Source organism: Leptosomus discolor, chromosome 8 (assembly GCF_034619465.1).
Source record: "Leptosomus discolor isolate bLepDis1 chromosome 8, bLepDis1.hap2, whole genome shotgun sequence".
NCBI classification, from domain to species: Eukaryota; Metazoa; Chordata; class Aves; order Leptosomiformes; family Leptosomidae; genus Leptosomus; species Leptosomus discolor.
Window position 1 is genome coordinate 3361825 of NC_141398.1, and position 143480 is coordinate 3505304.

Consider the following 143480-nt stretch of genomic DNA (forward strand, 5'->3'; position numbering starts at 1 on the left):
TGTCCAGTCCCTTTTATTTAGCTCCCTCATCCTCCCTGCCAAATACTCTGTTATTGTTACAGCTGATGAAGAAAGCTCAGCTGTAGAGCTGGCACGTTTACCATGCAACTCAGTAAGTTAGCTGGACAGCACTCGTGCAAATGGAGAATGAATGGGCGCTCTGTCCTCATCCTGCTCCAGCACTTGGGTCTGGGCTAACAGTTACTCCAACGCAACGATGAGAACAATAAACAATAGGTCACAGATGAGTGTTTAAAAATGCAGAATTGCAGTGCTCTGGGTGCTGAGAATAGATGTTTTCTCTAATTTATAGACGAGCAAAATCAAAAGGGCAATAGAAACTAGCAGTTCAACGGACCAACTGGAAGGAGCAAGTAAGGGCCCCTTTGGGGAGTGGTAACCAAGTAACTAACTAAATAGGCTGCAATTCAAGAAGATGAGAGGGATGGAGAAGGTCCCTGGGGTGCTGGGAGACTGATTACCGATGCATACATATGAGAGGAGTAGAAACCCAGAAGAAAGCAAGAGATGTCAAGGGCATACCTATGTGAGCAAGGCGTGCAGCCTTATTTGGTGCAAAATTTCTGGCAAGCCAGGAAGATTTTGATTTTTGAACAAAGCAGCTGCCTCACAGTGATTATTTGCCTAGAAAACAGGATGCTGCGTACCTTCTTGTTCATTACCAGGATTGTCACTACGGGGCTATTCTCCATTTCTCTTCCTAATGCAGAGGCTCTAAATATTGGCTAACCACTGCTACCAAAGGCAATGATTTTCTTCTCTGCACGCAAAACTGAGGAATTTACCTTCCCAGCTATCATAGAACTATGATCACAGTAATATTTGCGTATTTTACAGCACAATAAAACAGATTTTTTGTCAGGAGGTTCCAAAGTGTGATGTGACATATGAGATTTATATGGAGATGTTAAACCCTGAAGGTTCACTGTTTGAGTTTTATTAAAAAATGAACCATGACTCAGTTTTTCCAGGGCACTGTTTAAAAATCAATGACACAACTACAGCTGTAAAGTGAGAAAAGATCATGATAATATGACTATATATTAGGAGTTTCCACTGCGATATAATAACTTCCTTTTGTAGTAATTTAAGTCTATGCCTTTTAAAAAAGTGTCACACTAACTACTTTAAGGAAAAGCTGGCCCCAGTCTGGATACCTTTGGGCATCTTACCCAAAACGGCTTATTCTCTCTGAAAAACGATTGATGATGTGATTAGCTTTCTCCCCCACAACACAATTTTCTTCGGAAAGTGACAACCATGCTGTGTCTGAGGCAGAGATGGAAAAGTACTCACCCGCTTTCCAGAGAAAACACGGACGGCCGTGAGCCCACCTTGCCCGCCCCCTTTCAGGACTAAAACTAAGCAGGAAATCTTGGTGTGCCCTTTTCTTGTTGTTTTAAGATGAAAACCAACCCGTTTCAAGGAGGCACTGTCATATTTATATTTGTATTCAATAAAAATGGATGTGGAAATGCCAAAAAGCTTTAGTTTCAAGCGCCTTTCGTGTTACACTAAGTCCAGAGTTCTACTACCCGAACAGAACAGTATCGTTTCAAAAGATGTCTTTTTTTTTTTTTTCCCCCCCCATTACTTCTGCTGAGATGCAGTTCCAAAATAACACTCCTCCAACAGTCAAGTCTCCTGATCCTAAATTCTTAAATTTAATTATGGTCACTTCGCGGCTATTTGTTATTCAGCCAGCATCATCTATTAGCTGAACAGCTCTTTCCTCCCCCTCATGTTTTTCTCCCCCTCTTACAGGTGGATGTCACAGTAGCTAGTAAGGTAGGTCAACACCAGTACTAGGGTAGAATCCATCAGTGCCTGTACTTCTGATCAATATTAGTTATTATTTTTCTTTAATGATCAGGATGCAAACAGCATGAAATGTGTTGATGTCGCATATTTGAGAAGCATCAACAACGCAAACCAGGACTGGGAAATCATATAGATGTGTAATTTTAAGCAGTGGAAAAATACACATCAAATGTAACAGTTTAAAACGCAAGATGCCGTGATTAAAGGCTAACAGCAGAAACCTTTGCGCTGAGAACTTCTGCTCTTTGTACTTGTGATTGGAAACAAGTTTTTGCACATATTGATCACGCATGAACCGACAGGCAAAGGGGACCCAGACCAGACTGGGAAAGGCACTGCAGAGAGAGCGACCATCTCTGCCAGCCCACAGCAGCGCTCAGATGCTTCGAATCTGAAGGGAGTGCAGAGAAGGACTGGGAGATAAGGTAACAAAGAACCCATTTTCTGAGACATTTATTCATTTAACCTCAATCCGTGTTTTATTTTGTAATTTCCCATGCAACTGCAGTATTACAGTAAAGTATTAAACACACCAAATCTGCTGAAAATCGAATGGAAGGATATCGCATGAAGACGCTGCGATTTAATTTTAGTTCTTCTAACCACTGCAGTGCTTTTATTTTACTAATTTTCTTCTTCCTCTGTACTTCTGCCAAGTGTGGAAATTAACGTGAATCTCCATGTCAGTCTTGCCCTGCTCTGCAAGCCATTTCTAAACATCAGGTTGAACTGCATAAGCAAACCTGTCTCGTGCTCCACACTGCTGCAGCCAGGCTGCTGCCAAGATGTGAAGTAATTTATGTACAGCTACACTACATTTTAAACAGCGCTGTAAATACAAGAAGAGTTTAAAGCTCGTATTTTAAAACTCCTCTTAGTTGGGCAGAAGAACAGCACTCCAACAGATAAGTGGAGTCCATTTTCAGAGATTCCTCTTCTCATGAAAAATTCTCAGCAACTGTTGACTGAGCCCTTGTAACCAAAACTTTCCTCCAAAACCAGCCTTTAGAATCTGCTTGACTTTTGTTGCTTTCACACACCACTACCTTCCTTCCCAAAGGATCAGAGAGATTTTCCTCTGTCTTTGTAGTGATGAAGGTTAACCACATCTTGTGCTGTATGGGGAAAAGCGTCGCCAGCAGCTCAAATGAAGTGGGTTTTCTCCTTTATTTTATACTTATGAGACCACATCTGGTGTACTTATTTCAGTTTAAGGCTTCCCAGCAAAATAAGGACATGGACATACCAGAATGAACCCACTGGAGGGCCACCAAGATGATGAGGAGGCTGGAACACATCACACACAGAGGAGGAGGTGATGAACCCCTCTTTGTTCAGCCTGCACAAGGCACGTTTAATGGGGGCTCTTCTGCTATTATAAGAGGACAGGGACAGGTTCTTCCTGGTACACAGTCGAAAAAGTAAGAGGTAATGGTCCTAAATGTCAGCAACAGAAATTTTGATTGAATCTTACAAAAAAAGCTTTCCCTAGGGGAGGGGTCAAACACTGAGACAGGTTGCCTATGAAAGTTGTGGAATCTCCATCCATGAAGCTATTCAAAACTTGGCTGGACAAGGCCCTGAGAAATCTGATCTAACTTCCAAGTTAGATCCAACTTCAAAGTTGGCCCTGTTTTGAGCAGGGTACGGACCAGATGACCTCCAAAAGCCATTTCCAATCTAAATTAGTCTGCGGTTCTAACCTGAGTTTGCAATTTTACCTTGCCTTTGTAATCCTTGGGACATGCATGAAAGAGTCTGCTAGTGTTATTTGTTCCAAAAGATGATGAAGAGATTCTTCCCTCCTAGCATCTTACCTCTTTCCTCTCGGGGAACAGTTGTTTCTTTTCCAGGCCTACTCCTGTGTCTCTCGTGTGTTAAAAAGGAAACTTCACTCATGTCGACCTGCCTCTCCCTGGTGTTAGTACTAATCTTCAGTTCTTTCCTTCCAGATTCTAGGTCACTGTAAGACACCACCTGAGGGTGACAGAGGATGCCAAGTTGCCTCCACAGAAGAGACAGCAGCATGCTCTCACCACAAATAAAACAAACTGGGCTGTATTAGCAAGTGAACAGCTAGAAGATAAAGGCAAGTTGTTATTCCCCTTTAGTGGGTGCTAGTGAAGCCATACTTGGAATACAGCGCCCTGTTTCACACTCCCTGGCTCAGACGGGACGGTGAGAAACTGGAGAGTCCAGCAAAGCAGTATGAAGATAGAAAGGAGCCATGGGCATAGCTCCTGACATATGTGGAGAGAAATTGTGGTTGGAAGAAGAAAATGTGGTGTGAGCTAACAGTGGCCTGCAACTATCTGAAGGGAGAATACAGAGATGACGGAAACGTTTCGCGGTAGTTGCAGATAGTTTTTGCAAGGGGCAATAGCAGCCATGTGCAGTGTGAGAAGTTCCAACTGGGCATGGTGAAAAACATCTTTGCTAAGAGCGTGGAGCAGCACTGGGACAGACAGACTGACTCCATCCTTGGAAGTTTTCAAGACTCAGCAAGACAAAACCAAAACTACAAACCTCAGCAACCCACAGATCCCATTGCTGACGTGATCAGCTGTTGAAAAGTCCTCCTTCAGTGAGGCAGGTGGACTGGGTGATTTTCAGAGGCCCCTCCAACCAATGTGTTTCTATTTCTGTAATTCAGTGTCTCCTATATTACATGGTTATCTCTCCTGCTGTCTTCCCTGGCTATCTCCATTTCCCCCCTTTTCCACAGAGGTAACTCCTGTTTTTTCCCCAAACCAAGTCTTCTGTTACTGTCTGTTCTTTGCCCATGCTTCTCAGTGATCAAAACCTATTTTTCAGCTCTGCTCCTCCTCCACTAGCGATGTCTTACTCCATTTTGACCTGTTGACATACCTTTTTTTGGGGCCATCCAACTCATTCAAGCATCTCTTCTTTATGTCATCTCATTTAATAGGTGTCTATAAATTTCAAGTGCCTGCACAGCCTTCTGTCTCCCTTCCCTTGCCCTCTATTTTCATATCGCTCTTGTACCAATCCTCCAGCTGCAGTGCTAATCCTCAGATCTTTTCTTCTGTCTGGCAACACTTCATCAGTAGGTAATTTCCATCAGGTACCCATTCAAGATTAGAAAATATCCTACAGCTTCTGCACCAAGTCCTTTTCATGCCTGTTCTACTTTTAGTCAGATTTTTTGCATTAAAGAAACTGCATTTCTCTGTCTCTTGCCTGTTTTTAATAGATTGCGGAGGGCTTTTTGGATGTGCAATATTGAGTCAACAACAATCTGTGTGGACATGAAAATATATAGTAACTTATGAAGACTATCAAGTTTGTGAAAGACTATTTTGCCTGACCTTTTAAAGACATGTGGCGTTTAAATTAGTTCTGTGAGTAAGAGATCAATTCAGATCAAATTTCCCCAAAATTTAAAGAGAAAATTGTACTTCCTTCATCTCACCCTATAAAAACATTTTTTTAATGCTCTTTATTTCTTTGCTTTTATAGTCCCAGGACTTTTCTCAACATTGGCTACTTCCATTGTCAAATCCCAGCAGTTAAGTGTCCATCAGCTGTGATTAAAAGCAGAAAGCTTCAGCTGGCTCAGCTGCACGCTGCCTGTGTTCCCCAGGTTCCCCGGAGAACGCTGTAAACTACAAACCTCAGCAACCCACAGATCCCACAGGCTCTAACCAAGCCAACTACCACCAACCATTGCAACTTCGTCTTTGATTTGAAATTAAGTGGGAAACTGAGAGAACATGCCACAACTTTTGGTATGAGTTGACATTCCCTAAATTGAGGAGATTCAGCGTGACCAGGTAGCTCGAACGGATATAGCTGGCTTGAGCTTTGACAACACATGAGTAAGTGACACAAATTTCCAGACCTGCGAACTTTTTGCTCCATGATTTTCACGGTATTTGCTGATTTTCTTTAATAGACCAGTTCCTAGAGTCATAAGACTACAAGAAACCGGCAAACTGCACGGATCTTACACACTGAGAACACCAACCCGCAGCCTTCTGCTCCTGGTGCACTTCCAACAAATCTATTTACCTTGAGTCCCTCCCGGTCCTAAAGACGTACTTATCGAACAGCTTTGCTCATGAAAACTGGCAATCATGATATTTGATTGATGCATAATACGCACAATAAAGTGAAACACAAAAAGTTCATGCATCACATTGTCCCAACCCATATTCATCGATTTTTATTTTCGGAATAAGTGGTTTGATGATAATTCAGATCTAGATAAAACATCTAAAAACGGAGTCTTCTAACTATCATTCCTAGTATTGTTTGCTACGTAATTTTATGTCTCTTTTCACTCCCTTTAGGTTAACAGTCTTGCAATATTTTGGAATAGCACTAGAATATCACAAAATGGAGACTATGTTATTTGTAGAAGCAGGAAGGATTTAAATGAATTAGTAATGCTAAAACTGAGCAGGAGAGAGTTTCAAAACCACATTTTTTTTCAGCTGATGGTAGGATATAGCATAACTGAAGAATAATCGGGTTTTATTGCTTCCTTATTTAACTTCAATTTTCTTTTATAATGAAAATGTTCGCATTAATTCATATTTACTCCATCCTTTTTGTGTGTTAGTAAATGCGACCCTGCACAAACAATGACACCATCTGATGGCACGCTGCATGTCTGTTCAAAACAATCGGATACCAAAAGGCCTTCTAAGAACATGCTGTAATAAAGGCTGCCATTTTCTTTCAGTGCTGACTGCTTTATATTGCCTTATCACAGTTTTATGTGAAAATTTTCTATAAATCTTAATCTTTGAAATATGCAAACATAATTTCAGCACAAGAAAGTAAGACAATATCCTATAATATACTGACCACAGGATCCTCAGAGTGATCGTCTTAGGGCATTGCTCCTTTATCATCGTGATTTGGAAAAACTTCCGTAAAAATACAAGGTGATTCATGAAGGGCATTAGGGCTGTGACAGAAGCTTTTGTCTGACCTTTTTGGGCTCAGGGGATTTAAATGGGTTCTGTAAGTAAAGAGCAATTCAGATTAAGATACTTGAATGAATAAATAACTTCGAGAAAAAGAGAATGATTTTATTCAGGTTAAAGCTGAATTCTTTATGCTTTCTTTACACTGAGCTGATTTTCTTTTCCAAGAGAAAAGAATATTTGGTGGGGTAAAAAACCCCCTCTTTTCTCTGAGACAAGATTTGCAATCAAAGGATTGTAAGAATCAGGAAAAGAAGTTAAATTCAATGTAAAGGCTAATCTGTTATTTTTCATGTGTTAGGTGCTTACCAATAGATTTCAAAATTCATGGGGCACTATCCCTTTAGTTGATTTAATACAGGGCACAACAAACAAATTTAGTGAGCAGTAGGAAGTAGGAATTATAAGATTTAAAACCGTGATAATTAACAAACGGAGATAATTCAAATATGCAATCTCTGTTCACACCTAATGATTGCCTCAGTTTTTCTGTATCAGGTTAATATGGAACATGGTTATAATTCCACTCAATTCCTATATAACAAGCACAGTTAATCGCATAAGAAAACTAAGCAATATTTTGAAAAACCTGGAAGGCTTTCAAAACTTCGGGTTTTGGGATTATCTGCCAGCCTAGAACCATTACATATCATGCCTTTTAGCCACAGGTATTAATGACAGCTACAGATAATATGTTATTCGGTGCCCAAAATTAAGCCCCTTTAATGATAGCTTTTAGATTATACCATCTTCTACACAAGCAACTGGTATCAAAGACAACAATAGGTGTTGGAGAGAGAAGACTCTGCACAGAAGAATGCTTCTGTGTATCAAGAATTATACAAAGCACTTCAGATTCAGTCGTCTACTCCTAAATTTGCCTTAAAGGTCACAGAATTAATACCAAAACCTGGAGACATCTTCAAGATATTTTACGTTACTATGAGTCATCAAAAGGTTGGCTGGACTAACAAGGTAAATACTACACCACCAGAAACCCAGCACCCAACTACAAATTTGTGTCTCTCAAGAGTGAAAAAGTTCACAACAAAAGAGCTCTTTGAGACAGGCTTTCATTTTAAACATTTCCCCACCAATAATCACCAGTCTTTATCATCTTTGTGCCGTTGCAAAGAGCTTGTGGAATACACCGGTGGTGAACCTAAGGCTATGTCTATGGTCGCGAATTAAACAGCGCTGGTGAGCGTTCCCAGACACGGGAAGACAACTGCTCTGAAATTATTAGAGCGGTCCCTGGCACGCTTTTGGCCTGTACCAACTAGCAGTCTCCCAAGCAATTCCCAGGCACGGCCTGGGAGTTAGAACATCCCACAGACCGTTACCACCCAAGGATTTGCATCCAGCCACCCTGTTCTGGAGGCCGTCTGTGTTTGTTTACTGGTGTACTTGCGAGTCAGTCCATGCCAGTTGGCTTCCGTGCCTGGGAATATTCTTGGGAAGGGTTTTATTTGCTAGTACAGACATACTCCTATCCCTTTCCCACTAGGGCTGAGGACAAACAGGAGGCTTCAGGAAAGTCAAGACCAAATCAGTAAACTTTCATTCAGTTGGAATTACTTTTGATAGCCAAACCCATAGCGATGGGGGTTTTCCATTGCTTTAACAAGCACCTTCCTCTGCTATTTTAATCCCACTGCAACAAAGGCGACACAGCATGCAGCAGAAGTCAGAAACAGTCTGAGGTGCAGCTTGTTTTTTTCTGTATCTTGGTTAATCCCATGCAGCATGTCAGGCTGCAGTCACACTTAACGGCAGAATATGTCAATATTCAATATTCTAAGCAAGCAGAAATGAGTGCCCGTCGCCTCGGGTACTGTCCTGGAAGCCAAGAGACCAGAGCATTAATTCCTGCTCCTGCACAGAGTTCCTCTCTTGTTTTGGGCAATTTGTTTACAGTTCAGTCCATAATGTCTAAACCGTTAGGCCACAGGATTACGCTTCCTCTCTGCCTCTGACACGCTCCATTTGAGGCTGCAATAAGATGTGACACCCCAAAGCAGATCCCCAAGTACCCCAATGGCTAAGGCAGCCCTAAAGAGATGATGATTGTAAATCCTCCCAGCTCAAGAGAGAGAAGATGGAAGGGCCAGTGTCTCCTATTTGCAGGCAGAACGCTCTAGCCATTAGGATAGAAGGCACAGTACAACCAAACCGTACTTGCTCCCTTCCTACCTATAAATACTTACTCTCAGGGGAAATCTAGATTCTTATCTTGCAGTCTTGATATAGATATGCAAGCCCCAAACAGAATGAGTTTCCAGACAAACCTACATTTTAGCAGTACCTTTGGGATAATTTTAAGTGGCTCCTCAGAACATGACATTTTGGGGTTATCCTAACTTTGCCTAGTCCTCAAATTCTGGGCTTTGGTTTCCACTCGAGTCCCGATCTCATAAAACTTAGCTGTGCTGTGCTGAAATTATGGACACTTAATCACCCGAACAGCTCCAGCTTTCAGATCTCCGCTGTATTTACACTGTCTTGTTACTTGGGCCCAGAGTCAAAGTACCCCGGGGACTGCCTGCGTGTTGACAGCCACTTTGATTCTCATCTGGAAAATCAAGGTGCCTTTCCAAACAAGAAACCCGAGGCAGAGAGCAGGACTGGCTCGTACCTGAGCTCCTGCTCCTCCAGGCCACACAGACAGAGCTCAAGCCATTTGGCTCTTTGAATCCAAACACGGATTTCAAAGTCAGCAGAAACAAGGCACTGCCTTAATTCCCCACGCAGAATACAGGGAGTAGCAGAACTTTTCTACCTTACAGGGATCGGGAAGATAATACATCCCCAGTTTGGAGTCACACAAAACACGCCGCCAAAAAGATGAATCGTCTTTAGTGGTGCAGAGGGGGCTGAATGACGGAGGCAGCGACAGGTCACCGATTCTCAGGACAGCCTCACGCTGTCCTAAACCCCGGTGAAAGCCTCAGCTGAGGATAGCTGAAGGGCGAGGTACTTGCAGCTCTGTGGCACCGGAGCAGAGCAGGGCAGGAGCCAGCGAAGCAGGCTGGATGCCAGCTGAGTCCCCCGGTGCCAGGGGAATTCTCAGCTGGGAAAACCTGGCTGCCTTCCAGCCTTCCTCCTCTGCGCATTTATATATATATATATATATATGTATATATATGTATAGCAGAACTTTAAAAGGAATAATTATCTTCCATATGTCTTCTAGTTTGACTAAGATTTTTATCTCCTATCTAGTCTAGTATAGGATAAACCTGCAGCTGCGTGATCTGTGACTACTTTCCGCTTTCACATAAACAAGATCGTTAAGCAGTCATGTTGACAAAAATCTCTAGGTCTCTCTTCTCAGAAAAAGGAAGACTAAATATCCCAACAGTGTGATGGCTGGAATACCCGTACTGGAGAAGAAGAACAGTAGGCACTCCAAAGATCTGCAACAACAGAAAACATATTTTCGCACCTAGCGCAGAAAGACATGGGTGAAGGTATTGGCTAAAAACAGAAAGAAGAGGGAATACCTAAATGGGTTTCAAGATAAAAGTAAATGTTCATTTCTCCCACCCTTAAAAAACCCCCTACTTTACCAGTTACCAGTTGTTTCTAATTTAATTCATTTCATTAACTTCTTACAACTTGTTCAGCCAGCTCTGCAGACAATTGATTTTTATTACTACATGCCTCAGTGACTTCCTAAGCTAGATTTTTTTCATACTGACTATACAGTTCTTCAAATCTCTTCAAAATTGTATATTTTAGAGTTTAGGCTGTCTTTTCATTCAACCTTATCACTTATTTAGCACATTCTTCTACAAAACATATATAATAGATATTATATAACATCAAATATTTACAGATGTGGTTGCTGCTTTCAGAGGTGTGATTTCAAAGTTTTCATTTCAAAGTCTTCATTATGGTGCTGCTGTTACTGAAAATTGCTGACAAGACAGGAAAACAGACCGATTACGATATTGTAACTATTTGATCTATATCGGACACGCGAAACAACAATATTTGGAAAGTACTTTTGAATAATGAAGGAGCTTTTAAGCTCCGCAACTGAGGACATCATGTGATGGCGCTGAAACTTCTTAATCAGGCTGGGTTTGCCCTTATTACACAGGCAGAGTTCACACTGACACCTGCTGTTAAGATTGCCTAACTTTTCCCATTTTCAGTTTCATCGCCAATTTAACTGTGTGGGCTGATCTTTTCTGGGATAAGTGTCATCTTCTGATTTAAATCAAAGGGAAAAAGAGAGAGTCAGTGCTTCAGACGAAATGTTTTTGAGATTTTCAAGAATTATGCAAGAGATAACAGCTCGCTCACTTCACGTGGACTCTCAGTTACTTCGTTTTAAAGAATCAGTTATCTACATCCTTTGAAACAAGAACTTGAAAATCAGCAGAATTTCACGTGCTGAAGTTCCTGAGAAAGGCATCCGTACTTGGCCAAGCTACGAGCCCCAGAAAAATCAGACAACAGAGACTGACATAAGGTGAAGGGTATTACAATTTTGTATCCAAGATACTCGAATATTCCACTTGCTTTTACCTCCTGGCAAATCACCGGGAGTGAAAAAAGACAGCTGGGGAAACACCGACAAAGTAGGTAAGGCGATGCGGACAGAGGTGTAGCAACGGGGTGCATGAAACAGAAGAAGAATAGACAAGCTCGGTCAGACATGCAATGCCAGTGAGCACTGAAGAAAGAACAAATATTAACATGAAAAAAAGTAGGAAATACCAGACAGGAGAAAATACACGTTTAAACGATGAAGTATTTAAATCACAGCTCCAAAGTCTTGACACTTCTCTGCTCTTTAGTAAATAACTATGAGGCAAACTGCCATAATTTTTCATCTCTTTCTATTCATGTGTCCACAAAAATGATAACCCATTTTTGTTACTTCTTTGGTCATAAAATAATGATGAAGTTCTGTGCCAGCGACCCAGACAGCTCAGGCAGGTAACTCCCATGGCAGATGAGCATGCAGTCGTTCTCACCTCCCCCAAGGAAAGTCAGCACTAGGTTTCTGTGCTGTGGCTTACCTGGAAACTGAGTCCGGACAGATGCTCTTACAAAATCATTTGTTCTTCTCATAAAAGTGATATTACCCGATTTGTGTTACATAGGGATAAATTAAGGCAACGATTCTGAAACAGCTTTCGTAAAAGAAATGATGTTTTAATTTACTGGCGTCCCTAAAATCGTTAGTGTTGAGCGCTCGTCTGCTAAGGCCTACATATGAAACTGCTGTTTAATCAGGATGATTTTACGCTTTATTTTTCTCCTCATCCCCTCTCAGAGGATTCAGAATCGGGAAGCTGGGGTTTTAAACCTGAATTTGCCCCTTGTTTTCTGTGTGACTTTTGAAAATTCAGAAAACCCGTCTGCCTTTGCTGCCTACAACACCTACAAAATAGATATGAGCGTACGTGACCTACCATCACCTGACAGAGCTTTCCACGACTACATTTTGGCCCAGGTCAGCAGATGCTGAATGTCGCAAAGACTACAATTAACATCAGTAAAGGGCAAAATCCTCAACGTCTGTCTTTGATGTAACACAGCTTGGCATTTACGCTTTCCTTCTCCTGTACTGAGGACTCGCACAACCCCAATGTTTTACGGTCATCTGCCACCCAACTAACACTTCGTTAAGTAGAACACCTGCAGTGATTTTAACCACAGCCCATGGTAATTTAGCCACTAATGGTCTGCATTAGACCAGCAGTCATAAACGAGTTGGAAACTATCTGGTAGTCTCAGTCCTGTGGGGGTTTTAAGATAGAAAATAGATAAATAATTGGTTTATTTTCCTTATTCAAATAAAGAAGAATATTAAAAAAAAAGATTTGTTTTGATGCTGACTGATGCATTTTTGAGCTGCTATATTCTTCAAATACTGATAAAGATTATAGAGTCATTCAAATAGCTGTCCTCCTGAGATCAATTGGAACTTATTATGGGCTTTGTTTTGTTTAGAGTCCCAGAAGGTCCCCCAAAAGCTTCATGTGGAGTTGGGACTCTGAAATATATTAAAAGATAGGTGTTTATAATTTGGACTTCAACAACATAGTTAGAAGAGAGGCAAAAGCATACAACAGCTGAAAAACTGCAAATGTAAACGAGTATCAAAATAGTTGTATTTGGTTAAAAAAAATGATTTGGGCCAGCACTTTGCATTCAGCTGTGGTCATAAGTCTGGCAACGTCTCTGTGCAGAGAACTGCTGGGCAGCATGCACCAAGTCTTTGGAAGCCCTCAGGGGCCAACAGGTGCTATTAAGAGGTATTGTTTAGTGTCTTAGTCTCTCTATTTCCCTATTTTTATGGGGTTTACACTTTGACTTGCCCTTCAACTCTCTTTTTAAAATTATGATTGTGATGATTATTATTATTATTATTATTTGTTGCCCCTAACGATAATTTAGTTTCTTCCTTGTTCCTTTTTCCGTAGCTTGCCCCTTGTCATTGAAAACATCTCCTTTCAGTCTAAACAGCTGTAGCTTAAGTAATTTCTCATATGGAAGTTATTCTGTATCTCTGATCATCCTTGTTGACCTTGACTCAATCTTCTCCAGTCCCTTGCATTTTTTTGAGGTGCTAGGGAAGGACAAGGCCGGAACTGCACAACGTATTACAGATATTACAGAGAAACCACAGATCTACATAATGGCTGAGTGACATTCTCTGTTTTGTTCCTTCATTCTTCTCCTAATGGCTCCTAATATTTGATTTACAATTTTGATCACTAGTGAGCACTGAGTGATGTTTCTGTGTGACTATCACAGCTCCCAACTCTCACTCCAGTCACCTCAGAGCTCATGTAAGTAAAATCAGGATTTCCTCCCCTTATGTACATCACTGTACACTTATCTACACTGAATTTCAGCTGTCATTTTATTGCTCAGTCACTAAGTTTTAGTGCCCTGAATAAATTAGTATCAAACTAATTAGTCTCAAGCTTTAATATCTGGCGGAGGAGATGGTGTTTGTGTTTGGCACCAGTATTTTACAGTGCTTGCCAAAAGCATAACAATAAAATTCCTTTAAAATGGGGTCGGTTCCATGATCTGTTTCAAGTACGGTGTGCCCCCTCAGACAATCATGCCAGCACAGCCCAAGGCGACAAGCTGTGGAAAGGGGGAAAAAAATCAATGAGAGGGAGGGAATTCCTAAATGAGAACAGCCACCAAATATTTCACAATGTGCAGTTAGATCCCCAGAAGGACTTTGTACACAGTAATGCTCCTTCACATGAATTAACACTATAAAACCACAAAACAAGTAGCTACATGCAGTGTTTGCTATCACACGAGTTTCCAAAACTACAAGACATGAACATTCAGATGCACATATTGACTTAGAAAATGTCAGCTTAAGTTTAAAACAAAATACTGTTATCAGATTTTTCTAATAAATGCAACGTATTTCTGCAGTTCAAGAAAGAGTAAGTGCTTACTTTCTTACCCTCACCTTCCCTGCAGGCACATACTCACTTCTTTTTGTGCTTTCTCACTGTGGGCTCATTTATATTAACAAATACCTGTATGTGTGATACGGCGTGAAAGACTCCCAACAACAAGTAGGAAAAATACATGCTTGTGTAATTATAAAAATCCCTTAGCTACATATGTAAATAAAGTACGGATTAGCCGCCAAGATCTCCTCCCTTCCCAAATGAAGATGGAAAACTTTATTTTTTCTTCCTCGGGATCAAAGCCTTTTGGCCAATTCGTGTTTCAGGGTAACTCTTATGCATAGGCTCTAAAGTCTGTAAGTTTGTTTTCATTGACAATTTTGGGGACGAAACAATTCCTGTGCACTCAACTTGTCAAGCTTCTACAGTCTATGCAGCATCCAGATACCAGGGCTCAGTAGCGTGTCTAAATACAAGCAAATAGAATGTACTCGGAAAAATATAAGCACTATCTAGCACTGCAAAGGATGGGGGTTTTCCTACACCGACACATCCTTCACATGAAAAGACCAATTTTCCAAACATAGTCTACATAGAGAAAAGAGTGTAAAGTGTAATTGCTATGAACAGAAAGCCTCATGTCACAAACCACTTCGCAGGAGAGGTCTTTATAGTTGGAGGGCAGAATGAAGTCCTGGGCCTTTCTTTCAACGTTTGAAACAAGAAAGTACTCTTTCTTTCAACGTTTGAAACATGCATGTGGCAGAAACAAGTTTACTCTTGAGTAAAACTGAAATCATGAATTCATTGTAGACACAGAGATGATATGTTTAGTAACTGAGCATTTTCTACGACAATATGGATGTAGGAGTGCATTTGAAAAGGTGTGTCTTGGTCATTACTTGTAAAGACTACCACATATTCCAACAGCATCTGGATATACCAAGAGAAGACCAGGGAAGGTCATGATTTGAGAGGCCTCCTAGGAATTTACACTCTCTCCAGATCTAATAAAAGGTGTGGTTTTTTAAAAAAAACAACGGCAGTCAAGAATCTGGGGAAGCAGCAGACCAGTACATTGATGAATTATGTAAGATAGCTGAGTTCTGTCATTGTTGGATTAAAAACCTTATAAATTAGAAATAGGAACGAAGCTGCAGGAGATTTTATGAAAATATGCAGTAGCTCCATGACAACATTAGGAAGAGATACCGACAAGTGCAATATGGACAGCAACTCTCCAACAGAGCAGTCTTAGAGATAATTTGGCACGTAACAGGGAAAGAACAGAAACAGCGAAAAGCCTCCTCAATAACCTACCTCCAACACTAAAAAACACCAAAAAGCAAAACAGAGCAGAGAAGACAAGCAAAATGACAAGATCACTTAAAATGGCTCATGGTGTACTATGAAGAAAAATAAGATGATGGATGGACCTTCTGTCTGGGGTCATACACTTGCGGCAGACGAAATTATCACGCCAAAACTTGTCGACAAGGGAAAAAGAAAAAGGAGAGGAGGAAAGGAAAGAAAAGGCAGCACAAAACAGAAAGCATAAACCTCCGCCTATCATGAGACACCAAGAGGAGGCAGCACACAAATTAATGCCCAGTACACAGTAAGGCATCAGCGAACCTAGCAGATTATATTATTACTTGAGAAAAGAGAGCAAAATTGCAACGAAAAAAAAGACAGATTAAAATTAGGCAATGCATGATCATAAAACCACAAGGATCACGTAATTATGGCAAAAAAAGAGGACGCACAAAGAAAACAGAGAAAGCTTAGAGGCTGCAATTTGCGGTAGCGCAGACAACACATAAACTAATGTCACTGACAGAAATCATGAAACTTACTGAATTTCTGACAAATGATTTAAAACAGATTCAAAAGCAAAGCAAACCCAACACCCTATTCCGTCTAGAGCAGATAAAACACTCCAGCATCCCTGCAGCAAAGCTGCTGGAAGATTAGCAGGTTGTATTTGAAGGACTGGAATGTCTTCCAGGCATGTCACACCCACGAAGAGAAAATACAGCTCAGCTGGTGCAGTACCACGGGGTATATGGTACCTAAACAGAAGAAAAATGCGAGAATCAAATGCAGTAGAAAAGACACAGATCATCATACTGCCTCAGACTGATCAATGTGATAGTAATAACTGCACCTTTAGGAAAGCTGCGCAACAAAATTATGATATTTGTGTTCAGTTTTTATCGTGGAATGAGCCTTTAACTCCCAGAAGCCAACCTAGGTAACAGGGTTTTGTAGGAGTTCATCATGATCTAATTAGAACTCCAGCACCAATAACGAGTGTAACTTCTATCCTTCAGACAACCAGTCTGAGTTGGTGCCAGCTGGCAGTGGGTGAAAGTCACGCAGACGTGAGATACCCAAGTTCAGCAGCACATACGAAAAAAAAGAAGCTGCCAGACCCAGTGTTGGTCTTACCAGATTAGTGGTCCCAGTCTCAAAACACACCAAGATTTCCCCATTAATACAGCCGCACTACCCCAGTACACCACAGCACCACACTGTGCTGAACTTCCTCGTAAAACACCAAACCGTACACGCAGCCTCATGGCTGCCAATGAGAATTTTACGCCTATTATTCCTAGTAGTTTCATTTACCTTTTCGATCTTCATCAAACGGGGTTTTTCTTCATAATGAGTGTAAATATTAGATTTTTACAGAGCATTAGTTTTTCAACAAAATACTATTTTCCACCGGAACAGCACCTTTAGAAGCAAACTAGTTAACAGGGCTGGAAAGCCAACTCCTTTAGCCACACAAAAGCAAATCGAGACAGAGCAGGAGGCACCCTTTCTTTGATAAATGAACAACCAACCCAGCAAAGCAGAAAACATTTATCTTTCCTGGAAATTAACATCTAAATCCTTCACATGAAACGTATGCTGCAGTACTCAGCCTATAATTTACACAATTACATACCTGCTAAAGACACAGCAGGTCTGTTCTAGCTTTCGCTGTTACAGTAATGTAGAGGGGAGACTGCTGCTTTTACTGACATTTCCACATCACTGCAGGTTCTAGTTCAGGGTCTGTCCTGTAAGCATAAAGTTGCTCTTCCTGGGACAGCTCACTTGATTTTGACAACAGGTACAAGTCAGTCCTAAGTTTATCTACAGCTTCGTGCCTGCAGCAGGCCAACGTGCTGGCATTGCTATCGATTCGCCCTTCCACGGAGGCCTGGCTATACTCTGTACGTAGGATATTGCGACGGTCTTTATTTCTCCCACCTCTGGCTGAGCACAGAGCTACTCTGGTATATCAGCGTTTCCATCACGCTGGGAAAATTGCGATGTTTTTTCCTCAAAATGCCATTGCCTAAAGGCAAACCACGACACATTCATCACAAGCGCGTTCGTTTCTGGTTCACAAGCATTCAGACATGCAAAAGCTAAACCTTGAGAACTCGAAAGGTGTTATATTTATTTAAATGTCGTGATTTTAAGCAAATTGTGGAGGGATTTGCCAACCTGGAGTACTACACACCTACGGCTTCAACTCAAGGAAAGTACTGTGCTGCCCCACCTTGGGAAACATAGACAGAGAGCTGTTACATGACCCAGTTCCTTAAAATGAAAAAAAATATATAAAATTATTGAGCACTTTCTAGGAATTTTTTTGAAAGGATATATTTGAAGTTTTATTGGAGAGAGTAATCGACTCATTCCAACTTAAAATTCATGCTAGAGTCAAAATTTTCCATCACCGGTTTCACTGATGAGAACAGCAAATAATTTGATGCGCCCTCTTAAAAAAAAAAACAACAAAACAAACCAAAAAAAAGGTTGCAAAATCATCTGTCAAATAGAAGTGGTCTGTCCAAATCAACCAACTGCAGCCGGCATCGGAATTTTAGTCCAAACAGTTCAAGTGTGGCAAAGCCGTAATGAACCAAACCCAGTATCTTACAACAGTAAGGGACTGACAACTGTAAACAGTACCCTACTTGGTAAGTAGCTTTCCTGAAATGGTTCACCAAATTTCATTAGTTTGCCTTAAAATTCAGTAGCAGAGCAAGTCCTGCCGGTTGGCAGCAAACCCCAGGATTCAATGCGTTCTGCGGCCTTGTGTTAACCTTCCTCTCTGTCACTACGTTCTTCACCCGGGGATAAAAACAGGCGTAACTTGTAACGTCGCCTATTTTAAGGGCTGACGCCATAGCTGCTTTTCTTCCTAGAAATTAGTGATGCCAGACAAAATTTGTGCTAGAAAGAGTTAAAGGCCAACATGTAGCCTTCTCTGTATTACGTTACAGACTCCATCTGGGGAACAGGCCCACGTTTCCTTTGCATGGACAGCAGAGCATGAGTAACGGGCTGCGAGGCTCTCACCGGCTGCAACGCCAGGGCACACCCCAAAGCTGAGGAGTTTCCTGTGTAGCACCTTTAGAGTAACGCCAGAGACTTCAGAGAAAGACTGTAACAGGCTATTTTATTGCTTACAAAATGCAACAAGTTTAAAATATTTTGAAATATCAGCATGCCTGTAAACGTAGACAACAGATTCACTGACAAGCAGAGCAACCTTACAGCGGTGCCTTTCTTCCAGGCGCTGCAAAGTGCAGGTGAAATTGCCACGTCAGTCACGTTGGCAGAGAAGGGGAATTACAGAGAGATTAAACAGCTTCAATAGATCGAAAATCACTGTAAGTTAAAGGCATTCTCTTATTAATAAAAAGCTATTTTCAAGCTCTTCAACATCTATTCCACACACTCTTCATAAACTGCTATTTGTCTGCCCGTGCCACGGGCTCCTGGAGGATCTGAAGGAAAACCTGATGTCCTTTCTACTTCTGTGCAGAGCTAGTCAGAGCCATGCAGAAGTGTCAGAAGCCTGACAGGCAACGACAAACGTCCCACATAAATTTGGAACAGATGACGCACGGACTTCTGCAGCACGAAATTAACTGTGATGGTATGTACCACGGCTGAACGCCGAGAGACATCCAGGGAACACGAATGCTGAAAAGCTAAACCAGAAATTAAAGTTGGCTTTTACTCTAGGCTTGGAAGGAGAGGTACAATTTTCTTTACTATCAGTACAGACCTTTTAAAAACTGAAACAAACCTCAAGATTCAAACTTCGTAATCCTAAAGCAGAAGACCTCGGGAAAGAAGAATACAGATAATCGTGATGACAAAGTCAGAACAAAATCAGGTTAAAATCACGAGCTTGTGCAAAGTTCTTCTAGGTAGTCACTGAGCTGGGGCTCTGTGGTTTTGAGTGCTGTCCCCAGGGTCTAACTGCAAGGCTGTCCCCTTGTCTCACGCACTCGCCGGCCGTAGCTCCCTGCTGGAAGGTTCATTTTCAGCCCAGAAGGTGCCTGTAACCACCAGGGGCCACTGCTGTTCTCTGCCTCGGCCCGGCGCGGGGCTGCAGCGAGCCGTCAGCCCCCGGCAGGGGTCCCAGCAGCTCCAGTCCTTTCCCTATCGATGCCCCAGCGCTGCGCTTCTGCGGAGAGAATCAACCACAGCGCGCTTCTGGGGCAGGCAGAGGAGGAAGTTATCCCAGTATGGCTTAGCCAACCTTAGCCTTCAGGAAGAAGTGAAACCTCGCGTTCCCAAAGCCCGATTTCGTTCTTTGATATGACGAAATTTGGTAGCTAAAGGCAAGTTTTTAGACGCAATTTAATTAGGTATCTGAAAGGCATTTAACTTAGAACTGATGGGAAAAAAAAAAAAACCAGCTCCATACATTTGCAATAGAAGGAGATAAATGGATTCACAGAGTGATAATTAACATTCTGTGATGCAAAATCCATCAAGCAGTCTGCTCTTAGAGGTGGCAGGTCTCAGTACCCAGCCTGCCCTCTTTTTTTTTTTTTTTTTTTTTTCCATCAGTGACCCAAAGTACCTGCTTAATACCATTTGCAGAGACTACAGAAAGCAACACTGAAGTAATAAATGAGGTCAGGGCCATCCAGGTCGCCTAATTGAGTGTCAAGGTTTGAGGCTGAGCCGGCCACTAACGAATGACAGACGCTCTCTAGTAACTCCTCTCCCCTCCCAAAAAGGAAAAGGAAAGAGAACAAGGAAAAGAGAGACTTTACAGTTTGGAAAAGAAAACTAAAACAGCTTTAATGGAACAATAACAATAAAAGAAAAGATAATAATAAGGAAAAAATGAAATATATACAATATGTACAAATATGCACAAAACCGAACCCAACTCCCCCCCACCCTGATGATGACACGTCCCCACCACGCTGCAGGGCTGGCACTGGGGCAGTCCCAGGCTGGACTGGGCAGCAGACAGGGACGGGATGCAGGAGCTGGACTCAGGCACTGGATTCAGGGATGCACGGGTCGGGATCGACGACAGAAGGACAGACAGAGTCCTCCTCAGATGTCGGCCATCGAAGAAGAGAGGAAGAGACGAAGAGAGTGAGACCCTCGTGATCCCTCAGCTTTATACTGAATATGATGTATATGGGATGGAACACTCTGTGGGTCAGGTTTGGGTCACCTGTCCGGTTCACTCCTCCCTGTAGGTGTGACCCTTTTCACTCCCGCACCCCAACACGCAGCACAAGACTCAGCAGTGACCTTGGTCGCTGTAAGAACCAGTCCAAGCCAGGGCCTCTCTGCATCCCATCCCTTGGTACGGACTGTAAACACCAGGGGTTGGCACTGCTGGGAGCAGTCACTGTCTGGAGAAACAGGCTGCTGGTTCAGACAGCGCCGTTAGTTAGAGGAGACTGAACTGAAAAGTTAAAGCACTAAAACAGAATTAGTTCTGCTTTAGCCCAAACCAGGACACTGAGCCCACATCATATTAAACGTCTTTGTAACACGGGCTACTGAAACACCGTAAAGAAGTAAAATCAGCCAGGTGCTGGCTGTATGGGATGGGGGCAGGAAAACAGGGATACCCTGCAAAGCAGTAAGAGCCTGAGCATTGTAACAGCTGGACAACTAAAGCAGCCGCAACCCGACTCAGTGGAAAGTGGGTTTTGGATCAATTTTGGGGTGAAAGACTGAGCAGTCAAAAACCCAAATAAATAGTTTCATCACTGCAGGCAGTATTCTTACAGCTGTTCACTCTGTACAGAGCTATATCCTTTTTAAAAGGGTATTTAAAAATGAAAAGGTGCAGAAAGACAATTTAAGTCAGAGAAAGCTTTAGAATCTTAAACAGGTTGAGAGAATGAAAAAGGATTAATCAAGTCACCCATCAAAAGCAAGTCTTTGGTGCTACAAGTTTTATTTAGCAAGAAAGAGGTGTAGTAAAAGTCTCATTGTAGCCGCTGAAGCCCTCTGAACCCGAAGAGGACACGGAGGGGTGTCTTTGGAGGCAGGGACAGCCACGAAGCGCTGGAACAAGGAATCAATAAACCCACCTCTATCAGTAACTTTCCAGAGAGCGCGCTTCCACTGCCACAAGTTACAGGTGGCAGAATGAAATATTACAGCTTACGATACCCAAAAATTGCTATTAAATGATCCAGTGATCTCTTACGACCGTCCACCCCCCCCCCCCCCCGCGCCGAGACCTCCTCACGCAGGACGTGACTCGGGCAGCGGAGCTCCCCAGGGGCACAGGCCGGCCGCTAACCCCCCCCCCCCCCCGGGGACGATTCGTTCTGGGGGCAAACGCCTTCCCGGGACCGGGGTAAGCCCCGGGGCCCGGGTGAGCCCCGCGTCCGCCCCCTCAGGGTGTCCGCCCTCACAACCGACGGCGGGAGGGGAAAGCAGGGAACGATCGCTCCCAGGGAGGGAGCCCGGCCTGAGGCCGCCCCGCGAGGGGAAACCTCGTCCCTCTCGCTGGCGCCGCCGGGACAACCGGGGGCCACAACCGGGTCACAGACACCCCCCCCCCCCCCCCTCCTCCCGGGGCCCTGCACCCTCCTCCGCCCGCAACCCCCGCGCATGCGCCGCCGTACCCGGATGTACCGACCCCTTCCCGCCTCACGACATGCGGGGCCTCCCCCCGCGCATGCGCGCCAAGCCTCCCCGCCACCGCCCCTTCGCGACCTCTTTCACGCCGCCGTGTTGTTGTTGTCGTGCGTGTGTGTCCCCCGTCCCCCCCCCCTTGGCGAGGCGCGCTCACTGCGCCTGCGCCGCCTGGCCTTGCCGTGAGTTCGCCTCTTCCCCGCTTGCTCTTCTCACCCCCCCCCCCCCCCCCCCCCCGCCCTGCCCTTCCCGGTGGGTCCATGTGCGCCTGCGCCAAGCCCCCCCCGCCTCCCGCCGCCGCCGCCGCCCCGCCCGGCCCGGCCTTGCTCCCGCGGCGGCCCGTGTTGTAGGGCCGGGTTCGCGCTCCCGTCCCCGCCCCTCCGTTCCCCCCCCGCCCCCCCCGTCACCAACCGCCGCTTCCTCCGCCGTTGCCAAGTGTGTGTGTGTGTGTGTGCGTGTGGAGGGGAGGGGTATGGGGGGGGGGGAGGGTGGGGGTGGGGAGGGAGGGGGGAGGGGGCAGCCATGCCGAGGGGGCGGCCTCCCAAACCCAGCAGGGAGAGTAGCAAGGCCGGCAGCGCGTCAGGTAAAAGAGCGCGGCCGGGGCGAGCGCGATACGCGCCCGGGGACGGGGGGACGGGGCGGGGGGGGGGACGGGGACGGGGACGGGGACGACGGGTGTTGGAAACGCGGAGCGCAGCGAGAAGGCTCAAAAGCCTCCGCGGGTTCCGCATATAGTCCCCGGATATGGGGGAGGAAGGCCGGGTCTATTGTGTGAGTGTATAGGCGAGAGGGCGGAGGGGAGGGAGCCTGGCCCGGCCCTGCGGAATGATACCGGGCGGGAGAGGCGGGTTGGCCCCGGCAGGCCCCGCCGCCCGCCCGCAGCCTCTCCGGGAGCGGCGGCGGCGGCGGCTGGAATGGCTCCTCACCCCCCCCCCCCCCGCCTCCCAGAGGGTGCGGGAGGGGGGGAGCTGGTGGTTGCCGGCGGAGAAGGGGTTTCTCGGCCCCACGCGGCGGGCCCGGCCTTCCTCTTCCTCCCGGCGGGGCGAAGGCTGGTGGCGGCGCCGGCCTGGCTGGAGCTGGTGAGGGCCGGGGGAAGAGGCCGGGCGGGCAGGACGGGAAGGCTCCGGGTCCTTCCGCCGCTCTCCTGCTTCCCCCCCGCACCGCCTCCCCTCCCCCCGGGCCACAGAAGCCGGAGCTTCCAATAAAGGATGATAAAACGAGTCAAAATAAGATCCAACGCTTCCATTTTTCTGCTTACAGGAAGGGAGGGCGCTTTTTTCTTCTTTTATTGGCTTTAAGAAACACCTTTGTAGTCGTTTCGAGAACATGTATAAAAAGAAAGAACTGGTTTTCTTTCCCAGACATGTATTAGTCCGTGTCAGGCTTTATTGAAAGATTTATTTTCTTTTCTTTCTACTTTTGCTTGTGTTGCAGTGTCGTTGATGACTGGGGAAGACTTCAGGGCAGGATTGGTTTGGTGGGCTCGGGGTTTTTTGACAGCAGTTTGTAGCTGTGTGGAGTTTTACGGCTCTTTTGTGTAGTTCATTCCTGATGATGTTACTAGGGATCCGTGAGTGCTATCCGAATAAAGCCCACAGACAGCAAAAATACTGTGTTTTGGGTAGATCTGAAATCCCCTTCAGTGACTTCTCTTTCGGCACAAACACGTAGCGGTAGATTTTTGTATTTTTTTTTGCCAGCTAGAACGGGGAGAGATTACATAAAACATTCAAATGCCATGGGTATTTCTGTCATGAATCGCCAACTAATTAATATTTTCAGTATGTATTTAGGATGTCTGGTTTTCTGAATCCTTGCAGATGAGCTCTGGCTCTTGGAGAGGAATGTGTAGGTGAGCCTTCTGCGGAATAGTTATAGTTTTTGTGGAATTGAAATGTGCTGGCAGGCAGGAGGAAAAAAAAAAAAGCTGTACTGTTACGTGAGCGTTGGGAAGTTAGGTAAAAGGTTTTCTGCAGTATGGAAAACCAACTGGGCCACAGGTTCCTACCAGAAGTTTTGGTTATATTTTATTTTATTTTTATTGGAGCCGTTGATCTCTGCTTTTGCACGCTAAATAATAAGTATGTAAAGAAGGACCCAAAGAGCTTTGGCCTGCTGCCGGTTTTGGAAGCTGAGGGGTTTTTTTTAAGGTTTATTTTAACTAAAACGTCTACTTGATTCTCTAGTAGTTCTTGCAAGGCTCTAGGTGTATCGTATGCCTGTAAGCTCCTGTAATAATGGCGTGGTATGTGAATGAGAAAAGGATCAAGACCGAGACAAGAAAAGGTGCCTGGTAGCTGCGTCCCTTTTGCTTGTAGTTGGACCTTGATCTTAGACCCTTCCTGCCGTAAGAGGTATGGCTAGCAGGACTTACTGGGAGTTCAGTCATACTCTGTATTTTTCCTGTATTTAACTTCTTCAAAAGAAACTTTACTAATGAAATGGTTTCATAGACATAGCTCGGTGGCAGGCAGCGGTTGAGAATTGCAGGGTCCAGGGCTGCCCCAGCGATTCAGAGACCTCAGCAGCTGCAAGGGCTCTGCCCTGTGTAGGCAAATATTGCGGGTTCGGGTGTCTTTGGTCCTTGAGATTTCAGCGGCCTGGGAGAGCAGCAGAGTCGATGTTGGCAAGCGTCACGTTTGTTTCTACGCTTACATGCGGCTAAAAGAAGGTCACGAGCGAAGAAGCTCTGGCTGAGCAGGACAGCTTGAATCTGGGAAATTGATGTTCTCTGGACATCTGGCCGTTTGTCCCGTGTCAGGCTGACAGACTTGTGAATTCCATGGGCTTCGCTGTTAGCAGGAAGAGTTTTATTGAGAAAATAACTGTTTATGAAAATAGATCTCGTCTCTTGCTTAGGGAATGGTGCGTTTCTAGGCGTTGTTCTTTTTTAGTGTGGCCCTCAGAGTTCCTGCAGCCCTAGCACGCTAATGCCTTTCAGAAGGGTTGCTCCCTGTAGCTGTGCAGTCGGTGTGTTTATGGTAATACAGCCTGGTTTGGCAGAAAATAAAGGTGAATCAGTAATGTTTTGTTGTGCAGCTTCCTTGGACTGCTTTAACCACCATGCATGTCAAATACTAGAACATGATCTTAGTTCTGGAAAAATGAAATAGGTTAGATAAAAAGTGAAGTCTAGGCAGCAATAGTCAAAACAATATCTTGACCTCAATTCTAAGAGAACTTTTTTTTGCATTGGTAGTGTTTTCCTAAAACAATTCTCTCTCTTTTTAAAAAAAAAAAAAAAAAATATTTTGATTGTTGGGTTGATGGTTGGACTTGATGATCTGACAGGTCTTTTCCAGCCTTAATGGTTCTGTGATTCTATGAATTGACCTCTCTGATGGGCACAAACCAAACCACAGGAGTTTCTGTCTGAGCACAACGAAAGACTTTTTCACTGCAAGGGTGACTGAGCACTGGCATCAGTTACACGAGGAAGTTGTGGAGTCTCCTTCCGTAGAGATACTCCCAAACCACCTCTGCAATCCTGGGAGATTGGCCCTAGGTGGCCCTGCTTGCGCAGAGGGGTTGGACAAGATGACCTCCAGAGGTCCTTTCCGACCTTAACCGTTCTGTGGTTCTCCTTTGAGGTGGGTGAAGGATAGGGTATGAGTCTCAAGAAGCTGAAATCTTCGGTGATTTGGGGTTTTACCGCTCCTTGATCCTTGCTCTGGCTGCTTAGCCGTGGTTGTATAGCGAATCCTTTTCCAGAGCAAGGTCCTTGATTCTTGCCTTTCTGAGCATTTCAGGGTGAGACCATGACTATGCATGAAGCAAGAAGAATGCGTTAGGAAAAGTGCTCCTCCGTTTTCAAGAAAGGAAAGGACGAGCAGCTCTTAACGCAGGATTGGTGGTGACCCACTAGTGACAGATTTACACAGGTTCTCGTGACAGAGCCTCTAACCTGAGAAGGAAGTTAAAAGAGAATTAGGTGTGTGCGTGGCCTCAGAGTTTCCAGCGTGGCTGCTGTGGTTCTGGGTAACCCCCACCACGGCGTGCAAACTGGCAGAGTTTTAGGCCATGTGAATAGGCCGTCTGTGATGCACCGTTGCCAACGTTCATTTGAGAATCACTGGCTGAGGGGCAGCCCTGTTTACTCTGGAAGACACTAGAAAATGTTTTCCACTGCTGTTGTGAAGCTACAGTAGCGCAAAGAAAACATGCAAGGGAATATTTATTCTTTCTATTTATATTGGTATATGTTTTCTCATGCCCTTTTCTGAAAATATGTATTTCTCTGCTGTAAGCTTGGATATCTTAACGATACTTTCTTAGTAGTAATCCCTCAAACTGTTACCTTTTAGTTTTATTAGCTGACGTAGCATAAAATATACTTTGTATGCTTTCTTTCGGATATTAGTGTAGTAGAAGGTGCTAGTTTTCAGTATTTTTGGAGCTTGGGAGAAGTGCCTGGAAATTGAAAAGGAAAAGCCTTGAAACACAGAGGTGTTTTGGGAGGTGCTGTATGATATGGCTTTGAGGAAAGTTGTTTAAAATATAGGAGGCCTCATATTGTGAGGATGTTGGCTTGAAAAATGTTACTCAACACTTTGTTTTAATCAGAATTTAGCCATAAGAGTTGCTGTTAAGCTGGAATTGAAATAAATACCGGGCTTTTACTGTTCAGTTAGATAGCTAATGAAAAGACAGTGTTAGAAGACATCTTTGTTACCGATCCGGAGGAACATTTTGGATGCTTATGGCTGTTTTATCAGCTACTGTAGTGGACAAGGATTTTCTGTAGGTCCTGTGAAAACTTAGGACTTAGTCACTGGTTCTTTCTGCTGATGTGTGAGAGGTTCCATTTCGTCCCAATAAAGGTGGAGTTGTTACCATGAGTTGGTAGTTACTGCTTCGCTATTTGGGTGGTTATTTCAGGTGTATGAGAAGGATTTTGAGGACTCTGTTACTGTTCTTGTACCCTCAGTCATCTTCCCCTAAATGTTCCTTTGCCATAGTGAAGGTCCTTGCTGTTTGTACCAATGCTGCTTGTCACGGTGTGAACAGCAGCGATGTGGAATGAGCCGTTTTGACTTTCACAATGGTCCGATCATTTTCGAAGCACAGAAGGGGAATTTTTTGAACGGCAAAGTGAAGTATGTGCAGGGTGTGCTGGAGCAGTTTTTAAGCCTGGAGTGTATGTCCTGTATTTAAACCCAAAGGCTGTTTTTACACAAGATTAAACTGAATTCCTTTATGCATGAGGCTAAAACTGAGTGTTTTGTGCCTTCAGAGGGCCTGAATTTTACCAGAATTTTACCAGAATTCACATAAGAGGAATGGTGAATATTAAATACACAGAGATGATAAGCGCAGAGAAGGTGATAGAGCTTAGAGTCTACCTCTGCAGAGCTGCCTGTATTTTGTTTGTTGCCTGTCAGTCCTCTAGCAGCAGTTAGGGTGTGGGTATACTGAATTAGAGGAAAGTCAGATCTGAGGCTTTACATTCCAGTTTTGGTATTATTGAAGAAAAATGCAACTTGAACTCACCGCTTCGTGTAAATTCAGGTTAGACTTACGTAGATTATTTTAGTGGTTGTGTGCTGGGGTTTTATGTGGTGACCTCTGACTGACACGAGGAGAATGGGTGAGGGATGTCGTGCAGGCAAGAATGAAGAGGTGGTGGTACTGCTGCTGTGGTGTGGGCTAAATCTTTTAAGTACGATAGGTAAAGGTAATTCCTTTATAAAAGGGGACAACCGCTCAAACTTTTGCCTTCGAAAAGCTAATCTTTAGGCTTTAATAGTGATACTTTGGTCATCTCACTGTTCTGCTGTTACAAAATCCAAGTCTGTGTGTGAGGGGTATGTTTGGCCTCAACGAGAGGGAGATAGGTTACAGTACTTAATTCCACATTAGTTCCTCACTATACTTGAAATATGTCTACACCTTTTCCCGGCAATCTATGCAGTTAAATGACTGGTGTTTCAGTTCTGGCTGTGCTAACTTCAGCCCTTGTTCTGTCCCTTCTCCGTAGCTTTCTGCCAATGGCAGGCCGTTGTTATTTTGTTCCCTAGTGCAGTTGCGCCCGTACCTTCATACCTCATTCATTCCTGTGCATTAAGTGCTTCCAAATATAATTAAATTTCTGTTTGAGACCTCTCATGTCTTTTTCTTTAGAGTTTTTCTGCTGTAGTTGGATTGTGTTCACTCTGAGGGAGGGGGAAGATCATCTAGCAAATCATTTAGTTCATTCTGAAGTTCCTGTTAAGAGCGTAGTGGCTGGGCACAGGTAAGGGTCAAGGTCTCAAGCTTGGGACTTCTGAATCATGTAAACACAAAATAATGAAAAAGGCTAGCTTGGGATATTCATAGGCAGCTGTCAGAAAAGGGTAGCTCCTGTTTTGGAATATTTAGCAGTAGATACAGCAATATTTACCTCAATGTCAGATGAAGCTGTCAGAGTCGGTTGAGAAAATGCCAGTTTTCACTTGTTGGTGTAATTAGGCTGATAGGGGTGGTAGAGCTGTGTGGTGGGTTGACCCTGGCCAACAATTAAGCACCCTCCAGCCACTTGCTCACTTCCTCCTGCGGTAGGGTGGGAGAGAGAATTGGAATAGCAAAAGCAAGAAAAGCCTTGTGGGTTGAGATGAAGACAGTTTAATGAATGAAGGGAAAACACACAAAAAAAATAAAAAATCCCCAAACAACGAGAAGCCCCAACCAAGTGGTGCAAAAGCAAACATTCACCACCTCTTCCAAGGAGACTGATGCTTGGTCAGTCTCTGAGGAGGGACTACCCCCACGTTTGTATTGCTGGGCATGATGCTGTAGGGCATGGACTATCCCTTCGGTTGGTTTGTCAGCTGTCCCCACCAGCCCCTCTCCCACCCTCAGCCTCCTCAGCGTGGGGGCAGAGTGAGGAGCAGAGGAGGCCTTCACGCCGCGCGAGCGTTGTTCAGCAACCGCTGAACATCGGTGCCTCAGCAGCAGCGTTTTCGTCACAAAACATGTAACACGTGTCGCATGTAACACGCAGCACCGTACGGGCTGCTATGAGGGGAGTTAACTCCATCCCAGCCAGGCCCAGTACAATCTATTTAGCATCTAACTGGCTACGATGGAGCTGCTCATCCCATGTCCTGTCAGGCTCCTCCGCTGCCTGCAGCGTGGCTGTGCAGCTTCTGGAGTCGCCTGCGGTCTTGAAAGGAGCAGTTGGCCCCTGGGAGTCCATCCCAGCAGTGTGCTGGAAGCAAAGGGTCTGGGCTGGTGCTATTCCAGGTGGAGTATTGACCAAAACGTGATAAAACTACCTTGTCTTACGTGAGCAAATTTTGGTTGATTTCTGGATTTTAGCCTGATAGGTTGACTGAGAGTTTCCCCTGCTCCTCCCATGAGAAGTCATGAGGAAGAACTGTCTGCTGGTTTTATTTTTAAGAGTGCTGAGCCAGATTTAAACCAACCTGATGCTTTTATGATCGCAGAACCAAGCAAAACGTTTTGGTGATTGATTATCATTTGTGTTTGGTGACTTCGAGCGTGCTGTGAGGACACATCAGCGTTGCCACCCCTGTTTTGTTCTCTTCTACCGCTTTCTCTCCCCTCACAAATGAGCAAACAGGTTTTGAGAGGGGCAGACCCTTTTGTCCCCAGACCCGTTTCACTTCAGTGACAAGTTTTCATCCGTGAATTCCGCAAGCTTGAGCGTTGTGTTCGCAGTGTCCCCTTCGCGAGGGGACTATTGGGGATCTAATAAGGCTGCGCGGCGTTTACAGCTGAATGAGTCCGTCTGCGAGGCCTGCGGGCTGCCGTGGGGCACGGTGCTGCTGCCGTGAGGAAGGGATGGTCGGGAGTGCTCTAATTCTGTCTGCCTCCTTCCGCATCGAGTTGTCTTCGGCGGCTTAGAGCGGAGGGCACCTGCTGACTCAACTCCCGCTGTTGAGTTTCCGTGAAGGTTGTGTCGGAGAAATCTGTGGCGGGGTTGAGCTGAAGCTCGATCGCTGCTGCTCTGAGGGGCAATTTGAAAAGAATGGAAAGGTTGTAACGTTAAAGAGTATTTAAATAAGTCCGTCTTTCAACTGGAAGTTTATTATCATTGATAATTGCTTTGCAAATCTGATTCTGGTATTTTGGGGCAGTTTGGACAAACTGTAGGAATACAGGCAAAACATGTGTTTGACAGGGTGTGATGAGCTAAGTGCTCCCTCTTTAACTGTATTGATACTTGACTGCCTCTCTCAAGCTGTGATGGAATAGGGGTGATTTATATGGCAACTAGACAGATGCGCAAATTGGAATAAATAAATAAAAAGAGTCGCTTTTGCACTGTTTCCATGCAGTTAATATTAGTAAATGGCAGTGCTCTCAGTGGGGTTTGTCGTTGGTTGGAGTGGACGGACCTGGAAGAATCATTTATTTTTCAGGGGACTTGTTACCCTGATAGTCACTTTGTGTTTTCTGTGTCTGTGTGTTTATGGACGTCAATAAGTAGCTCCTCTCTAGTAAGAGCGTGCCAGTTTTGCATATAGCCTTGTTGACGTTGTATGCTTAATCAGTTAATGTCTTCTCTAACTAAAAACTTGTCATTCTGTGTTGTTGACTTGAATGGCATTCTCTTAGTTCATTAACAGACAGCAGACTTGGGTTTTCATCTGGACAGAGCATATCTGGCAATAAATAGATTGCTTAATCTGCGTATCTAATATTGATATTTTCTGAGAGCAGAGGCACCGTATTAGCTATTTATGATAGGGTTGCTAATCTGATAAATGATGAGTTGTGACCCTCAAACGCTATGTCACGTATGTCAGTATTTGTATTTTGTTTCCCTTTGGTACCCAGGGAATGTTTAGAGTTTGTTGGTTTGGTTTTTTTTAAAAAATTAACAGATTTCTCAGTGCACTGAAAGTACAGGATCCATACCCCACTGCCAACTCCTTGAATTGACGTAATCTGCGTGGTTTGGGGTATTTAAAAATATTGGCCTTTCAGATAGGCTAGTATTTTGCACTGTTTGGCTTGTTTCATGATCCAAGCCGATGTGTCTAAAGCATTTTTTCTGTGATATAAGGGAAGGTGATTATACAGCTGGGTTTTATTGCTGATTTCGCTGAAATATGGTAATGTAAGGTATTACTTCGACTTGCTGTGATGTAGAGGTATCAGTGTAAATAACGTCTGCGTCTGGTTATTAATTCTTCTTATGAAAGACTCTGTCAAACTGTTATTTCATTTTTACGTTGAAATGAAGACAGACCCAAGTCATACTTTAGGAGTCTGGCACCTGCCTGAAAAGTTTAAATATGGCTCACTTGCTTGTTACTCTTTCAGTTGGCAATATCTTTTCTGGTTTTCTGTTTTGTCAGTTCTAAACACAACGTAACAGTTTTGTCCTTGTTATCCAAATGCTTGATTTCAGTAGGGATATTATTCTGCATACTCTCCTTGTTACTACTGGAAGAGTAAAATAGAGAGTCACCTTCTGCATCTTTAGTAAAAGGGAGCTGTGCAGCTCTCAGAATCCCCCAGTATTTGGCTGATAATAGAGGCCCAAATTGTGTTTTAGTGAGAATATAAGTGATAAAAGATTGTCATAGTCTCATCTTTCCCTTAAACTGGTTCAGGCGTAGTGTTAATGAATAAATGAATTTGTGTTTTAATCTTAATCTGTGTTGGATCTCAATCCTGCCCTTTGAGTGAAAGTGAAACACCTCAACTTTCGGAGTTCTTTTAAATCCAAACCGGATTGTTTTTCTATTCATACCGGCTGAAACTACTTAGAGCAGCCTTCAGCCTGATCTTCCAATAGTTAAGCCTTTGAAGATTTCTGGAATCTAACCTGAACTGATTCGCTGTGCCATATCCTTAAAGGCCTTTGGATGCGTTTCTGCAGGAAGAGTCCTCTGCCAAGCAGCCGCCTTCTAGGCGGGCTGTACAGTCCTGTTGCTGATCCCAGGGTCCAGTCCTGACTCCCAAACGTCTTTACCAATACGAGGATGGGACCAAAAGAGCGTATGATTCAGCTTTGCAAAGAGTTACAAAGGCTTTCTTTGAAAGAGCAACTCTTAAGATGTTACAGCCATAAGCAATGAGTTTTCTAAGCGTGTGCCTTCCGTTTCTTCTTCCTTGGGATCCGAGGGCCATCAGGAAGGTGGAAAGGCTTGCAGGTAGCTCAGGGTTTATAGTCACCCGTGAACTAGTCTTCACAAATTCCTCTCGCTTCGATACAGAGTGTAATGTGCTCAGCTCCTCGTTTGCCAGAGTTTAGGCTGTTTCTCTGTTCTTTCCTATGGCATATTTTAAGATTATGCTTTTTTTTACTCCTTTCTGTTTATTTTAGTGGTGATCATTTCCTTCTTTTTAAAGAAAAGCTGAAGTATCTTCTTCCTGTCTATCTCTGCATCAGGTGGTATGATTCCATACTCTAATAGTTACCAAATTCTGTTGAAGCGTCACAAGCATATTTGATTTCTCATTAATGTATAATCAATTTAAACTCCTTTTTGAATTCCAGAGGCAAATTCATAGCCTGTAAATTAATCAGTATTGCGGTTGATATAATAAAAATGACGTATGTAGAAATGTTATTGACCTAAAAAGTGAGTGATTTGTTAATGTCATTCAGGTGCTAATGTTGCTCTTTCTGTGTTTAAGATTGTAGAGGAGTTAGCACCTTTGATTATTTCAAAGGTAAACTTTTGCTACTTCAGTTGCTTAGGCATTGTATTTGTAAGTTGTCCAGTGTCTTTGATCTTGAGAGTGAATATTTAAAGATAATAATCTCTTTGGTTCATGGAGAAGGTTTAAAGTCATTTCTGAAGTCATGGATTAGATTGTTTTTCAGTTCTCAATTTAAAGTGAGAGGTCAGGACTTCATGGGGTTGAAAAATTAGTCCTTTTTCTAAGGGAAAGGAAAACTTCTTGCATTAAGTTTTCATATAGTCCATGTGGGCCATCTCCAGAAGGAAACAGGTGACCTGGTTACCTGGGATGTGGAGAAGGACGAGGTACTCAACGACTGTTTTGCCTCAGTCTTCACCGACAAGTGCTCCAGCCACACGGCACAAGTTGCACAAGGCAAAGGCAGGGACTGGGAGAATGAAGAACTGCCCTCTGTAGGAGATGATCAGGTTTGAGATCACCTGAGGAACCTGAAGGTGCACAAGTCCATGGGAGCTGGTGAGATGCGTCCAGAGGGAACTGGTGGATGAAGTGGCTAAGCCACTATCCATCATATTTGAGAAGTCGTGGCAGTCCAGTGAAGTTCCTGCCTGCTGGAAAAGAGGAAACGTTAACCCCCATTTTCAGAAAGGGGAACAAGGAAGACCTGGGGACCTGCAGACCAGTCACTCACCTCTGTGCCTGGCAAGGTCATGGAGTGGATCCTCCTGGAAACTCTGCAAGGGCACATGGACAATAAGGAGGTGATTGCTGGCAGCCAACATGGCTTCACTAAGGGCAAATCCTGCCTGACAGATTTGATGTCCTTCTATGATGGCGTTGCAGCGATGGTGGGTAAGGGAAGAGCAACCGATGTCATCTGCCTAGACTGGTGCGAAGCATTAGACACTGTCCCATGCGACATCCTTGTCTCTAAACTGGAGAGGTGTTGATTTGATGGATGGACCCCTCGGTGGATCAGGAATTGGCTGGATGTTCACACTCAAAGAGTCATGGTCGATGGCTCGATGCCCGAGTGGAGACCAGTGAGGAGTGGTGTTCTTCAAAGGTCGGTGTGGGGGCTGATGCTGTTTAAGCATCTTTGTCAGCAACATGGACAGCAGGATCGAGTGCACCCTCAGCAAGTTTGGCGATGACACCAAGCTGTGTGGTGCTGTCAACGCGCTGGAGGGAAGGGAGGCCATCCAGAGGGACCCTGACAGGCTGGAGAGGTGGGCCCAGGCCAGCCTCATGGAGTTCAGCAAGGCCTGGGTCGGGGCAATCCCAAGCACAGGTACAGGCCGGGCGATGAGGGGATGGAGAGCAGCCCTGGGGAGAAGGACTTGGGGAGCTGGTGGGTGAAAAGCTGGACATGACCCAACAACGTGCACTCACAGCCCAGAAAGCCAATGGCCTCCTGGGCTGCATCCAGAGCAGCGTGGGCAGCAGGTCGAGGGAGGGGATTCTGCCCCTCTGCTCCGCTCTGGTGAGACCCCCCCTGCAGGGCTGCGTCCAGCTCTGGGGGCACCACACAAGACACACATGGACCTGTTCAAGCGGATCTAGAGGAAGGTCACGAAGATGCTCACGGGCTGGAGCAGCTCCCCTGTGAGGACAGGCTGAGAGAGTTGGGGTTGTTCAGCCTGGAGAAGAGAAGGCTCCAGGGAGACCTTACAGCGGCCTTCAGTGCTGACAGGGGGCTGCAGGAGAGGTGGGGAGGGACTCTGGATCAGGGAGGGCAGTGATGGGGCGAGGGGTGACGGTTTCACACTGAAAGAGGGGAGATTTAGGTGAGATATTGGGAAGAAATCCTTCCCTGTGAGGGCGGTGAGGCGCTGGCACAGGCTGCCTGGAGGAGCTGTGGCTGCCTCCTCCCTGGCAGTGCTCAAGGCCAGGCTGGATGGGGCTGGGAGCAACCTGGTCTGGTGGGAGGTGTCCCTGCCCAGGGCAGGGGGTTGGACTAGATGGTCTTTAAGGTCCCTTCCAGCCCAACCCGTTCTGTGACCCTATGAAGTATTGGAGTAACTTTTTTTTTTTTTTCATGTCTCTTTTTCTTGCCATACCAATATTTACAATCACTGATTTTGTGCCCTTTATTCTACTCGGGTATATTTATCACAAGGATGCTTAAAGGACAGCATCTTGTAATCAAAGCTGTGCTTTTCAGCTTTTGAAGGATCATGACCGTTTCAAGGACAGAAGGGATACCTGTTTCTGGTAGGGTTTGCATATCCTGTGAATTTGCAGTTGAGAGTTGTTTAAAGGATGCACTAGGTTAAAGCTTATACATGTTAAAGATTGGTGGTACTTAAGCAAAGTGCTTCTAAAGATGCATAACTAAACATTGCAAACCAAAAGATAATTGGGCAACGTAGTCCAAAAATGACAAGTTTAAGTCCCCAGGACGTTATTTTTAGTTGTGATTTCTCACGCAAAATACCTGGTCCTGAAATGTTCCCTTGAGCTCAACAAGATTTTTGAGTTTATGAGAATTTTAGCAGGGAAAAAAAGTAGACAGGATATGAGGTAGTGATTTTTAATTTTTTCCGCCTTGTAAATGGTGTATTGAATGATGCAGGACTTTGAGGTAGGTGCAGGACTGAGCAGAAACACTGTATGAATCGTAATCTTTGGTTTCCCCTGAGCAAATGTAGGCAGGACGCTGTGAACTTCTAGTTGTGTTGTTACTACCTATGCCTAATTCTTCCCTACGAGGTGAGAAGTACTGACTTGAAGGGAAACATCAGGCCCTGTGTGTCTAGATAGTAAAATCAAGGTTCCCTTCTCTTTTTTTGCATCCTGTTGCGTTGTGTTGTTGATGCACTTTGAGTTGTGGCAGTGTTTGAAGCTGATTTCTGTGGGGTTTTTTCTCCTTAGTGTCCTTAATCTGCAGCATGAGTTGATTTTTATTTTTATTAATACTACTGTGAATGATCTTACGTATTTTAACCCCTCCTGCCAATTTATTTTCTTAATTTTTTTTTTTTTCTAAATAGGGATAAATTCCTCAGTAATACATTATCTTCTCAAGTGTAAAATGTGTTTAACTTACTTGGATAAATATTTAAGGTAATAAGGAAACTATTACTAGGACTGACTTCAGCCGTTTGAGCAAGAGGATATAGAAGCTTGCGACTCGCACATCAACAGCTGTGTGACTGTGGGAGTTCGAAACAAGAAAACTATATGGGCTTAGACTGGGTCTATCAGAAAAAATAATCTTTTTCTCCATTGAATGCGTGTGTACGCAGTTTGACTTGTGGTTCGTAGCACCTCTCAGCTATTTGAAACATCGGTGTTGGTTTTACAGCTGTGAAGGTAACTAATAAAGGCTTTGCATTGCCAGAGGTAGGAGAAAGAAAAGATGCCTGAAGTTTTCTTAAGGGAAAAAAAGAGGGAGAAAGGAGCAGGGGAGGGCAGAAAACCTGTGAGGTCAGAACTACTGAGTGTGTCGTATTAAAAAGGTGTTTTTAGAAACACATGATGTAATACTAAAAGTAACCCCTGCAGTGTCTTACTCCTACCTAGAGTATTTGGCAGCATTTTAGTTTGTTGCAAACTTGGTATGTGCTTGTGAAGCACAGAAAGGATTCATTTCAGATGATTAGAGAAGGTGATTATTTATCTCCGTAGCGGCTGGCATTAGAGGGATGGCTGTGTTCCTTTGATCCCATGTCAATGGAAGCAGTAACGTTTATGCCCGAGACCTTCAAGATCCAGCAAGTTAGAATCTTGTGTAAGTCAAACTCTTACAGGAGTTTGAATAGTTTCTGCTTCAAAGAATTCTGGTTTTTACAATGAATTACGAGAAATGGAATGTGATTTCATGCAGATGTTTTGATGCTTATTTTGCAGATGATGTTCTGACGCCGAGTACAGAGAACAGCAGTTTTCCCTGCCAAGCACCTCACTTCCGCCAGTGTGAGATCTGTTTGCTGTCTTTCCCGAAAGAGACCCAGTTCCAGCGCCATATGAGGGATCATGAGCAAAATGACAAGGTACGAATTTTAGTAGAGACAAACTTGGAAAATACCGGTGTATACTGATGTTTTCGTACGCTGACAAGTGAAGTTAAAGCAAGAAATGGTTTTCAGGTTTTTTAATCACATCACTAGTAATTACTACTTGGGGACCTCAGGATTTGATGAAGTTTCTCTTTCATGTTTCCTCATGTTTCCTTTGAGACAGGACCTTGCTTTGATGCTGTTTAGTTAGGTGGTTGTTTCCAGTTCAGGAATTTTTCATTTTAGCCGTTTTCTTTGATGTGTAAAATATGCAGGTAGCTGAGAAAACGTGTGGGCTTCCTTTTAATCAAATTTGCAAACCGATTCTGCACATAAGCATTATCTTCTTTTTATTGCTAACATTGATGAACTGGACCCCGCTAGTCTCTTACAGCTGTTTTCAGTAACGTCGAGCAACCTAATCCAGTGTGTATGCACTGGTCAGGAGATTCATGTCATCACTTCAGCTGCTTACAAATCAAATTTGGGAAAGAATGGGAAAAATACAGATAGAGTAATTAAGACCGGACTGGCTTTTTAAATGAAGCTTTTGGCACAGGTTTCATCTGTAATCTGAAGCATTTCATTTCTGTTCCTTGTTTTCTGTTTCACAGAGCTAAAACTACTTCACATGCGATGGAAAACCCAAAAATTATTGCTGTTTGAGGTAGCTGTAGGTGCAGATTAATTTTTACAAAACGTAGGACTTGGAGATGATAATTCATGTGTACAAAGAACTCCTTGCACAAGTTTCAACGTTGTAGAGTTGATCTATAGAAAGTGGAAGTTGATATTGTTAAAACCACGCTGATGGCGTGCTTGTGTAGAGTGAAGGGGCTCTTAAGGAATGAAAACTGATAATGCGGATACCAGCTGAAGAGGAGTCAGTCCTAACATAAACTAAGCTCTTTGCTGGTTCGATTATTAATTATGCTTTAAGGGGGAGTTCACGATCTCAGTTAAAGTAGGAAAATTTATTTCCATCTCTTGCTCCTTCTTCTCTCCTGCTAACTTCACTCTTCTCAGACAGTCTCAATTTTAAGTCTCTGCTTTCTTTAGTTCCCCTGCCTTCTTTCCCCATATGCCCTTGAAATGCTGTATTTGCGTTTGCAGTAGGGAGATGCAAAGAAGATAAAAAGACTGGTATTATTAAGGAGCACTATCGTATGTAGGAACTTGAATTGCTCTTTTTTAATTTTGTTTTAGGCATTTTGATCTGTATGGTTATATGTGTTACCCAGGGTATATGTAACTTATGGGAAGACTGAATTTTGCCTTTATTTTTGTGGTTTTAACAAACAGCCTCACCGGTGTGACCAGTGTCCGATGTCATTTAATGTTGAGTTCAACTTGACACTTCATAAATGTACTCACAATGGTGAAGATCCTACGTGCCCTGTTTGCAACAAGAAATTCTCCAGAGTGGCCAGTCTGAAAGCTCATATAATGCTACATGAGAAAGAAGAGGTAATTCATTAAACCTCATAACTTAAATTTTGAAAAGACGTGTCAGAAGGGTTGTACCTAATCCCTTACCTATATTCTTTAGGTTGGAAGGTCGACTAAATGGTCTCATTCAGAAGAAATAAAAAACTTTTAATGAGGAGTCTATTTTAATAATAGTAGCAGAAATTAATACCCTTGGTATAAGCAAGTGTTCCCATCCTGCCTTTACTAACTGCTTAGTTACTTAAGAATACTTTTCTTTTGAAGCGTTTTCTGTGATTTCATGGGTGTTGATAAGCCCATGTGTGATAGTCTATGTGGTCATTTTTGATGGCAGATGTCATGGGGAGTCACTCTCACCATCTATGTCTTGCCTCATGAAGCTTTTCCCTCGTCTAGAAGTTCCACCCGTTTTTTTGAGTGGTTGTTTTGCTCGAGAGGCCTTCTCCTTCCTTTCCTTCACAATTTCGTTTTCCATTTTTGTAAGGCATTGGTTAAATTCTTAGCAAGCACTTAATGCATAGGACTGTTTTGCAGACTTTGTAGTCATTACTGTGTTACTGCAGTTGCCAGAGTTGACTGTACTGACCAAAATACCGCGTTTTCAATCATGTAATTACCTCTTCCTCCTGGGAAGGCTTTTTTAAACTGGGACAAAAGCTGTCTGAAGTTTCTTACGCATGCCAGTAAGGAACATGTAACAGATGTATTGCCAAAGAGATGGTGAATATTTTTAGACATTTAATCTTAACTCTCTGCTTAGATTTTGTAAAATAAAGATACTCTGAGAAATAAAATTAATGGTTTTGAAAAGCAAAAGGAAGTCAAATAAATGCAGAGCTTTTAGTTTTCGTTGAAACAATATTTGACTTCGATTCTTCCTCTGAATTTCAGAGAAATGGCAATGCTTTTGCATTAAACTTTACAAGTATAATTTCCATGCAAAATGACATGGAATGCTAATACAGCTGGGAAGTGGTGTGCTTACCACTGCTGTAAAATTAATGGGTTGAAGTGTTATCTGTCAAAACCATTCTGTGTCCCTATTTGTTTCTGTCATCTTTTCTGTGACAATAGCTTAAGAAAAGTCAGTAGTAACTTTACTGTTAGAGTAGGCATTATTGTTAGAAAGTAAGTGACAACCTGTGTCATTTTAACCCATGAAAGTGTAAAATCCCTGAATCTACAGTTAAGAAAGTGGTATTCTTTACAAACGTTTATGTAGACTATAGCATAGTCGGACTGAGGTAGACTTCTGTCTGTATCATGAGCTCGCTACCAAGGAAATAGGGAGAGGTGCTGATGATACTGAGCTGCTTGTTTCTGCTACCATATGAACTTTTTCAGGATTCTGTTTCAGTGGAGTTTCTTAAAATACAAATATTACCATGAGCTTGCAGTGATTATTGTCCATGATTTATATTCTGGGGCTCATAAACGCTTTTTTTTTTTTGCTTGTACACTTTTATTGCTGCTCGCTTCCAGCTGCTGATGTCCAGAGAAGGATACATTCACCGACTTGAGCAAAGCTTGCCCGTGTGTGTAGCAGTTTGGGAACCTTTTGAAAAATCAGTCTCTGTTATCTCTTTCAGAATCTTATCTGTTCAGAGTGCGGAGATGAGTTTACTTTACAGAGTCAGCTGTCCATACACATGGAAGAACATCGTCAGGAATTGGCAGGCAGTAGGATCCACAGCTGCAAGTCTTGCAAAAAGGAATTTGAAACTTCCTCACAGCTAAAGGAGCATATGAAAACTCACTATAAAATAAGGTGACGATCACAGGATTGTAATGAAATGAGCAGATGTTACTTTTATGGTGATGGCTGGGGAAAGCGAGAGCAGCATTTCCAGTCAGCAAAGTACCATGATCTGTGCAGATAACTTCTTTTCTTTGGTATGGTGTTATGAAATGGCATTTGTTTTTTAAAACCTTGCTAAAGGAGGAGGTTATTTTTGGAGGCTTTTTTTTTTTTTTTGGCTGTTCTCATATTTAACCACTCATACTGAGCATAGTTCCATCTGCTAGCTATTCATAAGCACAGGTTAAGATTTGCTAATGCAGAGCGCTTTTTGAAGTGTGTTTTGTGTGATTTTAAAGGTGAATGAAGCCTTTAAAGCTTCAATTCCTATTGAAGCAAATGTATAATAATTTTACATAGAATCACAGAATCATTTGGGTTGGAAAAGACCTTTAAGATCATCGAGTCCAACCATTAACCCAGCACGGCCAAGCCCACCTCTAAACCATGTCCCGAAGTGCCACATCTACTTGTTTTTTGAACACCTCCAGGGATGGTGACTCCACCACCTCCCTGGGCAGCCTGTTCCAGGGCCTCACAACCCTTTTGGTAAAGGAATTTTTCCTAATGTCCAATCTAAACCTCCCCTGGCACAACTTGAGGCCATTTCCTCTCGTCCTGTCGCTTGTTACGTGGGAGAAGAGACCGACCCCCACCTCACCACAACCTCCTCTCAGGTAGTTGTAGGGAGCGACAAGGTCTCCCCTCAGCCTCCCCTTCTTCAGACTGAACACCCCCAGTTCCCTCAGCTGCTTCTCACAGACCTGTTCTCCAGACCCCTCCCCAGCTCCGTTGCCCTTCTCTGGACACGCTCCAGCACCTCAACGTCCTTCTTTCAGTGAGGGGCCCAAAACTGCACCCACCATTCGAGGGGCGGCCTCACCAGTGCCCAGTACAGATCCCCTCCCTGCTCCTGCTGGCCACACCGTGGCTGACACAGGCCAGGAGGCTGTTGGCCTTCTTGGCCACCTGGGCACACTGCTGGCTCATGTCCAGCCGGCTGTCGACCAGCACCCCCAGGGCCTTTCCCACTGGGCACCTTTCCAGCCGCTCCTCCCCAGCCTGTAGCGCTGCTGGGGTTGGTGTGACCCAAGGGCAGGACCCGGCACTTGGCCTGGTTGAACCTCATGGCATTGGCCTCAGCCCATCGACCCAGCCTGTCCAGGTCCCTCTGCAGAGCCTTCCTGCCCTCCAGCAGATCAGCGCTCCCACCCTATTTAGTGTCACCTGCAAACTTGCTGAGGGAGCACTCGATGGCTTCTGTGTTCCAGAAGGTTTAAAAAAATACCGTGGTAGATTTCCAGTGGCAAACTGAAAATTCAGGTAAAGTTGTTATGTTTCCGTTGAGTTGTATAATAGTGCACACAAGGAATGTTCTTGCTGTGGTCATCTCCCGACTTAGTTAGGATGAATAAATTAAGAATGGAGGAGTGAATCTAACATGATGGCTGTAATTTTGAGAGAGTATTACACGTGCTACATTCTGATATAAAAGAGATAGAAATGCTCCATGAAAAATTGTTTATTTTCATAAACATGGATTATTGCTGGATTCGGAGCTTCCATATATGAGATTCACCTTATTTATCAGTTTGGACGTAGAAACATGTTGCATTTGCATTCAAGAAGCTTCTGTCCATAACGGTGCTTTACTGTCCTGTCACCAGCAGCACCAGTGCGACCCGTGGGTGTGGGCCAGGTTAATGAATTGCCAAAGTGATCCCACTCCACCTTCTGTGTTTCAGTAGAAATTATTTTGAAAGGAAAAACGTGGGTGTTCTGATTTATTTATTTATTTATTTATTACTTGACACAATCCTCTCATACTGTTCAGATGAATTATGAAAAGTTAACACCCGACCTAACCTGTCTGGCTGTATACAAAGTTCAAAGACATACATCAGTACTTTAAAATCTTACTCTTTGATTCCTGCTTTTCATTATAGAATAAGTTTCAACAAATTTTTAGCATTTAAAATTATGAAAAACCTTGTTCCCTTAAGCTTTTTCATAAGGCGGTTGCTCTTTTCCCTCCCCAAAAGGTGTTTATTTTGTCTTGGAAGCATTTGAATGGAGAGCTATTACAAAGTTACAATGTAGATTTAGTATCTACCTTTTGCTAAGAAGAAAATGATCATTATAACTCTAAACAATGGAATATTTTAGAATGTGATCTGATCTTGAAGGATTGTCCTTACAATCTTCTTCAAGTTGGATAGTATTTCCTTCATTAAAACGCCACAGCTATAGTTGAAACAGACGTTGCTCGTCAGAGAGCACATTCTGACAATCAGGCTGGTCCGGATCTGTCCTGAGGTGGAGAGAAGAGGTTCTAACATCTGTGCTGTTCTCTCTCCTACTCCTCAATCTTCAGTTGATTTTGCTCTGGGTACTTCAGTAAGTTTTGGTAGATAGAATTAATATGTAAAAGTAAAATCTATTACCCAACTCTGTGCTCTCTCTGCAAGAGTATAAAAAGGTTTTTAAAACACATGTAATATTTGTTTGAAGTCATTGGAAGGGAGTATGTGCTTCACTTTAAATATACACTGAATATCTGTGTTCTCTTAGAGTAGGAAGATGCATCATTGGAGCAGAAGTTTAATGATTTCCTATGTGATGCATGGACTGTTAACTTCCCTGCTCTTTTTTACGTGGTTGTACCTGCCTGCGTTTCAAGGGGGTGGTGTGTTTTGCCCATCTGCTCTACATTAGCTGGTTCTTACTTCTCAGTTGTTGAGCAAAACACCAGGTATTTAAATTTTGTGTGATTTCAGTTAGCTTTAAGCAGTACTGACAAGCTGGATTAGTGTATAGGGGTAAATACTCTGTGGAAAATGTGGAGTGCTCTAGATACCACGCTGCCTTCTGGTTTCACCTTTTTTAGCTGAGTTGTTGTAATGGTCTGGTAATATCCCCTAGGTTTTCATTTTTTTTTCTTTTTTCCCCAGCATAAAATCAGTGGTTCCCCCGCTGTTTTTCAGCAGTCATTTAAACTAACCAGTTTTATTTGTAGAGAGTTTGTCATCTGTTACTACGCCTCTGTGGAGATGGTGATTTGTGTTTGAGGAGCGGTGGTGGATATTTGGGTCGTTCAATTCTTAACCTGTTAGACCTCAGCAACTGCATTTGTGCTCTGGTTTGCAGATCTTCCTGTTCTAGTTGAGAACGAAAGTCTTGCCATGTTCAGGCAAAAGAAACACAGTTGCGCAGAGCTGAACGTGCTCACCGAAATAGCGGTTGTGAAGCCGCTTTATACTTCTAGCAGAATTTACGGTGAAAATGTTTCTAGAGAACCTCGAAGAAGTATAAATGTTATTACAGAAATAACGGTAAAGTCTTGGTGTTTGTAGGCACGTAGGGAAGTGCTCCCTGTACGTTGTTCTTTTAGTATCATTAAAGAGTTTGGGTTTTAACTGTCGCAGCTGCTACCATAGCTTGTCATCAAATTTATACTGTATGTTAAAAAATGATGGAGTAGAATCAGCTTCTTTAAAATAATGTTTAATGTTAGGATTAAGAGGATTTCCTTTACATTTCTTTGTTGTTTTTTTGTTGTGTTTGTTGTTGGTTTTTTAAATGCCAGGGTATCAAATACCAGATCCTACAACAGAAATATTGACAGAAGCGGTTTTACCTATTCCTGTCCTCACTGTGGAAAGACGTTCCAGAAGCCGAGTCAGTTAACACGACATGTTAGGATACACACCGGTAAGACTGTGGAAGTAATTCTTTTAGTTTGCATTTGTTTTACATAATTCAATTAATCTGTGAAACTCTAAATACTTTTCTCGCCAGCTGGGACTTGAAGTGGTATGAATGCGCCGGGCTCATTGGCATTTATCAAAGGTGCTTTGTCTAGTGCCTTTGCTTAGGAAAAGTATATGCTCTTGCAAATCTTTTTAACTATTTCTAATGAAATCTGGAAATTTGAAGTACAGTACAGGTTTTGTTTGTTACATAACACAAATTTTGGTAGTTGACGTTTCAGTGGGCCCTAAAATTGGAATTCCTAGTGAAGGGCCAGTCAGGTGCTCTGAATAAGATCTTACATACTCTAGAGAGCGGGTTCTAAAATTTACAATCACAAAAAGAGTAGAAATCCGTGAGAGCGAATAATACTACTAACATAATGGCCTTGCTTTTGGGTTTACATTGATTTATTTAAAGTTATGGCATATATTTTCTGTACTTACAGTAACTGCCATTTTCAGGATGTCCAAAGTGAGCTTGGGAGGTGATGAGCCTAAGAGAGCAATTTAGATACTTGAAGAAGAGCAGGTGACTGTTGAGTTCGCAGAATGAATAGCAGATGGTTTTTGCAAAATTAATGTAATAAACCTCCGTTTGTTTAACCCTTAAGCAGTTGAAATAACTGAAAAATGCTAAGTATAAAATAATAAAAAGTTTTTGAAGTGTACAGAGGACTGTAAAAATAGTTCTCACGCTTTAACCAGACATACATCATACAGCATGAGTTTGGCTTTGAACAAAACCTTCATCGAAGGTGTTCCAGTGATGTGCAATATATATATATTTTCCATTTTGTGAATAAATGGCTGTTTGTATAGTTATCAGCTAATTAAAGTAGTAAATGATGTAAGTGTGCGACGTTGTTTGTATTAGCAGTCTGTGATGAGTTGCCATGTACAAGAATGACTTTGTTTGCCAAGGGAGAAATAAAAATTTCATTGCATGACTCTTTCTTAGGAATCTTTTTAAGCTTTATAATTTAATTGTAAAACAGTTACAGAAGAGTACCTGCTTTAAAAGTTGCCTCCAAGTAATATAAAAAAGTCACTGAAAATTAACTTTCTTAGTTTTGTATCTATTCAGTACATTATTTTAACTTATTCTAGTCAGAATTAAAGAAGCAAGATTATAGTTGGTTGAGAACACTTTGCTAAAGATTCAAAAAGTTCCAGAGCATTTATAGTTCTTTTGAAGAGTAAAAAGACATTTGTCTGTTGGGAAACCAGAGGCAGAAAATGTAATCCCAGTCTGCACGTGGCAGGAGGCCGTTTTACGTTCCAAGTAGCTAGTGAGCACTCCAATTTGTGGAGCTGGTTATTACTTTAAATCTCCAGACAGTCTGTCTGGCATCCAGTTGTTTAAGGTAGTGTAAAATATGTAGGAAAGAAGAACTCTGCTTTAAAGAATTTGGAATACCTTAGTCTGTAATTGTTAAAAGGGCATGTCTGTGCTCCCGTGTACAGCACTGCGTTAGTGCCTTAATTGCAATACTTTTTTTGTTCATGGCTTTTAATTTCAAGCACTTACACCCTTTGGGAGAAACAAATTTTAAGTCTCAGGGATTGCAATTCCCATGTTAATAACAAAGTAATGAACCCACCGTTCCCTCTCCTGTATTTTGTTAAGTTATACTTGAGAAATACAGAAATTACACGTTTCCACACTAGAATTGAGTTTTTATAATGAAATTCAATTAAATAGGCAAACTTAACCTGGAGCAATACTTGTACGTGTTCACCAGCAGCTAAGTGTTTTACCAGTGAAAGCCCAGTATGAATTTTGTCACTGCATTTCAAGATCTGAATCGGTGTCCTGTATTTTCATCCATATTTAACACAGTAGAGTTAAAACCCACAGACCTTAAAGCGTCTTCAAAAGCCATAAACAGCAGAACAGAAAATACACATTCCTTCAGACCTGATGCTATGAGTTACGTGGTTGTAATCTGTTTCAGAAAATAGCTGCTTTTATTTCAAACAATGTGAATTTGATTAAGAATTAATCATTTTAAACTAGACGTAATTACAGCTGTATAATCAGAAGTCACATAAGAATATTCATTAAAACTGCTTCAGCGTGTGTAACGTTTAGCACATGCCAGTGCTTGGTGGTGCAGCAGCCGTAACGTGCAGCGTGCTCGCAGTGGTTTTGCTATAGACGTGTGCAAAGGCAAAGTGCTAAATGTTTTCAAGGTCCTGGAGTTACCTACAGCTCAAGCATTTCACTAGAAGAAAAAAAGAATAATACTGAGTTCACAGCAGAGATTTCCAGCAGTCAGTTAAGACACATGGTTGTAAGAAACTGAACTTTGATCCCAGTATCTCTGTGTTTGAAATACATAGCTTTGCGATAGTTTTATGCAGTTTTATTATGTTTTGTCACAATTTCTGTGGAGTTTTTCATGCTGAGTCTGTTAATACACAGATAACGGTGAGTATGCGCTGCACTGAGAACCCCAAAATCAGGAGAGAGTGACAGAGCACTCCTGGAACAATGTTGCCTGGGTTTTCTTTAGTGTTCAGTAGTAATATGAACATTCAAGGTTTTAAAATTGTTTCCTGAGCAGAGCTGGACAATATCTCAGAATAAAACCAGTATTTTGTGGCACTTTTTCAGTAGGTGGCTGTAAAGAATGAATGGCCATTCCTGTTGGCGGGGGAGCGGGAGCCATAGGCCATCGTTTGTAGTGTTGCTGTGAGACTGTTGGATTTTAGACTAAATAAAAGGTTAGATTTATGACTGTTAGTTATTACTGTCCATTCCACCCTCGGCTCCCCTATTTGTTTCCATACAGGTATATGCATTGTGTAGGATTTGGTGTAAAAGAACGTGGGTTTGTGGGGTTTGGGTTTTTTTTTTTTCCTTTTTTTCTTTTCCTCCAGTGGTTTTGCATAGCAGCTTCTGACATCTTCCAAACCACAAGTTGAGGGGAGCTGTTCTAAATCATTCTTTCATAGATTTTGCCCATTTTAACTGCTAGGTCCTAAAACTTTTTCACAAAGCTGTGTCTTCATCAGGGTAGAGATTGGTGCTCGAGGTAAAGAATTTCATTGCCAAAACCTCTAATAAAGTGTGTTCGTGGGTATGTACAGATCCCTGCTTTCCATAGAATTTTTCGTGTCGCTACAGGAAGCTGCTGGTGTTTATGGGAAGCCCTTTACCCCACATTATCTCCTTTTTTCTTCCAGGGGAAAGACCTTTCAAGTGCAGCGAGTGTGGCAAAGCCTTTAACCAGAAGGGGGCATTGCAGACCCATATGATCAAGCACACTGGGGAGAAGCCCCATGCCTGTGCCTTTTGTCCTGCAGCCTTTTCTCAGAAAGGCAACCTTCAGTCCCACATACAGAGAGTTCATTCAGAGGTAAATACGGTTATTCATCAAGTGGTGGGCGCTAATATGCTGCTTATTTCATTTTCGGTATTTAAACGGGCCTGTTTGCTATTCCTGTGCTCTCCGGTGCTTTCTGCAGACGAGGGAGATTGGCTGCTCTAGTGTAGAGTCTAGTTTGTTGGGTTTACCTGCAAGCTTTCCTGAAATAGCTTAATCTGAAGAAATATATACATAGGATAAGTAGCAAACCCTTTGTTTACAATTGTCTTTTCAGTGCCTTGAGAGATTAGTAAATGATGCGTGGGTTTAGGCGTATAAAAACATACCTGTGGCAGCCTTGGGAGAACAAGGGCTAGAATCAGCTGAAAGTAAGCCAAAAGCAGCAGAAAACGGTGAAAAATTTCAAGGCCAAACAGCAACCCACTAACTCCATCACAGAGCGTACTTGAGATTTGTCTTTGAAGTATGTATCTTACAGCCTTTTCCAGAGGTTTTTCAGTTGCAGGTAGACGAAAATTACAAAATAAGATAAAAACCGTTGTTGTCTCAGACCTCTTTATGCTCATTTTTTTTTCTTCTTTGTGACAGTTCTTAAGATTCAAAAGGTACTGCTATGGTGGTGTAATACAGTCTTCTGAGCAACGTTGGCTGTGCAACTTTGTGCTGTAATTTCCTTGCTGACTTTAGTGATTTGTGGTTGGAAATACCCATAGAAAGAGACCTAGTTTTGGATGGTATGAAGTGATAGAGGCAGCTTTTTTTTCCCTCTTTTTTTCCTGTGTGCAGAATATCATCTCTGCTCTCACTCTTTCCCTGAACTCTGTCCAAGGTTTCCTTTCTTGTTTTCCATTCCACAACAATAGATCTTATTTATTGGATTTTTTTACTAAGAATCCTTTTAGTGTGTTAGTTTCTTACTTTTAGGGTATGTCTTAGTATATGAATATGGTTTAGTGGTTTGTATTATGCTTAATTATGTGTTTATATTTCATATAACTTTGTTGTGAGTGTTCTTCCTCGCTATTCACAGCTGCTTATATATGATAGCTTTTGCTACATAAAGACATTAATTTCATAATTTCTGCTGATTTTTTTCAATATTACAGGATTGTTGGGGATCAAGCCAAAAATATTTTTCACTTTTTTTCTCTGTTACTCTGGCTTTTTTGTTAGGAAAAAAAAAAAAAAGTTCATTGTAGGATAAGAGACTTTCAATAAATGCTACCTCTTGATCGCAACTTACGCTGTGTTTTGTGACCCTGAGCTTGTTTTAGTTATTGGTTTGGATCGTTTGTTGTTTTGTTTTTTTTTCTTTCTTGCTGTCAGTGCGTTTCCTTCAAGACTGCATGCAGAACTCTGTTAATTCTTCATTTTACCCTGAGACAATCCCAGTGTGGCATTAAAGGCAATAATGAAACAGGTTGATTCTCACTTTGTACATCGCTATTTAGTCACACCAGTGCTTTATGGGTTGATACCTCTGAGAGTCTGACAGTAATGTCAGAAAATACAAAATTCCGTGCTATATTGCAGTGTGTTTGCTTTTGAAGACTTTATGTTGAAGGTGCTGCACTGGTTCTCATTGCTACGTGACGGACTGAGGGGGAGGTGAGGGTGGTTGGAATCTGCACATCTAGCTGCTTCAATTGCCTCAACCCCTCGGCCTGAAAGTCCCAGACAAGTTGCTGCTGATCACTTTCTCATCCTGTGTGTTCAAATTCAGTTCAAACTATATATTAAACTTCCTTGTCCTTCACTGTGGTGGTTTTTTGGTGGTTTTGTGGCTTTTGTTCCTGCAGTCCTTACGGCCTTTGGCCCAGCCTGTCTCACCTTCCTTCTACTTTGACCCCAAAAACGGGTTTTATTTTTTCTTGGAAAATTATAAAAGATACTTTTGCAAAAGTAAACAGAAGGGAGACAAACTTTGAAGAGAAATTATCTGCATTTTTTCTCTTCATACTTCCTGACGTCCATTTGTATTATGTACAACGTTATGTCTTGATCAGTTTTGTTTCTAAGTGTGTAACAGCAGGAAATTGTGAGGAGGGAAAGGCCCCGTTTGCTGGGTACCTCTGAGGCCCTGTTTTGCTGGATGATGTTTGTTTTGCTCTCTGGTGCTTCCCAACGTTGAGAAGCGGTCATGGGCGATGATAGTCATGGACGTAGGTCACAGTTGCCTTGATATCTGAGAGATACCAGACTGATTCCGTAACTGGATATCAGTAACTTGGAAAAATAAACCATTTTAACCCTCATAATCCCGTAGTATAGTTGTGATGTGGATAAATAATGAAAACCATAATATTTGGTAGACATAGGGAAAATTTACTTTTTTTTGCTGTTTGTTTTATCGAAGGTGAAGAACGGCCCTACATACAACTGTACAGAATGTAGCTGTGTCTTCAAAAGCTTGGGTAGCTTAAATACACATATCAGCAAGATGCACATGGGCAGTCCACAGAATTCTGCGGGCGCTTCAGCAGATGTGTCTCACGTTCCGGCGGTAAGCGTGTTGTGAAAACACCTTTAAGAGCTTTGTTACATCTATATCTTAATTCCAGTAATTCTTCAGATAGGTTAGAACTAAAAGACCTGTAGCTGTCTTTTGACTTTTTGAAGTTTGGTGTCATTTCTGGAATCGATTTGCGTGATTGAGTATTAGTAGAACGTAAATTGGCCAAGTATATGCAAGAAAGGGTTTACAATTTTAAGGTTTGGTTGAAAATATGGCAATTGAATTCTACAATTAAGTAAAATATAATTCTGGTGCTTATGGATTTTGTGGGGAAGAAAGGTTTCCTCCCCAGATAACATAAAAAACCTATGTACTGGAGCAGTAAAATTTAGAACTATTCAAATTACATATTTGTTTCAAGTAATTTTTCAGAAATTGTTTTATATAATTTTAGTCCTTGTAAACACAATCGATTCTTCTGAGTATTTCTGATAACTTGTTTTAAATGTTACCTTCTGATTTGATGGTTCATCAAGGAAGAAACCTTAGTTTTATTGGAAGCACTGAGTGTATTTCTTTCTTCACCGAGATACAAGAAAGAGCTAAAATTCAGAAAGTGCTTCTGGTTTCCTAAGACTAGTTTTTGAGCCAGTGCATATTTAATATAGCATGGTTTTGTGGGGTTTTTTCTTTGAATAGGACTCCCTTTCTACCTTCATTCCACTCTGTTTTGCATAATTCCCAACTTTTGTGCTTTCATATTCAATGGATGACAAACGATACTAGACTTTGAAGAGGAGGGTTAAAATCTAAAGTCTCAGCTTCATTATGTAGCTGTATCTTGTTGAAAATGGGTGTCTGGTCGTGCTGTTTCGAGAACCATTTTTTGGTTTTTAGATTCCATAAGGTTTTTGTATTGCAGGTGCTATTTGTCTCGTCAGGTCAATTAATAATAATAATTTAAAAAAAAATTAATGTGTCCTGTTTGCTTGCAAGTACATATAGTCTCTACATCTTTCTGTACCTTTCCACATTCACGAGCCTAATCTTAAAAGCAAGATGGAAAAGAATTCCTTCATACTACCTCATGTTTGCCTTCCCTGGCCACCTGTCGTTCTCGTTTTGGTTTGCTCGAGTGTTTTGCATTCGCCTTGTGTATATATTACAGCGGCGTGGTGGTGTTATTTTTGCTGCATGCGTACATCCCTGCTGGCGTGACAGAGTGGAAAAGCAAAGAATACCTCCATATGATAGCAAAAGCAAAACTGCAGAAAAAAAGTTTCTTTCTGAAACCAGATGCCAAGAAGTTTAACAAGGAAGAACAAAGATGATAACTGACACGTCAGTTGCATATTAAAGGAGTATTATGCTTTTTATTTTTAATTTTATATCTGAAACTGCAGATATTTAATGATGGATGGATTATTTTTTGTTAATTGCTGTAGAAAGTTGCGACGTTCTTAGATTAGCACTTGCATTCTTAGAGTAGAACTGACTTTTCCATTCTGCTCAGAGCTTGCAGAGCTGCTTTAACAACAATCTCTGCTATAACAGTTCTGTTCTGAAGTTCGTGGTCAGCCTCTGTCCTCCCTTGTTGTGTACCTGGGGGTGAACGATGATTATATCCTTAATAAATATACATAATGCCAAAAGCTGAGGTCCCCTGACGTGCTGTGCTACCGAAGAATGCGTTCTTGTGTCATACCTGAGTATGTCTTATAAAAGATGCTTACTGTAAGGCTGTTTCCTGTCTTCTGCTGTATCGGTGCTTCTGGCTAAGGTATTGGTTTCTGTAACTTGGGTTTATTTGATATATATAAACTAGGAAGCAACATTAGTGATTCTGTGTGCTTTTGTACCTCTCCCATAATCTCGTTTTTTCTGTCCCTAGTCTCTGTACTGTGGGAAAATGCACAGTGCTACTTTTCTGCGTGGCACTAGTCGTGTTTTTCTTCTTTTTTTTTTTGTACAAAGGCTTAAAATACTTTCTTCTCATTTCTTTGCAGGACTCTGTCACCCAGCCTTTAACAACATCCCCTGCTAATCTTTTGCAACCTGCTGATAACAAATGGAAGAATGTGAGTGTAGAGTTTGTGTCGTATTTTTGTGTCAAGACGAAAAGTGGGAGAAACGGTACAGCATTTTGTAAATTTGCCTTTACCTGGTGAAAAAGGAGATGCAGCGGTCCTCTGCGACAAGCGATCAGCTGCTGTGGGAAGGCAAGCTTGTTGGTGAATGCAGCTGGTTATTTAGGAATGGAACAGGTCTTTGATGGATTGTATTTCCTCATTTGTTGTACGGTCATGATTTTGCATATGATTCATTAGCTCTTCAAAATAGAGGTACATACTCTTCTGTATAAAAAGACCAGAGGAGAATAAGGACTGTTAAAAATACCGGATTATCCTGCCCCTCTGCCTTGACTTCACAGGGGTACAGTGGTTTGGGAGGAGAGGGAAGGAGCTGTGCCCGTGCTGGTTGAGTTGGTTGAAATTGAGGCGGCAGCGGGACTGGGGGGCTCGGGAGGAGCCTGTGGAGCCGGGGAAGGACACGCAGGGCTGGCTTGCTGGAAGCCCAGAGCAAGCAGCCTCGATGGGCAGGCGGTGCCGGTCACAGTGAGCGCAGTAGCGTGTTCTCTTGCGGGTATGTAGCATGTTGTGGTCCACTATAGGTTGCAGCACGGTGTCTTAGTAACAGGCTGACTTGACTTACACTCCCCCCTTCCCACCTTCGGCCCCTGATTATCTGCTCGTGTACTAGAACCCACAAAACCAAGGGCGAGGAAATGTGGCAGTATTGCTTTAAAGTCACCATAACCAATCTATCCACTTTCTTTTTATCTCTCACTGTGAATTCAGCGTTCCAGGACCAGTTAACTTTAAGCTGAACAGAACTGATGTCACCTAGTTCATTACTAATAATTTGCTGTATTAAATAAATACTATGTTTCTTAGAAGATTTTAAAAAGTATTGAAAGTGGTTGTCCTTCAAAAGCAGTTTAAGTAAATTTTCCTGTAGGGTGGTTTATATTCAAAAACTCTCCAGCAAATCAAGTTCTAGGGGAGAACCAATGACCTACCTTTTTCTCGAGTGTCAAGAGGATATTTTTGTCCATGTTCATTGGAACTGAATATTGAAATTAGACTCCTGTGTCAGTGTCATATTGTGGTTCCCTGTACTTGATGCAGAGCGCCAGGGCTTTCCCCAGTGAGAGAAAGCAGTTGGGGAGCAATGGATGCCCTTGCCCACCCCCCCCTCCCAGAATTGCCTGTTACTCTTGCCTGCTAAGTGAGAGATCTGGTCCTGTTCCATCCTTAGTCTCAGCATCTTCAAATCTGTTTCTGCTCCAGCAAAAGATGTAGTAACTGTTGAGCTGCCAAGCAGCAAAGATTGAGGTAATTTATGAAGAGGACAAATCAGTGATACAGAGCGATCTGGATTTCTTGGTGAGCTGAGTGCACCAAGCGATACATGTTCTCATGTGGCCAAGAAGAAAATCACATATAGAAGAAGAGGAGAAGTAGGCAGTATTCACAGGACAGGAGTTTTCAAGGGTTTTAAATTCCCCTTATAAATAGGGATGGAAGAGGTAATAACTGATGTATCAGCTAAAAGCTAGGTTTTCCGTGCCTGGAAAGATGAGGTTTGGTCTTTTTATTTACACAAGAAACTTTGCGTAGAAATGAAAAGCTCGTACGTCTTCTCTATTTCATTCTGGGAATTTTTTGCTTTTGTGAGTTGTCTGGTTACAGTGTTCACTATTCATGAACTGTATTGGAAGATACAGGAGGAATCAGAGCCGTCCAAATTCTTAAAGTATGATATGATGTATTTTATTATTGAAGAGATTCAAGTGCATTATCTATTTTGCCCATCAGGTAAAATATTTAAGGATGACTTGATCTGCTGCCTTGAAGAAAAGGGAAATATCTGTAACCTCTTCAGTAGAGGAGAAAAAAACGTTTTGAGGGCTGAGGCTAGACAAATTTGCGCTTTGAAATAAAGTATGGAATTTGAGTGTGGATAATTTACTGTTGGAGCAACTTGTTGATGTTGGAGAGCAACAGAAGCAGTTACCACAATGAATTACTTGATGTAAAGAACTGGTTTCTGTGGTTACTTTACTTGAAGGAGCAATTCACTCGGAGCGGTCACACGGTCTGTGTTACACAGCAGATCAGTCAGACCAAGGAGGATCACAAGGTCCACTGTTGGAATTGAACAAATGTGGAACTATGAAGTAGTGATAAAGCACTTCATTCTCCCTGCTATTTTTAAAATTGGGTATTGAAGGGAGACCTACAAAGAGACCTCTGAAGCTTTCTCTAATGAACAGGGTAAAAAGAGAACCTCCATGGGACTGTATATCAACGGCTGTATAATATGTGGCTAAAGACATGTAGTGCTGTAATTTCCCTGTCAAAGATGACGTTGAGCAGGTCCATCACTAACAATTTTTTTTTTTTTTCCCTCTTGCTAAAGCCTGGGAGAATTTTACAGACTTTTGAGCGTAGGCTTCCTGCTCTGCTAAGAGCTTCCCTGCGTTCTGTGGCGAGAAAATGAATGGGCTCCAGAGAGAGCTGTTCGACTGGCTAGCAGAGCGCTTTGTTTCAGTTCCTGTTTATTGCGGTGAAAGTGGCCTGTCGTGTGTTTTGTTTGTAAAATATTGAAATGTTTATGGCACTTCTGCTGAACAGGAACCGGAAGAGTTTGAGTCTTTCCATCTGTCCCACTGGTGAGCTGAAAAAAAGGCAAAGTAGTGGTTAAATCGGCAAAATAGCAAGCGGTGCTGTCGCACGCGTGCGTGAGAAATGAGATGAGGGTTTGTTTTATGTCGTCTGGTGAGAAGGAATTAAGACTACCTCATCAAATTTGCAGGATATAACTCGAGTCAAACTAATTTTTCTTAATGTATTTCTTTGTAACCGTCCTCGGATATGGTGACAGCGTCATTTTAGCTGTCTGGTGTGATGTGTCGGTATAAAGGAAACCTCAGGGGAGTTTTCAGATTGGAAGAAATGCTGCGTGAAGCCTAAGATTAGTCTTTTTTGGAAATTATCTGGAAGAAGATAGCATTTGATATATATAGGTGTGCATATGCGCCTGCAAGTGGTTATTTTTAGAGAACAGAAGTGAATATTAGAAGCAAATATCCAGTGTGTTCCAAGAAACAGAATTACAGGGCTAGCCTTTATATAAATACCTGTTTATCTCTTCTGCAGTAAGACAAATGATTGGAAGCAGTGGTTTCAGTAATGTTATACATGCGGAATGTATTTGTTAAAATAAAGAAAAGTTTATAAATTAAGGAGAAGAGAAGGAGGCTTTATTCCTGATTTTTGAAAAGAAATACTAAGGCTTTTTATCATTTTTTTTCGTATTTGTGGCTAAGGTAGCCTAAGATACAGTGATCAAATCCAAGATTAAGAAATTTGATTTTTAGACTTTTAAGTGTTTTTAGTATTCTGACAGAGCTCCACGTGTATTTAGATTTTGAGAGTATGAAGACATTCCTCTAAAGCTAAGAGATTTGGAAGGTTGAAAGTTGAAGGGAAAGAAGTTAGTAGTTTGGTTGTTCTGGAAGGTGCTGTTGTAACAACACAAGTAATTTCAAACAGAAAAAATCTCACTTTTTCCAAAGGACTTGCCTTAGGTAAATGTGAACTTTAAAAAGACAACCATGTCAGGGCTGTTTGTTTGTTTTGGAGTGACTTGTCCTGTGGCTCCTACATGTGGAATTCAGTAATCGGTCCCTGTGTCTTGTAGACTGGTTGAAGGTTCAGCAGTTAGGGTGAACTTAATCCGAGCTGTGAGCTGACAGTCGTGCACCTTGGGAAGAACTCCAGAAAAGGGATGTCCAGAAGCAATCCTTTAGTGGAGCGAGCAGACCTTGAATGACAGCTCTGTGTGATCCCTGTGTCTTGCGCAAGTGGACACCCTTGTAGTGGACGTTTCAGATGAGGGAGCCCAACAGTTCCTACGTACTTTTCCTCTTCCTTTACAAATGTACTGCTGTATATTTCAGGCCACACATTTTCGGTCTCCGCTTCTTCAACAGCCAGAAAACCAGGTCTCTTCAGCTGCTGCTCATCAGGGTCAGCAGGCTGTAACGGATGTCATCCAGCAGCTCCTTGAGTTATCCGAACCAGGTCCTGTAGAAAATAACCAGCCCCAACAGCCTGGTCAACAACTCAACATTGCAGTGGGAATCAACAGAGATATTTTGCAGGTAAGAGCTGTGTGTGAGAACAGCTTTACACTTGGGTGGGTTCGTTCTTAGTTTTATTTTAGTGAAATCTGTATTTTCAACGATAGCCTTCCTTCTGCATTTCTGAATGCGTTATCAGTCAGGAATGAACTGTAAGGTCTACTGAAGGCATATTGAAGGCACCAAGATACCTTTTTTTTGTATAATTTTGCAAAAGCAAGGGTATAAATACTGATTACATGGCCTAGAAGAAAGCTTTGACTGTGCATATCCATTCATGGACATTTGTTTATCCCCTTTGGCTTTTTTTTTTTTCTGTTGTCTAGAAGCAGCTTGTGGCACGTCCTTAAGTTACTCTGTGCTTAAAATATGATGACGTTTAAGAGGGGAAAAATACTTTTCTCTGATTAAGAAATGAGAATGTATAAAGGGCCTTTATCCTGTTCTAACTAATAAGGGCTATTTAAATATTTCCTATTGGGGCAAAGAAAATGTCTTTCTGGGTCAGACCAATGTTTAGTGTAACCCATTATTCTGTCCTTGATACCAGCAGTAGGAGATGCTGCGGAACAGAGGAGGTGCAGGCAGTAATTCAGCTGTCTATGCTTGTTCTGCAGCCTCCACCACATAATGGAACAGGGCAGAGAATATTCTTCTTCAGTACTGGTGGTAGCCTGCTGACCTTTAAGATATTTTTTCATCTCTAGTCTTCCAAGAGCTATTGAAATGTCTTTTCGGAGTACACGAATGTTACATGTAGCTATGTGCTGGTTCACCGTGTTACCTGTGCTGAGTTCTGTAGTGTCGGGAACGTGTTATGTACTTGCACCAAACTATAACAAAAAAAGTAACTATTGTTGTCATAGCCAGTAAAAAAAAATGAAAAAAATCAGTCTTTGAGGCTGATTCTTTTAAGTTATTGTAGGAGCATCACTAGCCATATTGTTGTACAAAATAAAAATAAAACGTAGGTTTTTTTCCAAGCCATCAAATCTCTGCACCCTCCTACTTCACCGTGTGTTGGAGGTCTTTGATCCAGAGCCCTTTCAGACACAACAGCATCCATAAAGGTGCCTACGCTCCGGTCCCTTCCAGAAATGAGCGCACAGCTCTTGCCTCGGTCCGATGGTGGTCGGTGGCTTGTTGGGAGAGGCTTTTGAGCTCTTCCGAGCCTTTCTTCGGTTTAGCTTTCTTCCTTTTTCTTTAGATCATCTGTGGCTTCTTCACAAGCTGATGGGCTTCAAATCTGATCTTTTGTGGGGAGCTATGGTCCCCCGTAGTAGGCATAAGAGGTAGCTACGTATTCCTGGCAAATGTTGAATTCTGTAGAAACCATTGGCGCTTTTCTGAAAGGCGGTTGGTGGCCCATGTCTTAGTGCAGGAAAGCCAACTTAAAATCCCACAGAGAACCAGAACTCGGTGTTGTCTGAGAATGGTTTTGCCGGTTTGAAATCCAGCGGAAATCCTGGGAGGATGAGCCGTTTAATTCCTTTGGTTATATTTGCGTTGTGTTTTCTAAGGAGTTGTGTGAGAAAAGTTGGAGTAATTGTGGGACATTTCTGGTTTAATCTAGAAGCTGTTTTGTTCTCTTTTAGCAAGCTTTAGAGAACAGTGGGTTGTCTTCGATTCCCGTCTCTGCTCATTCTGCCGACTGCAGCCAGGCTAAGGCTCCTGGGGCCCAGGATCAGAACCCGGACGTCCAGACTCTCTCAAATCATCAGGCTGACTCTAATAATGCAGAACAAGACAAGGAGCAAGAGAGTACAGATAAAGTGGATAAAAAAGAAAAAAAGGTTATTAAGAAAAAATCACCGTTTTTACCTGGTAATGTTGCCACTGCTTGCTACTTTCTGTGCTGTAAGGACTGCAGTATTTGTGGGTGTGCTGATGGCTTTATAAAGGGATTTCCCAAATAAAACTGCGGATCAGTTACAATCCTCATCTACTTTTATCGAAAACACAGTATAAATTATGATAGCATTTATATCTTTTATTATACTGATACTAAAATGTGCCAGAATGGCGTTCAGTGAAGTTACGCTGTTAAATCTTGTGGATTAAATCAGCGGAGTTTTTGGAGGAGGACAAAAAAAAGAAAGAATATAAATCTTTTTCCCTCTTTTTGCCATCACCCTTCTCTGAGGAGGATCGGGACTTCCTCTTTGGAGGCGAGGCCTCACACGAGGCAGAAGGGCCGTGCTGCCGCCGCCTGGTGCAGATCTTCACTGATCTAGGCCATGTAGAGAAGGATGAAGGTTGGCCTGGTGGATAACGCTTCATGTCCCCCGTGTTTGGAATCCCAGTACTGATTTGGTGGTGTCACCATAAATGCTTGTTAATATTTCACCTCCTTCCTTGCTGTATTGTGCGTATGCAGGTCTGGATTTTGTCTCTGTGTCCTTAAATGCAACTTTAGTGCTAAAGTTGCTCAAGCTTGAAGGTTGCCAGAAGTGGTTTGTTCCAAGTATAGCTTGGAATTGTACTTTACTGGCTGGCCTGGTGGAGACAGCTCTGTCATGAGCAATCATTGAGCTCTGTCCGTAGTAACTTCATAGATACATGGATGTTGCTTTTTTCCTTTGCAAGGGTTGCAGAAATTGATCCAAAGTCGAAAACTCGTCTTGTCCAGCGTAGCTAAAAATCAACATTAACTTTTTCCTCTGGTAATAACAACTCTTGTTCCTAGTGTGTAACAGTACCAACTGTCTCACTCGGACTGCAAAGAGAAAGGTCACTGCTGTATAGCCAAACACAACCGCCTTCATTTTTTGATAAAATAACATAACCTCAGTGCATTGACGTGGTTTACAGGAAAAAAAAACCACTACGTGAACTGATTTAAATGAGCAAATATCTGATATTGAACAACATCTGTGAATAAAAATCCCTGATAGGATTTAGAAGCTTCTTTTGTCATTTTTTGTTGAGAAAAGGTTCGCTGTTGCTGTAGGGAGAGCCCTTAGGGTTCTTGGATCATAAACCAGCCTTTGTGAAAAAGCAGCCTTAAGCTGTAAATCTTTCAGAAGGACTTTTTATGGCATTTTTGCTCCTTGAAAACTTTACAAAACGTAATTTAAGTCTGAATTTGTAGAAGAGAGGGGGTCGTATGAAGTTATTTCCTCCAGTTAGATGTTTAGTACTTAAAATAATTTGGTGTGGTTATGGCTGAGAAATTATGTTCTTTGTTGGATAATTTTATGTTAGATACGGTATTTATAAGTTAACTGCTATATGATATTGTATTACAACTACCTTCTGGTTTTGAGTGGCGTACAAACTGCAATCTTTCGGTTCTGTGAAGTTGGACATTTCTTGGCTTTTTTTCTTCTCTCCTTTTTTTTTTTTTTTTTTTTTTTTAAAAAACCTTCTGCCTTTTCAGTAGCATGAAAATGTTTAAATTTCAACCGGATCCTCTTAGGTTAGCAGAATGTGTCTGACAAGTTAATTGCCTACGAAACGTGTTGTGGTGGCGCCTGTTTCGCGAAATGTTTTTGAGCTTTGGTTGCTTTGAATAATGGTGTCAGGGTAGTGGGATTTTTGAAGAACTGTTAAAGTGTTTCAAACACATTCATTTTGTCCCTTTTGTTTTAGGTTCTATACGTGAAGAAAACGGAATCAGGTGGCATGTTTGTCCGTATTGCTCCAAAGAATTTAAAAAACCAAGTGATCTGGTGCGCCACATTCGCATTCATACCCATGAGAAGCCGTTCAAGTGTCCCCAGTGTTTCCGCGCCTTTGCCGTTAAGAGCACTCTCACAGCACACATAAAAACCCACAGTGGCATCAAAGCTTTTAAGTGCCAATTTTGTATGAAATGCTTTTCCACCTCAGGGAGTTTAAAAGTTCACATTCGTCTACATACAGGTAAGGCCTCGACATTGCTTGTGTGTTTTCAGTGATGTGGGTGAGACCTGAAATGAAAAAAGACCATGTGAAGCGCTTCCGTCGTAGAGGTGTCTGTCATGTCGTTGATACCGATCGGAGAATGAACCATTCCTAGCGTCTTAGATGATGAACTTAAATTTTTATCATAACTTTCTGGTGTTTCATGGCTTTGAAACTTTGTTTGAGCTCTTACACAAGCCACGGACACTTAGTTTTCTGATGATGAATCAGCTGTTGCTCGTATTTAATATCGCTGTTGTGAGTGTATTTAATTGTGCTTTCTCAAGAGTCATACTCTTAGCATTTGAGTTCTGATTTTGCTTTTCCCCAGTTCTCTCTCATATTTTCTCTGCATCTTTTCTTCCCACTTTCTGATAATTTCCCTGTATCACTCAGGGCTGTTTCGTTCCTTCCCATTTTTTCTTCAAGAAAAAGGTGTTGCTTGGCGTTTTCACCAACTGACCTGTTTTCAGTATCTTACACTGCATACCCTAAAACTCCTCTGTTCATATGATCCTTGTTTGCATCCCATACCATGTCTTCAATACCTGATTTTCTGTGGCTGAACTTCTATCCCCTGCATAGAGAAAAATGAATTTTCCACTCCTGGTGGACTAACTGGTTGTTTTCCTTCCTTTGTTCTTGCAGGGAAATAAGCTTTCAGCAAGATAAGCTCATAAATGCGCTGCTCTTTCCTTTCACTCCTGTTTATGTATTTACATTCTGCAAAAGTGTCATTCATTGGCTGTGTGCATTTGGTGTTCAACGTTTTGCAGTCAGGTGCCTTTCGTCCGTGAAATACCGGTGCTGGATTCCTCTGCAGAAAGTTTTTCACTTTGTTTTTTGTAAACCTGTAAACTAGTATTTTTTTCTGTTACTTTAAAGTCAACCTTCCTTTATTTAAGAAGTCAGACTCTGTCAAAAGCACTCGGTGGCTTGAAAAAGGGGTAGTCCAGTGTTTATGAAACACTAGTGTGTAGCTAGCCATCATTCAGCACCCTTGTCTTTCCTGTCAGAGGTGTTTTCCTTCTCCCTCTGTCTAGCACATTAGGCTTACTGGGGCAGGTTAGAGGTTCATCTGGCCCTGTGTGCTCTCCCTGATGGCCACGTGTGGAAAAGGGGAAGCCTACAGTAATGCTTCTTAGCAGCGTCCAACAAGCTTCTCTGCAATAAGCAGCACCCTGTAGATTGTTTTTTTGGTGCCGAAGAGCTTAGCTGATTGGTTTTGAACCCATGTGAACTTACTAACTAACATAGTGAATTCACGTGTTGAGTGAGCTACACGTTGAGTAAGGTACTTTCTGTTCCTTTAAATATTCTGCTCGTTGGTTTCATATGTTTTAGTTACTGTATTGCGAAGAATGGTTCGGTCTTCTTCCTTGTGCGTTTTTCCCACCTGTGGTTTCCTGGAGCTTTCTTCGTAATACCCACTCGTTTCCTAGCCTTCCAAGCCCAAGATTTCCCGTTGAACAACAGCTGGAAGTTTGTGGGCTTTGCCTGTCTCTTAACTTACCGAGTTCTCCAGTATCCTTCCCGAGGGCAGATTTCGACTGGATTTTGCGTTGCAAAAGTCTTTCTTCTATAACTCCTGTTTCTGACTGCGTTGACGTTTTCAGAGACCGAGCTAGAGTTTCGTTAGACTTTGTCACATCGCTGTTCCTCTGGTTTATCCTATTCTATAACATTTGTCCGTGTGTTTGCTGATTCTTTTTTCTCACAGTTTTTAACAGTTTGTTTTGGAAGGATATTTGACCTGCTATCTGCAATTCTTCTGGAATCCTTTGAAAATCACTGTCACTTTTGCATCCTCCGGCTTCCTCATAACAACTTTGCATAAAGTGATGTGTTACAACCAGTTTAATGGATCTGTTTTGAAAACCTGTTTAACAGTAAACACCCTGATAGAAAACAAAAAAAGAAAAGAGAATCTGTATTCCAAAGCTACGTTTCTAGGGTGGTGGAAATAAAATCACAAACTAATATTTTGGTTTTAATCTTTTGCAGGTGTTAGGCCTTTTGCTTGTCCTCACTGTGACAAAAAATTTAGAACATCAGGCCACCGGAAAACTCATATTGCTTCACATTTTAAACACACCGAGCTAAGGAAGCTGCGACATCAGCGTAAACCTGCGAAAGTTCGAGTAGGAAAGACGAGTGTTCCGGTCCCAGACATACCTTTGCAAGAGCCCATACTCATAACTGATTTAGGTAAAGGAGTAAATCCATGCTCTCGTGGCGATTTTTGCTGGAAAATACAGGTCACAGTTTAATCCAGCAAACAAGTTGAGAGTTTAGTCAGAAAGATGCACTTTGAAGTAAGTCATCAGAAATAACCAGGCTTCAGAAAAGGGCCGTGCTTTGTAGTGGCTTGCACTAGAATTGATAAGAAGAGTTTTTTTTTATTTACAGAGAAATTGTACAATCCTTACCAGAAAAAAAAAGTGTGCGCGTTTTTACATCACGTTAGAAGTTTAACTTAACTATCGTTAGACTGTTGGTATAGAAAAGGTGACAGACAGTTCATGACCTAGATCCTTCTTAAGGTGATCATGTTTATTCAAATTACATATCTTAATGAGTCGAGGTGCGATACGATGCTAGTGTCTTTGTTATAGTTGTGACCACGGCTGAACGAGTGTTATCATTAGTGATAACGTTTCAAAAAAGGGCAGAATAATTCTGGAATGTGCTATAGAGAATTCACACAGTCATTTTAATTCTGTTGTAGAATAGTTGTTACGTAAGCCTTACGTAAAACCCCTTTTTGGAGGATGGTAAATTGTTGCACAGCTCAGTCAAGACGACGTGTTGTCCCGTAGAGGTCGTGGGCAAGGGGTTTACTCTTTGTTGTTTGACTCACCAGTCTGCGAACCCCTGCCTTGTCTGTTCTGTAGTCATCTTTATAGAGTAAAATATTATATTGGTAATACCTTTAGCCTGAAATCTTTATCAGTCTTTAAAAATCCTTTGGCTTTCACCGCTTCCAAGAATTACTGAATGCAAGAGTAGGGGTTAGTTTGGTGTCATGTACAAGAAACTTAAATTTTCGGAGTAGCCACAAAGCTTAGCTGACGGCTTCAGGTGTTCAGATCACACAATAGTTCTCTCTTGAGTGACCCTTGGAAACAGGTCCAGTCCTAATTCGTGATTTTAAGGAAAAAAGCACTTCAATACAATTAAGATCTGTGCAGCGAAATTCCAGATTTTGGAAAAAAACCAAAACAACGTTAACAAAAAAAGTTGTTTGCTGCAGGTGCTGATAACACCTGAACTCATCATCAGATAGCAGAGTGCTCAGTGTAGAAATGAGAAGTTCCACCGTTTGTCTAGAAGATGTTTTGTCAACCCACTGGCAATATTTCCAATGTTTGCAGAAAAAAAATCTTACTTCTTTTAGAGCTGTCACGAAACTAGTACTGTTGCTCCGTACTGGTGTTAATCTTTTGAGTGACAACTTTGATGAAGAACAAATAAAATGTGGATATATATTTTGCTTTTTAAAAAAATATGAATTATTCTAAAAGTCTATAAAGAAGTCTGAAAATTGGTCTCTACCTGTTACGTTTGTTTAATTTTGTTGCATTAGTTGTTGGTATTTATTGATTAGGAAATGCAAAAAATGATTGTGATTTTTCCAGTGTACTGTGGTTCCAAAGATGGAACTGATGGAAGGAAAAATACCTTTTTGTAGAACTTTCCCGCTCAGAACTGTCAACAACTGTAGTTGCTGTATCCAGTGTAGAGCCACCTTTACCTGTTCTAATGGTTTGGAGAAATGTTTAATTTGCCAGAGTTGAACAGGTTGAGTAATTCATTTGGAAGTGGTTTATTGGGAATTTCTGTTATTTCTGTTCTGTTGAGTACGTTGTTCGGAATTTCTGCAGTGCTTCTGCAGACCAGAACCGTTGAACCTCACAAGTTAGTCAGCTGTCGTGCATTCTCAGAGTGAACTGATTTATTCTGCTTTTATCGGATCAAAAATAACTGAGAGTAAATATTCATCATACAGAGTTCCTTCTCTTCTGATTTGGAAGGCTTGTGTCGTCTCCTGCACAGTACTGCTAATTATCGGTACAGAAGAGTGTCGGAAGGGATTTAGAAAGTAGGGGGTTGGTTTTGGTGGGGGATTTGGTTTGGGGTTTTTTTGTTTGATTTGGTTTGGTTTGTTTTTTTAAGAGAAAACTTCTCAAAATTGGGAGAATTCCCTCTCCTCGTCTCTGCTCTTTTCAATTACATTTGGAAGTCAGCAGAAACCCTTCGGGCTTTCCCTTCTTCAGAACGCTAGGTTTGGTATTCAGAAGGAAAAGACGGCATAAAAGGCTTTTGTGGTGAATATTTAGGACCGTAAAGGGATCTGTTACCTATTTGTGGCAACTTTACATGGCTCCCTCAGCCTTGTGTGTTAGTGCTGTGATGAGTGCTGCTGAGTTCACAGGCGTGTGAGTGCTGGTGAGCTGGGTTACTTGAGAAGTCTGGTCCCGTTTGGTCCCGTTCTGTCACCGGGATTGGGACAACGTCCTTCTGCCGGCCGCTCTGAGACCGCGTACTCTTGCTTTAGCAGCCAGATGTTTAGTAGCAGGAACTTTTAATTGACTTTCCAAGATGACACTTGACTGACTTCAGGGACCAGCGTATCAAGAGCATTTGTTTAAATAAATTGGTTTGAGGTTTTGGTTTGGGTGGGGGTTTTTTCCCCCCCTCCCCGATACGCTTTTGGAGGTACCCAGAGAATTAACGAGACTGACTGAGTAGCCAAAGTAGATGGTGTAGAAATACAACAATTTTTAATGGACTTTTTTTCTCCTTTAGGTTATATATCATGGAGTCTTGTACTTTCCACAAATGCACATTAAATATTTGTCAAGTTACAATGTACAGCTGGGGCGCGTTGTTGAAATGCCATTTGCTTAAGGTGGAGGTTGGAGGAGCAACATCTTGTTTGATTAGCAGTGAATTTGTAACTGGCAGCTTTTTTTAAAGCTAATGCTTACTTTGGACATACATGGGGCTTAATGTATGGAGGTGGTACCGAGGGCTAAAAGAAGAGCTACCGCTAAAACAGATAGCGTGTGCGATACAGTATGTGTAGTGCTGGGTAGATGCATGCATAATTTTAAGTAAGTGCTGAAAACTTGCTCATTTTCTTTATATTCTTGCATGCTAAAAGTTTAGTCACTTTTTTTTCCCCCAAATACTAGCTCTTCAGTCTATGGCGACTTTGGAATAACTTTGCCAATTAATTTTTCCTCTTTGTGTGTGTGTGTGTCTTTGTGTGCAGGTCTCATCCAGCCAATTCCAAGGAATAGCCAGTTCTTCCAAAATTATTTTAACAATAATTTTGTGAATGATGCGGACAGACCATACAAATGCTTTTATTGCCATCGAGCCTATAAGAAATCCTGTCATCTTAAACAACACATCAGGTAAAATAAACAGAAAGAGGAAAGGAAATGGATGTAATAAATTTATGGAAAAGCATGAAGTTTATATGGTGTTCACTGAAAAGACTTCTCTTTTTACTGTCTCTTAAGTAGCGAACCAATGATAATGGATTTTTCTGGTAAAGCTGGAGGAGGCTTTGGAGTAAATTCATGCCTATGTGCAGTCCTAGCAGTACAGGTGGTTGTGTTTAGTGTGCAATTTGGCTTATTAACACTCGGAGTCCTTTTTCCTAAACTATGTGTGGGAAATGGCAAGCATTGCATGTCGATTCTTATCATAATCTTGTGATTGCGGACTCCAGATCATCTGCTTTGTATGTAACTCCTATTTTTGGAGAAGGAAATTAGCTTTTTATCGTGTGCGCTGTTTTCTGAGTACTAAACCTAAAAGAATTTAGGCTTGTAATCGAGTAAACGTTTTTAGGGATCATTTTGTTGCTTGAAGTCCAGTTCAGGTTCCATATGGTGGGTGTTTGTTACAACCACAAGGTCATGGAGTCACAGAAAATCTTAGGTTGAAGGGGAACCAGAGGAAGTAACTAATCCAACCTTGTTTTCAAAAGAAGGGGTAGCTTCAAAGTTAGGTTGGGTTGCAGTTTTACAGGCAGTGAGCTCGGACATTTAGTCAAGTTATCAAACATTGCTCGCTGGTTTATGAACTATGAATAACTGGAGGAGAAAATATGAAAAAAACAGCCAAGATGATTACTGGGATCTAAGGAAATAATCCATACAAGCAGGTGGCAATCTGCTTGTTTCTGCCATCTAAGCTCTGCACAATTTTCTCCCTCTAATTCAAATCATGGCGAGTTCCTCGTGTTCTGCTTCCAAATCAAAGTTTTGTATTGGTAGGTTCTCAAACTGGCTTGAAACAGTTCTTGGTTTCTACATGCTGTCTTAGCAGGAGGGGAGGGTGTTAAACTGAAAGAGGGGGGATTGAGATGAGATATTGGGAAGAAATTCTTCCCTGTGAGGGCGGTGAGGCGCTGGCACAGGCTGCCCAGAGGAGCTGTGGCTGCCCCCTCCCTGGCAGTGCTCAAGGCTGGATGGGGCTGGGAGCGACCTGGTCTGGTGGGAGGTGTCGCTGCCCAGGGCAGGGGGGTTGGACTAGATGGTCTTTGAGGTCCCTTCTGACCCAAACCTTTCTATGGTTCTAAATGTAGTAGTAGTAGTATACAGCATGAGGAGGTTTTTATATTTTTTCTCCAAACTTTTGTGAACATTGTTTTAGCCGAACTGAGGAGTATACATGTGGACGATAATACACTAGTCTGAAGAACCAGTATATTATCTGGCATGGAAAAATTCAAGCCAAATGTTTTAATTGAGGCAAAATACGATCAGAAGAGGAGATTGGACTGTAGAACATAATTAAAACCCTCAAAGAGTATTGCTTCTAGCCCTGCCAGTAGTGATGTGCAGGTTGTTTCTAATGTATTAGAGTTTTAATTTCTGGATTTTCTTAACTGAGGCCTCTTCCATCCAAACGGCAGTCACCTGAGTTTGGTTTATGTTCCTTATTTTAAAATTCAGTCTTGTAATAACTTTGTAAACCAAACTGTTAAGTCTACTTTAACTTCTGCTTTCTCTTCAAAAGGTCACACACTGGTGAAAAGCCATTTAAGTGCTCTCAGTGTGGAAGAGGTTTCGTGTCAGCTGGAGTTCTGAAGGCACATATTAGAACACACACCGGATTGAAAGCTTTTAAGTGTCTTATATGCAACGGGGCCTTCACTACTGGTGGTAGCCTCAGGCGACATATGGGGATCCATAACGACCTGCGGCCGTACATGTGTCCGTATTGTCAGAAAACATTCAAAACGTCACTAAACTGTAAAAAACACATGAAGACCCATAGGTATGTTCACAATTTTTATATGAACCCTTCAGCGTGTTTCAGTAGCCCTTCCTTAAAGATACTTGGAAAGGCAGCTTTGCGAATGCTAGTAATTGGATAAGGGTGTTTATTTATGGGTAGCAAACACTTCGGTAGCTCTGGGAGTACAGTAAACTGTTGTGTATGATAAAAATAAAAATGTATTTACTTAAATAGTTAGGATAACTGTCTAACTGAAGCCATGAGAAGACCTTCTTGCCTTTCTTTGCAGATACGAACTTGCACAGCAGCTTCAACAGCATCAGCAGTCTGCCTCGATCGATGATTCTACGGTAGATCAGCAGAGCATTCATGTTTCTACACAGATGCAAGTGGAGATTGAAAGCGATGAGCTACAGCAGCCCGAAGCTGTGGCAACAGATCAGCAGGCTATTTTAGAGTTAGACCAGCAGCCAGTAGTAGGCACAGAAGAAACGGCGCTAGAACAACAATTGGCTGATCAGCCTTTAGAGCAAGATGAGGGTGAGTATTTGCAGTATGATGAGGTTTATAATGAGGTAAGTTTACCAGTTCTCAAATAACGTTTCTCGTCACAAATTTCAATGATTGGGGTTTCAAGACAGTGCAAGTAAACAACTAGAAAAATCCATGGAGTAAAAGCTAACTACTTACAGTGTATTGTACAGTTCCTTTCATTCGTTGGTATTTAGGTTTGCTGTTAAAAATGCAAAAGGATTGGTTAAGGTCCCATTTAGTTGTATCAAACAAAACTACCAAACAAATACACAGGAAAACGATGCTACATGCTCAAAACTTTACCGAATCACCTCTTATGATTCATAAAAAGCACTGCTATGTGGTCTACTTAAGAACTAATACCTGTGTTTTGAGGTGGGAGAATATAAAATATTTCATGTACGTATTCTATTAGTAATGGTGGAGCAAAGTATTTTGGTTTTGCTTAGTGCTCTTTTTCGTGGTAATGAGTTAGCAACTACTCCAGAGGACTATCAATAAAGCCTACGATAACCAAAGATTTAAATAACTAAAGATACGTATTCAGCCAATAATCTTTTGTGTATTTTTAATTCAGTAAAAATTCCAATGACTATAAAATGTAGGTTTTGGGGAGCAGCTGAATTATCCAGATAATTACATCTCATGTTCTTGATATTTTTTTTCCTTTTCTTCCCCACCTCCCCACCGCCTCCTTCCCCATTTCAGATAGATTTGTGACATCCCAGCATGCTTTACAGGAAAACATCACTCAATTTGAACAGCAAGCTATAACGCAGCAGCCATTTGATCAACAGGGCTTATCACAAGGTTAGTAATAAATAAAGGTTTTTAAAGTGGTTTTTATAGATTTGGCTTTACAGCATAGCTGTCGTGAGGCATTTCAAAAGCGGGCATCCACAGGCAGAGTAACTGCCATGCAGAGAACTTGCAAAAACTTTTTCTTAAATTACTATTTTGAAACTATATTTTGTAGAATATTTTAAATACTTAAATATAAACAGCTTTTGCTTTTGTGAGCCGATGTTTAGTTACAGTATGGGGTCTGTAGTCCGGCATTTCATGTTCTTTCTTTGCTTGTGTTTGAAATTGCTGGGGCAGTGGGCAGTTTACACACCTTTCCCCCTAAATACACGTGCTCATAACCTGAGATGATCAGAAACAGAATCACAGAGTGGTGGGGGTTGGAAGGGACCTCTGGAGAGCACCTGGTCCAACCTCCCTGCTAAAGCAGGGTCACCCAGGGTTGGAAGGGACCTCTGGAGAGCACCTGGTCCAACCTCCCTGCTAAAGCAGAGTCACCCAGAGCAGGTTGCCCAGGAAAACATGGCATAAGGTTTGACTGAGTAGCTGTCAGGATTCGTTGTGGAAAAAGACAGTGCAAAATAGCATCTTGGAAAAGTCGTACTTTCACCTAACCACAGCAGTTTCCTTTTGTGTTGTATAAAGCTACGTAAGTAACAGATTAAGAGATTGTAAACATTTGGAAACTCCCCCACCACCACCCAAATAATGCGAAATATGCATAAGGCTTATGTAGCCTGCGGAGAATGAAGAAATGACTGTGTTCCTTCACTTTTCACTGCCGTGTTTCTTGAGGCGTTGCTTGATGGGAAGCCACTAGTTTTGGTTTGGGATTTTTTTGGTGGGGGGCAGCAGGGGAGGGTGGTATGTTCAAGGGCTTTTCATTTGTTTTGGTTGGGAAGCATACCTCACTGGCTGACCGGTTCATCTCTTCCTCCTTGTTTCTGACTCCAGCAAATAACTTCATATATAACTTTATATAACTGGTAGCCAGTGATTGGTATTCCATCTGCTTAAACTTCTCTGTTCTTCATTTCATTCCGTGTTTAGTTGTGTAGAGCCTTTTGTCAAAACATAATTGACTGTGCTAAGTTGCGTGACACTGAAGAAACAGGATAATTTGTTGCTGATTTTAATTCTCTAGGTTGTGCTGCTTTTCATGTAACAGAAAAAAAATTAAAGTCTCCACCTTATTTAAACAAGACTGAACCAGGTCCTCTCAAAGCCCTGTGGATTATTTTCATTGCTTACCTTTTACAGTTTTCCAAATGAATGAAAAGAGACTACAGGAAAAAAAAGTGCGACCTTTCACTCTGTGTTACTCTCGAGAGTGGTGGTGGGTTTTGGTTGGGTTTTTACAGCTCCTTTGAATTTGAAAGTCCAACACGTAAACCTTGTTCTGCTGTCTTATTTAGACTTCAGTTCCTGTGTATGTGTATCTTCCCCATTAAATAAATACTGAGTACTGAGTGGTTCCTTGGGGAGGAGGGAGACTCTTCTAGAATCTCACAAAACAATTCTTTCATCATCCGAAATCTAGGCTGATCATCGGTGCATTATAAGAGAATCAGAACATTTGTGGTGTGGTGGTTTGTTGGGTTTTTTTTTTTTAAGTCTCATTTGTATAAGATATCTCCTATTCTACTTGGAATCTCATCCACAGATTCCCAACTCTTTGAAGTTTCCTTGAAGATCCTGGAGCCCTTCAAAATTTTTGAATTTCAGGTAGGTAAGCATTTGCGCGGATGCATGCGTTAAATTGGTCGACCCTCTCCCTATGTCTGCATCTGTGCTTCATGCTCCTAATTTCTTTTTCCTATCAGCTAGGCAGAACATTCCAGCTTAAAACACTGTGTCCTTTTTATCCTTGGTATTTATAGGATGTATTTTTGTTAAAATATTTTGGCTCAGTGTTTATTAATAAAACAACATAGGAGTTTTAAAAAAAAATCTCTTCGGTAGGTTTTGTTTGATTTTTCTTTTTCCTTTTTTAAGGAAAAAAAAAAAGAAAAATCTTTGCGTTTCAGACAGATGAGGTTGATATCTAGGTCTGCACAGACCTGTCAGAGCTTTGTTTAGTCTTTCAGGTTTGTTTGCAATGCATTTACAGAATTTCTGGTTTGCTCAGATAGATTTTTCTTCTTGATATGTTCAGGCTTGTAAAGAAGCGCAGCTCCTGTGAGGGTGCTGCTGGATCGGAATCTGTTACTCGTTTGAGCTAGATGTGAAGACTGAGAAAAAGGGCTCCGGTGGTGTTTGTAGTTTACGTATTCAGGCATCTTCGTTTGAAGACTTTTTAGTGAGGTCAGAACAACCAAATGGATCTTTTATCAGAAAACGTTTGGGTTATTGAATATCATCTGTCACCAAATGTGTTTTCATATAGATTATGTCACCTTGTCTTCCTTTAAAGTCTCCCTGTAAGCATGGTATGATTGTTAATAATTCAATTAGCGGTGATAGGAGAGTGGTCTTGAAAACCTACAAGAAATCCAAACACCGTTGTTCTGTAGCCCGTACAAATACACCCTTGCCGCCAGACGGCTGTTTTGCTTTCCCAAGAAGTTGATCTGCAATCTCAGGACTTGGAATTCCGAGTCTTTCAGTGACTGTTTACGCGTTGATACTGTTCAGCTGGTTCCAAAAGGTGCCTGGGAAGCAAAGCTGCAGAACACGGAACTGCTAGTGATGAGCCCCGCCGAGCTGCACCCGTGCATGTAGATGTGTTTGTAACGTTAGAGGTCAAATATCTGTCAGTAAAGACTTCGAGTTTTGTCTAAACCAAAATATTGTCTTCATTATGAGCTATCATACTGTCGTTTTTCTCATTCTCATGTGCAAGACGCATCTTTCCACTAGTAAACTGATTTCCAGAGTATTCTATTTTTTCAGTGTGTTAATGTAGAAGAGAATAGGTTGGGTGATGTCCTAAAGCCAAGAAAAACCAAGCGATGCGAATGATTACTTGTACTGAAATAACACAAAGTCCAAATCCAAGTTTAGAGGACTTTGTAGTGAGAGACTCCCCTTATTATGCAGAGCTTAAGATGCTCTCTGTTCTTTGAAGATGAAGCAAAAGCTTCTGGGAAACAATGTCTAATGATGAAAGCAAGAGCAGAAAAAGGTTCAGAAATATGTTTCCGTCTTTCTCTCAGACTGAACGTCTGCTTTTTGGTGTTTGGGGAGGGTTTTTTGAAGTTTATTTGATTTTAACGCTGTTCTGTAGTAGTAGTGTGGTGGTAGCAGATGCCTTTAGCATGCTCAGAATTTTAAAATTTTGAGTGGAGATTGACCCTCGTCCTAGTCATTGGGCAAAATGGCGATGCATCACGTATATTCCTGTTACAGCGCTGGTTTATGTTTACTCCAGAGCTACTTTCAGAAGTAGCGTTTCCTTCTTCAGTTTGTCTCAAAATACCTCTACAGTCAGAAATTTTCTTCCTGAGTGTTTTGTTGCACGATCCTGGGAAATTCTTTAGGATGTCAGTAATTGCTTTGATTAAACACTGTGAAGCGAAACAGGTCAAGGTGTAGTAACTTCTGTTTTCCTTCTTGCTTACCGATTAAAAAAAAGTTTCAGGTTTTTTAGGGAGCTGTTGCTTTGTACAGTTAATAGTACATCCTTTTTTTTTTTCAAGTAGGGCGTGGAAGTGCTTCGCTTTTGCTTCAGTTCCTTGAAGCTTGTTTTTTTGGTGTTCTCATCAAGTGTGGTGGGAATACCATTTTTCTGTGAAGGTGCTTTTAAAATGTAGTTGAAAACAGAAATTAGCAGCCGTCCGACCACCGTACAGCTTTGCGTTGCTGTTCTTCAGGCTACTTGTTATTTTGTCGTTTCACTAAGAGTAACTGAGGTGCAAGGTTCCGCTCGTTGAATCTTTTTTTTTTCTTGTAATCTTGGTAGCTCTAGGAGAGAAAATAATACACAAGTTGCAGCATTAGGTTTGGTGATAAGGTACGACCTGACTAATAATGCTTTCAAGGTTTGGTTGCGTTTGTTAGTTTTCATTCTGTGGTGTGAGCAATAGCATACAAGTAGGGTTTTTTCCTATATGGGTTACAGTATTCTGGTGTGAAAAGTGTCTTTTGGGAAAATTTCTGCTTCAACTTACACATCCCAGGTTTTGATATACTGTAATTCAAAAGATTCTTTAAGCGTTGCTTTTTTGGCCTTTGATGCTGTGGTCATCTGATGTGGGTTTGTTTCTGCCCTGTTTTCATAATCTTCACCCTTTTTGTCCACTAAAGGCAAACTGCACAGAAATAGTCAAATTGCTGCCCTTACCTTAATTACTGATAACTTGTGGTTTCATTTTTTTTCCACATAACGGATTTAATTTGTTGTTAATAATAGAAGCGTTAGGGCTTAGAGGCGTTGAGAAAAGGGCATCTCTAAAAGCATTAAAAACCTCTGCAATCTGAGCTATACTTCCCTGGCTCTGAATCATTGATACTCTCATTTCATTCCTTCATTTAGAAAAGGAAGTGATTAAGTTCTGATATTTCGGAAGAACAAAACCGAATAAAAATTTCAGGTCTTGACGCTGAAAATGTGAATGAAAATATGTTTATTTTTTACTTTGCAGTTTGCCTTTGAGAGGCTCTACTTTACTATTATCTAAAGAGTGGGAATATGTGGAGGAGATCCAAAGTAGGAGAAAACGGGGTTACTTTATCAGAAACTGGAGTTCTCCTATTGGGTCATCTCCTCCACTCACCCGCCATCCTCCCCACTGAGCTTTGCATCCTTGTGATCGGCTTCCAGTGTAGTTAAGGGAGCGTGGTACCAACGTGGATAAAGGGAGATGGGTCCACCTGTTTGACACATGCATGCTTACATACAAGAAATTCAAAATTTCAATGGCTCTAAGGTAATTGTGGCACCCCGAAGAAACTTCAAACAGTGTTTTTCTGTGGAGGAGATTTTCCAATAGAATTCCAGCTAATGGTAAGTAACCCTGTTCTGCATATTATGTAGCTGCCAGAAACATTTGTGTGCTTTGACACTCAACAGTGAAGAGTATAAAATGAGTATTACGACATGGTAATACGACTTACTCTCTTTGAAGGTGGTCTTCAGACAAAGTGTGGTGTTAGTCAAAGTCCAATTGGGTGTGTTTTCCGCGTTTAATTTCTGGCAGGTTTTGCAGTGAATGACAACTACAATCAACAGCCTCAATTTCCAGCTGTACAGCAGCTGCAGGATTCAAGCACGCTTGAATCTCAGGCTCTGTCAACGAGTTACCATCCGCCAGCCCTTCTTCAGGTTCCAACTACAGACACTATTAACGTCGTAAGTACTGCTAGAAGGCGAAGTCGCTGTTCTGGGTTCAGTGAGGAGCTTCTTTGGACTATCGTTGGTGATTGAGTAAACTGAGAAGTCGGAAAAGTTTTGTGATTTCTTTCCTAGATTGCTTATGGTTCACAACTGGAAAATAAAAGAGCGGGGGAAGGCTAAAGTGACCTGGCTACGTGTTTCTGAAAAAGAGTTGTTCGTTTTGATGCTCTAGGCTTAAAAAAATAAGTAATGCTGTGAAGTTGGATTGTAAATCTAAAATGAAGGGACCTAAAGTTACAAAATAATTTTACATTATGGCACTAAATTCTATGGATATAGATACGATTAAGCAATAAAAATAACATTACAGGTGTGTAGTGACCGTTCGTGGAGCTTGCTTATTGCAGTGTGTGATGTTTTTTCATGGTTCTCGTCTGGTTAAATTTGTAAAAGAGTTTAATTGCTAAAACTACAGTTTAAATATAACCTTTTACGATGGTAGCAGTTTCACAGACTCACAGAACAGTAGGGGTTGGAAGGGACCTCTGGAGATCATCTAGTCCAACCACTTGCTAAAGCAGGACCACCTAGAGCAGGTCGCGCAGGACCACGTCCAGGCGGGTTTTGAGTATCTCCAGAGCGTGAAGACCAACTGCAGTAATGTCTTTACCGTGATGACCTGCGTGAATTGTTGTTGCTTGTTTGCAAAGGGCAAGTGTCAGTCAGAGAACTGAGGTGGGGTTTAGGATCTGGAAGAGTTTGAGTAATTTCAGCCTACAGGCTTTGGGGCTTTCTTCTCTTCAGATCTGAAAACGTGCTGTCATTCTCAATGATTGTTCCGTGGTGGTTTTTGCTTAGAGGAAAAAAATCTGCTCAAAAAGTAGCGAGGACTGTCAGAACCTCTGTGCATTTTGCTACTGAGCGTGGGGCTCATACTGTTTTAAGATGGCTGCTCTAGTGATAAATTTAACCCCTCAAATACCAGAAAATCTACAAGAATCGAGACACGTTTTTGTCGAGGTGTTCAGTGCGTCATGTTGTCTGCTTATTCTGATTCAGGAGGTGCACATTTTGCTGATTTTTTCCTTCTCCCTATGAAAGAAAGAGTGAGGTATCATATCTCCCTCTGAATTTTTTTGCCGAAATTTATGAAAGCATAAATGTGATTACTTCTGTTGACTGTAAACGCTGTAATTTCTTTCTTGCCTATTTGTCTGACTTTTTTTTCCAGTATCGTGTTATTGAAATTTACTTGAGGCTTTGATTTTTCTAGACTACTCGCTTGATACAGGATCAATCATCACAAGAGGAACTTGAATTGCACACCCAAAGGCCTCATTTTCTTGAGGATAATGAAGATCAAAGCAGGCGTTCATACAGGTTTGTTACACTTCTAGGTTCTGTCACAGAACTTCCCGACTCTTTTATGGCTAGTTAATGGTATGCAATTAATGAAAACCATTTTCTTCTGATAGATGTGAATATTGCAACAAGGGTTTTAAGAAGTCCAGCCACTTGAAGCAACACGTGCGATCGCATACTGGTGAGAAACCTTACAAATGCCAGCTCTGTGGCCGTGGCTTTGTGTCCTCGGGAGTTCTTAAGTCCCATGAGAAGACTCATACAGGTAATAGAGTATACCAGCTCTGTATTAGCTTAACTCACGTTTGGAGTTTGTCCTGTGTGAGTAAACTTAAACCAATGGCATGCTACTTATTTGTTTCTGTTACTTTAAGGAGTTAAAGCATTCAGCTGTAGCATTTGCAATACCTCCTTCACCACTAATGGCAGCCTTACCAGGCACATGGCAACTCACATGAGCATGAAGCCTTACAAGTGCCCATTCTGTGATGAAAGCTTTCGAACAACTGTTCACTGCAAAAAACATATGAAAAAGCATCAGGCAGTCTCCTCAGCTGTAGCAGCAGCTACAGAAACAGGAGGAGGAGGTAAATTATTTCGTTTTTACTCTTACAGTCCTTAGTACGTAACAAGTACAGATGTTTCAGTGGATTACCTGAGTGCTGTAACAGCAGTGTTAGAAACTAGCCTTCCAGTATGGGTCATGTCGAATGTCCAGAGCCACTGAAATTGCTCTGTTATCTAAATTGTTGGAAGAAACCGGTTTTCCAGGAGTCTGTCCAATGTATCCAAGGTATTGTATCTTACCTAGTTATTTTTGTGTGTCACTGAAGTAGAACATTCTTTGTCCTAACTTACACCTCTATTTAATTATTGTAAAAATAAGAATTATAAATCCAGCTTTATTTAAAAGAAGTAACAGAAATAGGTAGTTAGACCTCTGAGAGAGATTTAAGTCCAAGCACGTAATGTAGTTGCCATGTGTTTAATAATAAACCCTTCTATTTTTGTCATTTCAGCTGACAGGTAAGCTAAACAGATGTGTCTGTTTATTTTTTTTTTTCCTAATAGTTGCATGTGTTGAAGATGAGGATGAAAACTCTGAAAGAACTTCCAGAAAATCTCGTCCTGGCGTCATAACTTTTACAGAAGAAGAAACAGCAGAACTGGCAAAGATTAGGCCTCAAGAAAGTGCCACTGTCTCAGAAAAAGTTCTTGTCCAGTCTGCTGCGGAAAAAGACAGGATCAGTGAGATCAAAGATAAGCAAGCAGAACTGGAAGCAGAGCCCAAATATGCCAACTGTTGTAGTTATTGCCCCAAAAGCTTTAAAAAACCCAGTGATTTAGTCAGGTAAGGAATGGAAAAGTTTTTGCCTGTTTTCAGTTTTCTGAATTGTTCACCAGAAACTTAGCAGTAACCATTTTTTATGCCTAAGCTAAAGTTTGGCTCCTATTTACATCACTTTTTCTTTTTCAGAACAGTTTAAAAATGTGTTAAAATGTTACATATTCTGCCTATGCCTAAGCCAGCCTTTTCATATTTCTTTTCCTGCAGTATTATAATTATTACTATGAAGTTTTAGACTAAATTATTTTTGTCTTGCTATAGGACTTGCATGTAAAAATGTGTAAAAATCAGTCTGAAAAAAGGCAAACGCTTAAGTCATCCTCTTTACAGGTTCTGCTTTAACGTAATGTTAGTATAAGTATTCAATTACTTGTAAAATTACTAAGATCCAAAAGAAATATTTCTACAAACTGACATAAAAGTAGAAATTCACGTATCCATGTGTTCTGGAATGACCAGGCACGTCCGTATCCATACTGGAGAGAAGCCGTACAAGTGTGAAGAATGTGGAAAGAGTTTCACTGTCAAATCCACCCTGGATTGTCACGTGAAAACGCACACGGGTCAGTACGACTTTTGAATGTCTTTATTTAGAAACCAGGTACTTTCTTGACAGGCTGTTTTAACTGAAGCCTCTGCCAGAAACAGTGTGTTTCATCTGGGAAACGGCAGCGCGGGGTGAAATTGGGTACTTAGGGCATCATCGAAGGAATCGCACGAGGATATTTTGAATAACCCGTATGGTGACCGCCTCCTGTGTTAGTGGCCTATAAAGCAGTCATAGCCTTGGGTCCTGGCAGAACTGATGTGTGCATCGATAATGTTTTAATGTCAAATCTTCTGCAGCACTTCAGTGCTAAATGGTTTTCCTGAGCAAGAGGGTGGAGTTGGAGGATTTTATAAAATTAAGTTAAAAAACTATAAACATTAGTATTTGTACGGCTAAGTAGATTGAAAAGAGTACAAAATATTTCAGCATTCAGCTCAAATGGAATCATGCAAGTCGAATATAAACCTAATTTCTGTAATATTTAGGGTTTTGCGGTAGTTTCTGTGTATTCCTGAGAGAGGTCTGATTTTAATAGTAGTATTTTTCAACCCCAATTTTGCATAAATTAAAAAAAAACCCAAAAAACATCTTAAATCTTTCATACTTGTTTTCCTCTTACCATTGAACTTCTGTAATAAACCCAGTCCTAAACTAATTAACTTCTAAAACTGGCTGCAGTTTGGCCAAGAGGCATTTTAAGCTTTTTTTCAAAAATGCAAAAGGAAGTTAGAAAGCTTTTAGTGCCGTAATATATAATTATTTTGCTCATGGAAGCTCCTTTTCCAATTCGGCGTATTTGTACTTTCTGCTGTTGTTTTGTAAGAAATACGGCTCTGGTTGTGCTGCGCCAGGCTCTGTGTGGGCGAGTATCTTGTCTCAGACAGTGGCAGGTGCTGAGGATGGTGAAAAGAACAAAGCCAGGATTTGACCGTGTTCCTGCTGGGACCCTGAACTAGAGATTGTATCTCTTTGCTCACTACATTTAACGGAGTATTTTACCTTCATTTTATCACAGCTAGAGAGAAGCCTTGATTTTATTCTTTGGTAAGAGCAGCTGTACAAAATACGTTCATTTCTTTCCCTTGTTTAGCTGGGAAGTGATATTGTGCTGGAAGGCCTGGGGGGTTCAGGAGTTACAGGGGGGTTTCAGCTGCAGCGGCACGTTTTCTGCCAGGTGTTTACATGAAGCTTTCTGTGACTTGTACAGTTGTGCATGTGGTTAATGCAACTTAACTCTGTAGATAATGCCTGTTGTTATTTGTGGTACCTTGGAAATTCCATTTGAGACCAAGGGGTTTTCTCCAATGTAATGCAACCTGAAAGGAGAGCGGAGAAAGAGGGCTCTGGGTATAGACCAGACTTTCGGATTACTTTTGAGGTGCTTGGTATTTTGGTTTAGAATATTATCTCCCTTAAAAATTTTATTAGTTTCCTACTTGTAATCCGTCAATACTAGTTGGTATTGAGGTAAAGGCTGAAACAGAAGAATAAAGCTGCTGGAATTAAAAAGGAAATGAGTAGCCAAGTAAGGAGAAGCCAAGTGCTGAAGAGATCAACATAAAACTTTAAATTCTCTAGTTTTCTGAGCTGTGTAGTCGGAACAACTGGACTAGGCAGGAAGGTGAGATGAGGAGGAGGACAGAGGCATCGAAGTGACCAAATAAGATTCTGCCTGAAAATTTTAACAGCATATATTGTGTTTTAGAAATAGGAAAAAAAATAGGATACCCTTCATTTAAGACCCTTAATTCATTTGAAAAGCAGCCAAAATTAAAAAGGCTAGTTATTTCAAATTTATTCTGTTCAAATTAGTTTAGACCCTGTATTTTTTTTTTTTTCCAACTGTTGGTACAGTGCTGTTGATTTTTAGAGGTTTTATCACTTACCTCTCTGTTTTTGAAACTGTTCCAGGCCAGAAGCTCTTCAGCTGTCACGTGTGCAGCAATTCTTTTTCTACAAAAGGGAGTCTAAAAGTCCACATGCGTCTGCATACAGGAGCAAAGCCCTTTAAATGTCCGCACTGTGATTTACGGTTCCGTACCTCGGGGCGCAGAAAAACCCACATACAGTGTCATTACAAACCAGAGGCAAAGAAAGTCAGGAAGCCTGTCACCCGTACGTCAGCTGAGGGGCTACAACCAGTCAGTCTCCTTAACTCATCCTCCACAGACCCTAACGTTTTCATCATGAATAACTCTGTTTTGACGAGTCAGTTTGATCAAAATCTGCTTCAGCAAGGACTTGTGGGCCAGGCTATCCTGCCTGCTTCGGTGTCAGGTAAAAACAGTCGCTTTATGGTGGTCGTGTTGAGGTCGAGTACTGAACTTTGCTTTGTATTAGAGGTCAGAAAATTATGCCAAACGCCACTTCCAAACAGGTAAGAGTTGTACCAAATTCCTGATTCGATGCACAGTGGTGATAGGAGTTTGTTTATTCAAGAATGAGGGGGAAAATGTTTGCGCTTCAGCTAAAAAAAGCTCTTCGGTTCTGCTGTGGTGTTACACTGCAGAAAGGAAGAAAGTACAGGTGACAAGTAGCTGGAGTACTTGTATTCTTTTTGGTGATACTCTGCTGGTTTTTCTTAAAAAGGAGAGAAGCAAAGCAGTTATTCTGTAAGCTTCTCATTCCATAAGATTTATTTTGTATTCGAGCAGTAGATGATAGAGCAAAGAAAATTTTAGCTAGTTATTTACACGAATAATGAACAGTGTGTTTTAAGTGCACGTGCTGTGCTGTGTCTGTGTGGTTAATAGTCCAAAATAAAGAGAAACAAACCCCACACCCCCAAAAAACCCCAACAAGGAAACACTGTAGTGATACAAAAAATTACTAGGGTGGGCACGTCTGTTAAATAAATAATTAGGTGCCTAGGATGTGGAGTCTTACCGACCGACAGTGACTTCAGCTGCGCTGGCACCTGAAATGTGCCACACACCGTTCCTCACTCTGAGGCCGGCTGGCACAGAATACCCAGCGCGCTTCACGGTGCGAGAAGATGACCTTTTGAGAGTGATCCTTGCTAACTCCTAAATTGCTTTCAGGAATTGTTCGTGTAAGGGCTAGCTCGCCTCAGGCAAAGCTGGGACGGGGATGGTTTTGAGAGCAGGACAGTGTTCAGGCGTCTGGAAGTGTTCCCTGCTACTGTTAAATTTTCTGCTTGAATTGTGGGTCTTGGACTGTCTGCCTGTCACTTCTGAAAGCGAGACTTTGATCTTCTGTGTTTTCTTTGGCGCTTTTTTCGGTGCAGGTCTATGATTTCGGAGGTGTGCCCACAAATTCACAGTAACGTACCAGTCTCACGTTTAACTGTAGCCATTCCAGCTTACCTGATTTGATCTCAACTGTTGTCCAAAGCCAACAAACCGTTGGTTATTCAGAAGTTGTCACTGGTGGATTTTACCAGTTAGTGATAAATTTGTGATTAAAAGCTGTCTGATGTTTGCTTGGATTTTTGAGTGAACACAATAAGAAGGAGTCTAGAATGTCCAGATGTTCCAGTAAGAGACAGGAACCTTCCTAAATCGAGATTAGTGATGTGGGTTTTGCCCAGAGCAGGTGTTCCTTGGGTGCATGTTGAGCAGATTTATTATACTAATGGATTTTGGAGGGGGAAAGATAGATGGACAGATAGATGGAGAGATGGTTTTGAAGCATCAACAAAAGGAAACTGGTTGATCATGCTGAAGGGGTTTGGAGAAGAAGGTATGTCAAACACAAGGTGACTTTTTCCGTGTATCCCCTCAAGACCTGTTGTAGAGGTCCGTTCAGCTTTTGCAATTGGGGGCTCTCTGAGCTCTGAAGATTTCGAATTTCAAATGCTAACGTACCTTTATTTCCATCCACGCCTACATAGGATGAACTTCGGTACCTCCTTGCACGACGTTTGTGCCTTGCAAAAACGTGGCAGTAGCTTTCACGTGTGTGTTCAGAGTCAGAGTGTACATAGCATGTGTAAAGGCTGCTTGTACTGAGGTGCGACACGCTCTCCAAGGGAATTTATACCAAGTTGTCCAGGTTTCCAAAGCTACTCTGGAGTGGTTCTTGTTTTGTAAGATGCTAGCTTAAATAATAACAATCCTTAAATTACGTGGAATTTATGAAGCTTTAAAATAGGCAGTCATCTGCTTCAGATTGTTTTTCTTGGCGTAAATAAATGTGCGTGTGTAACTTCTATATTGATTTAATTTCTAAAAATAATCAAGCTAAAAGAGGCAGTCAGTAATGATAAAGAAAAACATCATAATATAACTGTTTTCTTTGGTAGCTGGAGGTGACTTAACTGTGTCCTTGACAGATGGTAGCTTGGCCACTCTTGAAGGAATACAGTTACAACTTGCTGCTAATCTGGTTGGACAAAATGTTCAGATTTCTGGAATAGATGCCACCAGTATTAACAACATAACGTTACAGGTAGGTTGCTCACAGTTTCTTGTTTTTAATTGTGTGGAGTCACTTTGAGGGCTGAAGGAAGTTGAAGGAGGGTACGTGGTTCTGGAAGAGTTCCCTTGAGTTGAGCGAGGCCCATGGCAACGCCACGCCGTGTGAGACGACTTAAAGAATAGCTGCGCTGTGGGCTTTTTTTTATGGTTTGATTTCTTTCTTTTGCAGTTTTCCAGGCTTTTTACTCCTCTGGGATTTTGGCAGATTGCTTTAAAATCTGGGTGTTGGTTTTTTCCTTCTAATTGCGTTTTGTCTTTTCACTTCAAAAGCATTTTAGGCTCCCCACCCAGCCCCCCAAAAGGACCCCCCTCAGAAACAAACCAACCCAAATTATTTCACGGAATGTTCTTTTCCTTAACAGAAGACACCTGCGATATTTGGCAAGCTTTTAATACTGGGATTCACAATTTAAATTCCCATCGAGCTTGTAAAAGGAACGGCAGAAAAAGGGGAGATTATTACCTTTAAAAATTCACGTTTGAAATGACACGAAAGGGTGATTTTCCTGGACTTGGTTGTGTTTGATCAGTTGATCAGACCTCTGGAGGTCACCAGGTCCAACCCCAAGGTCAGGGAAGGGACTCTGAGTTACGTTGGGTTGCTCAAAGTCTCTCTACTCAAAGTTTTTGGCATAAAACATATTTTAGTTTTGTTTTCCCCAATCCACAAACATCCCTGAAGAGTAAAATGTCTATCTTTAACTCTCAAGAACAGCTGTTTGACTGTGAGCTGGGACCCTAATGAGCCCTAGGAGCTGAAAAAATAGGCAGTTTCTGATATCAGTCTTCTCTTTACTCCATGCGTTTTCACTGTCGAAGACCTGAAGGCAGGGATAAGCATTACATGCAGCGGCAAGACAGTACAGAATGCCAGCAGCGTGGGCACCTGGTGCCCAGCATGCTCCTCGGTAACTATGATCATGATTTCCCAGACGTTTTGCTGAGGGAAGGGAAGGAAGAACGTACAGATGAAGCTGAACAGACTGTTCACGTAGTGACTTTGGAGACTGGCTGTATACAGACACTTAAAAAATAAATTTAAGATGGTTAATTAGGAAGTTTAAATATTAAGTATACTCTCTGTGCAATGAATAATCAGTTTTGTTGAGAACATTCCCTTAACCCGTATTTGTTAACTTCAGATTGATCAGGTTGAAAACTTGCTTTTCAGATCGATCCCAGTATTCTCCAGCAGACGTTACAGCAGAGCAATTTACTTGCTCAGCAGCTGACTGGAGATCCCAGTATGGCTCCGCAGAATCCCTCCCTCCAGGCAGCCGAAAGCGCGGTGCCAGCTAACGTGGTCATCCAGCCTCTGTCGGGCCTGTCCTTACAGCCCACAGTAACCTCATCTGCCAACATGACAATAGGATCCCTGTCAGAGCAGGACTCTGTGCTGACCACCAACGCTAGTGGTAAGCAGTGACAATAGTTTTATTGTGCTTTGAATTCCTTAGTTTCACTTAATAGTATTGCCCACAGTGAGGAGATCCTGACACACAACCCCCCCCCCCGATGAGCACCTCGTTGGATAAAATAAACCTACAGTTCTTGTGGGAGCATCTTTAGCCCATTTTGCACCTCTGTGTTACCATTTCTGAATATAATTTTTTCAGAAGGTGGACTATATAATGAAAATCCTGAAGAACGTTTATAGTTTTAGAAAAATATAAAGTCTTTGTTCTGAAGATCTTAACCTGCGGAGGAATAAATTGGATATAAAACCAATTTCTTCCTTAGAGTACAAGTTCTGGCGTCTTATTGGCTACGTCTCTTATAATCATTCAGAAAATAATGTCTTAATTGCTTTAGAAAGTTGGGTCTGTTTATAAAGAAAGGATCTTCATGGAGTTTTTTTTGTTCTACCCACTTATATTTAGGAGCACAGGACATCTCTCAAGTCATGACTTCGCAGGGTATGGTATCGCCTTCAAACGGACAACATGAGATCATGTTGACCATCAATAATTCCAGTTTGAGTCAAGTTCTAGCTCACGCTTCAGGTTCTACTACTACAAGCTCATCAGGAAGTCCTCAAGAAATCACTCTTACAATATCTGGTTGGTATTTTTAATGACCTTTCGTGGTAGCAGATCTCCATTTTATAGGGTAGCTCTGCAGTAGCGTCTGGGGATACTTTCACGGTCCACAGCTTTCCCGAGGTGAACTCTTTGTACTCAGGAGATTTGAAAGATATTCCCCAAATCTGCTTTTGAAAACCAGATAACGTCTCTTTTGAGGACACCTGTCAGACTGGTTCCCTGTTTCATCCCTAGCCTTGGGTCAACAGCTGTTTATCTTGGTGGCAAAGCCCATATAACCAGTTCTTGCTGCGCCTCGCTTGGGGTGGTGCAGCTCCTGGGTAGTGCTGGGACGGCAACAAGCCGGGCAGGCCTTGGGATGAGTTTGCTTAGTCTAGTTTTCTTCAAATGCCTCTGGAGCCACGTGGTAATAGGTGTTCTGACCGCTCGTTGAGGTGTGCTCTTCGGACTTTATGGTGTGTAGGTAACACTTCAGGTCTCTGAATAAACCTAGACCGACTTTCCTACTGCCTCTGAGAGACTGATCCTGTATACACTATAAATAACTTTCTATTTCCCCTAAAGACAGCTTGGGTTTTGTATCATAACATTTCTTTAATAGGTCCAGTATAATATTTAGTGCTTTTTTTTTTAATTTCTGTTCCTTTTTTTTTTTGGATTGCTTTCTTATCCTTTTTTCTTTTTCTCTTTTCCCATTTTCTGTAACGTGTTTATTGTTAAGTATCATGGCAATAATGTCTGTGTTAAGGTATCGGGTCCCCCACCTGTGTTTTTCTGCTTCTTAATGGGTGTTCACTCATCTAAGAAAAATGGTGTATAGGTGTCCAACAACTGATAGAACCTGCTTTCAGTTTCTGTACGTTCTGTGCTTGTTGGCCATTCCACAAAATTAACATCCTGTGATGTTTTCATAAAAGAGAACATGTTCAGTGCAATTCATTATCCATATAGGAGATTGAAAAAAAATCACAATTTAACCATTAGCCTTTGGTTTCCTAGGTTTTTATAGTTTCTTCAAGTTGTTGCCTTGAACCTAGATAAGTGAGACCAATATTTGCCTATGAATAATCTCAGGTATTTTTCTTCATGTTAGTATCTGGATACACATAATCACATCTGTATTAAAAACTCACGGAACCTCTGCATAAAAATCGGCATGTGTAGAAATTAATTCTGTGGTTTGGTTGTATTTTCTGCCTTTATTATTTGGTGATCGCTTGTTTATAGTTCTAAGTACAGTAGCAGAACAACGTTGAGACCTTTCCAGTTGTGACAGGACTCATTTCTGTTCAGGCCAAGATCTTATTCAGCACAATTCTGGAGGCAGTGATCTGAACAGTGGCTTAAGGCTGACAGCGCCAGCCATCAACAGCCAGACCGCAGGTGCTACATTAACTATAAGCAATGACCAGCTTCTTTCTCAGGGCACTTCACTAAATGCTCCAGGTATGCGTACAGTCATTTTTCTAATTAAAAATCATAACGTTTTCTTAAAAAAACAGAGATTAGACCAGGTAACTGAATGTGAAACGGTGTAATATTGCACATTACGATTCAGGAACTGCGTGGCTTTGTGGTTTTTCTCACTAGCTTTAGATTGTTATGCCAGTTTAAGTCAATTTTACTTAAGAAGAAGATTGAAACAAGACATGTCTAACATTCATATTTCGAGGCAGTTACAGGAATATTAAAGACTATTTCTACAAATTTGGAGGCTGAAGAAATCTGGTACGTTTGCTGCAGACAGATGATAAAATATCCTTTATATCAAATTTGCTCTGATATTCAAATTCTGTGATTTAAAAGATGTCTGTGAATTTCTACCTGTATCTGTGTCTATGTACACACAAACACCTGTGCCTGTATGTAGTTGTTCATGCTTCCCACCAGTGCAGCAGGTTGCATTGGTTGCACTGGTTGGTTGCAGCAGGTTGCACTAATACGGACTTAATACTGATATGTAAATAATTTTCTTCACTCTTATGCATATTAAATTTTCTCTGTTTTCCTTTTCCTTCATCAGTCTCCTTTCATACCTTCCTTTAGTGCTCATACACACCTATAGGTGCTCATACGCACCTATAAAGCAAATCTGCTTTAATGCCATCCTGAGGGAAGCCTACCCCAGAGTTATCCTGTCAGGTTTGAAAGGTTCAGGCATGCTCTTGTGTAATGAGTTAGTACATGGAACAGTAAAAACAGACAGTTGTATGGTACCTCCTGCATCATCATCTCAGGTTTGGGAGGCTTCTCAGGGACTGAGAGCCGTGAGGCCTCCAGTCACATGTTGGAGCCTCTATAATCATGATGCTCCAACTGCCACGATCAAACTGTACTGGCCTTTTCTTGCTGTTACGGGTTATCAAGCGTGTGGCAAGGATAGGGTGGGAGTGTTGGGTTATGGACTTGTGGAGCCTTTGGTTTTACCTCTGTGAGTCCAAGTGCATTTCCCTGAGAATTCTGAAAGCGGTCAGGCTACAGAAACGTGTGTTCTGAAACTTCTTCTCGCATCTTCTCAGCAATGAGTCCTCTCCCTCGTGCCGTGTTACAGCGTTACTGCTTTGCGGTGTGATCTCCATCAAGCTACTTTTAGGCAATTTTTCACACATGATTAGCTGTTCAACTGGTTTATTTGTTTCCAAAATAGAAAGGCCTAGAAAATGAGAAATAGAAATGAAGTTCAATTAAAATCAGCTTGCAGCCAAGAGCTTATATATGTAACAGATTATTTTTTTTTTTACTATTTTGCATATATTCCAGAGCTTAATACAACAGGGGGAACAAACCTTCCTTCAACACCACCCATATCTCAGTCTACAGTGTCTGCCCAGAATTTGGTCATGTCTTCATCAGGAGTCGGAGGAGATGGTAGCGTCACCTTGACTCTTGCTGACACTCAGGGAATGTTGTCAGGTGGTCTCGATGCGGTTACACTTAATATCACTTCACAGGTAAGAAACGCTTTTCTGAACTGGCAGGTAACTCATGTTACTGTCTTACAGGGCAGAGGTTGGAGATTTGGGTTAGAAAATAATTTTATCCTGTAAATATTGACTTTCCTTCTTTCTGCCAACAGTGCGTGCACACTGGCATCTAGAAGCATAAACTATTGAAACAAATACAGATAAATTTTGCAGGGTTTTTTTCTTTTTTTCAATGAACAGACAGGTTCTGCTGTTTCAAACATTATTTGAGGTCAGTTTTTAGCGATCAACTAAACTGTCTCCTTCATCGTCACTGTTAAGTAATAGAGCTTAGCATTGCTAAACTTTTTAGTGTTTCATATGGCAAGTTTTTCTTTGTCTCCTTGTGAACCGGAGAGTCAGAGAGCAGTTGTGACAGTTGCTTTCACAGCCAATAACAGGACAGAATCTAAATGACATTGTCCTTAATAACAGGTAGTATTCTAAGAAGGTTTATAAGAGTAGTGCTGTATCTATAGTGCTATCGTCTCCCCAGTAGCTTTAGCATTAGTTTAGTTTTGATCATAATTTAAGATTTTTGTGGTGTCATCAAGAGCCAAAGACATGTTGGCAAATGAGTGGGGAGAAAAAAAATAAATCAATAAATAATATTAAAAGACTAGAAAGTGAAAATTGAGGGTTGTTGCGTGGATTTTGCGTCTGAAAACTTGACCTGTTTCTTTTACTTTCTTGGCTTAACCAGGTTTAGATTGATTTTTTTTTTTTTTTAACTTTTTGACGTGAATTAGAATGTGTAAATATATATAAAAGACTTGCCTAGCATATGGTGTGATTAAACCTGGTGAAGCGAAGGCTGTGAGGATGAGGATGTGCTTCCCTCTGCAGTTTTGCTCTGGGGAGGGGAAGAAAAGACTTCTTAAATAGTTCTTACGACACATCCGTGATTCCTGGCACCACAAGGCAGCATGTGGCTTCGTTTTCAGACTTCCTAATGACTGAAGCGGTTACACGTGGCAATGTTGATGTTTGTTAAGAACATGCCTAGTGTGAAGGCAGACATAAACAAAAATGAAACATTGTGTTGGGCACTATGCAGGCACAGTCTGTGGGGCAGGAATCGTGATGAATTGCCAGGTAGTGGATAAAGGTACTGCGTTTCCTGGGGAAACTGGAAAGTCTTTAATGGTAACGTAGAAATAGAAGTATGATATTAGTAATTGTGTATCTTGAGTGGTAATTTTGTACCTTGATTTCATGTGGTTTGGGAATAGGTTTAATGAAGAGATTTTTTTTAAAAAAAAAAGGAAAATATTATGGGAAGACCATGCAGGAAAGCAGAATACAGGGGTTAAAGAAGGTATCAGCTGGAGAGACAAAGCCAAGGGAGAGCTGAAATATTCAGCAGTTGCTACAAGGCTGGGAAACATTAATCAGAACTGAATCTCTACTCTTACAGACTTTCAGCTGTTGTTATCCTTAAATGTTTAGAATTAAAATGGAAGGAGGAAAGGAGAGAAAACGGTAGCATTTGTTCAGATAGGATTATGGAATTGTCTTTTCCAAGGGGGGAAAAAAAAAAAAGAAGTTTTGAGGTGTAAAAATGATTTCTGTGACTGCAGTTAGCTGTGTAAATATGGTTACTCTACCTTTTGTTTGTTTGGCTGTTTTTTTTTTTTCCCCTCTTTGACAGGGTCAGCAGTTCCCTGCTATACTCACGGATTCCAGTCTCGCTAGCCAAAGCGGGTCAGGCTCCCAGCAAGTCATACTGGTGAGCCACACACCCCATTCAGCATCTGCCAACTCCGATGAAATAACCTACCAGGTAGGTGCAATGTTTCTCTCTCTTTGGTGGGTAAAGGAATTTATTTAATCAAATTATTGGAATGATTCCTCTATATCCTGAAGCAGGAAGGCTGATGTCATTCCCAGATAAGAGTGTGGGGAAGAGGTTTGTTGTGACTTCCTAGTCACCCAGATTCTGGTTTCTAAGTTTTGAGTTAAAAACACTTTTTCATATGCAAAAAGAGATGCCATCAATAATGTGTTTCTTTCTACAAATTACGTAACCATGCTCTCAACACAGACTGCTCCAAAAATTTCCAGGTAAGTTTGTAATGAGAGAATAAAAATAGACAAAGTTGAGAGCTGTGGGGAAAAAAAAAAAAATAGCACCTATTGCCGCACCTTTTCCATTCTGTCTTTGCAACGCAAACAACCCCCCCCCCCGTGGGGGTGGGTGAACCCTGGAAGAGGTTGTCCCGAGAGGCGTTAGAGTCTCCGTCCTTGGTGACATTCAGAACACGTCGGGACGTTGGACTAGACAGTCTCAAGCTGTCCCTTCCAACTTGAGCTAGGTTGTGTTTCTAGTGACATCTTGCACACGTGATTTTTACATCTGCGTGTGGTTCTGTGTGGGGGTTCTTAATCTTCGTGTTCAAATAACCTGTGGAGGTGAATGTTCTGAAACGTAACGTGAGTGCCTTTGCTTACTCTTCTGAATTTAAAACTGGATTTTGGTGTTTTTTAAGATATGTGCTGTCAGAAATCAGGGTGCTGTTTCCTAAGGCTTAGTATGATGTCACTTGTAGGGTGGGCCCTGTCTGAGCAGCGCTAGTGTCCTAACGTGGCACTCGGGTGAACTGGTTTTCTGTCACTCCCTGTAGCGTTGTGGGCTTTATTTAACCACAGTGACTACGTTGATTTGACCTTTCAACGTTTTGCCCTTCTCCTGAGGGGTTCCAGCTAGTTGGAAACAAGAGCACGCACGCAGGATTTTTTTTGTCATTTCCTTAAATGTGTTTTATATTGCATCTTGGCTTTCTAGTGCGGAGAATATTCTATGTTCTGTATCTTTTCAAGTTCAGTTCATCCTGGATAATTCACTTAGAGTGCTACTTCCTTTAGGTTTTCTTCAGTTGGTTCTTTCTGTAAGTTACTGTGTTTCAGATTCTTTTGTATCTATAAAGTTGAGGGAATTTTGTGTTATTTTATTTGAAGAAAGTGTAATTCTTCCAAGCAGTTCTCATTGGTTGAAACAAAACGAAAATGTAGCGCAACCCCCATCCAAATTCTATCAACTTTTCCTTGTGTTTCAGTACTTCTGGAACTTCGGGTTGGTAGCTCAGAGCTTTACTTCTTTATGAAAATAGAGTCTGCAATGAAAAAAATTAAACAAATAGAAAATATTCTTCTGCTCTGTAAAATCAGAGGTGGTTCCTTTTTTGTCTGGAATGTTTTTGGCTTTGAATTTTGTTCAGTGAGAAATGTGAGAATCACCTGAGATGTTCAGGAGTCTAAAACTTGGATATAAGGAAATACTGATACAAACACATTCTATTTATAATATATAAATGAATTTGATGAAGGTTATTATAACCTTTCTGTTTTCTTAAAATACATACATGTGTCATTCTTAAGAGCAATTACATACAAGTTCCTACCGACATACAACGTAATTCCTTTGTGTTGGGAAGGTGCTTGCGTGCACTCGACAAGAACGGGTCACGCTGAGGCAGATTCTGAAAAACAAGCCACTTTTTTGTGGGCGTGCCTATGAAAACGGTGCGGTGGCGAATTGTTACAGGTGACCGAGGTTTCCCCGAACGTGACTAAAAGCGGGCAAGCGGAAAAAGAAGGTCGGGTGCACCAGTGTTTTGAGTGTAGCCAAACCTTTTCTTCAGCCACCATGTTGATGCACCACAGCAAAGAGGTTCATGGCAAGGAGCGGATACACGTCTGCCACGTCTGCAACAAAGCCTTTAAGCGGGCGACGCACCTCAAGGTACGTGGTGGTGATACCAGTGGGTTGTTCTGGTTTCTCCTCCTTTGGTTGTGGGCTTTTGGGGATGCATGACAGGTGCCTGTTAGCCCTCTGCCTTGCCTTTGCTTTTGCAGCGAGAGGGGTGCATCTGAGGGAGGGACTCTGACGATAACGTGTACACAGAGATCTCTCTCCGGGAGCGTGGAGAGGATTTTAATGCAAATACGGACTACAGAATGAAAAATGTCAATGCCTGTCGTGCAAATAGTAGTGCTAGAAAAAGATTCCACTGTATTTGCTTATGTCATCACTGCTAATCCTGATTTCCAGATAAGCTTTTGGAATCGTAGGAAGCTTTGCTCTCTATCGTCTGATTTTTAGATGCTTTGTCTCATGAGTACAGGTGACATCTGCAGAGGAAGTATTTGCTTTAAAATATCCTTATATTATTGCTGTTGTCCGGTGATATCTTCTGTGTACTTTTCTCTAAATTATGAACAACCTGATACTTCCAAGTCTTCCCAAAATAACTAGTGGTTTAAGTTTTAATTAAATTACAGAATGCTCCTGTCAGGAATACTGGGCTGTGCCAGACAAGCCGTATGTCCAGGCCAGTATCCTGTCTCTGAGAGACACTAAAAGGCAGCGATTTGAAGAAATGCTTTCTGAAAGGAGCCAACATATATTATAATATAACTTGCCCAGAACTTTGCAAGCTTCCCAAAATTTATAGCAGGAAATTTCTGGAGCCAGAGGCAATGTCTCTATAGCAAGTAGCTCTTAGGAGAGCTTTTCAATAGATTTCCTTTCGCTTTAGCATCATATTTTAAGGAAATATACCCTGTTTGTAAAGTTTGCCCCCTTGGAGTGATCATGTGTGTTCACCGGACTACTGGTCCTTGGGGAAACCGTCATAAAACGTGGTGGTGTGAAACTTAATGCCTGGTTTAGGAGGAGTTTTCTGGAGGAGGGGAAGAAATACAGTATTGATACCTGTTTTCCTTAAGCAATGATAACAAAACCCAAAACCCGGGATCTCTTCAATATATTTTCTTAGAACTGGCTAGTGTTATATTTTGTCATAATTAAACCTTGACCTCTGGTACATACTGGGCCCAGGTTAAAGATATGACGAGGTAACTTCCTACCTTGGTGCGGCCCTTGGATTATCATCCATTATTTCTCCTGCTGTAGGCAGTGATGAAGTTGCAGTAACAAGTCCCAAGGGCAACCAAAAGAGACTTCAGGGCCTTGGGCCAACTGGTGAAGGGATCAGGACCACAAGCAGTGTTCTGCTCTGTCCTTCCAGTTGCCGGGCACGGTGAGGGAAGAAATGGGAGATCCATAACTGTCTCTGAGACTGGGATCACCGGCAAAATTTGGGGTTTTTTGATCATGGGTCGGAGTACCCCACACCAGGCCTGCCTAGTGACAGCTGGGGTGCGCCTGTCTCCAAGGGGGAAGAGGATCTTTGCGCAGGAGTTAGCAGGGCTTCTTGAAAGAGCTTCGAAAGGGGAAAGGGGTAAAACCAGGCGTGCTTGAGGCCAGTCTTTGGGGGGTGGCAGGCCAGTCTTTGGGGGGGTGGCAGGCCAGTCTTTGGCGGGGTGGCAGGCCAGTCTTTGGGGGGTGGCAGGCCAGTCTTTGGGGGGTGGCAGGCCAGTCTTTGGCGGGATGGCAGGCCAGTCTTTGGCGGGGTGGCAGGCCAGTCTTTGGGGGGTGGCAGGCCAGTCTTTGGGGGGTGGCAGGCCAGTCTTTGGGGGGGTGGCAGGCCAGTCTTTGGGGGGGTGGCAGGCCAGTCTTTGGGGGGGTGGCAGGCCAGTCTTTGGGGGGTGGCAGGCCAGTCTTTGGGAGGTGGCAGGCCAGTCCTTTGGGGGGGTGGCAGGCCAGTCCTTTGGGGGGGTGGCAGGCCAGTCCTTTGGGGGGGTGGCAGGCCAGTCCTTTGGGGGGTGGCAGGCCAGTCCTTTGGGGGGTGGCAGGCCAGTCTTTGGGGGGTGGAGTGCTTGCCAGAAAAAACCCCGTAGGAGGTAAGGGTACCAATGTTTAGGTGCCTCTACTTACCTGTATTTGTTTTTTCCGAAGGCATCAGTACTAGCAGTTTCACCAGTATCCACACAAAAAGCTTCTTTAGAGATTGTGTGTGAATACCACCGCCCACCCCACTCCCCGTGTCAAAAATTTTCAGTCCGGTGTCTTCAGTTCCCCTTCTGATGTTGGTGACTGTCCTGGTTTTACAGCTTCAGAGGGGAGAATTGTAAGACACGTGCAGTGACTAAACTGGCCAATTCCGTGTCATTAGATGGTGGAAGCACCTGCCAGGCGGCTGTAGATAGTAGGTAAAGCACCGACATCGTTCCAAGATGAAAACAGAGGGTCTTTTTAAAACGATGGAATGACACAAACTTTTTATGGCCATGCTTTCAGAGGTGGTCACAGTTAATGTTTCGGGGTAGGTGGGGCGTAAGTGTTGCTTACCAGTTCGTGGGGTGGGGGTAAAGGGCCCTTTCAAAGAAGGTTTCCTGGTCTTATTTTCTAATTACATAATGCTCCTTTGGGACCGCAGGATAATTCCTTTCTGAAAAAATACGAGAATTACACAAATAAACTTGTAAAAGATCATACGAGCAGTCAAAGAAATGAAGTCTGTGAAGACGTGTCAGCGCTTCAGAGCATCATATTCCCATGAACTATACTCAAAAGCATATATTTTACAGGAAAAGTGTAAGGGATTGGTAGGTCAGTGGGAGAGACCTGTGTCACAAACTGTTTCTTCAGAGAAAGGTGACAGAGGAAGTTTTACAGCAGCTATGCGGATGTTCTCCTGGTTTGCTTTCAGGTAGAAAACGGGGTGTGGGGGGTTGTTGGAGTTTGGGGAGGTTTTTTGTTGCTGCTGTTTTGGGTTGGGTTGGGTTTTTTTGTGGCAGACAGAAAGAAGCAGCCAGTTTCAGGTGATTTTTCTGGAGTAGGTCATAGCGCGGTTCCACCATGTCAGTGCTTCAGGAGGTAATAAACAAGATAAAAGCAATAGATTCTCCTCGTCTCCAGCTAAGCTGTGGTTTATGAGTCTCCTGTGATTTTCTGAGAAGAACTTTTTATTATTTCCCCATAATACTATATTATTATAATTACTATGATAATAAGATTCTTCCCTGTAACCGTCTCGGTGATTTCCCAGTGAAAACTAATTCTGCAGACACAGTTTGCCTCAGCTCGTGGCGTGAGGAATAGGACTTCCTAGACATCAAGAGGACTTACTGTTGAGGTGTAATAGAGGCTAATTAATAATCTAGTCTGTAATGAATAGACTAGAAGAGAATATTTACACACATTTTAGAAGGTGGACAAGTACTCACAGTACTGTATCACCTGCGGTTCTTGATTAGATTTTTAAATTAAATGTGTTTGTATTTGCTTTGTTTTGTAACCTGAACTGTGTTTAGATATTATTAAAGAGATGTAAATGACAAAGTTAATAGATAACATGAGATACTCCTTTAAATTCGCAGAGCTGCTGGGCCCAGCGTCAGTGAATGACCTGTATCAGGCAAGGGGGGGGAGATGGATACTGTAGGGGGGAAGGGAAAGAATCCACTACTAACTTACGGTGCCCAGTTGTCCAGAATACAGGTGTATAAGTGAACATTTCAAGAGCTCTGGGGTTTTTTTACTTTATTTTGCTTCAGGGAATTAGCGAAGGGACTGATGTATGCGAAAGAAGCAACGCGTACAGTTACTGACGGAGGCTTTCAGAAATGTGAAGGTACTGGTGCATCGGCCTTACCAAGAGTTGCTGTACAAAACCAGTCTCTCATTTGAAAGGAAAAAAAATAAATGCAGGCTTCCATCTTTTTTCCAGCTTGTCTGCTGATAACGAGGACCCTCTGCTTCTGTCGTCAAAGTGTGGCTGTATTTCTACGTTAAATATTGGAGTTTTAAGTGGTCTGAGATGTATTTTTTTTTCTCTACTGGCTTAGGAACACATGCAAACCCATCAGGCTGGACCTTCGCTGAGCTCCCAGAAGCCTAGAGTGTTTAAGTGTGATGCTTGTGAAAAAGCTTTTGCTAAGCCAAGTCAGCTGGAGAGACACAGTCGCATTCACACAGGTAACGCCAGAAATTGTTGTTACCTCACAAGGGACACGTGGGTGCCTGTTGGGAGTCCTTGTGGTTTCGAGTAACTGCATTTGAATAACAACTTCAGCTTAAAAAAACACCCAAGTAAATTTGTAACCCCGAGAGTTCAGAAATTAAAGCGAGGAACAGCGGACTTAAACTCTCAGAAAGTGTGACGCTTTGTGTAAAGCCAGGGCGTCGTGCTTGGGGGCGTGACTGAGCTGCTCCGTGTTTTGGGACTGGCAGTGCTGCAGCGGTCATGTGCATGCTTGAGCTTGTATCTGAAAGTTTGTCAGTCTTTGGAACAGGTGGATGAAAGGCTCTTTTAAAGCAGTGTTTAAAGGGGTGGAAAACACTGGGTGGGATCTTCAGCTCCCTCAGCTCACCCGTTTCTAATGCCAGTGCTTTTAATTTGTTGTGTTCGTTTTGCCTTAATTGCTTTGGTTTCGTTGGCAGTTGGAGAAAATAGATGAAGCTGAAAGCGTGTTAAGATTGCCACAGTCTAGGAAACTGCCTTAACTTCCAGTAGAGCAGAGGCCGGATAGAAAACAATTTACTTAGGTAATAAATTGGATAGGGAAGGCAGCAATACCCGTGGTTTAGGACTTCTGTAAATCCACAGAAATTTGATTTGGGATGTTTTCCTGGTGATGCGGCGCTGTAGCAGTGTTTTGAGAAAGTCTCCAGGAAGAAGATGGTGCGTGCTTAATTTCTAGATAATCTTGATGATTCTTCCTGCATTCTGAACTGTGTTTTTGTGTCGGAATGAGAACTTATTAAGTACGTTCTTCTCTCTTACCAGGGGAGCGGCCGTTTCAGTGTACGCTGTGTGAAAAGGCTTTTAACCAGAAGAGTGCTCTTCAAGTCCACATGAAGAAGCACACGGGAGAGAGGCCTTACAAATGTGATTACTGTGCGATGGGCTTTACCCAGAAAAGCAACATGAAGCTGCATATGAAGCGGGCTCATGGTTACACTGGTACGTAGCATAATGGTGGTCGTGGGGAGCGCACGGAGCCGTACGCTGCGCTTAGGGAGGCGCCAGACACTGGAGTTACTGAGGAAGAAGGCACGATCTGCCGAAGGCCAGAGTTGATGAGCTCGTAGGTGCACACGCGGCCCGAAAAGCGGGTTGAAACAGAGCCCGGTTCCTGCTTATGGTTCCTTGGTTTTGATGTGGAGCTCTGTGTTCTCTCAGAAATACAAAGCTCAAAACTTACTGCAGGAAAGCAATCAATTATATCAGATTTTCTTTTTTTAGTTCGTCAGAGCGTCTAATGGATTTACAGAATCTGAAGCCGTTGTGTGATTCCTTTGTTCCCAAGTGTTCCTAACGCTACGTCAAGTCGTACTCACTCGTCTTTTCCTCTTGCGCTTCGGTAGGTCCCGTACAGGAGCCTGCTAGTCATCAGGAGCAAGAAGGGGAAGATATTAGTCGTGCTCTGAATTTAGAAGAAGTGGTGCAAGAATCTTCGAATGAATGGCAAAGCATAGGCAATGTTTTTCGATGACACCTTCAAATTTGAAAGCTAAAACCGTTTCTGGGACTCGAATTTCTCAAAACAAGTTTTCAGAAGAGGAAAAGACGGATTTTACAGTTAAAGCTTCAAGCGTTGAAAATATTAACGATAGAATAATATATTCTAGGGGTTTTTTAATTATTTACAGAAGTTATGTAAAAGAATCGTTCCTTTTTTTTTTTTTTTTTAAGCTTGTAGAAGAATATTGGGAAAGCATCCTTTAATCTGTGTAAATTGTCTGTGAATCAATGAACTCAGGTAATACTGTATACAGTTTCATCTTCTCATTCACAGCCGGTATATCTAGTTGAAAAATAAACTGGACCTTTCTCTCAGAATAGAATGATTCCCATTTTTAAAGGAGGCGAAGAATAACTTTGTGGGAAAACCACAAAACTGTCGGTCAGCTTTCTTTTTTACGTCTTCAAAGAAACAATTGAGGTTGGAAACAAAATGTTCCAGAGTAGATGCATGCAGTATAAAATATTTTGTTGGGGGGTTTTTGGCTTTTGCTTTACAAGGCACAGGAAAACTCTGCGTTTCTGTTGGAAGCTTTTTTTTTTAGGTACATTTTGAGAATTTGTTGGAAAAAATAAAATGCCGTGAGGTTATGGCCGTTCTTGGGCTCAGCTCTTGAGAGGGAGCGTGTTCGTTTCCATTCCAGCCGCAGGGGCACGTTCGTTGTTAGTTTTTCCATTAAAAGTCTGAGGTTTTAAACTCAGCGATAGTTATTTAACGAGAATCCAAACTAGAAGGGGTTCCGATGAAAGCCTCTTCTCTTGTGTTTGCTGTATTGGATCAGCAGGTACCTGTCTCAGTATCTGTGGAAAACACAGCCATATACTAAATCTGGGAAGCAAACCTACAGTTTTCTGTTAGCAGCGAGAAAGTTAGAGGCCCGCTGGGTCGCCTGCGTTATACAGTGTTCCCCAGTGCTGTAAACAGTTCTCATTTCAAATCTGTAAATTCCTCGTTATTTTCTTTGTGAATTTTGGAAATACGTTACTTTTATTTGTGGATGTTTAAGTCATTGTTTCAGCAAAACTACCTAGTTGGACAAGTAATGCTTGGAAAGGTGCCACTTGCTGAGTATATTCGTAACAAAGGAACACTGGAGTAAAAACGTCGTCATCTTTTAGACATTCCAAAGACAGAAGCTCTTTTCTTATTTTTACCTTGTTCTTTTCGATTTTATTTATATGTTACATATATATAGATTATATATATATGTGTGCTTGTATGTATATATATATATATTTAAAGTTATATGAGCCTCTGTGTGGCTGATCAGTATATTTTGTAAATAGCGATTCCCAGTTGCAGGAAGTTCATCTTTTCGGTTTGCCGCAAGTCCTTCTAGTTCAGTGGTGGGTTTGTTGTACTATAATACAGAGCTGGATTTTAATTTACCTTCTGAAAGGTAATTGCGCTCGGATCCAAAAAGCCCTTTTCTGTAAATACTGTCTATACTTTGTCTATGATACGGACTAGTTATTTCCGATTGCTGACGCAAGAAGTCGCGGTTGGTTTTGATAGGGCATCTCTGAATCCTTTTGTTAACTCTTTGGCATATGTATATAAGTAATATAGTTGGTGACATGGAAAATAACGCTTTTGTTATGTGGAATATTTAATTCAAAAACATGTTAAATAATACTACTTTTTTCCAAATTCTGTTTCCTGTATTTTTATTATTTTTTTTATTTTTTAAGCATTTGAGTCTGGATTCTCAGAAATCCCAAAAAGTCCGTTTCCCAGCAGCGCGTGTCTCGGCACGACGTGTAAAGGATGCACGTGGAGTTCTTCCAGCAGCAGACGTTCTGGTTCACGGTTGGCTGAAGGCGTCTGGCGCCTTGTTTATCTGTAATAACACACCCCAGCGTGCCGTGCTGCTGCGCCTGCCCCGTGGGAAACCTCTTCCCTCTCCTTCCGGAGGAACCCTCTGGAAACGCACAGCAAAGCCCGTTGGGAGTCGGTTGGCTGCGCAGGGGATGACCCTTTCCAGAGGTCGCCCAGCCCAGTTGGGCAGAAGGTGACGGGCAGCTGGTCGGGTCCGGGTGCAAATCCATCCCTCGGAAGGGGAAGGTGGTTCCCGAGCGCTTGGGAGGACTCGGATCTGAAAGCAGATCTCGGGGGGTAAGAAGAGGCCGTTTGTAGAGGGTCCCTTCTCCAAGTGTTGGGTTTGGATGAGGGACGGGGATGAGCGGGCGCTGCGAGTCATGGACGTGTTCAGTGAGCACCCTGTGGTACGGAGCCGGCTGATGTTGTTCCTGAGTTCAGTTGGCTGCTCCTCCAGCACCGGGACTGGGATTTGATTTGATTTGCTTCCCCCTGCATCCTCCTCCCCCCCCTGAACTTGGAGAGTTCCCCTCTGGCAGCTCCTGCTGCGGAGGTTTTCCGTACTCCTCAGAGCGAGGCGGCGGCTTGCAGGGTGTTCCCTACAAACTCGCTGGTGTTCCCTACAAACACAGACCTGCGACCAGCGTGTCGGTGTTTCCCGTGAGGTCGATGGATCTTTCTAGGAAGCGGGAAGACCTTTTGCTCCGAGGCCTGTTGGAAGGGTCCTGCTGTGTCACGGGTAAGCGCGAGGCGCCCGGGAACGCGCCTCTCCTGTCTGCTCTGGCGCAGCGGTGGGCTGATGTCAGCCTCGGGCTTTTTGGTGTGTGTCCGCTCATGGATTTCTTCCGGGCTGTGTCCATTCCCGCAGGACAAGAACGACGCTGTCCTAGCGCTGGTCACGCATTCTCGTTTCAGGAAAAATCCCCTGCTTGCAAAGCCAATAGCCATTTAAACGGCTGGCTTTCGGCCAGACTACTAGTGAGTAATTAAAAGAATAAATTTCTCTCTTTTAAGTTTTCATCTCTTTTGAGAGCCTTGTGTTGGTAAAGTAATGCTTTAAGGCACCGTACCTGTTCTGCTACGGGAAGTGAATCCAAAAAAGCCACTTCCAGCCTCTGGAAAAGAGGACTGATGGGAAAGCAGCGTGGTGAGGGCACGGAAGAAGCTTTGGATGAGTTCTGTAGTTCTACAGCGCGGTATTCTGAAAGATGTATTTCTGCTCTTTTTTTTTTTTTTTTTTTTAAATCTTATCCGTTCTTTCCCATTTTTGAAGGCTGCTTGAAAAAACAACTGGATTTTCGCCTGCCCTGTTCAAAGAAGATATTTTTTTGCTGTGCTTGTTTATGAAGGGCAGGATTTCACTGCCTGTACATGGGCATTTCGTGCCTTGCAATGTCCCCCTGGATAAGCCCTGGCCTCCCATAAACCCAGTGTCGTGTTGTCAGCCTCGAAGTCACCGTGTGCAGGCAACTGGGTCCCAAAGGGTCGTTTCCCAGTACCTGAACTTTATTGATAAATTGTGAAAAAAGCCGCAGAATTGGATATAGATACTATCACCTCCGTAGCAAAAGACAAAACCAGTCCGAGTTTCATTTCAAGTTGATTACTTTATTTCAATAATGAATATTTTTAAAAGCTGTGTTCCTATCAGAACAATACGTCTTCAAACTAAATCAACTATTACGTTGCAGAGTATAGATCTGAATGAGGCTACAATAGAAAAATACACATAGCAACCAACGTAGGGAGTAGAAGATGTAACGCGCGTGTGGACGCCTAATAATTTCGGTGGTTTTGTTTCCTTTAGTCTCTATGTATTTTCTATCCTCTCGTCTTTCATTGCTTCATGTTAATGGACACTGATTTAAACCTACAGCGGATTTAGCTGCGAAATGCAAGTAACATACGTATTTATAGGTAAAACTTTTGCAGGGCGTTGTTAGGGATGGAGTTTCCACCTGGGAAGCGTTAACCGTAGCCTGCGGCGCGTGGGCTAAAACTAAAAAAAACGACACAGTTAATCAGACACTTAGGTGACAGCTTGGAGGAGTGGTAAGTTTAAGTAATAAAACAGTGCAATTCAGAAGAGCCTTTTATTTCCCTCAGCGTGGTTGGAGATACCATTGCCACGGCTTCGTTTTAGTCCTTTGTGAACAATTAATACCTAAACCTAATTCAGCTAGAGCTCATCTCTGTGAGGCAACTACGGCACAACAGTTAAACGGTCCCAGTAGTTTACTATGAGTTTGCTTTGGTGCACTGCCCTGACCAGGTGTGGCTCGGGCCAAAGGTGAGCCGATCCCATAGGACACTGCTGCCGGCGCGAGAGAGGGATCCGAAATGGCAACGCGGGATGTGCAGGACTACCTGAGACACCAGTACCGAAGGGCTCTCTTTCAGAAATTAGACTTACTTGGTTTTGTGTTTGTTTACTCGTTTACTGCAAAGTTAAGGGCGTTGCAGCAGTTTGTGTGAAGCAACCGGTGACGTCCAGTGGTCGCCTGTGCGATCCTAGGTGCTTCTTCTCTGGGAATGTCCCGTGTGTCGTGAGTCTAACTCAAATTTGAAATCCTCTTTCTCTCCCTCATCTGCTCTTAATTCTAATGGTTTGGATGCGATGAGCAATTCATGGTACGGAAAGAATTTCCTTATTACGGTCGCTCCGCATCGTATTGATTCTACAACATCTGCCCCCTCCCACACTTCACATACCTTGAACTCCCAATGTTTGGTAAACCTTTCCATGACTGCCTAATCCTGTTATGAAAATAAATTATTCTGTGAGTGAGAGAAGGAAGATTAAAACAAAACAAAAGCCAAATCAAAAAAAAAAAAAACAAAAACAAAAGGTATTTGGATAAACAGTCCTTACAACGTCTGCACAGGGTGGATTTGTTGGGTTTTTTAACAGCAGTGTCTCAGAAATTCATTAACAGCAGTGCTCGGTGTCCAAGATATTAGCTCTTTATTTGTAATTCTGACGTTCGCTAAAACGAAACGATTTGAGCTCGGATTAGGCGCTGGGGAGAAATAACGAAGTCCAGCAGACGGTTAGGGCATCCTGGAGAAGAACGAGTAAAAGTCTAGAGATCTTGTTACTTCACGTAAAAGGAGGAAAACATCTAGTAAAGCTACTTTTTGCGTTCCTTTCATTCAACTGTTGGTCAGGGATTGCCAGTGGAAGTTTGTAGCATCTACTGCGTGCAGAACCTAACTGGCGGTAAGTAATGGATTGCATCTATCTAGGTCATCGTGGCGGGTGTTACTCGTTTTAAGGCAGTTACGTCGTGAAGCAGAGTACGTGATCCTCGGGTGGCGTCGTAGAGCGTCAGCGCCTAGCGACTGGGGAACCAGACCGCGATCCAGGTCGGGACCCAGAGCCTCCCTGCGGAGGGAAGGACAGAGCTGAGTTAACCAGGAGGTACGGTACGTTCGGGGCTGCACGTGGGAAAAACAGAGCCTGGGCTACGGCAACATTTTAGGTGTTCTCTACGGAAAAACGGCTTGCAGTGGCCTCTACTAGGTCGCTAAGTATGGCTGGCACCTCCACTTCAGAGAGGTGGTTGCTTTGCATGTGTTTGATGAATTTACTCTCATTAAATCTCTCATAGAGGGCTAGACAGTCTCTCGTGAGTTCTGCGTAGAGGCACGTCCTTATTCAGGCCTTGCTAACGAAAGCAATTTCTTTGCTCGGACATCTTGGGAGATTTTCATTTTTAGGGCCACCCCTGAGCTCTGTGTATGCTTCAAAACAACCACCAAAACCTCCAAACCTTGCCTACGAGTTGTAATAGTCTCACATCTGGAAGAACTGAAAATGTAATGTATTTTTTTTTTCTGTAGTATTTATTGTGGGAAGTTGTTAATGGGAGAATATCGACATGAGTCTTGTACGGAAAGCTCAGAGGCAAATGCAGGATAAAAAGAAAAGGTAAAGGGCTGAAATGTTTTTACAAATAATAAGAAAACATCAAACTAGGGGAAAAAAAAAAACCCAACCAAACCCTTGTGATAAATCATAGATGTGTAATTGAGAAGAGCCCTACAGCAGTTCTGCAGCAAAGACGACCCCAGCTGGAATTCTGGCGTTTCATTTTGGAACTTGAGATTTGGCTAACGGGGTGTCTTTTCCCATAGCTTCAGCAACTTCCTAGGCAAATCTTGAACGACAGACTTAACCATAAATATGAGAGAGCCTCGTCGTTGTTACTGTAATCAGTTGATGGCAGAACTCTTCCAAAAAATGAAGCATGTGTGTACTTTGGGGTTTTGTCTTTATATTCTTCTCATCTTTCGCTGCTCCCTCCTTAGTTTTGCTAAGCTGTCTCAAGGAAAATTTAGTGTAATCCGTTAGGTAATTGGCTTTTTTTTTCTGTCAAAGTTATCTTAAAGAATTAATGGTTTTATTGCAAAAGGCTATAAAACTATAGAAAGAAATAGTTACTAATGCCTCTTGCTATAAACAATGGGCCTCAAGCAAAGGGTCTGGATAAAGCTCTGATGTGAGATCCAGAAGTTCTAACGGCTCAGAAAGGCCATCTAAAATTAGAACTGGTGTGTGTATCTCTGTATCTCTGTATCTCTGTATCTCTGTATCTCTGTATCTCTGTATCTCTGTATCTCTGTATCTCTGTATCTCTGTATCTCTGTATCTCTGTATCTCTGTATCTCTGTATCTCTGTATCTCTCTATCTCTCTATCTCTCTATCTCTCTATCTCTCTATCTCTCTATCTCTCTATCTCTCTATCTCTCTATCTCTCTATCTCTCTATCTCTCTATCTCTCTATCTCTCTATCTCTCTATCTCTCTATCTCTCTATCTCTCTATCTCTCTATCTCTCTATCTCTCTATCTCTCTATCTCTCTATCTATCTCTCTATCTCTCTATCTCTCTATCTCTCTATCTCTCTATCTCTCTATCTCTCTATCTCTGTATCTCTCTATCTCTGTATCTCTCTATCTCTGTATCTCTCTATCTCTGTATCTCTGTATCTCTGTATCTCTGTATCTCTGTATCTCTCTATCTCTGTATCTCTCTATCTCTGTATCTCTCTATCTCTGTATCTCTCTATCTCTGTATCTCTCTATCTCATCGAATCATAGAATGGTTTGGGTTGGAAGGAACCTCAAGGGTCTGTATAAATCCAGGCTGAAATAGTTGTGATGGTTATGTAAAAAACCAGAATTTTAAATTTTGGGAGATACTATCATCAGGTATTTTCAGATGTTCAAAAGAAATTTTACAAGTGATGTCAGCATATAGCCGTACAGCTTTGATGTACCTGAACTGCGCTAAAAAGCTTACAGGGTGACAATTAGATTTAAAAGGCAAATGTTTGATTTTTTTTTTTTTTTTTTTTTTTTTTTAACCTGGGCCTCTGAAGAGCCTTTTCTTAAATTGCAAGGCAAGAGTTCCTAACCACCTCCTCGAGGCGTTCAGGCTGCCGCTCGGTGCTGCCCACGCTTGAAAAGCAGCTCTGCGATGGCAGAGGTGTGCCCTGCACCGTGCCAGGGACGAACGGGGGGGGTTCGGGGGTACGGGTGAAGGCGCTGCCCTGTCTGCTGTGGCAGGGAGGAGCGGTAGGAGACTGAGGGAATCGGCTCTGCTGATGGGATCGCAGACCTTCTGTCTCGAAGGCGACTGCTGACCGCCTTCTTCCCGCGCAAACAGCGTTCTGGGTGGTGGTACCGGTGAACGCTTCGCTACCTGTGAGCTGAACTACAGCCGTAGCTGTAACAGTGGACGCCGTGCGCTCTCCACCTCTCTTTTTCCTGACACAGAGCGTGAAAAATCCTTGTGACTGCCTTTTTTTTTTTCCTCTTGTCCTGTTTTCATTTATTAGCTGTGTGGGTGGGGCGGTGCCGTGACTCGAAACGGGGAACTGAACCGGCCTGGAGATGACATGGCCACAGGGGTATTGTCCCTATGATGCATTCTGCTAATTTGCCGGACTCTGTGGTGTCGCAGCTCACTGTACTGTAAAGGCCCTGGGGGTGCTGGTCACCAGCCGGCTGGACATGAGCCAGCAGTGTGCCCAGGTGGCCAAGAAGGCCAACAGCATCCTGGCCTGTGTCAGCCACGGGGTGGCCAGCAGGAGCAGGGAGGGGATCTGTACTGGGCACTGGTGAGGCCGCCCCTCGAATGGTGGGGGCAGTTTTGGGCCCCTCCCTGCAAGAAGGACATTGAGGTGCTGGAGCGTGTCCAGAGAAGGGCAACGGAGCTGGTGAGGGGTCTGGAGAACAGGTCTGTGAGGAGCGGCTGAGGGAACTGGGGGTGTTCAGCCTGGAGAAGAGGAGGCTGAGGGGAGACCTTATCGCTCCCTACAACTACCTGCAGTGAGGTGGGGGTTGGTCTCTTCTCCCACGTAACAAGCGATAGGACGAGAGGAAATGGCCTCAAGTTGTGCCAGGGGAGGTTTAGATTGGACATTAGGGAAAATTTATTCACCAAAAGGGTTGTCAGGCCCTGGAACAGGCTGCCCAGGGAGGTGGTGGAGTCACCATCCCTGGAGGTGTTCAAAAAACAAGCAGATGTGGCACTTTGGGATATGGTTTAGTGGGCACGGTGGTGTTAGGTCAACAGTTGAACTTGATGATCTCAGAGGTCTATTCCAACCTGATGATTCTATGATTCTGTGTTAAAGGGGTTCTCCCAGCTGGGGTGGGAACAAGCAGGGGCTGTTCTCAACCCAATGCGTGTCCACACACGGCCCTGCACTGCAGCGTACCAGTTCCCTTTCATTTTCACTCTTCTAAATACAGCATCAAGCTGTGCCACCTCATCCACCTCCTCTGTTCCAGGTCATTTGTGAGCTCAGTAACAACACCGCTCCTGGCACGGGTCTCTGTGGGACTTTGTGGACTTACCTTCTTTCCTGGTGGCAACTGACTGTGTACCTTTACCTTTGTTTCCTATCATGTAAGTAGTTACTAGGCCATGAGCTAACCTTCTGCTTTACCCATCAAATCTAGTTCCTTCAGAAGCTTTAAGGCAATGTGGTTGTTTCAAACATGGCAGGTTCTGGAGAGCTTTGGCTTCTCTTTTTCCTGGACTCAATTTTTTTTTTTTGTACTTAAGAGTAAGTTCAATTGTACTTTACCAGTTTAAAGATTCTGGAAAGAGTGCCCTGGCCCTCATGATAGGATCCCTTATGTCCCTTGTGAGCAGATTTATGCTCATAGAATTTTCCACTTCCTCCATATCCTGGCTTGTGTCCTTCACCACCCTGCAAAGAAAGATTTTCACATATATGGCAAATGATCACGTTGTTCAAATTATCATATGCACACTGTAATTGCTGGGTAATGCTCGAATGAGAAATTCAGAGGTGTTTGAGTAAAATAATCTTTTGAGTCATAAACAGGGATGAAGGAAAATGTTAGGAAATTATCTGAATAGACTCGGATCTGAGGGAAGCGCCAATCTGTAAAAGAGGAATTAATAAGCAAAAAACGGTTACTCGGAAGGTTAACCTGCGTGACAAAACTTCAAATGTTTCAGTTTTATGAGTTTCTAAGACGTCAAACACGTCAACTAATTTGTGTTCTTCTGACAGTGAAAGACATGCTCAGTGGCTTGAAGGCTTTACTATTTGGTCTTAAAACGCAAGTCATTTACACTTCCATCCCATACAACAATCAAACCTGCGGTAGAGAAGGAGAATTCAGTCAGTTGTGAGGTAAGAGAGGAACTTGTCTAATAACTGTTTAGGCAGGTCACGTCTCCCTGTGAAAGGGGTTGCAAGGAAAGGGGGGGCAAAAGACTTGAATTAGTGGCGGTGTTAGTTGTGCAGACTTTACTGTATAAGAGGGATTGGAACTGTGGAATAAGCACCCTTCTCCTCCCAGCCCTCCCTCCCGGTTTTGTCCTTCCCAGGGAAAGAAAAAAGGCAGCAGATGAGTCTTCCAGGAGCCTTTCAGGGAAGAGAGCTTTGCCATGCAGTGGATTTTGCTCCCTTCGGGCTAAAGCAAAAGAAATTACCGCTGCAAGGCTGTCGAGCGGCTGGGTAAGAGCAAGCAATGCAAGAACCACCTTAAGGTGCTGTGGGAGGCGGGAGGGGAGTGGAACAGGAAAAGCAAAATAGCAAAATCGAGGCAAAACGGAAATTATCCCGTGGCTGCAGCAGCTTGAGGCAATGGAGCGAGATATGCTTTGGCCTGGTAAATAAAATGGCAGTTACTGAGAGCACATTCATCACCTACCCAGCTAAATCTGGTGAGGGATAATCCTCTTCCCTGCACATGCAAGAAACAGAAACAATGACAACGGTGATCACTATGGAACAGAGCATCTTGGGTGTACCGTGCACAGAAGGAGGTGAAAAAAACGCAGCAAAACTAGTGAAATAGCGGCCGGGTAACGAGGCAGGAGTTGGAAACAACAAACCGTACAGCGAAACCAAAAAAAAAGGCGAAATTCTGCATTATAATCACAAGAAGTGACCTCACCCGCCACGGTTTGTCAGTGTTGTAGAAGCCAGCTGAGCTCAGTAAATGCAAGGAGGGTTCCTGGTGGGTGAGGCTGGTTGGAAAGCATTACCTTCCCTTAGTTTATGACATAAAGCAATCACAGCATAAATGGGATATAAAAAGATCCCGGTGAGCGGCTTTAATCTGCCATGCAGCAAGTCAGGAAGCGCGTGAGGAGGAGAACCATGGCTTCTCTGTCAGTGCCTTGCTTTCAATGCTGCCCTGAACTCCAGGTTTTTGCTTAGTGCCGTTAAAACGAGTCAGGCCAGCAGTTGGGTTGGCGCAGGTCAGCCCAAAAAGGGTCTTGAGCCCCTGCAGACGCTTACCTTTGCTTGCATTGGGGGAGGCGTACGGGGCGAGACCTACAAACCAACACAAAGAGACGTTGTAAAACCAAGGCAGAACAAACGTCAGGGAGTCAGCAAGGCTTTTGTGCGTGCTCCCTACGAGTTAGGAGGAGTAAGTGCTGAGCAGCTGCACTGAGAAGCTCCTCTGCTGTCTTAGGCTTCGCCTAGAGCCCAGCGTTTTTGTCTGCTTCTGAACGAAAAACGTTCCTCAACAGAGCCAGCGGTGAGGACACGAGGACGAAACCTGACAGCGGTGACGCTGCCTGGTTGTAGCGGTCGTTGTTGAAATCTGGCCGTGCTAAGGGAGGGCTCACCCCCTCTGCTTGTCGCATTTCAGCATGGTTTGTGCTTCCAGGTAAAAGCTATTTTCGTACTGGAAAGGCACGAGGAGCTCAGAGATTCGGTACAATTCGCCAGGCTCAAGGTAAGGGCTGGGGAGTATTGGGTTACCGATGGAGCCTAACAAAACCATTTCATTTTAGTGCACAATAGGAAGAGAGGAGACTTACAATGTTCTTGAAGAAGTGGACTACAGGGTTGTCGTCACCAGGCCGGCCATGCTGAGATCTCTGGGGGATGGACCCTACGTGGTGGCTAGCCCTGGCTGCATGTATGTCCTGAAAAGCAGAACAGGCATATCGCCAAGTCAGCTGGGAGGGAGGGACAGACAGTCAGCAACTGAACGGAGAGAAGAGTTTTTCACCAGGAACGAAAAGAAGAGGAAAAACGCCTTGGAAGTCGACAGAGATTGCAACCTGAAGCGGCCAGTGCTGCGAAGGAACCATTTTTTTAATGCAGGGGCCCATACAGAGTATGGATCTGGACGTACGTGTACGTGGGGGTACGTGTCCCTAACGTTACCGCCCAGTATGGGGTTAAACCTGTTACTGGAAAGTTCTGATAGCAGAAACCTTGTAGTTTTTTCTTCTTCCCTAAGGGAGATCGTAGAGTGGAGTTTTAGAAATGAAACCCGAAATGGAGAAGAACTGAAGACGACGCGGGGTCATTCTGCACGCGAGCGCAGGAGCGGGCCGCGTCTCATTCCTCCGTTCCCAGAGGCGGCGATACGCTGACGAACTGCAAGAGCAACGGGTTTTCTAGAATGAGGGAATCAAATGAGAATGACTGTACTTGCTGTTTTCAGCTGGGCTTCCTGAGCGACACAGGAAGAAGTCCGGTAAGCAAAGGTAAAATAAAGAGCAAAAATAAAACACTGCCAAGGGTGAACACCTTGACTGGTACTTAGAGCGTGATGCGTCTGTTGCAGAGAAAAATAGCGTCAAAAATGCGGTGGAGTTACTGCTTTTGGGATGCAGCACGAGAGAGTTTAAAAAAAAAAGAACTGCCCCGTGTGGCTGACCCAGGTACATCTTCGCGAATGCAGAGGCACAAGGCTTCATCTTCAGTGCGGCGCGTCTGAAGTACGTCCGGGGGGGGGAGCAGAGAAGGTAGGAGAGAACGAAAACCAGAGTGCCACAGGGGTTCTCGTGGGGTGCTGAATTCCCTGGGGGTACAACGAGGTTATGAGCATCACGTGGGTGCCAAAAATTTCATTGGCCTTTAAAGATGGAATGGAGATCCATAGCGAGACGTGGCTCACGCAACCCTTCCCCTTGTGGCACGAATGGAATGAACATTTGACTGCAGAACAGTGCGAGGAGTGACTTAAAATACGCTTTGCTTTCATCTACGTACAGAAAAACATCGCTCCACCTGCCGGGGCAAAGGCTTAGTCTTCCTGTTGGGGCGGGACTCCCGGCTCGTCGGCGGTTTGGTGAGTTTTGACAAAGAAGTTGTCGTTTGTAGCACAGGCTTTCAAAGGTTTGAAGAGTCCGTCTTCTCTCGTGACAGCGGCAGCTTTCGGAATGACCCCGGCTGCGCAGAGATTGACTGTTCCGAGACGCTCAAATAAAAGGTCCCGTGAAACCATCTTGTGTTACTGCTCAGAGCTTTTCTTTCTGAGGGAATGGCGTCAGATCTTGTGGCCTTACGGGAATGAAACGGATTTATATTACGTTGGATCATCCAAAATGAGAGAAGTATCCATCCTCGTGAGCGGCCTTTTAAGTGACGTCATTCTAAGGAGAATTGAAATTTAGATATATATTTTTTTATAAGATTAATTTCCTTAGGAAAGAAATGAGCCAATGCAGAGAAGTTCACCTGGTATTTATCAGCGTCCTTATTATTTTTTTTTTTTGGCATGCTGATGGCATGTAGAGATTTACTGTCGAAAAAACAGGAATTCCTGAATTTTATTGGGTCTGCGCAATTTCCACAGTGCCAGGCGGTCGGCCCTGCTGGTGCTGCTGCAGCAGCAAGTTCCACTTAGTCACTGGTTCCAGTGCTGCCGAAGTACCCTCTGCTGCTGCTGACGAGGAGGAGGGAGCCAGGGAGGGATCCACACGTGTTTGGAACGAGCTCCTTCAGCCACGTGTTTGTCCCTTGAACCCATGGTCCCAGGCAGCCTTGCTTCGCCCCTGAAACCAGCCCCCTGCCTTGTCTGCCGGACCGGTGCCGTGATAAAACACCGGGGAGCTGCAGATCTGGACGTCCCCCCCTCGGCAGCAGGAGCGGGGTTGGCGTCTAACGGCCAAACTGTCACGGTACGTCAAGCAGAAAACTTCAGAATCCGGCGGGGTTGCGTGTGGCCGGCGGCCCCGCCGTGGGCTGTGGCTGAGCAATCGCCCCCGAGAGGCTGCGGGGATGGGTTTTTACGGCTGAGATGAGGTTGAGTTTCCTGAAATGAGCGTTCTGCTCAGTGATGAGGTGCTGACAATTTGGCTTCTTGAAAAGTTACCGGTCAGTAAAGAGACGGTTCCTTCTGCCGGCGATGCCAAATGTCGGCGGAGTCTCCTGGTTACAGCACACGAGGTAGCAGCGAGGCTAAAGCCGTGTTTAACGGTGGTTCGGCCTGAGGTTAACGCGGTGTGTTTCCCCGTGCCTCAAATAACGTGCTTTCCTTTCACGTCATCATCAGCAAACTTCATGGGTGGTCAGGATCTTCGATATTATTCTCAATTTGCGGCAGGTAATTACACTTTTTTCCCCTTCAGTTTATTGTTAGAATTACTCTTTCACCTGTAGTTTGTTCCTTCAGTGTTTGGACTTGTAGGGGCAGGGAGCAAAACCCAGTGGGTTTTGTTCTGAGACGGCTCACGCCCCTGATTTCTGCAAAAATCACGTCCCTCAGAAGGGTAATAACTGCTGTCTCTAGGTGTTAAAAGTTAAATTTGAATGGGTTCAGGTGTTGCTTTGCAGAATGAAGGAGAAGAAATCTGATTTTTCCTGCTAGGCCACTGGGGACTTTGTAACTGGACTTTTTTGACTGAGCTCAGCCAGTGGTCACTGCACGCTTCACCAGTACATCCAGAAGACCCCCATTTATCTTTAAATACGCTTTAACTGCTTGGCCTCAAGTCATATTCCTATTAAAACCTCACAGGAATGCAGGAGAGCGACCGTGTTTTAGGAAGGGGCGGCACTTGCGTGGTTCCTGGCGTTACTGGTGTCTCTCTCGCCCGGCGGGCTCTTCCCACGCCTCCTGCAGCCTCGTCGTGAGCGGCACGGGAGCGCCACCCGTAACCAGGAGCCTCGGCCTCCCCCTCTGTGTGTCACGAAATGTACTGGTAAAGCCTAACCTGGAGTTCAGAGTCCTTGGGTGCTCAATGTGAAGATTAAAACAGAGGTGATGTTGTTTGGGCCCTTAAAAGAAATTTTAAAAACCCCCAAACTTAGAGTAACTGAATAGTTTGTAGTCACGAGCAGAGTTTCCTTCAAATAAAAAACCCCACCAGGACAGAGAACACTCAGCTCTTTCTGTTCCCAGTTAACTTTTTGTTTGAGCTTAATAAAAGATCCTTACCAACTGTGCTGTTGGTTCAAAAAAAGCCAAAAAAAAGAACGATCCCTTTATCGGAATAATCTTAATTGTTAGAAAGTGTTTGCCAGTACTGGAAGCTTAAGCAGCATCTGGGAGATCGAAGGACACAGACGCACTTTGCAGCTTCACTGTGAAATTAATAGCTTTCAGGAATAACAACCTAGACAAGGACACTCTCTCAAATATATGTAAACCACCCAGAGTTACTCTGTAAGGGGGAGGGATTCCCTGTCGGAAGACTTGCAGCTCTTCCGGGGAAAGCTGCATGACGTCGCTGTGCCGCCTACCTCGCGGGTTTTGGCCACTAAGAGGAAAGAAAAGCCAGTTCCAGCGGCGTGCAGAGAAAACACCCCGGTATTTCAAGCCTTTAAGTGTGTGGGTGTTGCCCTCCCCGTGGTTGCCGTGGACTTTCAGGTCAACCTGAGTTTCCTGGCACAGCCTGTATTCATGTTTTGAGAGCTGTTGGGAAAACCCTTCCCATTTCTCTGACGCAGCGACCAGACTCCGTCCGTAATTCATACGGGCGCCATTCGGGGGTTCGTGTGCCATTATTCCATTTCCAGTTGAGGTGAAGGTACCCGAGCACGTGCTCCTCGGTGTGGCGGGACAGCAGCCCGCGCCAAGCCTCTTGGGGTTCCCCTGAGGGCCAAGGGGTGTTACTGCCCAAATTTTGGGGTTGATAATCCATCCTACAAACCTGACTCGAGGCGTGGTGGGATTCGGGGGGCTAAATTCATTTGTATCTAAACAGAATTGCCGTTTTGTTTGTGTTCCACCCGTCCTACTTGATTCTGTTTTCAGATTTGATGTAAAAAACGTGGTTAAGCGGTAGCAGGGATATTTTAGTGACGGGATCGACGAAATACATATCTGACTTCGGTATAAATGTGATACGTCAGATCTTGCCACTCATACTCGTTAAGAGAGACTTCTAAATGCGTATTATCAGCTCTCATCCCCCACAGGAGGATTGCTTATGACTGAAGGTACGTGTAATACAAACTTACAGCTCTAATGCCCAAGCAGCAGGTGATACGTGTCAGTGACAATATTAGTATTAAGGTATTTTTTGAAGTACTGAATCTATGGCTTCTTCCCAATTCCTTTCAGTATCATTATTATGTAGGTTTGTTCCACTTCGGGAGGCGGAATGAAAATCCGAGGAACATCACGTGCCGTTTCTGTAATGGCAAAATCCAAATACATCTGAAAGGTGGGAACAGCTGGTTCGAAACGCAGCCAAACCACGCGAGTATTTTTGGCGTTAGCAAGAAGAAAAACAACGGGCGTTTTCACGGCTTTCCTGGTTTCCAGTGGGTTGTCGTCACAAGGCACCTAATGAGTCGCTGGGCAGGAATTTGAAAGAAATCCTATAAATTCCGAATTCCTGTCGATATGAGAAGTACATTCAGAGCGCTTTAGGCACCCGAACGGCTCCACAGGACGCGACGCTCGGAAGTTTGCCCCCGTATGGGGAAGACTAAAACCGGCCTTTGAGCGTGGAGCGATGGGTCCTGTCCGTGCGGGGAGCGGGATGCGCCAGGCACGGGTGATTTTGGCAGCCCCTCGGCTGCTTCTCAGTCCTTGAAATGGACCCCGAGGCCAAGCCCAAAGGTGATGGACCTGCTGCGGCGCCCGCCGCTGAACTGGGGAGGTGTCATACGGGCGTCGGGGCTTCCCTTTCTGCTCACCTACAGCCCTCCTGCCGATTTGCTCCATTCAGGCTGGCCATGGATCGGTTAGCGGAAGCGATGGGGACGCTGACATCTTCCCCCCGCGCTGAGGGTGACGCTGTAATCGATGAGCTAATTCCGAGGGTTTTCTAACCGCGTTAGAAGGGATGACCTGCCCGTCCCCGTAATGGTGCTGTTAATTTTCACTCGTGTGGAAGCGAAGACAGAAATGAAATTAATTGCGCAGAGTTACGGAGGAGAATTGGTAGGAAGGGAGATGTGAGTGCGGGAGATTCTGCCTTCCAGTGCTGTGCTGAGATGATTAACGTGATCTTTGTCTGGAAATAGGTGATGAACAGCCAGAGGGAGAATTCACGGCGGAAAGATGGGAATAAAAAACACGGGAGGAAAGACTGGAGATGGCTGAGAAGGAAGAAACCCCAAGGAAGATGAGGAGAAGACGGCAGGAAGAAGGAAACCATGGAGAACGCTGACCATCGAGAGAAGCAAGTGCTAATCGATAATCCAGAACCACATTTCCCCCCAACCCTCTCGCTCCTTTGTGCCTTGGTGATTAGGGGTCACAAATCAGGAGAGGAAAGAACTACTGGGGGCAAAAGCAGCACCAGGACAGGGTAGTAGTTCTGGTTTATGATGGGTCCCGAGTGAGAGACCGGTGCCATCATACCTTCAGGGGTTTTCTCCATGTCCTGTTTACTCCGTTGTTGTGACACTTGACAAATGGTTCCAGGGACAAACCCCGATGCTTTCATTTAGTTTTGCTTTTCTGAAGCATTTTTCTGCCTAGCGTTAATCATTTTATTCAAATACTCTTCATGATCGAGGTCTCTGGGGCATGTTCAGTGTTGTCCTCTCCGCTGTTACATCATTGGTATCAATGACATAGATTAAACCTGGTTGAAACGATCCACCATAGAAACCCAGTGCAAAGCTTTGGGTTAGGGGTGGGTTGTTTTGGGTTTGGTTTTTTTGGGAGAATGATCACTCCAGGAAAAAAAAAAAAAGAGAGATTTGGGCTAGTAGATATTCTCAGGGGGGGTCTCCAGGGTAGCTTCTGCTACCAACAGTCTTCACAGCCTTAAGGACTTAACCGTACGCGGCCAAGAGACGGCCGGCATCATGGATTAGTGCTCACCGTGACACATTGCTACTGATGGCCACTGTGGAGATTCATCTGCTGGTGCTGCTACAGCGAAAGAACGGAACGTGGTGGGTAAGGCTGTAAGTGAGAAAGCAGAACTTTGTCCAAGGGTTAACATTTTCGTGGTTAACGTTCCGTTGCCTGGTGTCTTCACAGAGTCAAGCAGCTCATCCCATCAACAAGATGGTAATTATTTGGAAAACAGAACGATAAATACCAGGTGTACACTATTGCTTTACAGCTGCTGAGCAGACATAAAGAGGCGGAGAACGTTACTACAGCCTTCGTGTCTTGAAATCCACGTTTCGCCTCTTGGTGGACACTTGCCACCATTTTGTCCGTTCTCATCTTTGAAGGGATCGGCCCAATTTTACTCCTTTCCCGCTTCAACAGGGAAAACAAAAGACAAGCTAAACCCTTGTACAGGTTCTTAAAGTACTGTTGCCTGCATCAGCATAACTTACGGGGAGGGTATAATAGTAAGGAGCTTACTATTATGAAAAATAATATGCTTAATAGCTTATTTTTAAAAAAAAATACTGTAACTCAAAGGTAAAATTTCCAATCGTGTTCAGTATAAAATGGGGGGGAGATGGACCACCCACACCCTGAGGCTTGTGTAGTTTCCAAGGCTCTATCAGAAATTAAAAGGTAGATGCATCGTAAGTGAAAGGTGAAACGGAGCTAAGGCTCATCCCGGCCCTGCAGCGGTAACTCAGTTCGTGCTACAAACTTCTCTTAAATTAAGAAATTCGGTGAAAGCACCTGAAAATGGAAGTGAAAGGCTTTTGTGTGTGTGTGTGTGTGGCTTAGAAGTGAAACCAAGTAACTTCAGAGTGAAATGAGTAACTGAAAACGTCGAACCAACTGGAGCCCATTTCGGGAACAAGGTGAGGCATTTCGCAAGGGTACACAAAACGGCAGCCGGCGGCTGTCGCTAACGGTGTGTGAGGATGGAGGTACAAAACAAGGACAGGGAAAAAAACTATTAAGTTTGCCTCAGTTTTCTGTTTGGCGTTGTGCAACCTCCAAAGAGCTGAAGAACAAAAAGTAATTAATTTTGGCGTTCTAGGGCGGAAAGGACTACGGCTAGTGCAGGTCTTCATTTGCGAGGAGCTAATATGTGACAGAAAAAGCCCCCATATAACCGATTTTCAAGTAAAGCCGTTTCTTGACAGATTTGGTTCAGCCGCAGAGAAGTGAACAAACACAGCGAGAGAAATTTAACGTCGAGAAAATCCTCGTGCTCCATCCTGACTCCCGCAGGTGAGTTCCGGGGCTCCTGCAATCCCGTCCCACTTGTTCAAACAACCCCCGCCCCGCGTCCATCGGAGCCCACCGAACTCATCACCCTTCTTCCCAGCCGGGCTGGGGCACCGTGGAACAGCCAAGGCCGGGCAGAGCCCGTCGGCAAAGCCGTAACTCCCCCGGGCCCTCGGAGCTCCTGGGAGCACGCTGTCAGCTCCCTCCGCCGCGGGGTGGTGTTAGTATTGGGTCATACTGGTGGATGGAAGAATCTAGAAACAGCCTAGCAGAGCCTGCACTGGGAGATACGGCTAGATGCTTGATGAAAAGGGGAAATCTTTTGCCGTAGCCCGATTAGAAACGGGTGATCTTTAAAATGCTTCAGTGGGTTAACCCGTATCGTGGCCTGAACGCGTCACAAAATACGTTTCTGGCTTGAAGAGGCAAAAAAACCCGACCAGATCAAGGCTTTCCCTGCCCACCCGCTCAGCACTTTCTCTTCAACACCTCACAGCGCCCAGCGAGCCCCGGCTGCTTCGGCCCGTTCCGGCATCGGCCCCGCGGCTGCGTGAGGCTGAGCGCAGGGCACCCCCCCCGTCCTGCGCCCAACGTTACCCCTCGCTCCTCCGCGCGTCCCCACGGCCCCTTGGCCGGTTTGGGATCATCGCTTCCAGCAGTAACTGCCTGGAAAATGCTAATGGGTTCCAGTGCATTAAGTAAGGCGTTAATTATTAAGCACGTGTAACACGCGTGCGGTCATACAACACCTCAACATCACCCCTCGGCGACGGACCACGCGCCGAGCGGGGCTCAACTGCCGGCCCCTCCTCGTTTCGGACAGATCCCCCCTTTATTTTTTAAAGCAGGCAAAGCCAAAGCGCTCAGGGGCCTACGTACAGCGGAAGGGGCTTTCAGGGAAGGGGCAGTTCTGTTACCCCCGCTCATTTTTCGGTCATTCAGCATTCATTGCTACAAAAAAGAGAGGCCAGATCCAGTTCCCCCTAGAGCAGCAGCTTCCGTCGCCCCGAAGCTACCTGTTCCCTTAGGGAAGGCAAGCTCTGGGGCCTTTCTGTCCAAGACGTGATTGAACTGCGGTGTTGGGGGAGGACATACGGCCTCTTTTAACCATCTCGAACCCCACCACGTACTATGAAGCGGTTTGACGCAGCCTCTGTTAATGGATTAAAGTATTTAAAACGAATTAAATCATTAGTACACCGGGTTCGTGATGGAAACAGTTTAATGAATACATAAAGCACAGAGAAAGCAAGAGATTAAAACAAAATTACTGTCACAAACCACCATAAACGATATAAACATTTTTTTTTTGTCACAAGCACAGTGCTTGCCCAGCAGGTTTTTTTGCCTCACGTGCAACACCACTCCCTGAAAACTAAGCCTTGGAAACAGAAATGGCAGTAAGCTCCGCCTCGCCTCGCCTCACACCACGTAGCAGCGGGAGCAGCGCGGATTTCACCGCTTTTCAAAGCCCTCATGGTGCCGTCGCGGACGTTAAAGCTCGCGCAAGAACCGTGAAGGGCGTTCGAGTGCAAAAAGAGAGAGAGATGCCTGGATATCCTGATGAATCTGCCCATCCACGGCAGGATTCAAAGCCCTGGTTCCTCAACTTTTTGCCTGCGCCTGTTCATCACGACCCTTTTTGGAGATCCCCATTCCTGCTTAAGCCTGGGGTGGGTTTGGAACCACTGATCCGAAACCCCGGGCCTGCGCCGCTCAAGAGGGATTCAGCCCCGGCCGAGGGGCTTCCCCTTCCCTCTTCCTTGTCCCCCAACCCTGTACAGACAAGGAGAGGAACACGGGAGCGAGGCTTCGCCCAGGCAGCAGGAGAACGTTACAGGTTTGCCTACAGAACTGGAGCAAAATGGGAAAGAAAAAGTGATTTGATGGCTCGCTGAGCCCGGCCTCAGCCTACGTTCACTGCCACTCACAGCATTCTGGGTTGTTGCACGTGAGTCACCACTGTGGTTTTAAAGTTTAGTACGTTAATGCATAATGTTAAACCAGGGCAAGGTTGTTGTTTCACAATCTCAACTTTAGTAGGAAAAGAAAAAAAAAAAAAAGAAATCATAACCAAAAGAATTACAAAGCCATCAAGAAACAAAACAGCACTTGGTCCAGCTGAGTACAGGCGGATATCTAGAAAGATTTGATCATTTTTAACAAACTTGCTTATACACGTCACAGATGTTTAGACGATAAATATTCCATAAAGATCAGGAAGGAAACAATTTACAGTTGCACTGCTGCCTCGCATGCTTTTTAAAATGTCTGCACCCCAGCTTCTTTCTGTCACCCCTTTTACATTCTTCTTTAATACAATTACACTTAGGCTGTGCACAGTTCTGTTTGGAATATTCTACCTTAAAACCTACGAAATTCCAGTTGGTTTTGATGGAGTTTCAGTTATCTAAGATCTGGACGGGGCAGGGGGAACAATGGCAAATGCTTCTGCTCCCCCTCGGAGGAGAAGGGAGTATTTCTGTACATTCCAGTATTTCTATTTTTATGGACTCCCACGGGCCTCCCCCGCCCCCTTAATTTAACTTCAGCATTCCAGGGTGAGGGAGAACCTGCTCCCCGGGAGAAAAGGAGGCCACGGAACAGGCCCCGCTTTGTTCCTACCCCACCTTTCCCTACACAATAGCGAATATTATTCATTAACTTACTTCTCAGCTACGGCTGCAAGATGAAAAATGCCTCCACAAAGAATTTATAATGTGTTGTTGCTCGAATGTCAGCCCTAAATCTGGACAAAAGAGCAAGTGTTGGCTTCGCATTCCAGTGCTTGCTGGTGTGGGCAGTCGAGATACAGGCTCCCACTGGGGCAGGGGCTGGCTCCAAAAGGAAGAGCGCACGAAAGGCAGCTGCAGGAGTGCTTTGAAGTGCTCCAAAAAATTACTCAGACAGAAGTGCAAGCACATAAACAGTGCAGCTGGAGGAACTTTTCCATTTCAAGCCTTTGAAATTCATCCTTTCAAGGTGCTTTTCGTGTTTACTTGAGGCCTGTTTACTCAGCCGAGCCTGGAAAAGGGCCAAAGGGGCTTTATTCCGTTTCGGCTCGCCCCCCAGCACCTTCGCCACCCCTTCGCTCCGGTGCTCTCCAAAATTCAGCACGTGACAACTCCTGAGGGTTTTCAGCGCAAGCCAAGCTCTTCGCCATCTATACCCACGTCTAACCTAAGTGACACCCCAAGCCTTCCGTGACACGAGAAGCCACAAGGCATCGACTCAAAGGCTCAAAAAAACAACGCTCTGTGCCACGCACTCAGGGGTTTTCCGCCCCGAAACCCTCCTGCGGTGGAGGATCCGCGGACGTGTGGTCACGCACCAACGTAACCGTTGTGTGAAACGGCACCAGCGCGGCTCTGGCACTGGGAGTCGTCATGCGGCGGACTTTTGCCCAAATAATAAAACTTCTCTGTGCTTCCAGCTGAGATCTGTGAGTCAGGACTCTGGAACACTGAATGTGGTTGTTCTTAAAACAAAAAAAATTTGACTTCTGCTAAGTGGCAAACCCAGTTACGACTCGTCCAGAATTCTGTACTGTTTTGCGGACATTTAGGTGCTTCAAAATAGCAGTTTGCTGAACGGCAACGGAGACAAGACTGATGATGCCCCGTCCTCACGTTACACAGAGATGGGCCAGGAGACCCTAGCGACTGCCTTCAGACCAAAGGGTGAAATACAGAATCCGTACAACTTGTGGCCGTTTTTCAGTCAGCCCTAGCCAAAAGCGAGCGGGGGTTGGTTTGTTTTATCGCTGAGCTAGAACGTACAAACCCCTGTCTGTTCCACAGGCAGAAACTAAGGTTTTGGTACTGTTTCCTCGGGGTACAAAGAGCGTTTCATGTACTATTTTTCACCAAGTAACACAATATCTGACTAAAACAGCAAGAGTTGAGCTAGCCAACCAGAACACAGCAGCGGTGGGAGCAGTCAGATGGCTGCAGGAGGGAGGAAAGTGGTTTTCTCCTCTCTCGCAGCAGCTGCTCATTGCATGGGCGAACGCTACAGAATCAGCTGCATCACTGCCAAACCTTCGTGAAGAGGCCCCAGCTTGTCCAGGTGAGAAACAAAAAGACCAAAACACACAGCTCGCTTCGGACTGGCTACCATGTGTGAGAAGCTTCTGGTTTTGAGTTGCTAGAGCATTCATCATCCAGGGGTCTATCCATTACAACAGCTCCTCAGGGGAGGGCTGCTCTACGGTGAGCTACGCGGAGCTGTGAAGCACACCGGGGCTGCTGGAGGCTCTCAAACCGGCTTTAAACCCCAGGGCGGTCAGTACTGAGTCCCGGCGATTCGGGAGAGCTGCACGGACCCCTCCCGGCGAGCCCCGCGGGTCAGGACCCCGGGACAGATGGCAAAGGTTACCGAAAGCTTTGGGCCCAGCACAGCTCGAGCAACCCCATCAGCGCTCAGCTAACGCTGCAGCAGCTCCGGTTCAAAGGCTCGCTGTGTGAACGCACAAACACAAGACTCCACTTCTCATTTACAGGGCAAAGGGGACAGTGAAAAGAGCTGAAGCTTTGCTGCTCCGACAGCAGCGAACTAACACGCCCCCTGCATCACTGACTGGAGGAGGCGGGTTAACCCTGGAAAAGGAAGGAGTTCAAGCAATCCCCTTTCATCAATACCTCGTTTCTCAATTCATCACCAAGAAATGGCTCGTTACACAATTTCCCATATGAAATGCTCGGAATATAAATCTTCCCTTCTCGCCACAACAAAGCAGCTGGGCTACTCTGCACACCGGGGATTCAGGCTAACCTCTGTCAAGCCACCTCCTCAGCAACGCTACCAACTGACCTTAAAACACACCCTGGCACAAGCAGGCTGAGAATCTGGCCACGGTTCTTTTTCTAACACCTATTTCCAAGTCCGTCCCTCGGTTCGTGCCAAACTCTCTAGAGATTGTCTCGCATTTAGTGCTCTCACCCAGCTCCGTTCCGCAAACGCTTAGGGACCGCCACCCAAAAGCAGACTGAAGTTTCTCTAAATGGCACAGCACACCAATGCACCACACGAAACATTCACAGAAATTCCTCTCAGTAATGTTTCTGGAGCCACCTGGAGTTCTAATACTCCTTGTTACTACCCAGAACGGCTCCTCGTGTTTCCCAGATCTATGCTTTTTTGTTGCTGTTTTCAGTTTAAAGCCAAGCATTAGATTACACAACTGCAGGTACCATCCTGCTGGCTAAGTCAACTCTTGCATTCTAGCAGTTAGACCTTCCTTTTAGTCCCACCCTTCCTGTTTAATCGTACTTTGTTTTGCGGTAGCTGTGCAGTTCTCTATTCCTCAGAGCTCACCTTGCCCCGCCGGGGAACGTGTCTTTCACCTCCAAAGAATCTGCCCAGCGAGTCAAGTAGACCCGAGTCTCTGTGCCGCGGAGATCCGTGTCTGGCATGGTCTGTAGTGCTGGCCGATGCCATTTTGGATCCGTGCCGGAAAGAGGAGCGTTTTTGTGAAGCCATCAAATCCGAATTCTCTGAAGCTGCTGCACTGTCCTCTTGGATGGTCTGTAGCTCGTCTGACTCCGAGGGCCGATCTTTGAAGGTGTTGTCTTCTCTTCCTGGGGCATCTCGGGAAAAGAGGCGGATCAAGTGGGGGCGGCCGGTCGTGTCAGCTGGGTTGGCCTCAGGCCAGGCATTCTTCGGGTCTGCTGTGCCTTTGGAGTCTGTCACCGCTGGGCTCTTCGTGGAGGTCCCATTGTTCTGGTTCACATCTGCCTCTCCTGCAAACAACAAGGATGAGATATGAATACAGGCCTGTGAAAAACAGCCCCGGAACAATGCTGCTTTCTTTCCCTTGCCTTGAGATGCTCATTTCATACAAAACCCGTAATATGTGCAGTTGTAATGAGACTATGTTCTCTACCAGCCTTTAAGGACATTAAGCTATCTTGGAACTGAAACCGGGACGATGTTCTCACACAAAATTTGCAGTAGTTCTAGCTGGGGTTTTTTTTTTAATTAAACATATCTGTAAATAGATCAACAGGCTGGTCGAAGCACAACTGAAACTACGTGGAACGCTTACTGATGAGGAGGCAGTCAACGATCATAATTCCCATATTTGAGGACTGTAACTCTAAAATGTGCTGGTTTTCTCCAAAACAAGGGGAAAAAAATACTAATTAAAGCGACCCTGCAGGACTGTGCCTTCCCAAACGCGTGTCAGAGCTTTTGTACCTGAAGGTTTTGCCCCCATTGGGAATCCCTCACTGCAACTTCAATTCCCAAATCGAACAAGTGTAACGAGGGGGGGGTGGTTTTTTTTCAACTACCGAAATGGTCCTCGCTTCCGAAAGGCAGAGAACGTTAAACTGCAATTTCTGCTCGGCCTCCCAACGACAGGTTTTCTCCCTGTGTGATCCCGGCACTCGGCGCACGACGTCCTCGTGCTGAAGGCCTAGAGCAAAACTGTCCGACTTGCATGGAGTGCTTGTGAGAAGTGACAACATAAATGAGCAGCAACTCATGAGCTTTTAGCCAAGAGAGGTGCCGAGACAGACCTCTGTGGTGGCGGTGGAGCCCCTGCTGCCTCCTCCACGGCTGTGTTCCGATGCAGGCAGGGAAGTATCTGAAAGGAATTCGCTGCAGCACACTTAACCTGTAACCTGTGGTAGCTCCTTCTACCAGTGACAGAAGGTTTTATGGAGGTTTTTGTGGTCTTTACCATCATCCCAACTGCTCTAAAGGAAACGGCACCCCCTGAGGAGTATGTCTTATCTCCACCAAAAGGCCATTAGCAGGTCATCGCTTGAGAAGCGGCCTCCAGAGCAGACACCTCCCACACGCTCACTCTGTGTCAGAAATGGGTTTTTTTTGGAGTTAAGAGGCTCAAAATTTCAGAAGTAAGTTGCTGTTAGTCATAGGTCACCTTTAGGGTCTTCTAACTACCTCACTACAGCCCCATCTGATGTGGTCCGCGGGGCCGTGGGAGGGAGGGGACACCGGTACGTTTTCGAAGGACTCTGGGCTCAAGTCCTTTGCTGATTCACCAGAGCAACATTAGACTCGGCACAGTCATTTCACATGATTTCGCCCCCACAGGGCCCTAAACAAACCTTTTCTGAGAATAATTCTGAAATCATTTTATGGATAATGACCCAAGGCAGTAACGATGGCTCCTGCGAGCACACAGCGGGACTCGGGGTACGATTTGTCATACTCGGTCCGCGACAGGTTTTCATGCAAAAACATAATGTGCAGTTTCACTGCACAAGTTGGGGTTTTTTGTTCTGTGAAAACTATCTAGAAAATGTTGGGGAACTTCCGGAAAATTTTCTTTGGTTCAAACATCTGGAAGCATTTCTCGGGAATACCATTATTTAACCAACGCTAACGGTCACTGAAGACCGCCGCAGTGGGGAAAAGGGAAAATATTTGCTGGCAACTTTGGGATTTGGGTTTTCCTGAAAAGATACTTTCAAACTTACCAGAAACTACTGAGGTCCCCAAAGGATTTTCTTAATCAAACAAAAGTAACAAACACCGATATATGACACATTCTAAAACTGCAAAACTTTTTAAATAGCAACTCTAAGGCTAGATTCTATACCATAATACGAATCCATTCAAGAACAGCAGAAGAAGACCAAACAAAAGACCTATTGTATTTAATTAAATGCATTAACAAAACACCAGAGCATCTGCATACTAATATTTTTTACAACAGTTGTTCTTTGTGTCACTGAATACGGGCATTGGTAAGGAACAATGAAGGGTATTTGTGCCACAAAAGTAGCTTCTCCCAATGCACACGCAGTGAGCTATAAAGTATAAACCTTTCTGTATGCTTTATTTCAGTAATGAAAGCACACATTTAAGTTTTCCCCTAGATTTTCTCCATGCTGAACTCTTCTCTAATATTTAAAAATATATAACAGAGAGGTATTGTTAATATTTGAGCTAACTAATCAAAGTCTTCAATTGCATTTGGAGAGACAGGTCACTTTAATAATGTCTTCAGGATATCCAGAATTAAGGGAGCATGTAAACATATGCTTATTTGTTCATTTAAGTACAAATACTTAGATGACTTCTATTAAAACCCATCATAAATGCTGTGCATTTTTTTTGTTTGTTTCTCCCTGCAGGATGAAGCGCTCTTGTTAAAACAAGAGCCCCCTTCCTGTACCGTATCACTTGTACAAGGGAGAGCTGCCCAGGGAGGAAGAGGTCTTCCGGCATTATTTTTGGTTTAAACCCTTGTAAAACGGGTTAAAGAGTAAGTACAGCAGAACGCAGCGCCGCAGAAGGCTCTTAAAAGCGTCGACCATTTACATTGAAGCGAACAAGGTCACGGAAGGCCGCACAAGCCCAAACGCAGCAGGAGGGAGCCAGCGGCCGAGCAGGCACCCCAGGCGCGGCCGAGGACCACCCCCGAAGGCCACCCCACCTTCCCGCCCGCCCTCGCTCTGCCGCGGGCACCACCGCCGTCCCCGGCCAGAGCCAACGAAGCCGGTTGTTCCCTGTAGACACAGCGACTCCCAAAACGGAGGAAGAGACGGACCTAGAATTCCCAACAGCCTGCTAGCGAAATGGAAGAGACGTTCCAGAGGTGCTTTCAATGAAACGGTATGAAATCCAGCCCCCCACTGCCTTGAGGAGGAGTTAGGCCACGTGTAAGTATTTTTGAAACCACTTACTGCTCAATTCGACATTAATAGTTCCTCCCACTTCTTGAGGACCAAACCACCACTTCTACGTAAGCTTCCGACCCGCTGGGACCTCTCAGCCCCGTGGTTCAAACAGCAGCTGCTGTCGACACCGGGGAAACCTGTTTTATACAAAGTTCAGTCTCTGATGGAGAGACCTCGGGGACAAACGTCCTTCTCGCGGGGCACCTGGTGGAGCCGCCCCGCGCTAGTTCCTGCCCGCATGTAGAAGTCTGCGGTCTTCCTCCACGCAGAGGACAACCTGGGAAGAGGTGGTGAAGCTCAGAGTTTCAATGTGTTAATTAAAAAAAATTTAAAAAAAAAAAGTATTACAAGTTTTTCAGCTCCTCCCACTCCTTTCCAGCCTTGCTATCTTGCAGATACTTGTAATTCCTCTCACATTCTTATTGCTGCTCCCCCTACAAACGCTGAAAAATAAAGGAGGAAAATGCAGCTGGTAAAAGCTGAAGCGTATTCCCCGACTTGGGCTTCTCAAGAGAGGCTTAGCTCAACAGTCGCGGCACACTGCAAATATTGATGGTGACAATACCCAACAGCAGCTTAAATATTTGTACAAAGTCTTAAGAATTAACTATTATTTACTCGTCACAAGCACCAGAACATACATTAATCAAATTTATAACCCCGAATATATAATACATTTCACCGCAACTACAGATTGCTGTGACTGATTCCTAATTTCCTTTTTCCTGGCCTTCTTTTCTCAGGGCGTGAAGGTGAAAATTATCTCACTTAACTTCAGGGACCTTTTGAATCAACTTTTCAGTTGAGTTTAATTCATGTATATTTATAAAGAGCGCTCTTCAGTATATGAAAAGTAATGGGTATTTGTCCTTTTCTGCTTTTTTGGCCCTCTCTCTTCTATAAGACAACAACTGGATAGGTAAATATAACACAGTACAGTTCTCAATTCTGAGACAACTACATTTCAGTATGTTTATTGAAATGTTGATAATGAAATATTAAGTAAAAGATCTGGAAATTTGTACGAACTTACCCGGTTTTAGTCACTTGAACCACAAAAGGTTACACCTAAAAATTACTCAGCTTTTGTAACACCTAAGATTTCAAGACCTTCAGTAAGCTGTAGTAGTAAGGCACATGTGCAGGGTGACAGCTTGCCCTGTATTATTTAAGAGGTTGAAAACCACTACGGTGGAACACGTGGCTTTCAGTAGCATTCATGGTAATACCGGGACATCTGAAAGAACGAGAAGGACAGAAAAAACACGTCCATCATCACTACAGACACGCTGCAGCTGAGGACGTCTGGGTTTCCCAACATTTTGCCTTTCCTTTTGACGCAGTGAAGTCCTCCAGAAAAAGGACCTTAAGGAATTGTTCTGCGGGAAGTACGGCACAAGGCCCCGCTGGGAGCCCTAACGCAACTCTGTCGCGCAGTCCCACGCTTCCATCTCCCTGCGCTACCACACACCTCGTTCAAACTCTTGAGCAGCTGGGACAACGGAGCTGTGGATGAGCGTGTAAATGAGGAGCCTCCACACGCAGCAGTAATTACACACTGCGACCTCCTGCAAGAGCCAGGATCACATGAAAACCAGGCCAATTTTACTCTTAATTTCCTTGGAAAAAGGATCCAACTACTCGATGCTCAGCTGCACCAAGTATCAAGGGCCAGCGGAGCATCTTCACCCCGCAGACTGGTGCAGGTCACCCATCAGAGAGAGCAAGGCCAGTCGTGGCTCCCAGCCAGAGCTCCACCGCCAGCGATGGCACGGAGGAGTCCTGCACGGCTTGGCGCGCAGCGGGAGCACCCGCTGACGGGACTCGAGGGAGAAAAAGGGGATGAGAGAGGGTGCAAACCAGCAGACTGAGGCAGGGCAACCTTCAGCCAACAAGGCTACGGATGTCCTGGCCCCGTGCTGAGCGGCTTGAGAAAATACAGGAGTTCTCAAAATGCTGGAGGCGCTTCCACTCTCTCCCTTGGGCACCGGGGAGAGGTACAACCCAGCTCCTGGTTTGGGTTTTCACAGCAGAATGGAGCATCTACGGCCATCAGGCCTCACTACAGAACTATGTGGGGAGAGGGAGGCCAGAATTATGTCTGCATGGTTAAATCTGAACGGCAAAGCTCGATTTATCCTCGTCATGCTTCGACGCTGCAGACAAAAGTATGGCGCTCAGCCCAACTTCACTAATCCGGTTAGAAGGCAATACGCCATCAGGCGTTTCCCTTCACGGATCTAATTGCTGGGTTTGTCTGATGCTTGTCAAACTGTTGGAAATCAATTTTGAACAAATATTTCTGTTGGCCGTAGACGGCACGCCGCAGAATTGTGAAACAGACAGTTGGTCATAGCTCTGAACCCAACCAGAACCGATCTGCTGCTGCATTTAGTCTTTAAACAAATATTTTTCCCCATTTTTCTAGCAGAGTGAACGCAGGGAGAAATGCCAGTGTGTCTTGTAACACAGATTCACGCGAGTTTAACGCTCCTACTGCAGCCAGCCAAGAGATCGCTTCCATTACAGCTCACTCTCCTCCCTCCCTCCTTGCCAAAGCTTATCAGTTTCAGGGAAAAAACTCCCCCCAAAGGCAAGTTTTCTCTATAGTTTCAGAGTAAATGAAGGAAGAAATATTTTTCTGCACAAGGAATTCAGCTTTTCTGAGGGGCTACTCAAGCTGGAGACCAAACCTCCACAAAAATGAGAAGCCGTCTGCTAAGCCTAACGTGCGCTCCTTTGACTTTCCTCCCTCACTGCAGGTATCAGGCATCACAGAGCACACAAGGCTCTTACCAGACACAAAGGAAAGGTTGTGAAGGTGTTTCCATGCCACTGGTGAGTTGAGCACACTTACATTGCTCTGATGAAGCAGTGAATAAGGCGTCTGTTGTGGGACAACTCTCCTTACAATAAACTTCAGTACTAAAAATACAGTAAAAAGTGGAAAACCTCAGCTGGCCCAGCACAGACCCATAAATACCTGTCACCACAATACTTCTGAATACAAGAGCAGGTTCAGTCCTCTGTGACATCTCGGGCCCACCAAGACGGCTGGCTGAGCCTGCTGAAAAGGATGGCACCGCTGTTGGTAAAGGCACAGCACGTTTTTAGAGCTGACATCCCGACTGCATCGCTGTGGCCAGACGAGTGGAACTTCCACTTAAAACTTTACAAGGAGAGCCCGACAAAACGCTGCTTTCCCTGAATCCCCGTTGCCTCGTGGGATCCGAGTTGTTGGCCGCTCTCGGCGGGCAGCATTGTGCCCCCTGAGAGCTACTGCAGGACTGAAAACCGACAGGTCAAACAGGATCTGTTCGTTCCAGACCTTCGCCAATACCCACGTCTTGGCACGGTTGCCTTCAGCCTCATGAGAGATCTCGTCCCTCCAAGCCCTCCCGGGCCCTCTCCCGCTGACCAACAGCCGTCAGGGAAGCCGAGCTCGTGGGAAAACACAGAAAGGTTTCGATGGAGCAAAGGGAAGTGCCAGTTCACGCCCTGTCATGGAAATACCTGTCTGTGAGTTTAGCAGGGGAAAGGAGTGACTCGGTATCATTTCTGCTCATAATTTGAAGGAAATAAACACTGCATTCACACAGGTAGAATAGGAATACGCACATTTTAGCATAAAACTGCTGTAGGGGGAAAAAAAAAAGAAAATTACACAGAATGACAATTCTTTCAGATACTAATTACTACAGTATGAAAAAACAGGTGCAATTCCTCTCACTTCACTTGTGGTACTAACCTAAAATGTATTCCAGATCTGCTGAAAAAACCCAACACCTCAAACACTCGACATACTTTGGCGTCGATTCACAAGTAGCTGCTTGACTAGGTAAGAGACCTGGTAAAATCTCTCTCGAAATGACTAGCAACCTTCCTTCCAAGGGGCCAGTCAATGAAAAACTTGCTGGCTGCCAAAGGTGTCTGTAACACTAGCGCTCTGTGCCTTTGACACCGGGATAAATAAACCTGCCAAGCCCACTTGACAGTTTCTTCTCGGTTCCCTCGGCGTGCCAGACAGTAGGTCTTGTCGGCATCCTGAGACGTGCCGTTTTCAGGACTTCCCCCAGCGACAGGAAAGGTAATTCGGGAAAAATCTGCCCATGAAGGAATTTATTCCTGTAGGCTGCCAACACAAGAGAGGCGATCTGCCAGAAATGTGCTTTACTACGTACAGCCTCTGCCGATCTACGGAAGGGTAATCAACATCATCAACCCCCTGCTTGGCGGACGAGAAGGAACTTTCAGATTTTAAGTACCAGGCCTGGCGCGTGCATTGTTTGTCCCACAGAATCTGGTTAAAATAAATACACGTCTTTCAACGTGGCAGCAACTGTTTCAGGGCCGTCTTTGTACTGCAGCAAACTGTAAAATTATACGCAACATGACCAGTAAATTATGTCCTTTAACAGGAAATATCATCTGCTTTCCTCCTTCATTTTGGGGACCCGACGCTCAAAAGCTCGCTGACAAACACAACATGGAAGTCAATACACATTTATGGCATCTACAAAAGTACTGCTGGGTTATGGAGCGATAAACAAGAAGTAGTATTAATTTTGCAAGTTCATTAGGGTGATCAATAGCTTGATTTTTTTTGTCTTTCCCCTAAATTCTGCTAGACTTTATGGTCCCAAAGTGCTTCACATGTAACTGAACTTGTTACAAGAGTACTGGTTTCACGACGAACGCACCCGTCAAGCACCGCTCCGCGGTAAAGCTCACAAAGGTGTACTGTCCTCAAACGGCCTGAGGCAGAGGGATCCCTAACCAGGTGGTACCGGCGCTGTGGGGAATTGTTGCTGTGGTTCCTCTTTTGGTAGGGTAACTATACCAGTTTTGTCAGCTTACCTGGTAAAACCACGACACCACCAGTCAATGACCGGGTGAAAACACGCAGGAATGTGACATCTAGCTGGAACGGTGACACTCTAAGAAACGTGCCTAAGTTTTATCCCGTGAATTAGCAAACAGGACATAAATTTTAGGGTTTGATTTTATGATTTGAGAGGGCTGGTTCTACGAAACAAATACAAAAACTAAAAATACACTGTATTTTTACATAAACCCCCCTAAAAATACACTGTATATTCATTACAGCCCGTGTTCAGCATTATTGTTCCACTGAAGGCAACTAAGTTTAACGCTGTCACTGTGCAAAAAGCAGTACCACTGTCTAAGTCCCAGATTTGTGATATACCATCACCAGCGGTCCTCTTGCTGGAAAACCCTTCTGTATTGGCAAGCTTCTCACCAAGGCGCACACAACTCCGAGCATCCGCCATGTCAGAGGTGTGGAAACACTTGCAGTCTGTGCAGTAACGACCCAATGTTGCGAGTCCGTGCCCAAATTCAGATCCTCACGTGTGGTTGCCGGGGGCTGAAACACGTGAACGTCCCGTCACCCACTGCGAGGGGCTTCCCTCTGGGAGCCACGTTCTAGACTTGATGGAGGAAAACCAACGTCATACCTTCCCCAAACTTGTTCACTCAGTAGTACTTCTATCTTTTAAGCATCCCCTTTCCTCTCTGTTCTTACTGAAGAACCGTGGCCCTTCGCACAGACGCTCAATTAAAGTAGCACAAGGACAGTGGCAGCAGCTGAAATAGCCACGTTCACGCGGGCCATGCCAAAGGAAAGGGATCAAAGCGAGGCAGCCAGCAATGACTTCGGACCATAGGAACTGCAGCAGTAATTGCATACCAACGCTATACGTTCTCCTGTTCCCGATGATGCTGAAGCTTAGAACCAGAGGCAGAACAGACCTTTTTTTCTTAAACCTACTCTGAAAGTCGCAACAGATCCAACAGGCAAGAATTTACCAGGGGGGGCCTAAGTTACACATTGTCTGTCACTGCACTGAGCTTAATTTTCGCATCTTCCCCTGTTCTAACAGGGGTTTATAGTACAGGCTATAGATCTACTTCTGCAATTCAGTGATGTCTCTTTGTAAGAAATTACCAGTTCCTCCTCTTTTTTGAGATCTTGCAGGAAAGTTTTCTACGGAGCCTTTGCCCAACAGCACTGACCAGCTCCGTGTAAAGAAAGGCACAAACCACTGCCCAAAGAAAACGGCTCTGAACTTTGCTATTTGCCTCACGGGTGCGTGAAGGTGGTGTATGTTTGTGAGCATATTTAAGCAAAGAAATATGCAAGTAAAAAAAGAGGCATTCGAAAAAGTTAAAAATATTCCCTGTAGGAACATCATTTTTGGTCTCAAGATTGTAATGAAAACCAGTCCACTTGATTGCACAAACTGCCCTGGACTCTGTGTGTTTTCCTAGAGCTGGTCACTCGGTTGTCCCTGCCACTGCTGCACAATGAAGAGCTGAAACGAAGCCCACACGGTGGCCTACCACTGCAGAGGAATGCAGCGGTGTAGGCCCGGCTCGCAGCCTCTCTCGCTTGTTTTCCAGACCTTCTGGCATTGCCTCCGTTTGCTGAGGGTTACAAAGGAGAGCACAGAAAACAAAAAAGCCTGTGGTTGAAACCAGTGGGACTTGCTATGGCAGAAATTTGGAATCTATGAGAAGCATGTGGCAATTCTCCACACAGCCCGCAGAGAGCTTCTAAAAACTGAACCGAAGAATTTTGATCCACCCACCCGTTTCAAAGGAAAAAATGTTCCTTTGTGTTACTAGAACATATAGGTTTGTTTTAATCTTGCGTGTCTCACAAAAAGGATCCTCCCACAGCAAAGTGAGCTGGGGCATCACTTGTAACGAGCAGTTTCATGTACTTCAAGAGGAAAAATTAAATCACCAGCAGCGTTTGTCGTCTTTAAAAGTGCTGCAGCTGACTAGTAGTAAAGAAAGATGGCTTGATATTCATCTTCTCTGCCAGACCCACTGAGCCTGGGTAATCGTTCGGTTGCAAAACCTGTACCTATCCTGCCCCCACCCAAAGCAGCAGCACAACAAAATGACGAGCACTTAACATCGGATTTCACAACTTCACTCTCTTTTGTGTTTTCCACATCAGTTAGGTTATTTTTCAGGAAAACCTATTCCCACCAGTGCAACTGAATACGCAATACTACAGCTAGATTTCTTCCATAACACCATAGAGAAGCAGGGCCTTAAAAATCAGCAGAAAAAGAAATGCTGGGTGAAACAAGTGAGGCGAGGGCAGTGACTGAACCAGCAGGCTCAAAGGAAGTTGCTCAGAGCACGATAAGCAGCACAAAAAACCAGCTGTAGAGTATTTTCTGTTAAAACCCATCACGTTGCCTCTCCAAAAGATGGCTTGGGAACATTGCTGGTTTTTCTTGACCAGGGGTTAAGTGCCTGAGTGGTAGATTATTATTTGGGAAGTATAAACTGCCCAACAAAATACAGTTGTAGTAAGTTAACCCAATATGCTAACTTTAAGAAACACACTTTGACTGTGACAACTACTTACAGCATGAGGCTACAAACCCCCGTTTATATGACCTTCATTTTAGTCCAACACAATAATACTGTTCATTGTGTTAAGTTTTCCCAAGACCAACTTAACTAAGGTACTTAAGTTTCCCAACCACCTGAACTTCACCCCAACGAAACATTTCACAGCAGCCTAAAGTATTGTGTACGAGTTCTTTGTGTGTTCAAAAAAAGAGAATCTGAATGCTTGTAGCTCCCCCCAAAACAATGCACTGATTTGTCGTTTTGGAGACATAACTTCAAGGTTTGATTTCCGAGATAGCTTTGTATAGAGCAGACGCAGGGAAAAAGCAAACCACAGTCCTGGAGATCACAGCGCAAGCTGGGTCTTTACCTGGTAGCTGTGAATTAATTACCTGCAGGACGCTGTAAGCAATGTGCTTGAAATTTTCGTGCATCCTTCAGGTGCATGTTGCTGTACTCCTGGATTTCTCTATTTTCCCCTGTTAATGTGTTCTGAACTGAAGCTTTAAATAGCTCTCAGGGCATCACCATCGTTACAGAATTTGCAGCGAGGGGAGTTACTTTGGTTGTTTTTAGAAGAGGTTTTTTCCCAGAAAATTCCAAGGTACGCTACAGTCCTATAAATGACACATTCAGAGTACAGAGTACTTATCTGCTAACATTTCTAAAAATATCTGAAATACTCAGACACAAATGAGCCTGTAGACAACTTCCCATTGTGTCACACCCTTGCACATGTTAAAAAAAAAAAAATTGAAGATCTGGCCCTACAGAAGTGGACAAAAAAAAGCCAAAAATGGGCTGTAAAGATGGTCAAGGCTGCCTAAACTGCCGGTCTCTACAGTCAGAACAAGTCCACAGCCATTAGACACTGTACCAGGCTGACGTTATTTTCATTGTGGAATTAATTTTGACCTTACATCTGTGGTGAAAAGTCAGAGGAGCAAGAGAGGAGAAGTTTCTTCCAGGTGCACAGAGTCTGCTTGTCACATCCCAGAAACCAATGGATTACGCCAAAAAGATGTCAGCACCTCTGGGAGGCAGAAGCCCAGGCGGTGACCCACACCTCCCACCCGCTCTGCCCCCAACGCCAACAGCGAGGCAGCTCCCCGCCCTGCGAGGATGCAGGGACCCACGTTGTGACCCGCGTCTCTGGTTGTGTCCAGGAGGCAGAAGACGTCAGCGCCTCGGGGTCCTGGGGCCATGGTGACTCCAAACCTCCAGCTCAACCCAAGACACGAGCAGTGGAAGCAGCTCACACCTCTGTGGGGGCAAGAGCCACACAAGCAGCTGCATCTGTGAGGAAGCAGAGGACCAGGTCATGAGCTTCACCTCAAGGTCAAGATGGTGGCAAGGAGAGAAGATCCCTGTCTGATACGGACGCTGTGCGTAGCAGTCAGCTGCAGCTCCAGCTCTGCCTTTGGCATGGACAAAGAGAAAATAATTCTGCCGAAAAGCTCAGCAGCTAACTGGTTATTTTAAAAACACAGTGAACGCTTCGCAGGCGTGTCACTTCAGGGATGTCCAGCCTTTCAGATTTTAGTCTTTGTCTGCCTGACAATGCTTACTCTAAACAGGTTTTTAAACATATTCATATAATAACACGGGATTCTAGAGGGTGACAGTCAAACCCATCACTCTGAACTCTGAAGATAAACCCAAAAGCCAGATATCTCAGTTAAAGGACGAGTTCTACACGCCACATCCAGAGCCACGTACAGACCCCCCCACCTGAGCACCCTTCTGACGGGGATGCTCCCAGGGCACAGACTCCTGAGGCGGCGTCTGGCCGGTCCCGCGGATCAGAGTCTCTCTGCGGCCCCGGCACAAGGACGAGGCACCCGCTGGCTGCCGGGAAGGGAGGGAGCGGGGGTTTTGCCACCGTGCTCTGTCGTGCTTGTCAAAACAGCTTTGTCTGGAAGCTGGATCATGGTGGATGTCAGCACAGAGCTAGGAGCAGAGCCGTGTAATTGCTGTGGCAGGACGAGCAGAGGGTCTAAAAATATTGTCATACGTGCAATGAACACCGGGTAGTTTGTTAAACTATTAGCAAAAATGATTTCAAGACCTTTGTATTTTTATAATCTACACAATTAAAAACCCAAGAGCTTTACCGGTAGCTTGGATCATACAGCAATGATCAGCTATTCAGAGCCTTCTCAGTGAAGTGGCTTCCTCAGTGAAGAAATTTTATATCCAAAGAAATATTTTTCAGAAGGAAACTCTAATATATGCCTGAACAACTGATACGAGATTTGATTAAAATGTCTGCCTGTCTGGGAAAAAAAGGTACATTAGAAGGAAACCTTATCTCCAGAAGTTATCACAGGGTTTACAGGAGGCAATACCTTCTTCATAACAACCTCCCTCGAGTGCAGTCCTAAAACCAGAATAAAGAAGGCTTGAAACCAAGCAGGAAGTTCAAGCAAATACAACAATGAATACAAAGGACTAAAGCAGCCTGCACTGACTGAATTGGCACAGGGGGTCTTACAGCGGAGAGATTATTCCACAGAAAGAACATAAAATATTGAGAGCTGAAAAGAAGATGTTCAGAAGAAAGAGGCCAGAAAGAAAGAGGTAAGTGTTTCTTTGGATGATGAAGAGGTTAACGAGAAACATGAACTCGGACATTTAGAGCCGGATACAAATCACCTTGCCTGCTTATCCTGCAAGCAACAGCCAGAATTTAGCAGGGAAAAAAGACAGACGCTACAAGAGTCACATGGAAAGACCGTACGCTCCACGCTGAGCCACGGAATCCGCAGCCTTCAACGTCTGGATGAAAGTCGTCCAGCCCTGAAGGACAGGACAGTATTTGCACTTCCAATTTGTCCCCCCACCCTGCTGCTCTCCCACGGCAAGCACCCTCTCCCTCTTCGCCCCCCGACCAGCTGCCAGCCCTTCCTCCCACCTCCTCTTCACCAGGCTCCTGGACCAAAGCTCCCGCCCGAACCCCTGCCGTGCTGCCTCTCCCCCTCCCGCAAGCCCCACCTCCGAGACGTGCCGGTCCCTCGCCATCCTGCTGCAGGCTTCAGCAGGCTGCTTCTGGACCAAACCCCAGGTTACCTCTGCCCAGCAACTCACCTCTGAGATCTCTCCTGGCCGTAAAGCCCACCTGCCCAACACCAGCCGGAGCTGTCCGAAGCCAGCACAAGCAGGCAACACCGCCTCCTCAATCAATCAGAAAAGTCCCAAGACTGAAGCGCTTCCTCTCCTAACTTCTGCTGCCAAATCCTTCAAAGCCACATACATCTTACTACACTGTAACACAAAATAACTGAATTCAAAGGGTTTCCACTTGGAAAATAGATATTGCACGGGCTTTGCCGTGGTTTGCTGACATTTGTCTACATTAACTAAGAGCTTTCCAAGCCATTTCACAACACATTTCGCCAACACCTTTCCAGCAGTAACCCTATAGTTCTGCTAACGGAGCGCTCCTGGATCAGCACCTGCCCACAGCTCTCTTTCCCAGCCCTAAGCATCACTTGGGTGGTGCCACAGATTGATCCAGTTTGGGAAGCTTGTCCTGTCTGCACTGAAAGAAGAAATACTTCCTTTCTCACCCTTCCCAGAGCAATTTAAACGGCTGTGCTAACACAAAGATGATATAGTGATGCCTCCTCCACATCCCAGTTACAAATAGGTTTCCCCCCATTTCATTTTACAAGCTCATCTATACAGGTAGTGCAGGAAAGGAAAATAAACATTTCTGTACTGGCTGAAGAGGGGGCAGAACGACAAGATTTCCAAAGCAGCCCGGGCCACTGGCACCACCTGCGCAGGAGGAAACCTCGCATTTCTCAGAGACGCGTTTACACGGTGTCTGCCAGACGGAGAGCAAACGGGCTCTGCCCAGGCACCCCTTCAAAGCCATCTCGTTTGCCGCACACTGGAGGCCAACTGGATGTTGTACAGCTTCTCCAAGGCACGAGGCATCAGCAGTTCAATCGGAAGAGATCCCGACCACAGCCGAAGCTCAGTTCAATCGGAAGAGATCCCGACCACAGCCGAAGCTTAGCGCAGTGCTAACGTGGCCTCCCTTTGGCACCAAAGCACAGAGCAGCCGGGCTCCAAGTCTCCCAGCGTGCCGAAACTGGGCAGAAGCGCGGCGTGTCGACTTGGTGCAGGTTTTCTCCGCGACTTGACCTCCAGCATACGGCACGGGCAGTCACTAACTCCTCAATGTGCTTCTGCTACAAGATCAAACGAAGACCCAGATGAACGCAGTACAGAGGGGGGTCATCTTGCACTGCTTTTAAACCTTCCAGTGCAGCTCAGCTACTGTTCTTGGCTGGGATTATTTGTACATCTAGTGCGTGACTGAATTTTACACGGCAGGGTCTGTCAGTAAGGACGGCGCACTTTTAGAACATACTATTTATATGCAAATTTTATGTACTTTTCGCATACGAATTGAAAGCAGAAAAAATTAAAATTCCCTACCCCTCGCACCTTCCCATGTTCATTTCTGCTTATTTCAAGGCCTGGGTGGAAAATACTTTTTAAAGAAGTCTTCTGTTCTCAAGTCCACTTGCAGAAACGGGACCCACTTTTCACCTTACTGTAGCACTTCATCCTGATATCAAACCTCCTTCCCTGCCTACAGAGACAAGTTTCAGTCTCTTCTCGCTCATGTCAATATACTCCAGACCAACAGGGATGAACGTAAAAGCCACAGGCTATCAGACCCATCTTTCCACCAAGCATTCAGCGGTCTTCAGTACAGCAGTTGATTTAATTTATCTCACTTCTTTTGCCCTATCTGATTATCATTTTGCTTAAAACCTGTAAAATCAAACCTTCAAAACAATCTATGTTTCCCTTTGCGGAACTCCCAGGTATAAACACAAGGAAAATCTCCTTTAACAAGTTCAATTGAATTGATACGATTTCTTCCTGCAGAATGACAATTGCTGTCAATCCCTACATTTTTATAAGAGGAAAAACCAGTTAGAAAACTCACAGGAACGCTTTGCTCCCTCTCTGCAAAACTGAACCTCTCCAACCTCCAAGCGCTAAAAGTTTCCAATTGTCATTTTTTCAGGTTGTCTCACCTTTGAAAGAAACATCTCAAGAGTCTTAGTCCTATCTCTCACCCAGAATGTACATTATGGCCATGAATGCACCAGTTTCTACATACACACCACAACAGTCTGAGGCAAGCTCAGCACAGAGAAAAGCACTTATTGCGCTTACCGCCGCATTTACTGGGGGAAGTGGCAACGACGGCAGTGTCAGTTAGCATCCCCACCACTGCAGCCAGAGAAACAGGGAAACAGTTTGCTTAAATCACTGCTGTACTAAAAGAAATAAACCAAATCTCAGGAAAAATCTGAATCTTGTAGCAGACAGGATTCTTAGTCGGCAAAAGCACAAGGTAACGGGTCCCAGCAACACATCCAGGGAGCACAACAGGCTCTGCGGCACAGCGGGAATACCAATCTCTTTAAAAGTGACCAAAATTTACACACTACTTCTCCTTAATTCAACACATCTACATCTACTATTTCAGTTGGATTTCACCCGAGATACAGTATGCTCTTAGTCAGAAAAAAAAAAAAACCACCAACAGGAAATTATTAGGAAATCCCAAAGCTGTTAAAGTAAATCGAGACATACAACAGCAGCCCGTTTCTGCCTGCGAGCTAACCATCTGTCAGAACAGCCTTTTAGATTTCTGCTTTAATATTTTAGTATCTAGCCTCGGCTGTTCTTTAGAAACTCCATCCCATTCTGCATCATTACAAACCACAATATACACTTCTAAGTATTTTAATAAACCTGTTCTCATCTAGACTAGGCCACATTAGACATATTTTCTACGCACTAACAAATCATCGGTGTTAGGTTATAAATAATAAGGGTGTTTTTTTTAAAGTTAAAAAAACCCACACTTTTTTTTCCCCCCTGCTGAACACTCGTGAGCTGTACCATAGTTCTAAATGTGACTCAACGCTATACGAAGAACAATGGTGACAAACTGTATAAAACCGCGGCAGTGATCGATGGTACTTTACACAATATCTGCTTTTCAGCAGCAGCATTCTAAGAGTGAAAAACTGCTTGCACAGTACCAAGCCTTGTACCAGTTCGTGGGAGTTACTGCTATTAAAAGAAGGAGAAAGAAGAAAAAGAAAAAGAATTCACAAACTTTATTTTGCTATTTGAGTACGGATAAAGTCACTTTTTATGTGCTGAAGAAAACACTCAGCAGAAAGAGCTACTAGTTCTGAACACTAAACTGATAGTACGACCGAGCCACGCATGATCTGACATATTTTTAACTGGCAAGAAATGCTATAAACACATTTTTCCCAGTGGGATTTGGGTATGTTCCTCTCATTCCACCCAACGAGCATGAGAACGAGGAAAACCACCACTTCCAGACCAATTTATGAAAAACCTGAGAGCGACTCAAGAGGTCGCGCCGGCAGGACGCGCAAGCCCCGCGTTCCCGGTGACCCCGAGCGAAGGCAGGCGATGCCTTTTGGAGGCAGAGGCTGCTCCGCTCGCTCCCCAGGCCAGCGGCAGGCACAGCGCGGCGCTCGGCGCCACGCTGGTCCCAGTTGACAAACCTGGCTGATGCTGGGAGCGGGCTTGGTGCTGCACTAGCCCGGGATTCGCAGCCCCCAGCTCGCTGCTCCTCAGGTGCCGCAGACCTGAGAAACCTCCTGCAAAAGGCTCAACAATTAATAGTTCTAAACGACGCTCCATTTGCCCTCGCACCAAGAAACACACGTGCATGCCTGTGAGCGCAGGAGCACTAAGCACAAGGCACCGTGAGTTTCCGAAATCAGCAGAGACGACAGCTCTGCCTCCGTTGTCTTTAAATTTGTAGTTTTTCTGCCTCGTAGGAAGCTGTGCAGACAACTCACGAAAGGTAAAAAAACATTCCGTAGGCAGAAAATAGCCGTGTTAATCTTATCTCTGATAATAAAAGGATATTTTTTTCCCCCAGGTAAACACTTTAAGAGTATTTATGTAGCCACAAATTGGGATTGTTTGGCAAAACAAGAAGTCTTCCCTATTCACAGTCTGTGCTGTCCCAGACAGTTATTTAGCATCCTTTTGAAAGATGTAAATAATGAGATCTATTTATAAAGCACTCGCAATTTGGTCCAGTCCTCAATTTAGGATGTACTTCATCATAGTGAATCATGGACTTTTGTTAGCCTGAGAAACCAGGACAACCAGTGCAGCCTGCCAAGGAGGTGCCACAGCCTGCAGAAGCCCAATGTGTTGGAGGAGGTCGCAGGAAAAGTGCCTGTGGATCTCCAGATTCGTGTTCATGCCTTACTGAGGGTCTCGGTTTTTTCCCCATCGATACCTAAATAAAATGAGACACTTCGAGGAGGGGTTGAACCTCAAGCATATCCCTTCCAGCACTGAAAAAAGCCCACTGAGGATGGCGTTGCCTGAGGAACAAAAGCCAGAAGAAAGCAATCACATACTGATTAACCAACCAACATACTTCTTATAAAAGAAGAAACTAAGTAGTTCATAAGTAGGACAAAAACTTGCACTTGCAAAAGCCTCAGCTCTGACTGCTTCCCTTTCAGAAAGTGTCACAGAGAGGCGCTTGCTGAAACAGATCCCCTCCTCCCTACCCACACCTCCTGACAATTCGTTCTGTGACATGAAACAAGACAGGCCTATCAAGCAACAAAGAAACTAGGAGAAACCTAGTTATTTGGAACTGAAGAACATCCAACCCCATTTCTGAATTCCCAATTTTCTATTCTGACAAGGAAAATATTTTTCACATACCTGAAAGGAGCAAAATGAAGCCCCAGACTCCTTACAGGTGGCTGACACAACTTGTTTGAAATCAGCAACTGTCAAATTAGCCTACACTTCTACTGACGGTATAAGCAGTGTGTCACGATCCGTACAGAAAACGAGAAGATGGTAAGAGGATAACTTGATTTGGAGCTGTACCACGCCATTCTCTGGGCATTTATCCCTTTTCACACAAATCTGACTTATGATTTGCTACAGTTTGGCTAGATGATTGCAGGATGAAGTCACGCTGGTTACATCTTTATTCATTGCCAGGTCTGCCACACGTAATAAAAGGCTTTAAGCTTCCTGAATACAGTAGAAGTGAACTGAAAGAGCAGCTCGCGTTAACTAGTGCCCACTTTGTGCTGTCCTTGGCAGTTGTATGGGGCTAACTAAGTGCTATCATCATCATCACCAGCCAGCAGAAAAATACCATAATCTTCCTCCACTCTTCCGCAGTATAGATCTGCTAATTTTCAAGATTATTTTGACTGGTGTTCGAGTCATTACGAGCCACTTGTGCTCATGCGAGCGGCAGGATCTCTGCCATCCAGCCCAGTTCCCAGGCACTTACACATAACTGGACAGACGTACAACCTTGGATATCCAAGATGTATCTGGGCTACAACCACAAATTTCAACTGCTGAGCCACGCTGTGAAAAAAAAAAACACTTTTGCACCTGTACAGCTCTAAGTCTCACAGACAACTGAGACCTGTTTTACGCAACAAACCCACCGCGTTTCTTAAGCAGACGCCTTTTGTCAGCGCTATCCTGCACACACACAGACACACAAATTTGATGTAATTCGTAAGTGCCAGCCTCCCTGCTGCCTGAATAAAGGCAATTCCCTCAATAAACATAAATCCTAAGCAAATGCATAAATGTCAGCAAAAGGCAAGGGTGGAGGTACTCCAACTCAGAGGCCAGCATCTCCACGAACCTGAGCGTTACTAACTCGGGAGGACCAGCAGTGTGAAGCCTGCATTAGCTCACTAACTCAAATATGCCTTGAATGGCAGCCAGGAAAGGAATCAAAGTGAAAACAAGAAATACATTTAAAAGGGTCAGTGACTGAAAGAAGGGAATTTATTCAAAGAAACTGTCTTTTCATGTTTCATAACACCAGCTGAAACAGAGCAAGACGCTCTGCTGCTGGAAAACCTAACACTCAGCGAACACCATCGCGCTTGAATGCTGACTGGAGAGACGCCAGCGATGCCAACGATACCAGAGAAACAGCCATGGCAATGTCTTCTCCTCCTCTACAGGAAAGCCTGCTTGCCCAACAAAAATCTATTAAAAGTCTTAAAAAATGATCGAGTGAGACTTTTTTACCTCTGACCAAGCATACTCATCAGGGACTACGTGCTGCTTCTCCCTTACAGGAATTACACGGTTTCCTGATTCAGAACTAAGCTGATCCGCGCTTGGGAAACACCCATCGTGTTGTCCAAGCATTTTCCTGCATCTATTTTACACAAATTGAAAATGGATCGAGGCTAGCGATCCCTGCAAACCTCTACAGAATGAGGAGGCAGCCCTAGCCATGCTCCCAAAGGCCTGACTGTAGAAAAGGCAGCCTGTCCGCTTTGTTTGCCCGCACTGGATGCATTCCGGTCCTGTAGCTGTGCTACGCGGCAGGAGGAGAGCTCGGACGTCCTCCTTCACCCGGCCTGCATGTTAAGGTTTCTTGGACCATGGACCCAGAGGTGTGGAAAGGGGGAGCGAAGGGACTGTGTGCACACAAATACAGGGAGAAGTCAGGACTCAGCCCCAAGAGAGAGTTGGGAAAATGTTCTGCAATTTAGAGGGACCCTTTGTATCTCGTTGTTCCTCAACGTTAAAAGAAGGGAGAAACGCTTCTTTGTATTTACTGGCGCACATATAAAATAAATGGTTCACTGAGAAAGAATTTCAAAGTACAGAAATAAATCTTTAGATTCCAGGATCAGTTATGTGCTTGCTCAGCCAACTTCTCTATCCCACTTAGGATGGGAACACTCTGGTATTGTATCTGTCCGAAACAGAGCAACGAGCCAAGTACTCGGAGCTTTCCACCCATGATCGTGTGAGCCATATGCCATGATTTCACACCAAGATCCAGCTGCAGAAGGAGGAACCATCCTGCTCCCCTACCAGCAGAAATGTACTCTCCATACCCGTACAAATCTTTGGGTGTCCCTGCCCACGGCAGCGGGGTTGGAACTGGGTGATCTTTAAGGTCCCTTCCAACCCAAACCAGTCTGTGACTGTGATTCCCTTCTCTCCCCACCTCATGCAAGTGTAACAAATAAAATCAACTCCTACATCTCTTCTTTCAGCACACAATGGAATACATTCAATTCAAAAACGAGTGGTCTCCAAAAGCGAAATTCAGTATTTCTAGTGTGTGGTTACCGCCTTAAAACGCCTCCCTCTTTGGAGAGGGCTTTTGAATGACTCTGCATCAAATTGCTTCTTAAGGCAAACACCGACACTCGTTAGCAAGCCAGCTTTCAGCCTCGTCACTGGTACGGCCAGGTTGTTTTGGCAGTAAAGCCTCATGGAAATTAAAAGCAAACAAGCCAACCGTGTAACCACTCTACCCTGAAAATAGGCTTTGTTAGAAACGGCTTGTAGGGAGGTGCTGGCAATAAAGCAGCGGCTGTCAAGTTCTGCTGTTGGACCATTACTGCTCACTTAACCAATCGTTCCAAACAGATCACAATGTGCTTAAAACCAAAAAAATAGTAAGTAGCAAAGGATCATATTAGTGCTCAGCCAAGGGAAGAGCCAGCCGCTGTTCAAGAGCCACCATTTAGCCACTGTCCATTTAGCCACCTGCCTGGCTGTCCCAGCAGGGTTCCTAGGAAACACACACTGGGAAAGTTTAGTGGTGTCAGTATCTCATCTGTCACATCAGAGCTCAGACAGTCTGGCATCAGTTATTTTTGACCTCCACTTCTTCCCCAAAACCCCTGTACAAACTCCCAAATGTCAACAGCTATTTCCTATCTCTCTGTTCCCAGACACGGTATTAACAGAGTGTTCATGACTAACGCTTGCGTGGTCCAGATTTTCCTAGCCCTTCCATTTACAATTTTCTTCTTAGACACTGAGCTGTGAACGTGAAAACGCTTTGGGATATTCTGCAGAGCTCACCCCTGTGCTTAGTGTTCTTTGTTGTTTACAACACACACAGGTTATGACCTTTCTGATCCCTTTTCCAGAGTATTTACGAATTCCCTTCAGGTATCTCAGAAACTCCACCCACAACACGGAAATTGCCTGCCTAACAATTTCACATCTGCTTTTTATTTTGTACCCGTTTCATACTCTAACAGGTGGGGTCACATGCTGACAATTTATCACGCATTTTCATTGGTTTTTCTTCCCAATTTTAAAGCTGAAGCAAGATCCTAACACGCAGGACTGAACTAGGAAAAAGGAAAAAGAGTCAGCAGCAGGTTCAGACATTAAAGCTACATGTCTGCGTACTAAAAAACAATCTCGCAGCAGGACACTAAGAAAACTGGCTGTGCTGAACATCCTCTGGAAGATAAAACAAAACCAGAACAACTTTCCCACCTCCCCATTCTTCCAGGCTACGCAGCATTTTGTTGCTACCTAAATAGCCACTTGCTTTTGGACTCATTATTGGGTCTGTTCTCTCCATCGGGAGGAAGAATGACGGAGAAGGGAGAAATGTGTGCGGCTTTTACCCAGCAGGGGATCATAGAGCACAGCTTGCGGTAGGCTCTTCAGCGTGTGATTAGTAAACTCGGTCACAGCAGTGCAAAACTTACTCCAAAACTTCTCCAAGTCAAAACCTGAAGATTCAGTGTCCAAGGCACCTACGTATAGGCCTAAGGGTTGAATAAATATAAAGTTGATGGAAAGAAAAGAACATATGACAATGTATAAAGCATATCAAATCAAATATCAAATCAAATATCAAATCCATATGCCCCCGTCTCCAGCCTCTGGCGCTCCAACAACGCAACATCTAACCAACGGTGTGTTTCCTGATTGCATGCAGCTCAAAGCCCCACTTCTACTGGGATGAGCTGGAAGAAGGGGAGTGTTACCAGACTGTCCTACACCGATGGTATCGCCTGTGTGAATGGTCCCTGCTTAAGATGCCTTTGTTAGAGACCTACTTTAAGGTAAACCAGAGTCTCACTTCAAAACCTTAAAGCTGGGCAGAGTCACCCAGCCCAAATAGAGCACAGTAAAAAAATCCTGCAAGATGGTGCCTCAACGGAGAGCAGAGAGCACAATAGTGAAGATCATTATTTGCAAGGCCGTGGAAAGGGAAAAACCAAGCGAAAAGATATCTTAAGTTCAAATCCACTTCTACCCGCTTGACTTCATGTGCTTCTAACATAAAAATGGCCTTAGCCTTCATCTTTACCCACAAAAACCCACTAAACTTCCACTGCAAGACTCTCCGCTGTAATAAAACCTAGACTTCAATTTTAATTTCAAGCAAAGTAACACAGAAAAATTCACAACAATCACTTTTCTACGAAGAAATGTTTAACCTTTACGCAGTTGAACAACGTTCTCGTTAAATCCACTGGCTCATTAGAGTGCAGGCTACAAAAGGCTCCATCTACGCTGAGCTCCGTTTCAGACAAAGGAAGCTGCGAGCACCTGTCAGCCTGATCTGGCTGGATTGAAGAGCACTGAGGGACTCAGAAGCAGAGCAGGACATCGTACAGATTACATACGGATAACGGCTGGTATTGGATTTTTCTGAACTAGTAAAAGCAAAAGGATTGGTGACAAACACGCTTTAGAACTACTATCAGAGCAAAAAACTCTCTCAAAGCAGCAGCATCAGTAGGAAGAGCTGGTGAGAACAGATTCCAGGCACAATAATAGGTCTAAGATATAATGGGGCTAAGACTGAAATTCATTCCTTTTCCTAAAAAGTTCAGACAAACCTGAAGTACGGGTAAACAGTACAAATACAAAAGTAAAAATACGTTTCTGGTCCAGAGATGGTTAAGCTGGCAGCATGAATCTAATCAGCAGGGAGCGGGGGGGAGCTGAAAAGGCCAGTAAAACTCTTAACACAAGGAATATCGATATTAAGTTGAGGCCCATTTCAGAGGCTGAGAACTAGCAATTTTGCTTAAGATTACACCTTTTTTTTTTTTTTTTTTTTTTTTTTTTACATTTTAATAGGGCATGGGTGCTGCACCAGCAAAAAATGTGAGCACCCGGTCTTAATTTTAAACAAATGCAACTTAGAGCCATCTACTTTTTTATTCTTCTTTATCTAGAGTGAAAAAATGAGGTAATATGAAGAGCCAAAACCCCACAGAATACACAGATACATTTGCAATTATCCTACTGCTGTCTAACTGCGCAACACTTGTGTGTCACACAAATACAGGCTTGTACACACATGTGCATAACATAAGAAAATCTGGGCATTGTTATTAGTTTTCAGATTCAAAGAAAAGGATTCCAAAACTGAT

The 143480-nt window shown here is 43.7% G+C and overlaps 2 protein-coding genes across 3 annotated transcripts; one reads left to right on the forward strand and one right to left on the reverse strand.

Annotated features, from left to right (window-relative positions):
- The first annotated feature begins 22648 nt into the window (after window positions 1-22648).
- Window positions 22649-95716, forward strand: ZNF236 (zinc finger protein 236). Its single transcript, XM_086468862.1, has 33 exons — window positions 22649-22709; window positions 36581-36723; window positions 38032-38196; window positions 39768-39946; window positions 43563-43687; window positions 46918-47090; window positions 49417-49563; window positions 51522-51593; window positions 55541-55744; window positions 57319-57547; window positions 59315-59587; window positions 61613-61816; window positions 64887-65031; window positions 66647-66907; window positions 67158-67408; window positions 68111-68212; window positions 73345-73496; window positions 74755-74861; window positions 74957-75108; window positions 75218-75430; window positions 75915-76194; window positions 76651-76754; window positions 78653-79018; window positions 81036-81151; window positions 82352-82595; window positions 83061-83240; window positions 84516-84668; window positions 85983-86173; window positions 87837-87968; window positions 89730-89927; window positions 93878-94007; window positions 94819-94995; window positions 95400-95716. Exons 1-33 carry the CDS (start codon window positions 22649-22651, stop codon window positions 95525-95527), a joined length of 5757 nt encoding a protein of 1918 aa, XP_086324988.1. The 3' UTR covers window positions 95528-95716.
- Window positions 95717-100703: 4987 nt separating this feature from the next.
- MBP (myelin basic protein) lies at window positions 100704-119653 on the reverse strand. 2 transcript variants are annotated; one of them, XM_086469144.1, is made up of 7 exons: window positions 119489-119653; window positions 116803-116808; window positions 106701-106808; window positions 106171-106206; window positions 105578-105610; window positions 104476-104601; window positions 100704-100760 (listed from the first exon to the last, which is right to left on the reverse strand). In XM_086469144.1, exons 1-7 carry the CDS (start codon window positions 119651-119653, stop codon window positions 100704-100706), a joined length of 531 nt encoding a protein of 176 aa, XP_086325270.1. The 2 variants fall into 2 exon arrangements, with proteins under 2 accessions (XP_086325270.1, XP_086325271.1); XM_086469145.1 differs by lacking the exon at window positions 105578-105610.
- Window positions 119654-143480: the final 23827 nt, after the last annotated feature.

Bases quoted from the DNA above. Each gene is read 5' to 3' on its own strand.
- MBP (XM_086469144.1), bottom strand. From the start codon at position 119,653: ATGGCTTCACAAAAACGCTCCTCTTTCCGGCACGGATCCAAAATGGCA. The intron at 106,207-106,700 runs GTAAGTCTCCTC...GTTGGTTTGTAG, and splicing joins TCCACTTCTTCAAGAACATT to GTCTCGCCCCGTACGCCTCC. The intron at 105,611-106,170 runs GTAAGCGTCTGC...TTGCATGTGCAG, and splicing joins CTCCCCCAATGCAAGCAAAG to GGAAGAGGATTATCCCTCAC.
- ZNF236 (XM_086468862.1), top strand. From the start codon at position 22,649: ATGCCGAGGGGGCGGCCTCCCAAACCCAGCAGGGAGAGTAGCAAGGCC. The intron at 39,947-43,562 runs GTGACGATCACA...TTTAAATGCCAG, and splicing joins AAAACTCACTATAAAATAAG to GGTATCAAATACCAGATCCT. The intron at 89,928-93,877 runs GTACGTGGTGGT...CTACTGGCTTAG, and splicing joins AGCGGGCGACGCACCTCAAG to GAACACATGCAAACCCATCA.